This window comes from Myxocyprinus asiaticus, chromosome 30, assembly GCF_019703515.2.
Source record: "Myxocyprinus asiaticus isolate MX2 ecotype Aquarium Trade chromosome 30, UBuf_Myxa_2, whole genome shotgun sequence".
NCBI lineage: Eukaryota > Metazoa > Chordata > Actinopteri > Cypriniformes > Catostomidae > Myxocyprinus > Myxocyprinus asiaticus.
The window spans coordinates 4,499,589-4,609,245 of NC_059373.1; the positions used below are offsets into that span (position 1 = coordinate 4,499,589).

At 37.2% G+C, this 109,657-nt stretch overlaps 3 protein-coding genes, 1 long non-coding RNA gene and 1 pseudogene across 7 annotated transcripts; 1 reads left to right on the top strand and 4 right to left on the bottom strand.

The window, feature by feature from the left end:
• Positions 1–3,055: 3,055 nt before the first annotated feature.
• Positions 3,056–46,663, top strand: LOC127420861 (enhancer of filamentation 1-like). Of its 2 annotated transcripts, none has more exons than XM_051663443.1 (7): positions 3,056–3,101; positions 26,860–27,258; positions 41,169–41,267; positions 41,360–41,491; positions 42,320–43,432; positions 44,895–44,984; positions 45,704–46,663. In XM_051663443.1, exons 2-7 carry the CDS (start codon positions 26,866–26,868, stop codon positions 46,253–46,255), a joined length of 2,379 nt encoding a protein of 792 aa, XP_051519403.1. In that variant the 5' UTR covers positions 3,056–3,101; positions 26,860–26,865; the 3' UTR covers positions 46,256–46,663. The 2 variants fall into 2 exon arrangements, with proteins under 2 accessions (XP_051519403.1, XP_051519402.1); XM_051663442.1 differs by lacking the exon at positions 3,056–3,101 and adding an exon at positions 7,922–8,113.
• On the bottom strand, positions 34,235–54,489 carry LOC127420908 (uncharacterized). The gene is made up of 3 exons (XR_007893892.1): positions 54,465–54,489; positions 38,162–38,392; positions 34,235–35,054 (listed from the first exon to the last, which is right to left on the bottom strand). It is a non-coding gene; the product is annotated as an uncharacterized LOC127420908 (long non-coding RNA).
• A 2,788-nt stretch (positions 54,490–57,277) lies between these two features.
• smim13 (small integral membrane protein 13) lies at positions 57,278–65,668 on the bottom strand. Of its 3 annotated transcripts, none has more exons than XM_051663513.1 (3): positions 65,468–65,668; positions 64,280–64,366; positions 57,278–58,611 (listed from the first exon to the last, which is right to left on the bottom strand). In XM_051663513.1, the coding sequence occupies exons 1-3, from the start codon at positions 65,544–65,546 to the stop codon at positions 58,421–58,423; spliced, it is 357 nt and encodes a 118-aa protein (XP_051519473.1). In that variant the 5' UTR covers positions 65,547–65,668; the 3' UTR covers positions 57,278–58,420. The 3 variants fall into 3 exon arrangements, with proteins under 3 accessions (XP_051519473.1, XP_051519474.1, XP_051519475.1); XM_051663514.1 differs by having other exon boundaries at positions 65,480–65,628; XM_051663515.1 differs by having other exon boundaries at positions 64,280–64,371; positions 65,480–65,621.
• Positions 65,669–72,866: 7,198 nt separating this feature from the next.
• Positions 72,867–78,306, bottom strand: LOC127420866 (E3 ubiquitin-protein ligase TRIM39-like; annotated as a pseudogene).
• Positions 78,307–88,074: 9,768 nt separating this feature from the next.
• Positions 88,075–105,023, bottom strand: LOC127420869 (ribonuclease ZC3H12A-like). Its single transcript, XM_051663455.1, has 6 exons — positions 104,869–105,023; positions 103,341–103,919; positions 93,676–93,815; positions 91,087–91,321; positions 90,863–90,963; positions 88,075–90,129 (listed from the first exon to the last, which is right to left on the bottom strand). The coding sequence occupies exons 2-6, from the start codon at positions 103,877–103,879 to the stop codon at positions 89,183–89,185; spliced, it is 1,962 nt and encodes a 653-aa protein (XP_051519415.1). The 5' UTR covers positions 103,880–103,919; positions 104,869–105,023; the 3' UTR covers positions 88,075–89,182.
• Positions 105,024–109,657: the final 4,634 nt, after the last annotated feature.

Consider the following 109,657-nt stretch of genomic DNA (forward strand, 5'->3'; position numbering starts at 1 on the left):
CTTTACCAGTACAGAACAGGCACAAATCTCATGGCCCTGGTAACCATCGTTATGGCAACAGCTGACTACAGAACATTGCGTGGATCACTTTTAGCTAAAACTAATAACTCTGTTCCCTTGTTATTTCATGACATCGCAGACTAAAGGCTTTTTGGTTATACAAGCCTAGATTGAATGAGCTTTCAGTCTAAGATGAGGTTTATTTAGTGTTGTAAATGTTCTCTGCAAAAAAACCAAGGCAATGTTTCTTAAAAACAGAGGTTGCTACTTACTGGCCCAAGTCAAAAAAGCCCACCCCCAAATCTCTATGATATTCTGATATGGCTCGGATCCGTCCTTCGGTGTTAATCTGTTTTGTTTTTTTGTTTTTTCATTTTATCGCCAAGCAGGCAAAAATCGTAAGTCAAACTGCTTAAAAAGTACAGACTGTTTACACTGGGGTGTACTTGCTTGTTTTATTATTGGAAGGGCGGGTTACACCATCCCCCCCACCCAACCCCCATCTCCCCTGGAATCTATGCCCCTGATCACCAGTATGAACAATAGCAAGTGCCACTAATTAACATAACTAATCCTAATGCAGTAAAAAATGCTAAATGCAAGGAAAAAATTCTCAGTAGTATTCTTCTTTAATCTTGTTGAAATAAGAATAATGAGGAGACGGTTTTATAAGGATGTTTATGAAGGAAACAGGCACACAAAAACAAAATCTTGCACTTTGTGTCTTAGAGGGTTCCCTCTAACCCAAGTCCCAGCTGCCTGTAATGTACAGTATGACAAATGCTTGTTTTGAGATACAGTATATGATTGCAGATATGATTGTAGTCCTGAGACAAAGAGTGGGAAACTGAGTCTACAGGAACTCATGAACACGAGATCTGCAAAAATGACTATGGGCTACACAATAATACTACTGTACCATATACTCCAACTAATTCAGCGGTAGGAAGTATGTATACTGTGCACAGTATGCACATTTTTTGTATGGAATATCTGGACATGGCCAACATTAGCAGTATACAGGAACAAAGAACTGCACAGAATACTCCATTTCCAATATGATGAACAAACCAGAAGCAATTTTAGCTGTTATTTCTAAAAACTCTTTCTTGACTCATTATTTGCCCAGATTGAGACACACTGGATAAAAAACATTTAAATAACGGCACTCACTGTATTAAACATGCGACATGTTGAAGTCAAGTAACAACAGTGCAGCATTCATGTAGCTTTCATTATGTGCATACGTGTTGTTGCATTGTACTTACATTTATAGCACCTGAATTTGTTTTCATATGTAGTTACACTGTACAGGGTTCCCACTCTTTTGAACTAACGAATTTCCTTGACTTTTCCATGACTTGCTAATTTCCATGTCAAAACATTTCATTCTGAAAATGGCACCGAAACTACATAATCGCAAATTTGTAAAAAAACAAAACCACATCACTGTTTGATAAAAGTTCAACTGAAAACATTTCATTTTAAATTTAATTCATACAAACATTTTGCGTGAATCCTAAAATGGGCGGGAATTAGGGTGCTTTCACACTTGGTTCGATTGCTTGGACTGCACCAGAGTTTGTTTCCTCCCCCTGCCCCCGCTGGTCTCTCTGTTCACATCATATTATTTGGGTTCGAACCACGGTCCGACTGCGTCATTAACATGAGTACAATCGGCAGCTGTTTACCACTGTAACTAGGCAACAAGTCAAGAAGACATCAGCTTCAATGTGTTATTAAAGTATTCATCTCTTTAGATTTACCACCAAAACTTTACATGCACAGAACGACACTTGTGTTTGTTTCCTGCGGATGCATTGTATGTCCAATAATGTGATGAATATTGGCGTTCGTCTGCCGCTAACCCGCAGATGCAATGCAAGAGATGTGAAGAATGTGAGCTGCTTTCTGAAAGTGATTTATTTGGACACATGCAGGTATGAGAAATGCATTATATCATAATAACTGCGATCAGGACCCTGCAAAGACACGAATTATACGTCATCACAAGCGGTTCACTTCCACGCTTTGGTACAATTGCGTTTATAACAGCAGCGAACCTTGCTGGAGTTCACATGAACCGTACTCCAGACCAACTTCTCAAGCGGACTCTGGTGCAGTTTCTGGGTACGCACCCGAATCCGGAAAACAGCATTTTCACATTATCAAAATAAACCAAACATTGACGTCATTCGAACCCGGGTGCGCACCAAAAGTGCTAGTGTGAAAGCATCCTAATTAATCAGGTATTCTAAATAACATGACAGTCTATATATATATATATACATACCTATATAAATCCATGATTTTTCCATGACTTTGAAGATTTGACTAATTTCCATGACTTTTCCAGGCCTGGAAATCACAATTTTAAAATTCCCTGATATTTCCAGGTTTTCCCTGACTGCAGGAACCCTGAATGTAAATACACAATTAACCTTAACCCTAACCTAACGCTAACCCTAACCCTAACCCCTACTTCTAAACCTAACCGTACCTCCACCTCAGTAGCACGAAATGTGAATCTTGTGAGTATTTTGCAGAAAACATGTAGTTACACAATAAATAGACTGTACTGTATGTATTTTAATGTTAGTGTTTATTAGTGAAAGACAACTTATATAAAGTGGGACCAACAAGGGATACATACATTTGATACTGTTGTGAACTTTCCTTTTATAACTCTGTGTGTTGTTTTTAGCAATCAATTTGTTTTCAATCAATTTCACAATAAATCCTAATAAAGCACATACCTAAATGAATTTCAAAACTGAAATCAAGACTGAACCTTACAAAATAGGATTAAAAGTCAGTTTCACTCAGAGAATTTGCATTTAAGTTTCAGTGGAGTATCAGAAGTTCAATATAACTAACAGTTCTCATTCACAGGTACTGTGGCTCTTGGTGTTCTGCATGTTTGCAAGTCAATACTCATAACTGCATATGCAGAAAGATCACACACGTACTGTAAACAGGTAGTCACACCCCAGTCTGCTGCGAGCTGACAACATCCAGGGCGTTTCCTCTCACATCTTTACCATCATCCTTCACTTCACTCATAAGACATCTCGCTCAGTAATACTGACACTCAGCTACGGGTGAGTACATTTCTATATATTATTGTTTTCATTTGTGGATTATTTGTAGATTGCAGTCTAATATCTGGTTGTGTGAAAGTAACTGCTATACTTGCATCTTTCTGGAAGCAAAGCATCTTTTTGTACAGTTGATTTCAGATGCTTATTAACCAAAAGCAACATTTCTTTGGGGCTTAAAAAAAAATCTGAATTCAGAAATCACACTTAGAAAAATCCAATTAGAAAAAGTAAATCTTTCTAAACGTTCATAAGAAGCAACAGCTCTTAAAAGCACCAGATTATTTCACTTACTACAAATGCAGAACCATTTTGGTGCTAGAAAGAATCCTTTTTAAAGGGATAGTTCACCCAAAAATGACAATTCTCTCATCGTTTACTCACCCTCATGCTATCCTAGATGTGTATACATTTCTTTCTTCAGCAAAACACAAACAAAGATAATTAGGAGAATATCTCAGCTCTGTTGGTCCATACACTGAAAGTGAATGGTGAAACATAGAAGTAATCCAGTGACTCCAGGCTCCAGTGGTTAAATCTATATCTTCAGAAGCGATATGATAAGTGTGGGTGAGAAACAGATCAAAGTTTAAGTCCTATTTTTACTCTAAATCTCCACTTTCACTTTTACATCTGAAAGTCACATGTGGTGCCTGTTTAGTTTGAAAGTGAAAGTTAAAGTGGAGATTTAGAGTAAAAAGGATTTAAATATTGTTCTGTTTCTCACCCACACCTATTATATTGCTTCTGAAGACATAGATTTAACCACTGGAGCTGTATTGATTACTTTTATGTTTCCTTTATGTGATTTTTGGAGCTACAAAGGTCTGGTCACTATTCACTTGCATTGTATGGACCTACTGATCTGAGGTATTTTTCTAAAAATCTTTGTTTGTGTTCTGCGGAAGAAAGAAAGTCATACACATCTAGGATGGCATGAGGGTGAGTAAATGATAAGAGAATTTTCCTTTTTAGGTGAACTATCCCTTTAAGGAGAAAAGAACTTTAAACATCTTTTACAAAGAACCATTTAAGCATAAAAGCGTTCTTTATACAGTTCTCAGTTTAACTATTAGTATCATTAATGTCAGATATGTTATGTTCTGGCTAACGCACCCCATCATGGGATGCTGGTGTGCTGGTGTTCCAACAAGACTTCTTATCAATCTTAACCAAGCAAGACTTCCTTGGTGAACCAATATCACCAGACAAGCCACAATAGTTGACCAGTGTCACCTGCTAGGTTTTGCTAGTGAACAGTATGGCTCTGCTGACCCACCAGCAAGACCAGCATCAAAACCAGCACAAACCAGTTTAAACCAGGCATGACAATTCTATGCTGGTCTTTTTTAGCAGCAGGGTCAAAGAAGTTTTCAGCAAGCAAACATTTGTCTTTGCTCAAAACCCCCACGAAATATGTGAACCCACCATGTCAACAAGATATTAGCTCAAGTAAATTCATAGTTCTTTTCATAAGTTTTAAGATATGTTGTTGACATATCAACTGAAACATGAACCACACGGTTCGTGGCTTATGGTCTACTTCTCTGTGCATTTCATGAAAGGAAACCACAATGAATGATCAACACAAGTTCTTAGTCCAATGCCCAGTGCATGCGGTAAATGACATGTGGGAATTTTAAGACTTGTAACCAAAAAACAAACTGTTCTCAAGAGAGAATTTAAGCAATCTCATCAACAAAAAACATAGCTTGTTATGTTTGTATTTAGGAATGTGATCATATTCAGGTATGACTGGAAAAAATAAACACAAAGCCTTCTTGTATCAATCAGTTCTGACCACATTTAATCTACCAGCATGAAGGTTATGTAAGACTAGTCTCATTTTTACACTGCCTGTATTCATGGTGGTACAGTCACCGCTCTTGTAGTCTGATGCAGAGAGGGCTTGATTTAAGAGATCATAGTAACACAAAGAACCCAATTAAAGCTGTCAGACATCAAGGACTGTAAGATCTTGATCAAAATCCCACATTAAGGTAACTTTAATGGTTAGATATTTCTATTGTCATGGACAAAGCCTTTCATAAGTGTACAGTATATCAAATTGCTAGATTATTATAATGTTCTCAGTCTGTATTTCAAAGTGGGATGCATACTAGTTAAAGCTATCACCACTGTTTCTTTAGGCCTATTACTGTGTGGCATTCATTTAACTGGGGGCTAAAGCATTTCTGAAATACTTATTCACGTAACACAACACTATTTATATTTTTTCAAAATTGTGTCTTGAGTTCAAAAGGTAAAACCATGGTACTTTGATGTATACCATGGTACTAGATAATTACCATATTCATATACCATGCTAGTGCCGTGGTACTTTTTGGTACTCTCAGTGATTTAATGTATTGTTTTGATTCTTTTTATTTTATTTTTAGTCACTGCAAGCTGCACATGCATGTGTTAAACTTAAGACCATCTTCATCAACAGCAAACGACGGGTATAGGGGAAGTTTGGGATGATGTTGATAAATAGCTGAATAATGACAGACAAATAAAATAATAGAATTACAATCAAAGAGTTACATCTGACTGTATACTCTATAGGCCTATGTTTATATGTGTGTGTCTATAGATGCATCTTTTTAATTGAAGGATGCCATAATAGCAATAGACTATGAATTCAGACCACAAAAATGAAAAAAGTACAAATCTGGATTACAGTGAGACACTTACAATGGAAGTGAATGGGACCAAAAATACTCACTGTTTCAAAAGTAAAGCCACAAGACGTTAACAATACGCATGTAAACATGATTTTAGTGTGATAAAATTGCTTACTAACCATTTCTGTAACACAACTTCTTTGCCATAACGCAGTTAAACCCAGTTATCCTGCAAAAATGATGATTTTTTAATCATCTTTACAGCTCAAATTATACACTAGTTTTAACAGAAGAATTCATGTAGTGCCATAAAAGGGGTGCCGATGTTTCTAGGAAATTATGTCTCTGTTAGTCATAAATGTTAGTGCTTGCTAACATTGTAATATGAGCGCACTGTCCTATAGTGTGTTGATTTTGGCTTTCTATTTGGTCTTTCGTAGACAGAATCTTTGATAAACACTTAAGCAGTATGTCACTTTGTTTTTTTTGTTTTTTTTTCAGGATCCCTAGGTTTCCTTGGTTCCCAAATCATTTCACCAATGCATTCCCATGACTTGAGATTGCACTCACAAAGAACATATATTCTAGATCTGAGCTATATAAACACAGCCAGGGGAAGATATCCTCAACCACCTTCACTATTTTTCATTGCTCATTGATGGCACCAAATCTCATCCCAGCACATTTATTCAACAGCTAATATTTTGTCATTGGAATTAATGATGTGTGAATTTATTATGTTGGATATTAAAAGCTGGTAACACTGTACAATACGGTTCCATTAATTAATGCATTTAGTATCATGAACAAACAATGAACAATATATGCATTTTCTTTTTTACAGCATTTGTTAATATTAGTTAGTTAGTTCATAAAAAAAATTAAATTGTTCATTGTCAGTTCAGGTTAGTTCATAGTGCATTAACTAATGAGAAATGTATTAGGATATATAAAATAAATAGTAATAGCATTTATGAAATATTTCAGCTTCAAAACAAGTTAAGCTCGATCAACAGCATTTGTGGCATAATGTTGGTTTAAAAAAACAAACAAACAAACAAAAAAAAACAACAACAACAACAAAAAAACCATAATTGAGGTTAGAGTGATGTACTTACAATGGAAGTGAATGGGGTCAATTCTTGGAGGGTTTAAAGGCAAAATTGTAAAATGTATGCCACAAATGCTGTTGATCGAGCTTAACTTGTTTTGAAGCTGAAATATTTCATAAATGCTATTATTATTTATTAACTCATGAATTATAATAATTATTAATCAACAATAGGTAGGAGAAAAAACATTATTTATTTATTTTTCCACATAAACCTCATTAGTTTCCATTTGTTAACAACATCAGTTTACATGAACTTACAGTGAACAATAATTATACTGCATTTATTAATCTTGGTTAATGTTAATTTTAACATATCCTAATACATTTCTCATTAGTTAATGCACTATGAACTAACCTGAACTAACAATGAAAAATTTAATTTTTTTATTTTTATTAACTAACTAACTAATATTAACAAATGCTGTAAAAAAGAAAATGCATATATTGTTCATTGTTTGTTCATGATACTAAATGCATTAATTAATGGAACCGTATTGTACAGTGTTACCAGCTTTTAATATCCAACATAATAAATTCACACATCATTAATTCCAATGACAAAATATTAGCTGTTGAATAAATGTGCTGGGATGAGATTTGGTGCCATCAATGAGCAATGAAAAATAGTGAAGGTGGTTGAGGATATCTTCCCCTGGCTGTGTTTATATAGCTCAGATCTAGAATATTCCTTAGGATATATAGAAAATGTTCTTTGTGAGTGCAATCTCAAGTCATGGGAATGCATTGGTGAAATGATTTGGGAACCAAGGAAACCTAGGGATCCTGAAAAAACAAAAAAAACAAAGTGACATACTGCTTCAGTGTTTATCAAAGATTCTGTCTACGAAAGACCAAATAGAAAGCCAAAATCAACACACTATAGGACAGTGAGCTCATATTACAATGTTAGCAAGCCCTAACATTTATGACTAACAGAGACGTAATTTCCTAGAAACGTCGGCGCCCCTTTTATGGCGTAAACAAATGCCTGACATCACAATGCCCTATGAGAACAGGAGGGGCCAGCCCCAGCATCGCTGACCAATGAGTGCGCGTTATGCAAATGAGCACACGTAGGTTCTGCGGAGTAGTGTACGAGTGCTCCTCCCGCGTGCTCTCAGAGAAACTACTGACCCTCGAACCTGCGACAACGATGGGACTGCGCGTTTAGTCTCGTTTTAAAGATAAGAGGAGAGTTTCTTCTGAACTGAATTCGGATTTGTTTTCTTACTGGAGTTATTGAAGAGTGGAGGACGCGCAAAATGAAGTACAAAGTAAGTGACATCTCTCCATTCATGCGCGCTATTTCCGTAAACTACATCAAGGTGGGTTCTGTTTATTAAGAGCGAGTAGAGTTAATATGTACATCATGCTTAAGAATAAATGTTTTTTTTTTTATTCTAAAATGAATGTGCACATGTTTTATAGATAGATAGATAGATAGATATAATCCACATATACACAATATACTACATAAATGTAGCTCAAAAAAATAGCTCAAATGTGGAATTTAATTGATATAAATTAATTTCACAGATGTACAAATGAAATAAGGGAACAAACTCTTTGAATGTGCCTTATTAATAGGATATTATTATTATCTGAATGTTCATTATTCAAGGGCACATTATTCATGCACTCTGGCATACCTTAAGTAAATTCAGTGGAGGATAGGTTCCCTCTCAGGATGCTGTTTCTCTGGTTAAATACTCTTTAACTTAACAACAGACTTGCTCCAGCTCCAAACAGCAGTGATTTTTGTGTGTAACCAACCATGCAATTATTGGATGATAGGTATGATCCAAAAGCAAAGTGTAAATCACACCATTTATTGCATGCTTAATACAAAAGCATTCTTTGAGCTCTTTTGGAGCGTGCCTGGTTATAAATGATGTGATTTACACTCTGCATTTTAAACTCAAGTTACTTGGAGCCACTTGAGGATATATACGGTGCCATTCATTCATTAGCCAAGTCTCCAGCCTCTTTTCCAATTTGAGACTTACTGTGATTGTGTAACGTGATGCCTTAAAGCAAACAGCATGCATTCTGTTCAGAGTAACAGGCTAGCTGTTACTGTGTATTCCTAGTGGAGAAAGAAAATAAAAACACTCCAGGATTTTATTTGCATGTCAGTGTGTGATTTGTGCATAGATCGCAGTTTAAACTGCAGGGACTGTTTTTCAAGGGTCTGTTTCAAAGACATCATGCAGAAAGGATGAATAGACTCCTTATTGAACCCTGTATCTAGTTTATAATCATTTATCTAGTTTAAATACGTTTAAATGTCTTCTGTAAAGCGCAGTTTAAACAAAAGTGCTACATTAAAAATGTTTTACCTGCTATAGTTTATAGTGGTTAGTTTAATATTCACATTGAAAGTTAAAAACTAATATTCTGTCATCATTCATTTAAACTAAAGTTGTTGTTTTTCAAACCCATATGACTCTTTCTCTTCTGTGGAACACAAAAGATGTTAGGCAGAATGTTGGCCTCAGTCACCATTCACTTTCATTTTAAAAGATACAATGAAAGTGAATGGTGACTAAGGCTGTCAGTACCTAACATTCTGCTTAAAAATAGCCTGTTGTGTTCCACTTGGAGAAAAAAGTCGTATAGGTTTGGAAAAACATGAGGTCGGGTAAATAAATATTGACAGAGTTGATTTTTGGGTTAACTGTTTCTTTAAGACTAATAAAGCTAGCCCCTCATGGAAGCAAACATAAAACCAGGCTGTAACTTTAGCTGTCATTCCCAGTTTTCCCAGCTGATCTGGGTGCACTCAGAGTACAGGACTAAACTTTGGCCAAGCATGGGGGCAGCTTTCATTCAAGAGAATCTTGGCTCTTGTGTGCAATTCCCTCTCCATTTGCATATCTTTGAGGCTTCCAGCCCTTTGGGAAGATTTGTTTCCTACTTTGGTAGGAGGTTGGAGCTGCTGTTCCTGAATGGAATGCTTTTGTCTGCTTCACACTATCTGGGGAATGTGGAGTACTTGGCTGTTAGCGCATTGCAGACTGTTTGGAGTCCTCTACAGTATGGCAACGAGTCTCTCTCTTGCTCATTAGATTTAATTTCTTCAGGCTTGAAGCTTTGGGTCATGACACCATAGGCATAATTTCATCTTAACATACTGTATATATCTTTTTAGAAATATAAGAACCCTTTGATTTTGCTGGTAAAACATCTGAGGAAGTGTACATCAAAACATATCCGATATTCTTTTATTGGCGCCGACACAGAGATCGTTTGGTTTGCCGGCGTTTTCTTGAAACGTCTCAGTTGGAAATTGATCTATTTTGGCCCATTGTGGAGTAACTATAACGCAGGACTTTCCAGTGCTGTGTTTTGGTTTGCTGGTCCCCATCAGATTGCATACGAAACTAGCTTAATCAGCCTGGTTGACCAGCTTCATAAACTATTGTTGGATGGTGAACTAGCAGGTCCAGCTTCAAACCAGCACTGACCAGTATGAGAATTCATGCTAGTCTAAGCTCAGCCTGATCTCCGGAAAATTACGTGACTGTAGCAAAAGTTTTGCGAAATGATATTATGTGGTTTCTTAAACGTTTCGTGACATTTCCGAGGTGAAACGTCCACTGTGTGGTGCTAAAAGGTAATTAAATGTTCTCCCAAACAGATGAAGTTTTAAGATTAATACTCTATTGAGTTTTAAACCAACAGAACCAACCTCCCTACCCTAAACCTTAAATCTAAACCTAACTGATAGTCTCATAAAAGCAAATTTGTGATGAAAAACAATTGCTGAAGCAACCACGTAATTTTGTTGTGTTTCTATGACACTTTCGGTTTACGTGTCGACTCACTGCTCTTCAAGACTTGTACCACACTCCTGTGCTTTGCAAGTGAAATGCTTTATTAGTTGAGCTACTGTGCAGTTTTCATCGGTTTGAAACGAGCTTTTAAATGTAGTTGGTGATTCACAATAAAGTCATTCACAATAGTAAAAGTGTATAGTTGTCATAAGATAATGTCACGTAAAAATCATTTTGCAAAAACGTAGGAAGTAACATGATTTTATGAGACCAGGTTGTCAAAGCAAGTCTTTTCAGTGTGTTTGGGGGTCAACACCACGGGGACAAAGTGCTCACCCTGTTGTTGTTTTTGACACAGAACAACTGATGTCCAGCACCCCGGGTGACACACAGGCTGTTGTCAGCTCATGGTCTGATAACTAATGTGTTGAACCCAACTGAGTGAACAGACAGCTGAGAGAGAGGCTGAAGCAATACCACCTCCAGTTAGACTTGATTACGTTAACCTAACCTAACCAAAAGAAAAAGCTTTTCATTGGTTCTTTGCACGTTGAATGGAGGTGACAATCCAGAACACTGAATCAACTGCAATCACTGTACCGACAAAATTACATACAAAGGTTTTTGCACTTCATCAAGAATGAAGAAAAAGTGGCATTGATAGTTTGCAGGTTGGTGTATTAAGAAAAACAAAATGGGTGCAACTGCACAAACTGAAAGATTTCAACATGCGACGATTATTAAGTGATATCTCTATATGTAACCAATAGGCATTATTCAAGCTGTCAAAGCACAAAAAGGTAAACTTGTTACTGATAAATGGCCTATACATGATGTATCTTCTAGCCTCAAGCTAAAGTCAAGAATGTATATCCTTTGATAATGAATTGGGTCGAAATTATTGTAATTTTATGAAAACTATGAGAGTGATATTCAGTGGCGCTGCAGAATTTTGAACAGATCCCATAAGTCATAGCTGGGCACCATCGTTGGACAGCAAATGTTGATGCTGGTTTGGGTACGTTCAAAGAAAACAATGTTTTTAGAATATTCCGTCCAACAGATGGTTCCAGTGTGTGAACCACTTTACGTTCCACAAAAACCCTCTTCTTGTCAAAGTAGCATATTGAAGGTGGTTGCCATTGCAGGAATTCTGAATGGTTTATAACGTGTTGATTTGCTTGGTGGTTTTCACTCTTTTTAGTTTATTGTCTGCCAGGAAAAACTCTTGTTGCTTAGAAAAGTAAAAGCACACCTCTCCTCAAAAAGCCACACATTTTGTGGTATCATTCATGTCTGTAGCACAAACAGTGGTGGACGTGTCTTGGGGTTTGTTGAAATCTAATTATGTACAGTATATTGGCTCTAGATTAGTGGCCAGACTAGAGAAAACAAAACATGACCTTGCTCTTGTGGACCATGAACTTTTGACTCTGGGATGTTATGAAATGGAAACAAAATTTGAAAACTATATCAGTGATAAGCTCAAAATAAATGATAAAATCTCGCCATTGTGAAAGAAGCCACTCACACAGTCATGAGGTGAAGTGCTGGTGCTAGTTAAATAATAATAAGTTCTTGCAAGAGCTGCTTTTCCACCTTTGGAACGGTGAAGACACAAAACAGACTTCAGCTTTGATTCTAAAGGGTCACGTTGCTGAAATCTTGACGTCACAGATCGCAAAGGTCAGCCAGAACCCGGGCCCTGCCGACGTCAGTTATGTTTTCCAACAGGTGTGCAGTTGATTATCTAGGATGTTCTACGGAGTCATAAATAATCCCCATAATGCTGCAAACAAGCAGACCTGTAGGCCGTTTATTGGGTTTCAGGGCCCCTGCTCTGGATCTGGGAACAGTTTGAGACAGTTACACCATAGATTTTCCCTTCAGGAGTATTCCGAAACGAGAGCCGACCCCTTTCAGACACAGTGAAACGTCTGTACCCTGCTTTTATGCTTTCTTTGGAGTCTCTTTTCAGTCTTATGTAACTGTGGCACAAATAGCTTGACAGGCACAAAGAAGTGATTAGCTTAAGTAAACGTTCTGGGGTTATTTTTGCGTCTCTCTCTCCAGGCTGCTGTCCAAGTCGAGGGTTTTGTTTGGAAATTGACATTGTTCTCATATTGTCTGAGGGGAAAACGTAGGGGTTGCCCCACAGAAATGAAAAGAAAAGGGAAACATGAGGTAGAGGGTGGGTCAACAGAGTATAGTTTGTAGTGTGTGCGTGACTAAATTTGACTTGATTACCTTTTGAAACGGTGAGTATTGTAATGTTTACGGAAAGGCCCCATTCACTTCCATAGTAAGTGCCTTACTGGAACCCAGATTTAGCTTTTTTTAAAGAAAAGGAGGGACAAGGAAGCTACTTTTTTGGTGGTAATCAACATTATGCCACAAATGCTGTCAATTGAGCTTAATTGCATTGAACCTGGAATATTCCTTTAATTTTTATACCTCTATACCCTTAAGTGCAAAGTGTACTTTGGTTTTCCGTGTACCAGTTTATCTCATGCACAATGCGCGTGATGCAAATTTCGTCATCAGCACAGTACACATGGACTGTCCGCTTCCAGCCTAGTTTTTTGAAAACTGTAAAGAACTGTACATCAGAAATGGTCTTGTTTGTAATTTTTATTATTATTTCTCCCAAAGAATTTTAGGAGAAACTTTGGAGATAAAGAGATTCCAGTTATTAAACATAACTGGAAAGTCAAATAAGGCTTCTGAGCTTTGAAAAGATACATCTGAGCAATAAAACTTTACTCTGGGTGGGTGGGAAATGATTGAATATATAAGGAACAAGTTCACTCAAAGAACTTTCCAATTAAACTACATTCCCGTTCCTGAGGTTCCTTGTATTGGAAAACGGAGTATGAAGTCTTTTGCATGAGTGACCATGTCTATACATGCATGTGTTGGTCTGTGTGTGTGCGTAGGCCATATCGGGGTGGTATTGTGCATAAAGGACACTTCTCAGCAGGCAATCCACATTCCCCAGGGTAAGAACAAGGGCTATTCACGGAGCAGGTCTCAACCAGTGCTCCACAACACAGTTCTGCCCTGTTTTAAAAGACACGGACAAAGAAAATCTTCTGAAGGAACCCAGAGCTTTGCGGCATACATGAACATGGGGGGTTGCAGTGGTGCATCAAATAAGGAACTGTGAACCCTTTAACAAAAAGTAAGGGTCAGAACCACCATAGACATTTTGTGGGGGATACATCCCCCCATTATTAAGGTTAGTAGCTGACCGATACATGTTTTCAAAGGTTGATTCTTAAAGGGATAATTCATCCAAAAATTGTAATTCTGTGTACTCAAATGCATACATTTGTGTTTGACCCTAAAACCTTTCTCTTTACGAATGCGCTTTTGAGAAAGATATTTCTTTTTTAGTCATAAATAGACAAGAGCACACTCCTTCAAAGCATTTCCAGCTTAGCATATACAATATATTAGCATTTGTACAGCACTGTGCAGAAGTCTTAGGCACAGTAGATGTTTTACAAAAACACTTGGCTGAAGATGGTTATTTTATATCTTCTGCTTTAGTGTGTCTACAGGAAATATCATTTTAGATTTCCAAACATTCCATTTGCAAATAGAATAGAAGTAGAACAAGTTGTCCTACAACAGATGGTATGGTGCCCACAGAGCCAAGATCTCAACATCATTGAGTCAGTCTGGGATTACATGAAGAGACAGAAGCAACTGAGAAAACCTACAGTAAATACATAAAACTGTGGCAAGTTCTCCATGATGCTTGGAACAACCTGCCAACAACCTTGAAAAACACAAGTGAACCTAGGACTATTGGTGCTGTTTTAAAGGCAAAGGATGGTCACACGAAATACAGATTTTTCTTTTTGTTTGTTTGTTTTGATTTTGTTTACTACACTTTGTATGAGCTTAATTGATAAATAAAAAAATATTAATGGCATTATTTCTGAGCACATGCTCATTTTACATTTCATGTATATACATTTCATTATAAATTTTCATATTTGTTTTTTTACAACTGCCTAAAAATTTACACAGCACTATACAGTATATGACGCAGACTGGCAGAAAAAAACAAAAAGGAACCAAGCATTTGTTTGCTGCCAATGAAGGTAAACCGTTTTAGAGCCATTTCTAGCATGAAGGAGGATGGTTTAAATTTGGTGGTGTTTTAGAGCAATTCTCTGGATTCAGGGGTGGGATGACACACTGTCAGGTAAGAGCAACTTTGACAGCTGCAAACGAAGGATGCATATAAAGGCAGCGTGATTGTGTGGGGCTGTTTCCCTTGAACTTTGTTACTTTTGTAGTCATTACTATTTAAAGCATGACCTCACTCTCAACTACCACAGACACAACTAGGAAAAGTGTAATGTATTTGTCATCCATTGAATGAATGAATGAATGAATGAATGAATAAAATTAACATTCATTCATATATAGACTCCCATATGGGAATATACTCTTATTTATTTATTTGTTTATTTATTTTTGCCCAAAATTTATTTGAAACATTTTGATAAAATGGCTAAAAAGATTTCAGGACTAAAAATAAAAATATATACAAACACATTATGTTTGTCTAAAAATACATTTACTTGAGAAACAACATAGACATTTAGACTTGCTTTAAGAGAATGTATATTAAATATAAGTGTATTTTGTATATAAGTGTATTTTTCCACTTGGTTATACTTCAGTGAGTGCAGTAAAGACAAAATATACTTATATTCAAGATATATTCTCTAAAAGCAAGTCTAAATATCTTATATGCTGCTTCTCAGGTGAATGCATCTTTTTTAAAGGATTTTTACATATTTTTAGATATTTGTATTTTTAATATTATATTCAACATTCTCAGACAACAATTTTTTCTTCTGCAGTATAGCTGCTAAAAGTAAATGTATATGGTTTTAAAGGCGTTTTAGATATTTATATTGGAAAACAAGGCAACAAAAACAAAAAAACAAATCAAAAATGTATTTTGTCGCCATGTATAATGGGGCGAAGACTACCCTCTCTCACCTTTCTGTTCACTTCAATCCATCTTTAACTCAAAAAAAAAAAAAAACTCTCTCTTATTAATAAAGCTGCGTATTGCCAATTTTCTTCACGATAAGAAATGCACGGTGACGCATATATTATGATTCAATAAGTTGTGAGTCATCACGTTATAATCTAGCTGCAGCAAGCGCACGCTTGAGGGACGAGCGTCCCCGTGACAGAGTGTGCATCAGCCGGGTGCAGTTTCAATCTCTCCCCTTTAGATCGGGACACATCACGCAACACATAGAAGAGGTGCTGACCGCACAGAGAAATGCCAGTTTCGGAGTTTGTAGTTATTTACATGATCTGCTTCCTTATTATTTGAATTGTAATAAAGCTATAACACATTAAATATAACTGCATTAAAGATGTAATGCCAGGTGTGTTTCCTTTAAAGACGCTCAACACGCAGCTTTTGCTTAAGCAGAGTGGCAGCTCTGGCTCCGCTTTATTTCACAATGAAAGTGCTTCTGTATTTACTTATTTGGTATTTTTGTATAATTCGCTCATACTTTGCGATTTACATCATCTTAAGCTGTTTGGAAAGTTTAGTGTGCATTTGGACTGTGAGCTGTGTTTTCTTCCTCTGCTCAGTCAGGCACAAGCTGCAGTGAATTTCATATGATCTCGTGTTATGTTAAATGACATCAAACGACTATTCGACAACGAAAATGTTTGTTGTCAATTTTTTATTAGTTTCAGCCCTTATATATAGAGATACAGTGTGTGTGTGTGTGTGTGTGTGTGTAATATATATATATTATATATATATATATATATTACACACACAGTGCTGTGAAAAAGTATTTACTTCGGTTTTTGAGTATATCTCATTCAAAAATTCAAACAAAATCTAACATAATACAAAGGCAATCTGAGTAAACAATTTTAAATGATAATGTTGTTTATTGAAGCAAAAATGTTATCCAATACCAGCTGGGCCTGTGTGAAAAAGTATTTGCCCTTAGTTACTAAATCCCCAAATATATGAAATTGCATTCATAATGGGGTTCAGCTGGACTAGACACACCCAGACCTGATTACTGCCAGCCCTGTTCAATCAAATCAACACCTAAATAGAACTTTATCAGCAGCATGAAGTTGGCTAAAAAGTCTCACCCAGTAGCACACTATGCCAAGGTCAAAAGAAATTCCAGAAATTGGTATTTCAATCAAAAGGTGACTGAAATACATCAGTCTGGGAAGGGTTACAAAGCTATTTCAAAGTCTCTGGGACTCCAAAGAACCACAGTGAGAGCGATTATCTCCAAATGGAGAAAACTTGGCACAGTAGTGAACCTTCCCAGAAGTGACCGACCTTCCAAAATTCCACCAAGAGCACAGCGACGACTCATCCAGGAAGTCACAAAAAAGCCAATGACAGCATCCAAGGAACTGCAGGCCTCTCTCGCATTAATAAAGGTCACTGTTCATGACTCCACTATCAGAAAGACACCGCCCAAAAATGGCATCCATGGAAGAGTGGCGAGGTGAAAACCACTGCTAACCCAGAGGAACATTAAGGCTCATCTGAATTTAGCCAAAACACACCTTGATGATCCTCAAACCTTTTGGGAGAATGTTCTGTGGACTGATGAGTTGAAAGTGGAACTGTTTGGAAGACAGGGGTCCCGTTACATCTGGCGTAAATCTAACACAGAATTCCTCAAAAAGAACATCAATCCTACAGTCAAGCATGGTGGTGGTGATGTGATGGTGTGGGGATGCTTTGCTGCTTCAGGGCGACTTGCAATAATTGAGGGAAACATGAATTCTGCTCTCAACCAGAAAATCCTAAAGGAGAACGTCTGGTCATCAGTCCATGAGTTGAAGCTCAAGTGCAACTGGATTATGCAGCAAGACAATGATCCAAAGCATAGGAGTAAGTCCACCTCTGAATGGCTCAAAAGAAGCAAAATTAAAGTTTTGGAGTGACCTAGTCAAAGTCTTGACTTGAACCCGATTGAGATGCTGTGGCAGGACCTGAAATGGGCAGTTCATGCTCGAAAACCCTCCAATGTGGCTGAACTAAAGCTGTTCTACAAAGAAGAGTGCCAACATTCTACCACAGCATTGTGAAAGACTGATCTCCAGTTATCGGAAGCGTTTGGTTGAAGTTGTTGCTGCTAAAGGTGGCACAACCAGCTATTAAGTTTAAGGGGGCAGTTAGTTTTTCAAATGGGTGATATAGGTCTTGGATACATTTTTGCTTCAATAAAATATATATATATATATATATATTTGAAAACTGTATTTTGTGTTTACTCAGGTTGCTTTTGTTATATGTTATATCTCGCTTGAAGATCTAAAACAATTTAGTATGAAAAATACACTAACATAGAAGAAATCAGGAAGGGGGCAAATAATTTTTCACATCACTCTCTATATATGCATTTTTTAAGCCTTGCAGGCCTTTTTAAATAAATAAATAAATTACAGGTGCTGGTTTTGTTGTTGTTCTTGTAGCAAACTGATTTTTGATGACGTGTTATTTCTTGTTCCTCCATTTAGACTTGTCAGAGCGAAACATGGCTGGCCCACTGACCCAAAATCCTTCTGAAAGTAATTTACAGCAAGCTCATGTACTGCTTATTAGTGAAAGACCACTACAGGCTTTCTCGAGAAGTGTGAAATTAAGATGACATTTAGGGGTGTATTTCCCACCCTTGAAGGGCTGCCCCTGCTGTGACATCATAAATCTATCACACATCCAAGGCGCTCGCTGTTTTGGTGGGATTTTATCTTAAACTATCTTCCACTGAATGAATGAACCCAGCTCACTCCATTTACACTGTGTAGAAAAAGCCTCCTTCAATAGATGCAGGCCTGATGGTGTTAAAGCAAACACTGCTCACAAAAACGGCATTATGCAATATTTAGCGTTTACAGCTAGCTAGTGATTAGGTAACGTTCAAACAAGACACTTGATAGGGGTCAAGTCAACATTCATACAGTGACATCTGTCTAACGTTTCTTGATCTGCAGCATGTGAACAAACTAGCAGTAATGTTGGGGATGCTACGATGCTAGCTTCAGGCTAAAGGGTGGTATAAATGTTCTAGACAAGTTAATGAGGTTGTCAGTGCTGTAAATAAAGATATAACAGCAGACAAGTAAATTAAACAAGGCTGTGGTTGTTTTAATAAGCAGATAAGTGGTAAAACTGATCTTTTGGATTAGACAGATGAGTTTTGAAGAACGTGTTATTTCTCCCCACTTACAACAATATGTGTCTTGTTTTCAGTAATTATGCTGAAAGTTTGCCAGTTTTTGGTCACTAAGTATTACAGCTAGGCCATATGCTGGTGCATATCGTGTAATTATAGAAATGTGTCAAATAGTAGAGATTTTGCTTTATGGTTTTTATCACTTATTTACTTTATTTACACTTAGAAAAGTGACAGAAATGTGGATTAATGTGAAGCATTATAATAGAGATTAATATTATAGCACGAAATTGTTCATAATTGTTAGGTGTTGTTAGGCACAAAGTAAAGCGGAGTTAATGTTGTTTACGGTTGACAAGCTACTGTACGTCTCTGGTGCATTAATGTAAAAACGTGAAAATATATTGCCTTTTTTTTACAACTGCTTTGAATGTGGGTTATCTAATCAGAATTTAGAGTCTGAGCTATCCTTTGTATAACATTAGTCATTGAAATTACTCATGGCTTGGCATGAAATACGATTTTGGTCATACTGCCCACCCCTAATAAGTGCTATTTTGTTCATATCTATGGCATATTCATAACAAAACTAGCAGTAGACTTCTGCTCAGGTGGTTTAAAGAAATGCTTGTGTGGTTTAATTGTGTTAGAGGAAAAGCCTCCTCTGTCTGGTTAAAGCCTTTGAGGTTGTTATGTTGGCTGGGCTCTGTTTGGGGTGTTTGTTAGTTGGTTGGTGGGTGGGGGTTTTCGCTGGTGTTGTAAGTGTCGTCACTGGCTTTAGTGTGGGCGATCGCTGATTCACTGCACAGAGAAACAAAAGGGATAACTAATGCAGACATCATACAATCATACAACTCTTTCTTTTGTTGCCCCTTAAAGCCTTTTACTGATTGGTCAAAATGCAAGGAGGAACTTGGCATGACCACTGTGACGTAGTCAGAAATGTGTCACGATGTAATCTGCCCCCTTTGCTTGGGTGGGAGTTTCCAGAAAGGTAATGTTCAATCCACCAGATTTAAAACAGATTTTAGCCTCATGCAGTGTGTTATTTCTAGCTAACAGCTGTCTGTGTCACAACCTTTGCTTTGAATGATCATTCTGCGGTTACAGATGGATCAATTTGTTGGGTTTGTGTAATACAATGCAGAACATTTCATTGTTATAGGCGGCTGTTTGCTAAATATAGTGCAGAATTCGAACTGAAGTTACTGTTTTTTTATGTAGGGTTGGGTAAAAATATGAATTTTTCAATTCATCACGATCCTCATTTGATTGATCTCGATAATGAATCTTAAACCCCAAGATCGATTTTTTTTCTTTTTTTTCTTTTTTTTCTTTTTTTTTTTATTTTATTTTTTATACTCTCTACAATACGCGCAAATCATTCGCATATGCGTCCAACTTTCACACTATGCGTCTAAAAATGTATAACTAGCCACTGGCCAGTACATTTTCAGATTTCACTTTCTAACTCTTGACTAGTTTAGTGGAGAATTATAGCACCGAGACACCGTTACGTGTAATTATGTTTGTCCAAAGAAGTGATCCACACAATCCATTTGTCATTGAATAAGGTCTCTCTTAATATCCTTCTTGGTTTTTACAATAAGTAGATGATCAAAAACAACAAAAAACATTTAATTCTAATTACAAATAGCACAGATGCAGTAAAGAAGCCATTCGACTCTGCTCTCATTAATATGCGCTCAACCAAAACACTTCTGTGAGACATTCGCTGAACTGTTGCTATTCTTAAAGAGACAGTGATGTTTTACCACGTGTTCTACAGATTAATGTAAATACACGTAAATAGTACAAATTATGCAAGTAAACAATAAACACGTAGCAAAATATTTATATATGCAATATAATTTCCAGACATATTGATGGAATACACAGAATTTGTGCATTTTTAAAAATCCTAAAATGTGAGCAATGATTAAAGCCAATGATGAAATAAATGTGTAAAATGGATATTTTAGTAATGTTCCAAGTTAGAAGTTCCCCTGTATAATTAACAGCATTAGCAGAGAGAGAATTTCTTTCCTATGAAAGCAAAATGGACATTCGAACTGAAGTATACCCACTTGAATCCGAATCGAATTGGGAAATCTGTATCAATATTAGCCCTATTTTTGTCAGTGTTATTCTTTTAAGTCATCTGTTGTTTATTGTCAATTATCTTATCTTACAAAACCTGTCAAGAAATTGTCGAGCTCATATTTCCCCCCTCTAAAATATAAAAATAAAATAAAAATCTGAAATAGCAAATAATCATTTGCAGAAAAACAAAAAACAAAAAAACAAATTCAACCTATTTTTTAGGACCATCAATTATTTTTATTTATTTATTTATTTTTTGCACTATTTTATTAATTGAATCATAATTGATCATTACTGTAATGCAAAAAAACAAACAAAAAAAATCTAATTCTCAATACTGTAATATGAATTTGAAAAAAGATTAAGTTAAAGTATTTATACATCATGGGAGCATTTGTTGTACTGCTTTTAATTTATGAAGATTTAAATAAAAATCATCAATATAATTGTAGTACAGTAATATTAATACAGTAATAAAGTAATAATTACTGTAATACAGTAAAAAAAATAAGCTCATTAGAATGTGCTTAATTGTCATGAAAATGTCATCACAAAACTCTTAATTGTTCTTAAAAATATGCTTCATTTTCTTTATGAAAAATGTAGTTGCTTATTTTTTTCTTTGGATTTGAGGGTGAAATTTGACATGTTCTCATGAGATTCACCCTGTCAGTGTTTGCAGAGACCAAATTCCAATGTACTTGCCAAGATATCAAATACATATGACGAAAAAGAGTTAATAAAAGATGACCTTCTTTTCAATTCACATTGTGTTATGTAATGTCTTTCCATAAAGATCCACAATATCCTCTCTCATGTTGATGCGTGTTCTAGCCCTGGTGTTCACGTGTAACTTTACCGTACGTCAAAGAGCACTGATTGAGCACTCTATTGTGTTTTGGCTTGGGGCATGTAAATATTGATCCCATATTGCTGCCATTACATTCACTGCTTGCTAAAAGCAAACAAACTCGCATGCAACTACTATCTTTCCCCTAATCACGACATGTGACCTTTTATTTCAGTCATTCACCATTCAATTCTGTTTTGCCTCATAATAAGCGAAATCAAGTTACAGTAAGCTGTGAACTAGTGCAAGAATTATCCAAAGTAAACAGAGAACTGTTGTACTGGATGTGTTTGGCTATCCAAAAGAACGTTTATCCAACCTGGTCCCCCGCACGTATCATCAGGTCTTTATTAGAGTCATTATCATAATTATCTTCTATATTTACGCAAGTGAAATTAGAGTAAAAGAAGGCGCTATTTCACTCGACCTGCTCAGACCGCCCTCCCCTCAAGGGAACGTTGAAGTGAGCTGGCCTTAATTTCACACCGCTTCATTTCACCAGCGGAACACACCACTTTTGGCAAGGTAGGGGGGTTGTTCATTGGGGAAAACCATGGGCTTTGTTTGCATAGTGCTTTTTGCACCCTGAGGGTACAGAATTTTGCAGCATGTTGGTGTCTGGCAGTGACATTGGGGGAATTTTTCCCTAGTACATTTTAGTGTACGCATTTACTTACTTAATCAACCACAATGCTTTTTCTGGGGTGAAGCCAAAACCACCCAATGAGAGTGCATTTAAGTAGAAGGTGGGGATTCTGGTACGCTAGCAATTTGGTTGTGTAATAGCTTCAGGTTTTGGATCAGTAGGCACGTATTCCTTCTCATAGGCCTATAGGCAAACTCCAGTGTTGATTATACAAACAAACTGTCTCGCCACAAATAAAAACATCTTTATTTAGAACAGGATGAGTCATGAGTTTCCCAAAAGTCTCAGAGCAGAAAGGTGATGAAAAAGGCATTGCATCAAGGTGCTCCAGATGCAGAATGCAAAATTTAGGCCAAGCTCTTACGCCAGGTGCAACTCAACTAAAATGCAGTTTGACGCTGGTGTTCCTGTAGCCAAAAGACGGCCTAAGCATTCGAAATGAGATCCAATTTTGAGGAAATATTATATGAGACATTTTTATTTTGTTGCACCAATTTTGTGTACGTCTTATTTGCTCATCATCAAATTTTAACATGTGTTTCTTCAACTTTGGGCAATTTTAAGTCCCAGGGGTTGATTTTTATAAAACCTTTTTTATGAAGGTCTGTCTGGATATAGAAATCACTCTGGATCACATAATCGATCATAAACGGCAAAATTACTTAGTTGAAGTGACCATCGTATGTACTTTTATTTCAAACAATCCTACAAATTGTACCCTCCTTCCTGCAGTGCCATTTCCCCCATAGTCAGAACTACCTGTGCAATAAAATGTTATTTCCTTGCTTGTTAATGTCTGTTGCTATATCACGAGATTAGAGAGTAATCACAATCATGAAAGATTAGAATGTAATTTTGATGCAGATAATGCAGATTTTCTGTCACGATTGGAGTCAAAACTGTTGAAGCTAGCTTAAAGCTAGTTTAGAGAGCTCTTACAGATCAGAAACGGAGTTGATCTGTGAGTTTGTTACAGTGCTCAAAACATGAGCTGAAAGATGGAAGTCAGTTGTTTTGTACATGTACTTCTTTAGAACTAAACTGTTGCATTTGTAGCGCAAGTAAATACATTTTTTTGCACGGAAACTTTGCAAAAGAGGAAATGTGTATGACAGCGATAAATGTAGTAAACACTATGAATGGAATATTTTGATGTCGCTCCTGCTTACAGATTTTGACTGTGTATAGAGGGTGACAACAGCGGGGGACGGTTTGCATGATTGATCTGGCTTGTTATCTTTTCACCATCACTGTTGCACTTACTTCAGCACTTCAGTTCTTCTTAGTATTAATTTTCAGAGTACTATTTAGTGTATCTTGTTTAAGCAAACCTCACTATTAACTCACTTTAACTTTTATAAGTTTTACTAATGTGTATGATACCTCAAATTGTGTGGCTTGTTGAGAAGAGGTGTGTTATTACTTTTCTAAGCAATCTGACATACTATTTTCACCTGGCAGATGATAAAATGGGCAAAACATCCCATAGACTTACTATGAAGGAGCCATATACTGTATCAGACAAAAATATAGGGTGTTTCTCAATTCTAAGAACGCAGAGAATGGACTTGTGTTCTTATGAAGACCAGTCTTGCCAAACTACCTTGGAAGAACAAACTCGGAAGGACAGGAGGATGTAGTATGCATCCATTGCGATCTTCCTGTTGCGCAGTTAACTGTCACAGCACATTTGAATCCAATGAGAGAACTACTGGCATTATCACACCAGTGACAGCATTAATATAATCACACCAGTGAGTTTTTGCAGAACTAGTGACATGTTAAAAGAATGAAGTCTTTAAACACTTGTTTTCTCCATGTTTGTTACTGTATTAAAATGATGCCCAAAAAATCAACAAATGTTGATGGAGTATAACGACTCTCACGATCTGTCAGACTTTCGTGAGCTTACAGCGGGAAACTCTTGAGGAAAAAACAAAGCGATAAATGTCCATTGTCTGCCACCGTAGTACCGAGTTCTTGCCCACAAGTCACCATCCGATGCATCCTCGAAATCAAGGACACATCCGGGTAATTTCCTGCGTTCTCGGTACTTGCATTCTTGAGGATTGGAATCGAACTTCGGCAGTGGATGATGATGTAGAACGAGTCCACGAGAACGTAAGAACACAAAAGAACGCACATTGAGAAACAGCAATAGACCTTAGGGTAGGCTTTTTTTTTATGCTTGGGCCAGTAAGTAACCACGTAGAAATGCCTTAGCAACCACATATCAATTCCCTGACAACCACCCAGAACATCCTAACATCTTGGCGGTGAGATTTTCACACTCGCACTTTCTTTAAACGTTCAAAATACATGGTCTTTATTGTTTAAAAACATACTGTACTTAGTAATGTCTTCTCATGCCTTGTTTGGTTCCCTACTAGAGCTGCTTCCTGTTCAATGCATTATGTGCTTTTTTGTATTGTTTCTGAGCAGATAAGCCTTCAACTAGCTGAATGGAAGACACAAACACAAAACGCTCCTATTAGACAATAGTGACTCTAGAGGTCACGTACTTAAGCTCACTGTATTAGCGCGCTGTGGTTCCCTCCGGGTTGGGGATGTTATCATGCCCTAATGCGGGTAACCGAGGCCATGAATGTAAGACAAAAGCCATGCGACCAGACGCACAATCAGAGATAATGATGCTGCTCAAACAGGAAGGTTCACGTGGGAACCAGTTTACTTAGCATTGTGGGAAAAGCACACGAAGGCACACACATGCTCTACTAAGATAGAACTGAAGGAAAAGCTGATAGACACACTGTTCAGAGTGAAGATAGTGTGTGTAGCACTATTTACACATGTGATAGACAATACATGTTGGATAGACGATATAATAACCGATATAATGACGTTTTTGGCAGTTTAGAGATTATAGTCATCACCTGATAACTGTTTCACCATTGTGCCTTTTGTAAAATTCTGGTGACAGCCTTGTCAACGGATAAAGCACATTTTCTGTTTTCAAATGTTTTTGAGTGAATTTGATTAATATTGTGTAAAAGAAAGGTTAGAGAATTTTTATTTTGTGCATGTCTCGATTGCTTTTATTAATTATTATTTATTGTATTCTAACTTTATAACATTATATTGGTAATTGGCAACTCTGCCCTCTGTATTTCAGGATCGGCCATTGAAAAACCCATATCAGTCGACCACTAATTTACACCCTGAATACCTTATAAATGTGAAAACACAAGGCCCACTGAACTCAGAGCTTCACTTTTATCAAACCAGAGACTACTTAGCAGAGACCGGCCACTTCTATTGAAATGAATGGGAGAAATTGGAACGCCCAACGGTCAACAGATGTAGAAAGGAAGTCCTGCCTTACAAGTAAAAAAACAAAAAACAATCAGCTTCTACATACGGACATTGCCTGTCAATCAACTCAAGAATGTGCATGCGCATTAGCTATACAAGCTGGGACATTTTCGTTTTTTACCGTAATCTGAGGTTAAGAAGCACAATTTATGATACCAATGTTGTCAAATTTTACTGCTTATTTGAAATATGTTCTTTGATCGTAATCTTGACCAACCGTTTTGGAAATTTCGGTCTTTTCCCATTCAAGTAGACATGAACTGCACTTGTATGCCGCTTGTTTACAATGGAAAATAGCTGCCAGGGAGCATTCCAAAGATGGCCGCCAAGTGGACTGACTTGCTAAAAAGACTTTGATTGAACCCAGAATATTCCTTTAAATTTGAATTGAAAATGGATTGAATTTCAATTTATCTGAACCGAATTGAATCACAAGCTTGTGAATATGGTTGTAATTCCCTCTTTCTGAAATTGTAGTCAGCAATTCACTAAAATTAAAAATTCAAACACACTGTAGAATGTCTATTAAATCTTTACCTCATACATATTTGAAGACATGATCTGAAATGATCTTATTCTGTGTCCTGGCACAACATTACCTTTTTATCTCCTAGCGGTTTTAAATGACTGACCGACAAATGGTTTTTCAGCATGGCCCTTGGAGAAATGTTTTGGCTATTGAGTGGTTGAGCAGATTTTATGATTATTTTTCCTAGTTTGATCTGGGTCGACTCGGACAGCCGTTGAGTTATTATTGAAGCACTGTGGATGAAACGGCTACTTTTGAAGGAAACTCCCAGCAGACCGCTATACTACATGGATAGAGTTACTGGGATGTTTTTTAGCCATCAAATTGTGGTATTACAGGGAGGTTACTTTAAATCTCAGACCATAAGAACCCACTAAATATGTCCAAAAATCACCATGTGTAATCATGAAATATACCAAAAGCATGCATCACTGACTGTGAAAACATTAAACAAATGATTCAATACTCAGATTGAGCCGCTGACTAGCGGTTGCACTCTGACACTTAAACTGATCATCGGAAGCATTATTTTGGAAATTCAACGAAAGATTATTTCTTTTCTTTTAACAGAATCTGATGGCTAAGGCATTGTACGACAACGTCCCAGAATCCCTGGAAGAGCTGGCATTCCGGAAGGGTGACATCCTGACCGTCATCGAGCAGAACACTGGTGGCCTGGAGGGATGGTGGCTCTGCTCGCTCCACGGTCGCCAGGGCATCGCCCCTGGCAACCGCCTCAAACTGCTTATTGGACCCATGTTTGATGGACAGACATCTTCCTCCCCCTCCCCCTCCCCTCCACAGGGATACGCCCATCAGCAGAGAACACTTACCGCTCAGGGTATATACCAAGTGCCCCCTTCCCACCAGAGCCCTCAAGGACAAGGTATCTACCAGATCCCCCCGTCAAACGACATGCATAAGGTGCCACAGAGAAGCGCACTAGCTGTGGATGGAACTCCTTGCAAGGTAGGAGCCTTAAGGCCAAAGTATACTTTGGCTTTCCGTGTGCTGGTACGTCTTACGTACAAAGCGTTTGACTCAAATTTCATCATCGGTACATTATGCGTTCTTTGCGTTATTCATCGTTAGTGCATGCGCATGCTGTTGACTGTGCTAAAAGACGCAGTCTTAGTGCATCGAACATGTATGTGTGTAGATGTTCTGAAAATAGAAAGATGGAGACATTCACCTCTCGCTTAGTAATTACATTGGCACTTGTGGTGAACGTGGCATATGTTGACAAGGTATGTTATTTTTGGTGTAGGGTGCTTTCAGATTCATATGAATGTGCAAAATTGTACTGTATATACTGGTAATGCTGTACTTTGATATACTGGTACCACTGGTACAATTTATAGGGCTAGGTAAATATTTATATATATATAAGTTTTATTAATTTAATTTAAACATTACACAATTCAATTTGATAGAATTTTGTTATGAAATTTAAAAGCTATGCCAGGGATTCTCATTTTGTTGATTGTGATCTACCATAATGTCATACTGTGAAGACTAGTAATTTAAGTAATAAAGTTTAATTAAACTTTACGTTTTTAAATCTCTAAATACTTGATTCTGCAGTTAAAAACAAAGCATTGTTTTCTTAATTTGTTTCTTTGTTCTTACTTTTTATTTTGTGTTTATTTGTCTTGATTAATTACTTGATAACTTGAAACAATGTTTATTAAAATAAGTTAGTATTTCATTGTGGTATCTAAATTAGCCATCAAATATCGTAAGCCATATAAGCCATAGTTTTTATGTAATTAACTATGGTGTTACTACTGTAATATGGTGTTAATATAGTAGCCATATTTTAATTTTGTGGTTACTATGATTGTACTACAAAATATCATGGTGATACTATTGTTACTGTAGTAAAACCATGGTTCATTTTTGTAAGGTTAGGGTTAGGGTTATGGGTTGGTGTAGGGTGTCTGTGGGACTCTAAATAAACACAATAAAACACACTGCAGTGATGCCCCTATATTGTATGTTATTATTTAATTGAGTGCAAATGGTACCTGCCACTATTTGCACCGGGGTGCAAATAGCATCTAACACTATGCATGTAGCAAAGAAGATGCTTTTTGTTGCACTTAGTGCAAATAGCTGCTGCCAAGAAGTTAACATGATCAATGTCACAAATTTGATTGCATTTGATTAGAGACCTAGAAATAGTGCAGAATCTTAAATATTTAGTCCAGATTAAAAGTGTCTTTGTGTCCAGCCAGAGGCCGTTCTGGAACTGAAATGCTGCACGCTTTAAGTTTAGCTGTTTTGTAACGTCCTGACAATGCATTGGACTGCACTGACGCTCGCTGAACAGGAAAGCCACAGTGTAAAGGAAAATAAATAGAGGAGATCGGACTACTGAACATGCTGATATTGCCAATACTGCAGCTAAATGGAGCGTGTGTGTGTTTAAGAGAGAGGAAGGGGATTTTGTGTGTCATTAAAAACTGTGTCACCTTATTTTCTTGCAACAGTTGTAGGCTGTTTATGAATGTTCCTCTGAATATCTCACCCATATATTTAATATGTACCGACCACATCTATAGTGCTTCTTGACCCACTTCAAGAGACAGTGTAGGGCTGCACAATGAAACAAATTTTTTACTTTTTAATAAAAAAAAATTATTAAAACAAGTTAAGCTCAACCAACAGCATTTGTGCATGATGTTGATTACCACAAAAAAATATTTCTACCCGTCGCTCCTTATCTTTAAAAAAAAAAAAAAAAAAAAAAAAAAAGCAGCAGAAATCGAGGTTACAATGAGGCTAGTTAGTGAAAAGGTTAGCAAGCGACTTTATCACACTGAAATCATGTTTACATCTTGTGGCTATACTTTTGAAACCATTTGTATTTAAACATTTATGGATTGGCCCTGTTCACTTCCATTGGAAGTGCCTCACTGTAACCCAAATGTTTGCTCGTTTAAAAAAACAAAACAAAGAGGGACTTAACGAAATACATTCTCATGGTAATCAACATGATGGCACAAATGCTGTCGACTGAGTTTAACTTGTATTGAACCCCAGTATACTCCTTTAAGGATTTCGAATAACTAGGTTTGGAGTTCGGGAGTGTTGATGGTCAAGGTTACACCCCGTCCACCACAGATGATCTTGAGATCACTCTTTAAAAGCAGTTTTGTTTGCATTAAATCAGGGTTTTGTTGGCTTATCTTGGGCTAAGTAAGATTTGTTAGTTTTGTTAGTTGGCATACAGAGTAATGGCACACCTTGTTTGTTGTTTTGCAATGAGTTTGGCATTACAGTTGGTCAGATCTAGGCATGATGTAAGAGGGTGTGCCCACATCTGTAAATACAGTGTTCAGTTTATGTTCATCTGATATGGGTGATTCTTAAAGTGTTTTACAAAGGTGTGGCATAGCGGAAAGTGCAACAAAAATAACAGTTTCCTGTTTCTTTCCTGCTCTGATTTCCTGTGCTGTACAATCACAATAATCACCTTCTCTGATCTATTGAAAATGAAAATGAAGATGAGTGCAGTTGAGATCTTTTGTTTCTGAAGAATAATCCATGCAATTTCGTACTTATCTGGCCATTTAAACAAATTCTTATTATTAGACGTGCTTGCTAGGTTACATTTCAAAGTAATCTCACCATTAAAAACCATTACTTAAATCATCTTTGCAAATGCATTGTAATGCCCAGACAACTGGCCATAATACCGTAGCATCATGGCTGTGAGTTTTGCATGGTCAAGCACCACCTTCTGAACATGTGAATACCATATTCTAATTCTTGCATTTTAAGTTCTAGAATGTTTCATTTGATTCCAGAAAGTGTCTAGCTGTATTGTCGTACAGTTAAAATCAAGGCGGTCGCACACCGGATGAGAAGCGCCATGCTGCGTCACATCTAGGACACGGCACTGTTATCAAACACGGGGCACGTCGATGCGGTTCAGGTTGAAGACAGTACACACAAAAGTTACCAAGGGTTTTTCCCTTCTTCAAGAAAGCAGAACGCTAAAGTAAATGATTTGTCCTTTGATAATGATTTGGGTTGAATTTAATGGAAAATATGCACTCTGTGGTGAATTTTGAGCAGCCTCCGGAGTCGTAGCTGGCCGTCGCCGACATATGCCGAGAATTTTAGAAAGCGCCATGTCGTCCGCCAGACGCGTCCGGTGTGCGACCCCCTTAAGGCCCATAGCTTGTGTATGATGTGTTTAGTGCTGGCATTGTGCAGTATTTGGGTGCATAATGACACACTGTAAGGTTTGGTTTACTAAAGACTGGCTCTGTTGAGTAGGGTGGTTCTGTCCCGGCTTGACCCGTAGGGTACAGTGATCTAAAGCTGCCCACAGATGCACTATTCATGCCAGCCAAAGCCTTGCCCAAGCAAGGGCTGTCTCAATGATTTACACAACCACACAATGTCCTTCACAGAGCTGGTCCTTATGGGAAGAGATGAGATATTTGTCCCGTCAGTACCTAGAGTTTGGCTGACATCAGATATTGACACTATTCTAATGAATAATATAGCATTCATCACATCTTTTTGTGGAGGTGGCATGGTTAAGACTTTACGCACAACATTCCAGCTTAAAAACATGAACTAGAAAGTGTCACTTAAAGGGACGGTTCACCCAAAAATAAAAATTCTGTTCATTTACTCTCATGTTATTCCAGATTTTTGTATTTCTTCCGTGGAACACAAAATATGATATTTTATATATTATATCATGAAAGTAAATGACAACAGAACTTTCATTTTTCAGTAAGCTAACTTTAATTCATGTGTGCGTCTGATTTCTTCCACTTTCTGAGCTGTTTTTTTTAAGGTGTTTTTTAGGATTAACATTTCTTTATGAGTCATATCATAAATCATAATGTACTGTCTGTTATCATCCCTGACCATGATTATTTCTCCTTACGTCTTGTCTGAGATGGCTATGCCAGAATTTTTTGTTTGTACATCTCTGTCTCTAGGAGATATCCTAAAGATTTGTTGGAAGCGTAGGCTGGTCACAAACCACCACACCCTTCTGAGGAAATCTGTAGTAGCTGCTAAAATGTAAGACATTAGTTCTGTGACTCAGTGTTTGCTAGTTTATTAGCAACTAGATTTGTTTTCCTAGTTTCCTTGTTGCATTATGTGCCATCAGTTAAAAATTCTGTGTTTGCTGTTTCAAATGTTTCAAAAGATTTCATGGTGTAGGGCTGGGTGATAAAATACATCTCGCTATTTTTAACCTCTTCACGAGATTTGTGTATATTTCGGTATTTATGTATTTGTTTTGAAATGGCTAAAAAGGGTGATTTGTTCAATCAGAGGAACCATCTTTTTGACCAAACATCCATTGTTGCCAAGTAGATTCGAATCGTTTAAAGCTAAAGTCTGTAATTTCACCAGATAAAAAACTGAATAAGCGAAATGTGTCATGGAAAATTTTGATGTTGGCTTGATAAAGTTTAACAAGTCTTGAAGTAACTCAGATGGACAAAGTAATAAAGAGAGCAACTTAGAGCACATTAAGAGGCCTTGTATGGGTTTGTTTACATTTGAATTTTTTTTATATTTGGAGTTTTAAAAGTCTTTGGCCACGTCCACGTTAATCCGTAATCAGTTTTCAGTTTCTCAATGTCATTGTTTTCCAAATTTTGCAGTTATGGAGGACGTTTTTGAAAGTAATTCGAAAACACTGTTCCAGTGTGGAGACGTAAACATATGGTGCGTTCTCGTCATGTCAGAATTACCGTAATTACGAGATTCTGACTTGTAAAAAGCGTTCACGTCTTCATAGAGCTCGTAATTACAAGTTGTAAACTCTGAATTCTGTGAAAGCTCTGACTCTGACAGTCGTGACGTCATGTGAAAAGAATAAATATGGCAGTGGCCTCAACAGTTACAGGTAGTGAACATATTTCTGTTTAATATGCTATTTTATTATGCTATTGATGCCTGGAGCATTTCTTTGTGTTCTTAAACATTTTGTAAAAAAACATATATAGGTGAATTAATGAAGTGATAAACATTTTACTGTTATCAACAAAAAAGCCATTTTGGCATTATAAGTGTTGCCTTAATTATGAGGTCTGAGGATGTGAACGGCTTTGAGTAGAACCTCCGAGTTGCCGACTCGTAATTACAGTAATTCCGACATGATGTGATTGCAGCAATAGCAATGTCAATGTGTTTTAAAACAAAAACAGATATGTGTAGATGTGGCATTTTGATCGTCTGCTGTGCGAAAACCATAATTCACCAGAAACGACACTATTCCAGAACAGTCTGAAGGTCTGTGCAAAGTTAGTTGAATGTAACTTAAAAGCTCTAGGAGTTAGTCACAAAGGCTATGTTCAGACTGCAGGCAAATCTGACTTTTTCTCAAATCAGATCTTTTCAGGCAGACTGTCCGCACTATTAATTGCAAGTGATCAAATCAGATTAGCGCATTCAGACATAACCAACCTATGTGCATGGGTTGCTTTGGTAACGACGTAGGCGTACCCATGTGACGATGCTTTCAAAACAGATGCGGGAAAAATGGAAGTGCATTATCTCGCTCTCCAAATAAGCGCCCTGTCCAGTCGTGATGCAAGAAAAACTCAGCGACGGAGGAGACTGGTAAATATTATGATGTTCCGTGCTGCAGTCACCGATTTTTGACGTCATCGTTGAGTGACGCAAAAGACCAGTTGAAATCCGATTTGAGCAGCCAGAGTGTCCGGACTGAGACGCATCTGAAAAAAATCTGATTTGAATCACATTTGAAACCACCTTGGACCATGATTTCATGTGATTTTTTTTTTTTTTTTTTTTTTTTTTTGCTGTCCAGACTATCAAAACTCCTCTGAATTCAATCTGGATATGCAAAAAATTGGATTTTTAGTTGCAGTCTGAACATAGCCAAATTGTGGTCTTAATTTAGGGAAAAACCCTATAGAACAGTATGTTGTTTTGTTTTTTTCAATCCAAAATAATTGTTTTCAAACATGTTTCCCCACACATTCCCCCGTCTGCCATTAGTCCCAAACTCACAGCCAACGTTGCTACTCTGTGACATTAATCAAACATACCAGCTCTAACGCCATTTTTGCTACTTGCGTTTAAATCATCTGTCTTGGCACTCTCATGCTCTTGAGTCATGAGACGTGAAAGCATCGTGGAACTACTTTAATTAAACTTAATGGCCAAATATAAAGCGCAGTAACATCATTTTTATATTCTCTACATCAATTAATTTGATATCGCCAGTAAAATCATTGCAAATATGTGATTAAATATTTGATATATGACCCAGGTCTAATTGTATGATAAATAAGTGTAAAGATGTGTAGACGGTTCTCCGTTTTAATGTATCACTAGCCCCTGTGATCTGACCCAGAAAAGATGTCACAACCCCTTTAGCATTAGACACATAGCTATGTTTTCTCTCCAGCAAAGTAAACAGGAAATGCTTGGCGGTGAGCTAACTTTCATCCTTGTTCCCACTTGAACCTGTTGGCAAAATTCACTCTTGTTTACCCCCTGCGTTCCACACTTATTATTATTAATCAAAGGTGAACTGCTGAAAATCAGGGTCATTGCATCATTGATGCATTTAATTTAAATAATCACTCTTCCCTCATCATCTCAATGCAGATCTATAAATCACAAGGTTGAGTTTGAAGGCTTCCATGTGGTGGTAAATTAATTATGGTTTCCTTGCATTAGGTTAATGCTCCTAAATTAGCAGGGAGTCTTTGTGCTTTGCAGTTTTATAGGCGGCATGTGGGAGATCCCTAGGGGTTTGGCATTTAATTGCCTGTGCTGATGAGTTCGACTTATTAATAGGACAGTGCTTTTCTGTCGCTGGTGGAATAGAACGGATTTAAAAGGCACAAGAGAGACACAGCAGATCAAGATGGAAGATTCCAGAAGCTTCAAGAATCTAACACGTATATGTTTACCGTTAATATAAACAAAGATCTGAGTTGTAAATAACCTCACTATACTGTAGTTGATAAAGGTTCAAGGTTTACTCTTTAACTCATGTTAGTCACTGCTGTCTGAATTAGTTGACAGATATGTTTTTTTAATGCCCCTCCAGAGGGCAGGGTGGCTGACGGCTGATATCCATAAACTGTTGCTTCTGTAAAGCTACCAGAATGTTTGCAAATGGGTCAGAGTGGCTGCTAGCAGTAACACGGGTAAAATAAAATTAACCAAAGGTTCCATTAAAGGCAAGTCTAAAGTTAAGAGCTCAAACAGAGTGAGGAGAAAGAGATGTATTGATAGATACTAACTATTGCACAGAATCGGTAGATTGATTTGCTTGTTGGCTTGAGCTGTCAACATCGTCATCAGTTCGTTGAGAAGGAGATGGATGATATAGGAAGAACAGACTTTTAACAATAAAAAGGTGTGAAATGATTGCTTCCTCCCAGGAAATGTCATGCCAACTGCTTTTATTTCGCCTTAACAACCTACCAAAAAAACTGGATGAATCATGTCATGAGTCATGCGCGGGTCATATTTTGCCTGAAAATCAAAAGAAAGTTAAGAAGTTACATTCTATCAGGAAGACTCGCAGACTTGAGTGAAATTTAAGATGACATTTATTTGATGAATATAAAGCAGAAATGTAATGTCTTTGGCATAAGCCCCGTCTGGCGGTCCGAAGAAGTTGTACTCAGAACTGTCATATCCTGCCGGAGATAGAGGCAGGGGCGGGGAGCCTACCCCCGTGCAGGACGGGACTCAACTGGTGGTGGTGGGGTGGTGGAGGTTGCCGTGTTAGCACACTGAAACAGCAATGTGATAGATTGTGAGCGGACTTATAAAGCAATGGCCTACATGTGATTGGCTAGGAGTTACCTAGCTAATGGTGCGATGATGTACAGCTGCTAGTCTTCCCGTTAGAACTGCGCTGCGCTTACATTTTTTACTAAAGAAAATTAAGCCTAATTTTTATACCACTGAGATTTTGACATTATTTTAAAAACTATTAATTACATTTCCCAGACATTCTCAGTACTGTAATGCAATAAAATCTCTAAAAATGATATCTTATTTAAATTGCAAAGTATTCATGTCTTATGGTATTATTTGCTGTACTGCCTTTAATTTATACCAATATAAAAAAATTACTTTATAGCAGTACTGCAACTCTAATGCAATTCAGTATTGAGAATAATGACAATTAGTAATGTTAATTAGAAAATGAACTCAAAGGTAAAATACATGGATGTTATGGAAAAATTTAAAATGTGCCTAATTGACAAAGAAAATAACTTCACAATGCAAAACATCTTAATGGTACAAATTTTCTTTATGCAAAATAGGTTGATTCCTTATATATATATATATATATACTTTTTTTTTTTTTTTTTTGCCGAAATATGACATTTTCATGAGATTCACCCAAGTATTGTAGAATTGGGTCTTTCAGGTTGGTTGGAAACACCTTTAATGGAATATTACATGTTCAATACAAGTTGAGCTCAATTGACAGCATTTGTGACATATTATTGATTACTACAAAAATTTATTTTGACTTGTCCCTCCTTTTCTTTTGCGAAACGCAAAAATCTGTGTTACGGTGAGGCACTTACATTTACGCAATTTGGCAGACGCTTTTATCCAAAGCGACTTACAGTGCCCTTATCACAGGGACAGTCCCCCTGGAGTAACCTGGAGTTAAGTGCTTTGCTCAAGGAAACAATGGTGATGGCTGTGGGGATTGAACCAGCAACCTTATGCTTACCAGTTCAGTGCTTTAGTCCACTACGCCACCACCATTTACAATAAACAATACGCATGTAAACATGATTTTAGTGTGATAAAATCACTTACTAACCTTTTCTGTGCAAAGTTATAGGTAATTTTACAACTTCGCTGCCATGACGATGTAATGTCGATAAACCCTAAAATGACTTTAAAGGTGACAATTTAAACAACTTTACAGCTCAAATAATACATGAGTTTTAACAGTAGAATTAATGAAAGTGCTTTAATAACAATATAAGCTTCAAATTTCTGCTTTTAAACCCTCCAAAAATTGGCCCCATTCACTTCCATTGTAAGTGCCTTACTGTAACCTCGATTTGTGCTTTTTTAAAGAAAAGGAGGGACGAGTGTAAATTAATTTTTGTGGTAATCAACATTATGCCACAAATGCTGTTGATTGAGCTTAGCTTGTTTTGAACCCGGAATATTCCTGAAAGCACAGAATGTGACTAATCTTGACAGCAAACTAAGTTGTCACAAAGGTCAAGATTAATGTAAAAAAATTGGAGTCATTATTTACCATCCAAGTTCTCAAGTTATGACAGACATGTTTTCATTCAATCTTTTTAAGGATTTCGTCAACCAGATAGTTTTTCCAGCTCTATTGACTTGTCAAACGTCACTGTGAAGTCATGATTTGTTCAAACGGCTTTAGCCTAAATGCTGCATACTGAAAATAAGGCAGGTGAGAAAGCATTCTTGCGTCATGCTGCTTTATTAGCACTTTTATTCTCATTGAAAAAAGAAAGAAAGAAAAAAATGGTCCTGCAGCAATTAGGTCGTTCTCAGGTTCAAATCTGATCCGGTCTTAAGTCACGCACACCCAGCGGGGGCGTAATGGAATCCAGGGAAAGAGTCACTTGAGTGGGACACAATGTTTGCCCAGGGTTCACGGTTCACACCTCACACTACCATGCTAAAGGATCCATCAACTCTTCCAATATTTATATTTACTCACTTCCAATTAGCCACACCAAGTGGTGAAGTGATTTGGGTAATATTGGATGCAGGAAAAACTGTGTGCACGCCACTTTAAACCTGTGATGAAGCATCAGTGGTTTTCATTATTGGAAGTGGTAGACTGACATATCTGCTAATATTTGGTAAATTTGAGATTGTTGGCACTAGTTCTGTTGTTTTTCATCAACCTTGTCAATGGATACAGGACTTTTTCTTTGTTAATATTGAAGAAAAAAAAACTGTGTAAAAAAATTGTTTAATTATTAATTAAGCAGTAATAATAAAATATTAAATAATTCTTGATGATTTATTTTAAGCATACATCTAATTTGCTGATGTTAAATTGTCATATTTACAAAGCTCCCACGGTTATAGAAAATCTGGAAATATCAGAGAAGTTTAAAATAGTGATTTCCAGGCCTGGATAAGTCATGGCAATTAGTTATCAGAATCAGTTAATTGAAAAACCCATAGCCCTGTTGGCTGACCACAAATTTTCACAAATTTCTACATTACTGATTAATACTTCCATGAATACAGTTGTTTGAATGTGTCCCATTCTCCATTTATTCCAACTAAATTTTCCCAGGATTTCTGGGAAGTCAAGGTGATGATTTAAGACTGATGGGAACAAGCCGGGTGATGTGGGTAATTGGTGAACTTTGTTGAACCTGCCATTCCAAAGTGCAGATTTATAGACAGGAATGCCATTGATGTGCACCTGAACTCACTGAGTAAAAATGAGAGTGTGATGGTCCTGCTTATGAAAACCATCTGGACTTCCCATCTCTGGAACTCCATGTGTCGGCAAGAGGTAGTTTATATGTGCATGAGTCTATGTAAAATAAAAATAACAATTCCCAATTTAACACAGTTTGGATAAATGGTTAGTGGGTTTTATGAGTTCTTGTGTGTGCTTGGTGTATTTTTATGCTTATTAGAGTATCGCAGCATTAACTAAGCAACATGCTAACGCCAAACTCTCATTGAAATCAATTCATTTAGATGAGTTGAGTCTAGTAGTACAACGTACAGAGTTGCTGCCATTCCAGCATTCCATATCAGTCACTTATGCATGTCAGTTAGGAAGAGAGCTGCCTATGCAGATAGATAGCAAGGTAGCTCACTAGGTTTTGGAACAGTCTGTTAGACAGGAACTCACTGTTAGATGGTTTCCATTTCCGAGACCCATCTGTGAACCACGAGTGTTGCTTTGTGGTGACAGTGGCGTGTGTGGTGTGTTAGTGGAGCGTTTGGGTCAAGAGGTGGGGGCTGATATTGGAGAAGTGGTAATGGAGACCAAATACATTCCAAGAATTCTTCAGTTTGTCTGACGGAGAAGATGGATCTGGAGCTTAAAACTGTGTGAATGCTAAGAGAGATGGAGAGAACACTGCAGGAACACACAGAGAGAAGCAGCAGCAAGAACCAATGATAGATTAGAAAACACAAGATGACTGAAAGATTAATGTGTGAAGAGGTGGTGAAGGCATAAAAGACAGATCACTCCATTAGTGTCTCTCTCTCTAAAGGAGCATTAATCTAGTCACGTACATAATGCAACACTTTCTCACTGGAGCTGTTTTGCATATAGCCACAGTATGTTTTGGCTAACCAACAAAGAGCTGCTAAAGAATTAACTGAGGTTCAGTCATTCATTGTGAGAGAAAAACTTGAATTATTGTATTATTGATGGGTGAGATTTGTAAAATTAATTTGCAATACTAATTATTTTAATTGAAAAAGAAATTTTTTTTTATTATCTAATTTGTATTATTTGCCTTTTAATATAATTTAATATAATTTTACATTTTATATATATATATATATATATATATATATATATATATATATATATATATATATAATACTAGTATCATTTTAAATTAATAATAATTTATTATGAGAGACAAACTTGAATTATCTTAATCTAAATTAAAAAATCAAATAAAATACTATTATTAATTTTAATTCTAAGAGAAAAACTAATAAAATAAAATAAATAATAAAAGTATGTTATTTGTATTTTTAAATAAAAATAAATCAATATAAAATACAATTATTTAAATTGAACGAATTTGTATTTTAAAATTTTTTATTATTTGTTTTTCGTATCTTTTTTTAAAATGATTAATCCTAAGGAATGCCAAGCAACTACACAGCAACACGCTAACTAAGCTTAGATCACCATAGCAACAGCAAAGCAATGCCCTGGCAACTACCTTCAACACCCATCGTACTGGCAATGCTAAAAGTAGGTCTTCTTTCAGCTACAAGTAGAATGTAGTCGTTTAAGCTCCATGTAACAATAATGTATCATCTTACATTATTTGAATTGATTCCGCAGAATTCTGCTACAATCGGTAGGGATGCACCGATACTGATACTGGTATCGGAATCGGGTCCGATATTGCGCTCATGTACTGGTACTGGTACTCGTAAAAATGCTCCGATACCAAAAACCGATACCATCTGACATACGAGTGCCATTACCTAAACATTCAGAACACAGATTAAAATCACGTCATGTCCTAGTGAGATTATTTAACAGCAAAAGCTGTGATTTAATGAGATAGTTTGCACATGCAGCATTTTAAATGTGAGTGCTTGTGAATGTCTGGAGCCAGTGCTGTGCTGACAGAGAGACACAAACTGCTCATACCTTTAAGAGATCTTTGGCTCATACATGGAAAACACTATTATGAGCATCGCATACTCTGTAGCAGATGACAGCAGGCAGAGCGCTAATTCACTTTTTATCACGAGACATATACAGACTACATATTTATTTATTTAAATAGTAGCCTTTTGCGGTTTAATAATCTCTTTGAGTCACAATCCGGCTTTTCCGGATTGGGAATCTGCCATCATTACGTCAGAGCTCCTTGGTCATAACAACACAGAAACACTTCAAAATAAAAGCTCTACCAAAATAAAAGCTCAATTTATATACAAAAAGTACTACAGAAATAGATCACTACTGTATAGTTATGTAATATTCACTGTTATACTACTACTACTAATAATAATAATAATAAATCAATAGTAACTGTATTATATTTAAGCAATATCTCACATATGTGATGCTCTGAAAAAAAAATTCATGTTGAAAATTAATTGTTATACTTTCATTTGATTAAAGTTTTAATTTATTTATTTAAACACAGTTTTGATGATAAAATTGATATAAACTGCTGAGCGGTACTCGTTCTCAAAAAATATGTATTGGGACATCCCTAACAACACATTAAACACGTTCACACAAATTCCCTTCAGATTCCTCATGTCTCTGTCAGACTCTTACACACACTGACAGCAGTGTATAGAATTTTTCAGATTGTCCCTCGGACATCTCTGCCTCTTCTGATCTCCCATCAAACCCTCTTCCACCAATCCAAAGCACATCAGTTGGCTCCAGACAGGAAATAAACAGGTCGTGGAAGCATGCATTTGTCAGAATGGCTTCGGTTGACTTAACAGGTGGTGATGGGTCAGACGAGGCCTGGAGCGGTTTAATCAACTTTGAATAATTTCAATTGAAGTGATTTAATATAACCTTTTGTGCTTGTTTTGGGTGTAAAGCTTTTTGAGGGTCTGTAGATCTTTGTGTGATGGCTTGGCGCATTTGGTACCGTTTCAACCCAAAATGGTTGGTGACATTACCAATCATTTCCCCTGCGTGTCTGTGAATCTAAAAGCCCCAATGAAATTTTGTGATGAGTGCAGTTTTCTTCCCTATGTTGATGTATTCCCTGTTAAAACAGGAAGCTGGGTCGGGACATGTCAAAGGGCTTGTCTCTTTTGCTTCTTTAAATAGTCAACAGCCTTTAGTTTACGCTCCAGCCATGAACAATGACAAAAATGTGGATATTCCATTGAGTGCAAAATGTCATAAATATTTTTGGCCCATTTTCCAGGAAGAGAAAGTACATTTTAAATACATATATCTGCTAAAAGACAATTTTGTCAATGATTAGGAGGACACTAGCATATATATATAGCCTCAAAGCTATCAGACATGAACTATAAGCTACAAAGCAACAACTTTGATTTCATGGGGTCTTTCAGAAAGGCTCCAATGACAACATTTTGGTATATTTATAGTATATTTCAACTTTGGCTCAAACTGGGCGCCTAATGTGCCCTTAACTGTTCTGTTCTTGTTTTAGGTGGTGACCCCGATACGTGTGGGACAAACGTACGCCTACAGTCCTGCTTCTGATTCATCTCATGACCTCTACGACGTTCCTCCAATTCGTCCGCAGGGGGTGGGTGTCTCTTTTAAATCCTTACGTAACATATTGTACATACCCACACAGGTTTATGTTTACATGTATTTACATTGTCAACACCTGCACAGGTGTACGATATTCCCGCAAGCAAACAGACAGGACAGCAGAGCACTCCAAGATCCCAAGGCCTCTACGACACACCCCCTTCCCAAGACCTGCGATCAAAAGGACTCTATGATATACCACCACTGGCACATGGGGTATGCTTTGAATTTTTAACTCTTTAAAATCTATTGTTATCTTGATAATTAGAGGTGTTTGCTAAGACAATTACAGTTGGATTAGGGATTTGAGATGTTTTTGAACAAAAAAGTATTACATTTATCAGTGCTAATGGTCAAAAGTGTTGAAAAGACTCCTGGGAACATTATGCCGGACTGTCGGTGTGCAGACAAGTTTTTCCAGACACGAGGACAGTCCGCATCTATGTGTGTCATCTGCACATGCCTGACGATGCCATGCTAAAATAGTATCACAAAGTAGTCATAGTGCATATGCTTCGAACCATTTGTATGGGCGCATGGCCAAAAGAGTATACTTTGAAAGGCTGAGCGCTTCACCTTGCGAGAGACGCACGGAAAAACTAAGTATATACCCTTGCTTTTAAGCCTGAAACATACTCTGTTAGAGTACATGAGCGCAAATGCCTAAAATAAGATCAGTTTGTGGTGACATTGCGTTCTGAAAGATGTCAGACAACAAATAACGCAACACGAGTATATATAGCAGGTGTTAAAGCTAAAGTGTAACTTTTCAGTGTTTAAATTTTGCCAATGCAAGCTTAATATGCAGAGACAACTACTGTATAAGTAAGCCATTTGTGGGTTAATTTTATCAAAAACTGTAAACACAGTCTTTGTGATGCTATTAAAATGCCTCTGTTTGTTTGAGCGGCCCGTCAAGCCCAACAGAGTTACATTGAATCAACTAATGGTGAAACTGTATGTTTCTGGCCTTAAATATTTTCGTGTCTTGTGCTTGTATGCTTTTCCTTTGCTTGGATTTTAACAGAATTCTTGTTCTCACAGATGTACTCCACACCTCCAAGGAGCAACACTGCACAAGATGAAGGGAATTATGACTTTCCACAGCCTGTGAAGCACAAGCAAGAGGGTATATACGATGTTCCACCAACATCCCTCTCTAAAGCTTCCACATGCTCCAACTACGACTTCCCACCCAGCTCCGAGCCCATCTCACGAATGGGCATGATCGACAACAGCAATGGCATCTATGACGTTCCTGCAAGTCAGCTCGCCACGGGTGGATCTCAGGACTTGTACGATATCCCACGTGGAATGCCACAGTCTCACAACAGACTCGCTTCTGCTGAGAGGAACAGGAATAAGTGTGTCTACGATGTTCCTCCGACAGACGCTCGGTTGCTTGGCGATGTGACCGAAGGTGTCAACCGCTTGTCATTTTCCAGTACTGGAAGCACTCGCAGCAGCATGTCGACTTCCTCTTCTTCAGCCAGTTCCCCCGCTGAGGGTCGTCTGGCATTGGATCTAGACTCTGCGGTACAAAGGTTGGGTCGCCTCCAACAAGGTCTGGAGTCTTCTGTTTGTGCACTACAAACTCTTGCAGCTTCACCACACTGGCGAACATACAGCTTCATGGAGCGACACGCCAATGAATTTCGCGTTTTATTGGAGCGGGTCAAGGGTACACTTGCTGAGTTTCTCGTATTTGGACGTGGAACGGCGGCAAACGCCACTGCGTTGTCTGATCCAGGACTGCTTTCCAAGTTGCGACGCCAGTTGCAGCGTTTAGAAGATTCCCAGCAGATTCTTCATCAAACATACCAGACTCTAGAAAACAATAGCTGGGCGCTGAATATCCTGGCAACTGGCACCAAGCAACAGAGCAAGACTGATGAGCTAGAACGTTTTGTAATGGTGTCGCGAACATTGCCTGACGATGCCAAGCAGCTGGCGTCAACAATTGGGGGCAGTGCAGAGTTGCTTTTCCGAAGAGCACCAATTGAGGGTATTGTTCACCCCTTCACCTGCACTCCTACAGAGGAGGACAGTTACAGTGGCCAGACCAAACCTTTCCCTGTACCACACAACAAGGCAAACATGAACAGCGAGAAATGCGTTAAAAGCTGGATGGAAGATTACGATTATGTCCATCTGCAGGTGAGAATCACACTAAAGTTTAATTTCAGTGCCAGAAAGATTGTTCTTGAAACAAATGAAACTTAAATTTTTTATTAGCAGAGTTTGCTAAGGCAATCTGAACAAACCCTTTTGAGGTGTAACTATCCTGCACCGTTTGTGCCACAGACATGAATGATATCTCAAATCGGAAGGCTTGTGCTATTACTTTTCTAACTGTTGGACCCATGATGTTCGTTTAAACTATGAAAACCACTTAGAACACTTTAGCAACCATATAGCAAATATAAAGCAACATCTTGGCAGCATTTTTTTATTTTGCCTTCTATATTAATTCCAAATGTACCAATCAAATTGTAATAGGTCTGCCTCTTATGAAACCAGTTATAACTTACCAAAGAATTCATCAGGAAACCCATTGACGAAATCATTGCAAACACTGTGTGCAATATGTACTTTTAAGACACTTACAAAATCAGCTGTGAATTACATATAAGCATGTTATCATTACATGCTGTTGGGATTAAAACCACTAGCAAAGATTAAGCATGTACTTTATTTATTTATGTATTTATTTATTTGAATTTTTATCCCCTTTTCTCCCCAATTTGGAATGCCCAATTCCCACTACTAAGTAGGTCCTCGTGGTGGCGCGGTTACTCACCTCAATCCGGGTGGCGGAGGACAAGTCTCAGTTGCCTCCGCTTCTGAGACAGTCAATCCGCGCATCTTATCACGTGACTCGCTCTGCATGACACCGCGGAGACTCTCAGCATGTGGATGCTCATGCTATTCTCCGCGATCTACGCACAACTTACCACGCGCCTCATTGTGAGCAAGAACCACTAATCGCGACCACGAGGAGGTTACCCCATGTGACTCTACCCTCCCTAGCAACTGGGCCAATTTGGTTGCTTAGGAGACCTGGCTGAAGTCACTCAGCACACCCTGGATTCGAACTCGCGACTCCAGGGGTGGTAGTCAGAGTCAATACTCGTTGAGATACCCAGCCACCAGCCACCAGCACGCCCCCCACCCCCAAGCATGTACTTTAATCTCAAGCAGAAGAGAGAGAGACGATTGTAACAGTATAAGGACGGGCAAGGAGGAGGCAGGAACTAGCTGAACAGTAAACGTAAGGTTTAATGTTAAAACACAACATAAAACATAAACGAACAGACTCGCATGCAATGCGGCCGCGTGCGTGTCTCTCTCTCTCTCTCTCTCTCTCTCTCTCTCTTCCTCAAACTGCCGTCTCCGGCTGCCCCTTATTTCGCTCTCCCGCTGATCAGCTGATTCAGCGCCGGCCGTGCTCCATCACTGCCCGGCCACGCCCTCTTCTTCGTCACAACAATATTCAGTGATTTTTTTTTTAAGAAAAAAATGATTGCACTGACATTTGAGTTAATGAAGCTAATCAAAAGCATTATTTAAGGGATTTGTTGAATATTTAGAAGTGCTAATTCACTCATTATCATTGCAGGGAAAAGATGAATTTGAACGACGACAGAAGGAACTTTTGGAGAAGGAGAACATTATGAAACAGAACAAAGTCCAACTTGGCCAAGAACAGGTATGCGATGTTAATGTTAAAGATCTGGACATTTCTTCTAGGATAACTTGCAAGGCAGATGGTTCCTGTTGCATGTAAACTAAAACATTAAGCAGTTTATTCTGTGGTTGTACTGTACATACAGTGAGGTCCAGAAGTCTTAGACCATATTGAAAATATGTTTTGTTTTTTTTGTTTTTTCCATCTACATCTGGAAACTAAATTTTAGGATTTTGGAAACATTAAAATGACTGTAAAAAGTGGCCCAATGTACCTTAATTCACCCTAAGATTCTGCACCATTTCTAGGTCACTAATCAAATAAGCACATTTGTGTCATTGGCCATGTTAACTCCTTAACAGATCAGATCTTCTTCCTTCTGTCAAAGCACAATAAGATGTTCTTTGGAACATTCTCAAATCATTCTGGATCATAACAGGTTTTGCCCAAACTAAGAAGTTCTGAAATACATGTTGATTTTTCAATTCAACATTTCACTCAAATTGTTATGCTGATAATATGTAATGAAAAAATGGTAATAGTGGTCTCAGACTTTTGGACCCTTCTGTGCATCTCATGTGGATGGTGTCCAACTCAAAAGCCAGAAAACGTATTTAAAATATGTACAATACAGAGGCATTGGTTCACCAGATATGAACCATTTTTATTCAGTTTTGATTCTTTATTTTAATGATCTTTGTAATAGTTCTAACTCTAAATCTCTTCATCTTCCCTAACAGCTGAACCAGTTTAAACAGCTTGAACAGGAAGTGATCAAACCGGTTGAGAATGACATCAACAAGTGGATCACCCACCAACATTCAACAGGCTCCTCCTCCTCTTCAGACTCCTCCTCCAATTTCTCCACAGGGGGTGCAGCTCCGGGGTGTTTGCGTGATCGACAGCTGTTGGGCTTCTATACAGACCAATGCGAACAGCACTTTGTGACTCTTCTAAATGCAGTGGATGCTTTTTTCGGCTGCGTAAAAGCCGGACAACCTCCACGAATCTTCGTTGCACATGGAAAATTTGTCATTCTTAGCGCCCACAAGCTTGTATTTATCGGGGACACACTGTCGAGACAGGCTTCGACACCAGAAGTTGCGAATCGCGTCATGAACTTAAGTAACGTGCTGTGTGAGATGCTGAAGACAGTCGTGGGTGCCACCAAGATGGCTGCCCTTCACTACCCCAACACAGATGCAGTGCAGGAAATGGTCGACCGTGTGACGGACCTCTCGCACTTAGCGCAACAATTTAAAGTGCAGCTCTCACAGATGGCTGGATTGTGATGTCATCATGACGTCACCAACATTAGAACAAGGACTGTTTTGTAACATGCATATTTATATACGTCCTCATGTAGATGCATACATTGTAAATAGTTATGCTCTCTTCTCTGTAAATATTTGGCTCTATATTTTCATGTAGATTTGTTTTATATTATAATATTATTAACTGTATGAATAGACATGATTTTGAGACTTGCGTTTGTAAAGTGAAAACTTAACATTCCTGATCTTGTGTGTATTAGGCACCTTATAAATTGTCATTAACTGCTTTTTATTGCTTATTTTTAATTATTGCTTATTGTTGAATGCCAGTACTTTACAAAATGAAAGTAGTTGTTTTTTTGTACATTTACTGCCGAAAGTACAGTCTGAACAAAGTAAAATAAAATTGTATTTCGCTTATTTCTATGAATTGTTTCACTTGTTTGTTTTTGTATCTTGGTGGATAAATCTCACAAAAAATCATATTACAAAAACATGCTCACAAAACTCATATTTCACCCTCAAATAAAAAGGAATAACTGATATTTTGCTTAAGGAAAATTTAAGCCTATTTTAGGACCATTCAGATTTTTTGCATTGCGACATTATTTAGAAAAAAATTGTTTTTTTACATTTATGCTCATTTAAATAATACAATAAAATATTGTAATATAGTAATGAAAATTAAATTAGATAATTGAGAATAATGGCAACAGGTCAAACATCGCTTAATTGTGAAATGCGCTTAATTGTCATGAAAATAATGTCTATGCTCACACAGACACACACACATATATATATATATATATATATATATATATATATATATATATATATATATGTGTATATATATATATATATATATATATATATATATATACACTGTGTATATTACGGAAGCCCTGAACCGTAAGGTGGAAAAAAAAAAATAACGGTGAAAAAATAAATAAATAGTGTCTCAGTTCCTTCCTGAGCCTAAATCTTAAATTGTTTTCTCTCTTCCTAAAATGTTTTTCTCTCTCTTCAAAAAAATGCATGCAGTACCAACCTTGGCCACCAGGTGCTACTATCAGTAAACGTAATCTTATGCTTTTAATGCTTTCTCTGTTGCTATATATCTGAATAATACATTTATTATTTATTTAAGGGTTTGCAAACCTTAATCAAGACAAAATCAAGTTATGTTTGATATGGCATTCGTTGTTGTGTAACAACTGGAGTTAATTTTTTGTTTGAAATTGTTGGTCTTTCTCAACCATCTATGCCGTTTGCTCAGTGTTACATGGTGGAAGCGAAGGAATGTATTGAGGAAAACGGGAAACATGGAGAAATTATTATTATGTCTGTCTTTTTGAAGTGTTAGGGGTACATTTTTTTTCACTGTTATTTTATTTATTTTTTTCACCTTGCGGTTCAGGGCTTCCATAGTGTGTGTGTGTGTGTGTGTGTGTGTGTGTGTGTATGTATATATATATATATATATATATATATATATATATATATATATATATATATATATACACTATATTGCCAAAAGTATTCGCTCATCTGCCTTTAGACGCATATGAACTTAAGTGACATCCCATTCTTAATCCATAGGGTTTAATATGACGTCTGCCCACCCTTTGCAGCTATAACAGCTTCAACTCTTCTGGGAAGGCTTTCCACAAGGTTTAGGAGTGTGTTTATGGGAATTTTTGACCATTCTTCCAGAAGCGCATTTGTGAGGTCAGACACTGATGTTGGACGAGAAGGCCTGGCTTGCAGTCTTCGCTCTAATTCATCCCAAAGGTGCTCTATCGGGTTGAAGTCAGGACTCTGTGCAGGCCAGTCAAGTTCTTCCACACCAAACTCGCTCATCCATGTCTTTATGGACCTTGCTTTGTGCACTGGTGCGCAGTCATGTTGGAACAGGAAGGGACCATCCCCAAACTGTTCCCACAAAGTTGGGAGCATGGAATTGTCCAAAATCTCTTGGTATGCTGAAGCATTCAGAGTTCCTTTCACTAGAACTAAGGGGCCAAGCCCAGCTCCTGAAAAACAACCCCACACCATAATCCCCCCTCCACCAAATTTCAGAGTTGGCACAATGCAGTCAGACAAGTACCGTTCTCCTGGCAACCGCCAAACCCAGACTCGTCCATCAGATTGCCAGATGGAGAAGCGTGATTCGTCACTCCAGAGAACGTGTCTCCACTTCTCTAGAGTCCAGTGGCGGCATGCTTTACACCACTTGGCTTGGATGCAGCTTCTCGGCCATGGAAACCCACTCCATGAAGCTCTCTACGCACTGTTCTTGAGCTAATCTGAAGGCCACATGAACTTTGGAGGTCTGTAGCGATTGACTCTGCAGAAAGTTGGCGACCTCTGCGCACTATGCGCCTCAGCATCTGCTGACCCCGCTCTGTCATTTTACGTGGCGTAAACGAGTTGCTGTCATTCCCAATTGCTTCCACTTTGTTATAATACCACTGACAGTTGACTGTGGAATATTTAGTAGCGAGGAAATTTCACGACTGGACTTGTTGCACAGGTGGCATCCTATCACAGTACCACGCTGGAATTCACTGAGCTCCTGAGAGTGGCCCATTCTTTCACAAATGTTTGTAGAAGCAGTCTGCATGCCTAGGTGCTTCATTTTATACACCTGTGGCCATGGAAGTGATTGGAACACCTGAATTCAATTATTTGGATGGGTGAGCGAATACTTTTGGCAATATAGTGTATATTTTTTTTTTTTTTTTTTTTTTTTTTGCCCCTGTGACTTTTTCATGAGATTCACCTTGGTATCAGTGGAAAAAAAAAAAAAAACATGAAGAAAAACCAAGTTAAATGAAAGTGTAATCTGACTGCAGCAAGGAAGACACTTTCCCAGGAGAATTTGCCCAGCTATTCACATAACTGAATATCCCACCAATATATAATTCCCAAAGTATTATCAGATGATCCAATTGAACAGAGATAATCTGATAAAAAAAGACCTTAGATGGATGCAAAGCTTCCCAAGCCACCTCTTTGGCCTTGGTAATACTTTCCATTCCACGCGGTAATGAAATAAGAATTTATCATCGCTCATGTGGGCTAGAGGAGATGATGAGAGGCCATGCTAAGGGGATTGAAGGGTAGGTCGAGCAGGGCCTGCAGAGAAGTGCCACACCAGATTAGCATTAGCATTAACCTGCTGAACCATTGTCAGGCGCATGGTAAAAACATCACATGTCTGCACAATCTAATTCAGTAGAATTTGTATTGAGCTGTCTCATCTAAGAGCCCTTAAAATGCAAGTTACAGTTCTTTTAACTGTCTTTAACAGATGTATAAATCTCACAGATGGCACATGTTGCAAAGTAGCATGTGGTTAGATGAGAACATTGCTTCTTGAAGGGCATTAGCTCATGTAGCAGGTGCTCTGTGGCTTTTTGCAGCTGTGCAACCAGTTTCACCAAACATTACAGCTGTAAATGTTTGATGGATCATCCAATGGACACTGCAGTCTGATGGCAGATATATTTATTCCATAGAGCAGCACTATTAATACACTGGAACGTTTTTTGCAAACAAAAGAATCACTCAAAATCTTACTCAAAGTCCACCTACAAGAATAACTGTGGTAACGTGAAACCTGATTTTTGCAAAAAGTTGGCCCACCTCAAATGGACTATTCAGACAAATTTACAGCTCACATAAACCTTTCTACTAAAGAATTACCAAATACACTTAAATGAGTGGTGCAACTTCTTCAAACAAGAAATTGGTCGAGTTGAAACAACTATATTTCACATAACAACACTGACGTTCATAATGAATGTAGACTGTGGTTTTCCATTATGCGAGTTCACGATATATAACACAAGACACCTGCTTACCTAGCTAGTGTATGTATCACTGCACACTGCACCCATAAAGGGCAAATACTGATAAGAAGGATGCCATTAAATAAACATGCATAATATCTCAGCTCTGTATGTCACGGTCCTGTCACTTTGTCAGGTTGGATTTTTGTCTGACGGGACCATGACAGCATCACCCCATGTCATCTCGTGTTTCGTGTCCTGTCTTTGTGTTGAGTGCACAGGTCCAGGTATGAGTTACCGGGTAATCTTCGGTAATGTCAAGGTCCTGTCACGGTCCTGTCACTCTGTCAGGTTGGGGTTTTTGTCTGACGGGACTGTGACATCATCGTTCCCTGTCTGTCTTGCGTTTCACGTACATTCTTTGTGTGAGCGCACGGGTCCGGTTGTGTTACTGCAGTGTGTCTGCGGACCGTGGACATTAACACTTTTCACCTGTCAATCATTTTGCTCTTTCTCATTTGAAGCGGATCGTTGAGGTCTGATTCATAATGTTTGTCAGTTGAGGGCGCTATTGTGCCACTGTTGAATTTGACAGCCACAGGAACATACAATACTGCTCTTTTGCTCAGTTTTGGTCTCAAAATTATCTTTGGAGGGTGAGATTTTGGAATGAGGGGGCGTGGCTAATTCAATGGCTCAGTCACGTAAAAGCTTCAGAACGCTTAGACTGTTTACAGCACCTTTAAGTCCTTTTTTACTCTAATTATCCACTTTCACTTTTACATCTGAAAGTCACATGTGGTGCCAGTTGAGTTTCACTTTCACATCTGAAAGTGAAAGTTAAAGTGGAGATTTAGAGTAAAAAGGACTTAAATATTGTTCTGTTTCTCACCCACACCTATTATATTGCTACTGAAGATATGGATTTAAACACTGGAGTTGTATGGATTACTCCTATGTTTCCTGTATGTAATTTTTGGAGCTACAAAATGTCTGACCACCATTTACTTGCATTGTATGTACCTACAGAGCTGAGATATTCTTCTAAAAATCTTTGTTTGTGTTCTGTAGAAAAAGAAAGTTATACATGGGATGTCATGAGGGTGAGTAAATGACGAAAGAATTTTTTATTTTTGGGTGAACTATCCTTTTAAGCATAATCGGTGTAAGATCGTGCATGTAAACACACACACTGAAAACGTGTCCTTAAATTTATTATGCCATAACTTGTTTATGAAAGCAATGATTCTTACAAAAAAGTGCTTTGGCAGTACCATGATATAGTCTCACATGGTAATACCATGGTACTTTGATATATACTATGGTATTTACATGTTACTCCAAGGTTCATCCAAGAATATTATGGTACTTTTTTGAAAGCGAAGGCATTGCACATCGTACCAAACAACCAGGGCCGTAGCTAGGCATTCTGGGCCCCTTAAATCAATATTACTGGAACTGTTGTGGGCCCTCAGAAACATTCCCACCTTTCACTCATTATCCGACCCTGCTAACAACAACATTTAGCCATGAACATATTCAAAACATAGTCAACCTCTTGTACTTTATTGCTTAATAATAAATTGTCAAGTTTTTTTTTTTTTTTTGTCATTCCTTTGCACTTTTATAACTTTTTTCCTCTAAAGAAAGTCTGGTCTGTCAGGATGGGTAATGGATGTTAACAATCTCATGGGGAACGAAAAGAATGCCAACCGCTTTCAACCGGCAAATTGAAAAAAGCCTCAGTATCCACTGACTGGCACTTACACGTAATTAACTATTTATACTTCTTCCGCATTTAGGACTTAGTTGCTCCTCAGGGGGGAATAACAGAGGAGAAAACCTTTTGAAAAAGTTTCATTAAACATGGAGAGAGAGCGGTAAATTCTTCTTACCATAACTCTCTCTAAACCATTTCCTAGTGATTTATCTTCCTCCTATAATGGCATTCGGGTGAGTTCTGTGGTGTTGGACTTGTCTTGAGTCGGATCTGTGCTGAATTAAAGAGACTGTGGTGGGAGGGGTGAGTTATACAATTGATGCTTCACAGCTAACCCTAAATAAGTCAAAGTACCATTTCTGAACAACCAGATAGTCGCTACTACAGACACTCCTGCAAGTGAACTCAAACAACACATTTCACTTTAATGGTGCAGTATACAGAATACTAAAGGCTCATAAATATTTCTGTAAGTAAATATGTATATGTACTGTCTATAGGTGCAAATATAGCACCTTGAAATTAGGACATGATTGCTGCATCCCAATTAATACACAATAGATCTTAAATCCCGAAAGTGTCTAGATAATATTCTATTTCTGGATGATTTTCAAAGTGAGAATCCATTCATCATTTTTTAGTTAATACTGCCCACAAGCACTTGCGCTACATAAAAGTAGGAGTTTGTGATGGTTCCCTTTTGACTTTTAGTTGTTGAAAAATAGCGAAAAATGCAAGCCAAAGCTGTTGCATGCACCTAAAAGTTAAAAGTCAACATAAAACACCATTCGCAACCCACTTCCTATGTCTGTAATTTGATTTATTTCTGAATAAAGTAAAAAAAAAAAAAAAGACACTAAAGTACACACACCTTAGATTTCGAGGTGCAAGTTATGGCATAAATATATGCAGTTATAATATATTTATATTTTTCTGTATTTCTGAAAAAATCAGCATATTCAGCAAGAAATTACGTAGGCTTGGACATGATTTTATCCATTGTAAAATGGAAAACAAAATGCAAAAAAGTTGTTTACAGTGTACAGTGTGACATCACAATGTGGAGGAAGTAGAGAACGAGTCGTTTTGGCAGTTTGGTTCTGTTTAGTTCTGAAACGTACAGTATCATACTGTGATGAGGAAGGCGTGGCCAGGCCATGAGGGTACACGGCCGGCGCTAAATCAGCTGATCAGCGGGACAGCGAGATAAAGGGGAGCCGGAGACGACAGTTCAAGAGAGAGAGAGAGAGAGACGCACGCGGCCGCGCTGCATGTGTGTCAACGTTCCTTTATGTTTTATGTTGTTTTAAAGAGCACCTATTATGGTTTTTCAAATATTACCTTTCATGTGGTGTGTTATATAGCTGTTTGTGAATGTAAAAAAGTCTGCAAAGTTTCACAAATCGAAGTGCACGACCAGTGTTGTTATTGACTCACAAAAGAAAGAACCGATTCTTAACACCTGAAACGAGTCGTTAGTAATTCCAGACTTACTTCCTGTACTAACCTATGTAATTTGGTAACAAAAAACCCACCTCTGGTCTTCATTGGCTGCTCGCGAACAGCTTTGACCCGCCCTCAAACACTACTCTAAGCGGTAGACCAATCACAACAGACTGGGACATCTGACCAATCAGAGCAGAGTAGGCTCTCTGAATGAATCCTTTAGAACGGATCATTGAACGAGTCGTTTTTGACACTGGGAAAAAAAGGTAATGGTGCAATTTAAATTATGAGCAAATTAAAGTGTTTTTTGACCTTGGATGCATGTAAATCTATTGTATGAGACCTTTAAAACAAAATTAGCCACGTTTAAAAACCATAATAGGTGCTCTTTAAGTTAATTTATATCATTAAACTTTACGTTTATTGTTCAGCCGGTTCCCGCCTCCTCCTACCTGTTACAGTGGTGCCGAAACCCAGGAGGCAGGAGGGATGCGCTGTCGCAGAGTCCTCGCCACTGCCATCCGCCCAAAGGAGCAGCCATGGCCATCTGCCAGGGGACGGAGGAGTAGCTGCCGGCCGCTGAGAGCCGGAGGAACCACTGCTGTCCGCCAAGAAGGGGAGGAGCGGTTCCATCCACCAAGTTTTCTCTCTCTCCTTTCTCTCTTGCTCACCCTTTCCCTCTCCCCACGCCTCCCCTCGTCTCACCCCAGGTTCACAGAAGGCGGGGTGGACCACCAGCTGGAAAGGCCGGAAGGGCAGCGTCTCCCCTCCAGAGATGGGGTGGGGGGGGGTTGTAGGTCAGTCCGGTGGTTCCCCGGCTTGAATCTGGTGGAGGAGGAGTGTGACGAGGAGGAGGGCGTGGCCAAGCAATGAGGGTGCACGGCTGGCACTGAATCAGCTGATCAGCGGGAGAGCAAAATAAATAGATACCAGTTCAAGACAGACTACACATACGTTTCAAAATTACCAATTGATTCTTCAGGAGAAAACCTTTTTTTTTTCTTTACTGAGGAATAAATGACTGAGTACGCCGTCAATGCTTAAAACATTCTCAAATACTTTCAAACACTTGTACTGAACCCTGACATTGACATGGAACAGCAGAATGCATTGCCAAATGTTGTGAAAAAGCCAATATTGCGGTAACCTGCTTCGGATGTGTCACAAACAATAACAGCATAAGTCTGTAGTGCTTATGTTGCAACCCTGTTACAGAAAAGTGACAGTCAGGTGGAGAAATAGAAAAATTATAAATGGAGGGTCTGACCTGTGAATACAGGGGTGAGCAGAGCAGTTCTGGCGATGTCATTTCCGTGGCTTACCACAACCATTTCCTGCTAAGTATTCTAAGGCCTCAAAATTACAGCTTGGTGCATGGTACTGACTTGCCTTCCTCTTTCATTTTATAGAAGTCTTAAACTTTTGCTAGGCAACCCTCTCTTTAAAAATTTTTACTGACAATTTATGCAAAAGTAAATACATCTTTGTAATGCATGTCTTGTGAAATGCTAATGGTCAGGTTTCTCTAGCTTCCTTTATTGGCTTTAACCAGCATATACTTTATATAGTAGCATGTTATAAATTAAAATATATGGAGAAAAGACCCTGCACTCTCTTTAAAAAATACAGAAGCGTCTGCTACTGATCAATGCAGCTGCACACACTAAAGGCGGCAAATGTTGCTGATTAACAACCGTTCCTATGAGAATTCTCTATTTTTCCTCAAGGGGGCGCTTGATGGCCCAGAGAGCAAATGCTCCAATCAGTCACATTCCCATTTCTGGACGTTTCGTGTCTTGTTGGAGACATTTGAGCACTGAGAAGTATATTTTAAATTAATTTATACTTAATATTAACATCTGGACTACAAATTATATATTGATTAAATGAAATGCATTTTCCAGTAAACATAAACGAATGTGATTGGTCCATCGTAAACAGCGATGAGAAAAGTAACAGATACCATGTGATAATGTATCTTATGCGCTTGCATGTTTTGGGGTCCCAAAACTGTAACATCTTGCCTTATCTTTTGAAATGTGTGGGCCCTAATTGATTAAATACCATAAACCTAACTTTCAGCAAAGGTTTATATATATATATATATATATATATATATATATATATATATATATATATATATATATATATATAAGATTTAGTGAAGCCAGTCAATTTTAAGTTCAAATGTAGGCTACTATTTTAAGTGTTATTCTGCCACCCTGGGAAAGTTTTTAGTAGTGCAGCAAAATCTCCTTATCTTCTCAGTGGAACTTTCATGTTTATTTAGCCACTAAACTGATTATGAATCAAAATTAGGTCAAGTTCATGAGTAAACACATGCATTAATTATTCATGTGCAAAGTAATACCTGAGAAAGGAACTGACTTCCAAATTAAAGGTGCAGTGATTATTTTCTTATTATTATTATTATTTATTTTATTTTAATTTTTTCATAAAATGGCATGCAAAAAACATCCCTATATCACCGAAATAGGTGCCATGAAATAATACACCAGTCTCTGTAACAGCTTCGGCTCGGTAAACAGCTAGAGAAAAGATGTCCGCGGGCCGCGGTCTGATCGCCTCAAGTTTTGCTTTTACAAAACGCTAGAAACAGCAATGATAAGACATATGTTCAATAAAAAGTTACATTTATTTGCAGACACAATAATAAATGGAATAAACTATTCTTCCGACAAAGTAATATAGTTCTTTAGCCCAACTGAACGCTGATCAGCGTAGCAACTTGGCACATAAATACAGAATGTGCAGTCACATTTGCACTTTTTCAGCGGAGTTGGAACTTTCAGCTTTATAGGAACAATTAAAACGGCATTAAAATATATGACTGTATTTTATGTCACACGTTAGAAGTCAACTTACCTGTTTAACCTGCTAACAGAAGTGAGAATGTAGCAAACACAGTTGTGGCAGGAATACAACTTAAAGGAATATTCCGGGTGTTTTGAAGTTAAGCTCAATCAGTAGCATTTGTGGCATAATGTTGATTACCTCAAAAAATAATTTTGACTTGTCCCTCCTTTTCATTAAAAAAGCAAAAGTGCAGTGAGGCACTTACAATTTTTTTTTTTTTTACGTTAAAATATAGACAAACTATATGCATGTAAACATGATTTTAGTGTGATAAAATCACTTATTAACCTTTTATTTGGAAAGTTATAGCCAATTTTACAACTTTGTTGCCATGACGATGTAATGAATGTAAAAAAATGACTGTAAAAATGACAATTTAAACAACGTTACAGCTCAAATAACCAGTGTTGGGTAAGTTACTCATTACTCATAAGTAATTCATTACTAACTAATAATTACTTCTTCTACAGTGTAATTAGATTACTGTACTAATTACTCTGTCTGAAAAGTAATTACATTACTTATTACTAATTACTTTCTAAAACCCTGATCAACCTCGACCAGATGAACAATACAAGGATAAACATGAAACTGTTCTTTTAATTCTTTCAAATAAATCATATCAAATCAAATAAATTATTCATGAACTGGCCAAAGAATTTAAAGGGGCAGCGTTAAATTAGAAAATATACATTTTAACATTAAATGTTAAATTACGATTTTAAATTCACTATTGTTTTATATAGAATTGTTCAATAGTCTATACAGTATTTAACGCAATTACATCAGAAGTAACTGTAATTACATTACTGAAAAATTAAGAGTAATCCCTTACTTTACTTTTTTCAATGAAAAAGTAATTTAATTACATTAATGCATTACTTAGTAATGCATCACACCCAACACTGCAAATAACACAGGAGTTTTAACAAAAGAATGTAAGTGCTTTTATAAAATTATAAGCTTTAAATTTCTGCCTTTAAACCCTCCAAAAAATTGCCACATTCACTTCCATTGTAAGTGGAAGTGATGGCTCAGCAGTTAAGGCTCTGAGTTACTAATCAGAAGGTCAGGGGTTCAAGCCCCAGTACTGCCAAGATGCCACTGTTGGGCCCTTGAGCAAGGCCCTTGACCCTATCTGCTCCAGGGGTGCTGTATCATGGCTGACCCTGCACTCTGACCCCAGCTTAGCTGGGATATGTGAAAAAAAAGAATTTCACTGTATATGTGCAAATGTATAATGTGTGATAAATAAATACAATTATTAATTATTATTATTAAGTGCCTCTCTGTAACCTCAATTTGTGCTTTATTTTTTTTTTATAGACGAGAAATAAATTTTTGTTGTAATCAACATTATGCCACAAAAGCTGTTGATTGAGCTTAACTTGTATTGAACCTGGAATATTCCTTTAAAATCTAAATTCATCACAGAAATGTCATTGATGAAATATGTTTATTATGAAGGGAAAACATCTACTGTCATAAAGGACAAAAGAATACATTTAACGTAACATGTAAATCTGACCGTTTACATATGTGACAGCTGCATTTCTTAAGAACTTGACAAACTAATATATAACTGTGAATACAGTTTTACAACACAGGCAAGGTCGGGCAGTGGCATTTCTAGCTCTATCACTTTTATAAAGCGACTTCAACCCAAGCCAGAGGCACAAGGGAGGGAGGCAACTAATGACGGCCATCAAAGCACACAGACTTTTATAACACCATTCTCCTTCTCCTTGTGGGGCGATTTTTAATGTCTTTAGGGTGTGCAGCCCGTTAAAATGTTTGTTTGCTCTGTGACATTTCCACTCCGAAGAAAAATAAAGAAGATTTCATTGCACTTATTGGATAAATGTCAGTGTAAATAGTAGTGATGTTTGTCCACGGAAATACTGGATGTTTGGTTGTCAGCTGTAAATCAGATTTTTGTTAACTTGATTCATTCGATTTTAACAGATCGCTTAAAGTTAACAGTAATATATATTTACACATCCACGCTGTTACACAGGCCAAGGGTAGCAGCGTGTTATTTGGGAAGTAAACATGTTGCTGCGCTCCAGTTTACATGTTTGTTCAGTTCACACACCAAAACTTGACTTTAACTTGAAGTTTAGTGACTTTTTATCGGGTTTCCGAGCTCAGTAAATAGCAGAAAAGAGAGGAGGCGAGGAGAGCCAGTGTAACCATGACAACTGAGTGGCTGCAGAGCACAGCAATTAATGCAGGTCTGTTACAGATGGGCGGGGCACAGGTCATAGGAAACTACCTCATATCCAGCCTAAATAAGGAAAACGGTTATTGAGAGACAGAAAAATAAGTAAATCTTGTTTCAGGGCTCTATGTAGTGCTGTCTGGAGGGACGATCCTTTGGCGAGCGGTCTTGGGTCGGTGGCGGGGCGTCAGAGGCGAGCTGCGTTCGCTCTCGGACTCGGAAGGCTCGGTTTCAGCCTGCGGGGAACCGGTGTCACCCACCAACTCCCGCAGGAACTTAAACTTCGATAGGAAGAGCTGCCACACCACATACCACCCTATAAACAGGACAAAAAGATAAGTTACATTTAATACGCCATGTCTGGCTTTCAGTTTTACAGTTGAACCATGAGAGAGGTAATCTCAAATATGCATGTTTATCTTTATAACCATTGAATGAATTTGATTCTGGCTAATAGTAAAACATTTGGATGCACGTGATGATACTGTACGGATTCAACTGGCATTTGCAAAATTAAATAGTGGATTAATGGGGGGCCTGGGTAGCTCAGCGAGTATTGACGCTGACTACCACCCCTGGAGTTGCAAGTTTGAATCCAGGGTGTGCTGAATGACTCCTAAGCAACCAAAATGTCCCGGTTGCTAGGGAGGGTAGAGTCACATGGGGTAACCTCCTCGTGGTTGCTATAATGTGTGGTTCTCGCTCTTGGTGGGGCACGTGGTGAGTTGTGCGTGGATGCCGCGGAGAATAGCGTGAAGCCTCCACACGCGCTATGTCTCCGCGGTAACGCGCTCAACAAGCCATGTGATAAGATGCACATATTAACGTCTCAGATGCGGAGGCAACTGAGATTCGTCCTCCACCACCCGGATTGAGGCGAATCACTACGCCACCACGAGGACTTAGAGCGCATTGGGAATTGGGCATTCCAAATTGGGGAGAAAAAGTGGAGAAAATCACAAAAAATAAAAAAAATAAAAAATAAAATTGTGGGTTAATGCACTCCAGTTACCTGATGAATTAGATTTAGATTGTATTTTGTTAAGAAATGTACAAGCAACGAATAGCTACTTTCACACATGAAACCAGTTAAATTGCAGTAAAATTGCCAGATTGTGTTTTCTGTTAAATGTGCAACAGCTTTCCATCTTTAATCCGTTTTGCTATTATGCACACATCAGCATCAAAATGCCGTTGAACTCTGTGACATTATTTGCCAGAAAGGGTTTTGGTCCTGTGTATATCTTGTTTCCAAAGTTGAATAGTTATTTTATCACAAGTAACGGAATCACTTACTGTTCCTGGAAACTGTCAACAAAGTTCTTAATTCGCTAGGATAAAGAGAAGTGCTTTAATTTCACTAACTGTCCAATTCGATAAAAACACGCAAGTGTTTAAGGGTTTGTTCACCCAAAATGAAAATTCTCTCATCATTTACTCATCCTCATGATATCCCAGATATGTATGACTTTCTTTCTTCACCAAAATACATTTGAAGAAAAATAGAAAAATATCTCAGCTCAGTAGGTCCTTAAAATGCTAGTGGATGGTGATCAGACATTTGAAGCTCTAAAAATCACAGACAGTCAGCATAAACGTTATCCATACGACTCCAGTGGTTAAATCAATGTTTTCTAAAGTGACACGATCGCATTTGGTGCAAAAAAAATTAATATTTAGGTACTTTTTTTTTCCCTTTTTCTCTCAATTTTTGGAATGTCCAATTCCCAATGTACACACTAAGTCCTTGTGATGGCATAGTGATTCAGAGGACGGATCCCAGCTGCCTCCGTGTCTTAGACCGTCTACTCACACATCTTATCACGTGACTCGCTGGGCATGCCACCGTGGAGGCACAGCGCGTGTTGAGGCTTCACGCCACCCACTGCAGCAACTACGCCCAACTCACTACGTGCCCCACCGAGAGCGAACCACCTTACAGTGATCACGAGGAGGTTACCCCGTGTGACTCTACCCTCCCTAGCAACCGGGCCAATTTGGTTGCTCAGGAGACCCAGCTGGAGTCACTCAGCACGCCCTGGGATTCGAACCAGTGAACTTCAGGGTTTGTAGCCAGCGTCTTTACCACTGAGCTACCCGGGTCCCCATTTAAGTACATTTTAACTACAAACCATCGCATCCGGTCACATGTGACGCAGCCAGAAGAGGAGTGCCGTTTACAAGTGAGTAGGAGGAACGCTGTACAGAAGCTTCATTGGTTTTGGTTTAAATTTGTACTTGTATCTGTTTCTTTACTCACAATGGTACATTTGTGTGCTCATCCTCGATGTCTCCACCGAGAAAAGAATATGAGATTAAGGACCACGTGAACTCAGCGCTCTCATGAAGCTTATGGGAAGTGCTGGACTGTAGTTAAAAAGTTCTTAAATATTGATATTTTTTGCACCAAATGCAATCATATCACTTTAAAAGACATTACTTTAACCACTGGAGTTGTATGGATGACGTTTATGCTGACTCTCTGTGATTTTTGGAGCTTCAAAAGTCCGATATCCATTCACTTGCATTTTAAGGACCTACTGAGCTGAGATATTTTTCTATTTTTCTTCAAATGTGTTCTGCTGAAGAAAGAAAGTCTTACACACCTGGGATATCATGAGGGTGAGTAAATGATTAGAGAATTTTCTTTTTTGGGTGAAGTATCCCTTTAAACGGCGAGGAGTAATAACAGTTGTACGTCATCTCTGTCAGAACTTTGTGATTGGCCCAAAGCAGACTTCTTACGTCAGCGAGTCCTGACCTCGTACATGCTCAAATCGGTAATCTTATGGCTTTGTTCACACACAGCATCAAAACGGAACTTTCCTGGTTACGTTACCAGTGTTAATCTCGTCAACTTAATTACTGATGAAAATGTTTGCTGACAAAATTTGTATTTTATTTTTGTCAATGATAACAAAGACGAGACAAAAAGACACATCATGATGATAATCAATGGGTTTTTTTTTTTTTTTAAATAAGAAAAATCTAGAAAGAATTTATTTAAATAATTCAGTCATAGTGTGCTGGGGATTTCCCCACTTGAAAGAGGTGGACATCTGTATAATGAGCTTTACTAACGGGTTAATTACCCCAGTCAAACACAATCTATATGTGATATTAATCAGCTATATCCACAATAGAAAAGTAATATTACAATTTACATCTGCACAGACAATAAAGAGAATTAACAGAATTCATTTACACGCTAGGAAGAATGCATAACTTGCGTGGGAATACGCCTTTTCCTTAAAAACATGCCACATGCAACGCATTAAATAACGCAGTCTGAACATGAGAAATTCACAACAGAGTCACTATTAAAAAGTAGCTAATACTTCAGTAAATTCATTATATGCTATTATTTCAGGAGCTCAGGATTTTTAGGACAGTTTTATCATGTTGTTTAATCGTACATGTTAAACATACCGTATTAATCCTTATTTATAATCTTTATTGTTTGATAAGGAGTTTTTACATTTTTCTAAATATTTGAATATTTGGTCTGTTACAGTTTAGTACATGTTTTTGTTATTTTGCACATAATCATCAACTAAAATGATATGCCATTTTATTCAGTGTAACATTTACTCAATTTAATGAATATGGCATGATGAAATATTGACTACATTTAAAGGACATTTTCGTACTGTGTGAAAAAAATAAAATAAATAACTGTGTGAAAATTGCTCGTTACAACTTCACATTCCGGGAAATTGCCAGAGCTGATTTACCAGTATTTGCCAACAGGTACTGTTCACACATGACCTCTACATATGAAAGTTTTTATTAATTTTCTAGAAAAGGCTGTATGTGTGAAAGTGACTAATATTTACGATTATAATGTAAAACTGTACAGAGAAACGTAAATGCTAACATGAAGCTAACGAAGAACATGTCCGGGTAACATTTCACCCCAAAAATTGAGAGAAAAATAAAAACTATATTTTGCATAAAGAAAACAAAGCCTATTTTTAGACAATAAGATTTTTGCCATTGAAACCTTTTCATGATTGCCAATGATGATTGTCACTGAATTCGCATTACTGAAAATCATCCTGTCCACAAACAACATTTTATTCATTTATTCTGATTTTAATAATAATAATAATAATATGTACTACAGAAAAATACAACAAATGTAATACAATAAATTATTTCATTCAAATTAATTCAATTGAATTTAAATAATATATCTCTTTTTTGCATTACAGTAAGATCATTTTGGATAAATATGTCTCAGTGCAAAATATTACTGAATAGAGAAGTGTGTTGAGTACAGTCAATACTGTGACCTGCATAGATCTGGGCCTTTGATATGGTGACACAGTGCAGCACAACTTCTCAAATGACATACTGGACATTCCTTACAAATGTAACAGCTAGCAGGTTCCTACAGTACAGAAAAGCAGTCTTTACTGCTACTGTGCTCTGAGCACATGAAGGTAAATATAACACTCAACTCTCAGTCAGCTGTGCAAATGAGACGTCCATAATGTAATCAAGCCTGCTGACAGTGAACAAACCTGCTCTATTTTTGCAGTGATCGACTGTACTGATAGTGTTCTTACATGGGGCCAAAATTCAAGGCTGTGAACTCACTGTAGACAGAGAAAATCCTGAAGCTATAGGTGTGACTGTTTCTCAGAAATGTGATAAAGTTCACGACCATTGGATTGGCTCATGTTGCAAGCCTGCACTGCGTTAGACTTCAAAGAATCATGCAATTCCTTACATGTTTACATATTAAGAATGCTACTACATACAATGGCCCCAAAATGTTTTTTTTGAACACTTAAGTCACACTTAAAAATGCATAAATGTCATAGTATCAAACTAAATATTAAACCAAGTGGCATCTGCAAACAAATTATGCTAGACCTTTTCTCTACCTTTTAACTACCTTCACTTTTCTGAATGATTTTTGCAATGACTTTTAAGCAACTCAAGGTGATTTTTAGTGGATGTATGAAGTCGGTTCTCCTCAAGGCCTTTGTTTTGAGTAGTATATATACAGTATATTGCAAGTATTGAAATATTTTGCCTTAACCCTTGTGCGACCTTCTGGACATTTTTGTCTTTTTCACTTTTGTTTTTTCGATCATTTTGACTGTGCTAATGCCAATGGCATACATTTAGCAAAGGTGTGTATTTTTGGGGGAATTTTGATATTTCAACCTCAGTTCCTGTAATACATCTATAATACACTGTGTACACAAAATAGTTACACTCAGGAGCTTCAGGACAAAAATGTCCCCATTGAAACCCATTAAAACTGCAATATTTGATCCCAGTGCCATTAAAGCATAAAATCATGAATTCTATGATATTATGCTTTCATTCCGGAGCCCTGGCTTCAAAATTTACATTTTTAATATTTTCCACCAGATGGCACCATTTTTCTCATTTTAGCCTATGGAGCAAATACATACTTTTTTCCTATTTTCTGTTTGCTGTATTATAGCGCACTGCAGGCCAGTTGAATAAATGATTTAGCTAAAATTGTGGGTGTGTTGGTATGGTTGTCAGAGTGCGTTTTGTATGAGTGTACTGAGAAATTTGTGTGTGTGTGTGTGTAAAATACAACAGTGGCATTATGTAAACAAACTAGTATTTAAAGGGTTAAAATCCTGAAAATGAATTAATATTTGGTAGTTATGATCAGGACTGATGTTGGTTAAAAAAATTAACTAATTGAAAGTGGAAAATAATATTAATATATATAATATTATTATGGCAGTTTTTTGATGTGGACATTTTTGTCCTCGAAGGACCTCTGAGTAACTTTTGTTTATTGATGCACAAGGGTTAAAAAAGGGTGTTTGTGCTCTCTGTCTCCTCAAAATAAATGTCACTTGCTTTGAGATTTTGTATCTAATGTAATGGCATTCACACATTTTTTAGTGAGGCTCTAAGTGTTCAAATACATTTCATAGGCATTGTATTTGCATTGGAGCACATGGCAGGGTTTGGGTGTCACTTACCGAAGAGCATGAAGAGGAGGACACATATCAGCGTGGCCACGATCACCAACACGGTTAATCCAACACTCTGCCACATCCTTCCCCCTTCTTTCCTCAGAATCAAACCAGACAAAGCCCCTTTACACATGTATGCTCTATAGGCTGGGCATGTTCTCAATTACACATGTGGATGCCCTACACACTGATTTGGCATGTCTAATACACAAGGGATAATTGTAATTTTGTCTGATATCATATTTTTGCTATCAAGATGTTATATGTGAAATGTCCTAAAAATATAATATTGATGCATATAACATCATATCATATAGGCCATATTTCATTTAGCATATGTGATTTCAGAATCAAGCCACAATATATGGTGATATACCATTTAAGTAATAAATATCAATTAATATTAAATAAATGTTATTTTTAAAATTAATGTTACATGTTATTACATGGTATTAATAAAGAAATTACATTGAAATCTTCATATATCATCACAATAACAAAACAAAAAATTACTACAGTATTACCATTTCATATAATGACTGTACCATGCAGGCAAAGTACTGTATTTTTGGGTAAGGGTACACATATACCTGTATTAGATTGAGCAAATTGTATTAGATCATATCACTTGCATTTTATTGCATGTCATCATATGGTTTTATTCCATAATCCATACAAATAATATATGGGGGGGAAAAAATGTCAGAAATTTGGAAGTCATTATTTTATATCTAAATCCAAACAAATGCTATAACTATAAAATAATAAAAACTAAGTAATATAAATCATTACAAAAAAAAAAAAAAATCATGTAAATACGATCATTTATCATAATGCACTAACAAAAGTACCATGATATTACCATGATTTTTGGACTCGTACCATTGCAATACTATGATATATATATAAGTACACTGGAGTACCATGTAAATACCATTCAGTACTAAAGTACATGTCACAGAAGCATAGTATTACCATCACTGTACCATGGTAAATAACTTTTTTTTTTTTAAATGGTATGCATGTCATTTAAATCGTATCAGATCATATAATATCAAACCATAAATTTTATTTTGCATGTCAGATATCAGTATGAACAGGATAGCACTAACACATACACGGTGGTTTGATGTTGATATCAGACACACATTATGAAACTGTTTATTATTATTATTATTATTATGTCGTTCTTACGGAGACACTCACAGTTGATCACGTCCTCACAGTCTTCACGCCGAATCCCGCAGGGACGGAGGCCGGTCACGCGTGTCATGGAGGGATCACAAATATCCTCCTTATCTACATCATTGCGACACTTAAGGAGAAAAGAAATTAAAGACAAAAACACCGAGCTCCTGTCAACACCACACTCAATCTGAGACTGACCCGGATGTGCTCTTTCGTGTAAAGCGGAGCTTGGAATTCTGGGGATTGTAGTTTTCTGTGTAAGTCTTGACTTCTCCAAGACGACGTCTTTTTTCATTTTATTTATTTACTTATGTATTATTTTTGGAATGGTGGGCACATTATCAATAATACAATTATAAATGAGACTATTTTACTATTTATATATATATATATATATATATATATACACACACACACACACACACACACACACACACACACACTGTACATACACTGGTGGCCAAAAGTTTGGAATAATGTACAGATTTTGCTGTTTCTGAAGGAAATTGGTACTTTAATTCACCAAAATGGTATTCAACTGATCACAAAATATAGTCAGGACATTACTGATGTTAAAAACATCACCATCACTATGTGAAAAAGTAATTTTTGACCAAATCTAGACAGCAGCCATTACTCCAACACCTTATCCTTGAGTATTCATGCTAAATTGCTAATTTGGTACTAGAAAATCACTTGCCATTAAATCAAACACAGCTGAAAGCTATTTGGTTCGTTAAATGAAGCTTAATATTGTCTTTCTGATTGTTTTTGAGTTGCCACAGTGTGCAATAGACTGGCATGTCTTAAGGTCAATATTAGGTTAAAAATGGCAAAAAAGAAACAGCTTTCTCTAGAAACTCATCAGTCAATCATTGTTTTGAGGAACGAAGGCTATTCAATGCTTGAAACTGCCAAAAAACTGAAGATTTCATACAAAGGTGTACACTACAGTCTTCAAAGACAAAGGACAACTGGCTCTAACAAGGACAGAAAGAGATGTGGAAGACCAGATGTACAACTAAACAAGAGGATAAGTACATCAGACTCTAGTTTGAGAAATAGACACCTCACATGTCCTCAGCTGACAGCTTCATTGAATTCTACCCGCTCAACACCAGTTTCATGTACAACAGTAAAGAGAAGACTCAGGGGTGCAGGCCTTATGGGAAGAATTGCAAAGAAAAAGCCACTTTTGAAACAGAAAAACAAAAAGAAAAGGTTTGAGTGGGCAAAGAAACACAGACATTGGACAACAGATAATTGGAAAAGAGTGTTATGGATCTTAACCCCATTGAGCTTTTGTGGGATCAGCTAGACTGTAAGGTGCGTGAGAAGTGCCCGACAAGACAGTCACATCTATGGCAAGTGCTACAGGAAGTGTGGGGTGAAATGTCACCTGAGTATCTGGACAAACTGACAGCTAGAATGTCAAGGATCTGCAAAGCTGTCATTGCTGCACGTGGAGGATTTTTTGATGAGAAATCTTTGAAGTAGTTCAAGAAGAAATTCTAATTGTAATAGTAATTTTTCACGTTATTAATGTCCTGACTATACATTGTGATCAGTTGAATGCCACTTTGGTGAATAAAAGTACCAATTTCTTTCCATAAGAGCAAAATCTGTACATTATTCCAAACTTTTGGCTGCCAGTGTATATTAAATCTATTAGGGTGAATCTATTAGACTTTAATATTATTACAACTGTGAAAGTTGTAGTAAAAGGTTTCTAAATGTTTAGGCTATTCGCTTTTTCATAAACACTACAGCTTTTTTTTTTTTTCTTTTTTAGAAAAGACTATCAACATCAATCTAACCACAGAAATATGAAGCCACCAATGGTCTTACATAATGGCCTTGTCATTGCAAATGCCACTGTTAAACAAAGGTAGAAAAATGATAAACTTTAATAGGCATTTACAATTTGAAGGGCTTGAAATTTCCATGACTTATGGACAAGTTATTGACAAAGTTTCCTCCTGCTCTAACTGCCGTTTGGCTTTGGATATTTTATAGGTTACTTAAACCATTAGGCCTGTGTCCTGCTGAACTCACATCATTCTTGTTGAAATACAATGTCTGAACAAATTCATGCAGTTACAGTCTCCAGTTACCGTTACTACTTTTTGCAAGGTGGGGGATTTTGGCTAGTGAAAATGCTGAGTGGCAATTGACCTTGGAAAACTACTAGCCACAGTGGCCGGTGAGCCCAATTGTTAATTATAAACTCTGCTTGTATTACTTTAGACTTTGGTGCTTTCAAGTCATATCGTAATGATCATACTTACGAGTTCAGCGCACATGAACGGCACCACAAAGTCGTTATTATGAGTGGGAAACTCGTGGGAATGTTCGTGAAATAGACTTTGAGCCTCTTTGTGATGGGACCACCAGGCATCGCTCATTCATAGACCGCAGAGAGCAAGTCGGAGCATAGACCTGAAGAAGTGAATTGCAGTAAGAGGATGCGGTTCCATTGGCTGTCCTGAAAGCCAGAGTCAAAGCCTTGAATTTGATGCGGGCAGTTACAGGTAGCCAGTGGAGTGAAATCAAGAGTAGGGTTACATGAGCCCTTTTATGCTGATTGAAGACCAGATGCACTGCTGCATTCTGGATCATCTGCAGTGGGTTAACTGTGTTAGCTGGAAGGCCAGCCAACGGAGCATTGCAATAGTCCAGTCTTGAAATGACCAGAGCTTGGACCAGAAGCTGTGTAGCATATTCAGACAGGAAAGGTCTGATTTTCCTGATGTTGTAAAGCACGAGTCTGCAAGACCAGGCGGTTGATGAGGTGTGTGCAGTGAAATTAAGCTGGTCATCTAAACCACCACTCCCAAGTTCCGAGCTGTTCTGGAGTGCATTTTACTAAGGTATCGTTAGCCAACTATGGTTGCAAGTTTCATCGTTACCAATATATTTCAACGATTTGCCGTTTCCCGAAACCATTCTCCACCTGTGGTTAGAAGCATAGTTCCTTGATAGTTTGTGGTGTCGATGTCATTGATTTCACCACAACTGGGGTGTGTTCTATTCAGAGTTTTCACCCCTATGCCCTATTGCTTTCAAAGACTTCACCATCCACTCTGAGAGCTTTGAAAGGCTTGAAGTTGTGGTGCTCAAAGTCATTTTTGTTTGAAATGATCTTCCAGCATGACTGTCACAATTGTTCTCCCTTCAAAGTGCCCTTCGAAGGCATTATTTATGCCATTTGGAATGCAGGATTGGCTTCGTTTTCACTTAGAAAAGGTGAGTTATTTTATTATATACAAGTGTATATCTTTGTTACAACATTTTCCAAAGAGAAATTTCACATATGGCTATAAATGTAAAACACTATATGCATGTTAATGGTTTTCACTGATATAAAAAGTTATCTGTACTTTGAGTATAGTGTCAGAAAAGCACTAAGTGTAAAATTCATTCATTTACATATTTAAAAATTTTCATTTTCATATATGTAAAACATAATTTTCCAAATCACAGTGTAATTTTATATAGCCAATATGCCCAAATAAATGAACAATAATTGTATAAATACACATGTATGGCCATATATTTGTCACGGATCCACTGCCTGCACTGTGCTCACTCGCCCCTGAGTTTTAATTACCCGCACCTGCACGTCATCAGAACGCCAGTCTGTTCTCGTCAGAGTTCTCACAAAGACTACGGACTCCCTAGCCCTTCTATACTTACCTGTTGAAATACTTACCTTGTCATTTGTTTCCTGTTCCCGAGATTACTGCGTGTTTCATCCCATGTATTCCTCCAGCGATGTATTCTGTTCATCTGTGTTGCAACGTTTCCTACAAAGATCAAAAGACAGTTGTGTGTTCTGATCATATGTTCATTGTCACAATACCCTGTTTGAAGTTTACTCACCTGCTGTTCATGCCATACTAGTGTTTGGATAACCTCACCTGTTTGTTTCACCTCTCACCCATTCCCTTCATCAATAAAACCCGCAACTGTGTCCAAACTTCTGCCTCTGAGTTTTTCTCACTGTGACAATATCTGATTTCTGTATGGGATAACATGTCTGTGTAAAATTGGTTTTGTGTTTATTGTGAGGTGTTCACAGAAGTAGAATATAACAGAATATGGAATATTCTCAATAGGCTATAGAAATAGGTAATAGAAAACAAATGTATACTTCTTGTTTGCAGTAGTCTTTCAGTTAATGTTTGCAGGGGAAAAAAACATAGACCAAGGTAGGAAATTACACAAAATGCTTATTACTCACAAGTTAACGTCAGTCAGATAAAATGATAGAAAATACAGTAACCAAACTGTATTTAAAAATGAAAAAAGTAAACAAACATTTTCTGAATTAAATGTTCTCTGACTTATGCTCCTGCAGGATGCATTCTGCATTGATGTGGGTTCAATGGATCATCATCAACAGTAGCAGCAGCATCTTCATCATCAGCACCAGCATGACCCCCTCTTCCTCCTCAGGAAGTTGAAAAAATGTCCGTGACTGCAATGTTGTGACTGGATTTTTTTTTAGGAGTTTTGCGGAAAGTCAGCGTGGTGTTCTTAAGCTGTAACATGTTACTGCTTTCACAGCCTTGCTGACCTAAGACTTGCTGAGCCACAGGCCATCACCAACCACCTCCATAAAACTTCCCACAGTGCAGCTAAGAACTGCACTGCTGGACTTAAGGCGTAGTTTCTTCTTGTGGCCCTCTGAAGGTATGGTTTCACAACCTGCAGCAATTCAAGGATCTTGGTCCTTGGAATCCAGAATTTTCTCATGATTTCCTCATCACATAGAGAGTCAAGTGGGGAGAAATTTGTCCTTATTTAGGCATTTATATACAATACCTGACTTCTACGTCACCTTCTGTGCTCAAGCTGTAGGATTCTTTGAAAAGCCGCCATTGTTGAGCATTTGATACACACATAGATACTGTATTAGGGGAGTCATTAATACACCTACTGCTGATGCACCTGAGGAATGGATAGAAACACCTTGGTGGCTAATAATCATCTAGATTAACTAGCTAAATGTGAATGTTTCATCAATGATTTGTGCCATTAATAGGGCACAGCTTAATTTGATTATCACATTATTGCATTCATCTGTTAATGTTTTTTTTGTTTTTTTTAATAGGCTGCTTTCATGCTGGTTTTTCTCATAGTTATGCTGTGGCTTGGGAAAAATGAGAAGGCCTCTCTTTAGAATTGTCTGAGGATTTAAATAAAGGATGTGTTTTGTGTCATGTTTGGCTTATATTATCATGGCTATTATCTTGTGTATTGAGAAAATCTTTACATAGCCAGCTTTAGTTACTTGACTTTTGTTGTGTATGTGACGGTGGGTCATCACCACTGCAAAACAATAAAGGTTTGTATTTCATTCCATACATAGGATTCTTAATCACACTTACAGTATATTATTAATGACATTATTCTGGTAGTTGATAATGAAGTAAAGACATTGCATGACATGATTCACACAATAATTGCTTACATTTGATCTGGCATTCCAATGCTACTGTGATGCACCAAGACACAAGTATCACCTATTATGAGCTCATTTCTACATGTTAAATTACTGGATGAATTCCCAGTGTATTAGAAAAGCACTAACTCAAAACACATGTTAAAAAATGGATTTTTTGGTCATCAAATGGGATATTATATTTTGTATTTAAATTCAGATTGTGAAGGGTTTTAACTTTTCTGTCACTGAAAAGCAACTTGAAAATCGTATGTTTGTTGCCATGCAGCACCACACAGCTTCGCCAGAGGCCCATTTGCCAGACCCAGTCTGTATCTTTCACTCCACATATATTTAATTCTATATCTTTCATTGTGTCAAGAATAAAAGTGGTGTTCTTATCGTTTTGTTTTCATATGTATGTGCTAAAGTGCCTCGGAGGTAAGAGGGAAACCCCACTATTGCAGCTCAATGCTGCGAGAGGTCACAATGAAAACAAACACACCAGCAACAGAAGGGCATGTGAAAATAAAGTGAAACAATGGAGAACAGAATATAACAGATGTAGTCCTCAGATGCCATGTTTGTTATTTACAGCAGCGTTGCAGGAAAATAACGTTGCTGTGGAGCTGCTTACTGACCGAACCGCTTGTATACTGTAGTAAAGAGTACGCCACATACAAAGTGCATATAAACGTAAATGTCTATTTCGTGTCTTAAGCAGTTTTTTCACAATATATGGCTTTCTGTCCATGTAAATGAGCTGCTATAATTTGATATCCATTCGATCTCTGCAGAAGTTATTACTCCACCCCCTCAGTAACATCATTAATGACAGCTCTACATTGTTGAACCAACGTGGTTCGAATGATGGATGTGCGAATTAGTTACTAGGGTTTCGGGAAACAGTCGTGACTAGCTAGTTCGTTTCTCTAACGATGCATCTTACTCTGGTGGTTAAGCAGTGAGTTACGTCGTTGTATAGGAAACGCACCTCTGGTTGGTGTTAGTGTAGTTGAACCAAGATGAATAGTGAGGTTGTGGTCAACAGATGGGTTGGCTGGGATCACAAGGAGTTCTGTCTTGGCAAGGTTGAGTTGAAGGTGTCGTTCCTTCATCCAGGCCGAAATGTCTGAGAGGCAGGCAGAGATATGAGCTGAGGCAGTAAGGTCATCAGGCTGGAACGACAAGTAGAGCTGCGTATCATCTGCGTAGCAGTGCTAGAAAAAGCCATGTGCCTCAGTGACCGGTCTGATTGATGCTGTGTACATCGAGAAGAGGAGGGGTCCAAGCACTGATCCTTGAGGAATCCCAGTGGTCAGCTGGTGTGTCTTGGACACCTCTCCTCTCCAGGAGACCTTGAATGATCTGCCAGTGAGATATGACTCAAACAATCCATGCGCAATTCCTGTGATGCCCAGGTCAGAGAGGGTGGACAGGAGGATCTTTTGGTTCACTGTGTCAAAGGCAGCAGACAAGTCAAAAAGGATGAGGACGGATAATGTGCAGCTGATCCAAAAAAGCTTCCTGAATTCGCCAGAAGAGAAAAAAGAGAGAAAGAAATGTGAAATTGCAAGACGGGTCCGTTCTTTACGACTAAAAAAGGAACATCACGTCATATTTACGATCTCCGACCTCATAAGTACGAACTTCCCAGGAGGACTTGAGCACACCTATAGTACTATGGAAATACAATGCTGTTTATCCAGTGAAATTAATCAAAACTGTGAATGTTTCTTCTTGTTTGAACACTGTTTGAAGGGCATCTTAGGTTAATTTATTATGATTAAACAGGAGTAAACCTTTAAATGCCCAGAAATCGATGGTGTTTTTGTTGGAACTATGGTGAAAATGGTACATTTTTGTTTTGGGCTTAAATTATAACAGTTCTTGAAAGCTAATATTATGGTCAAAAAATTGTCACATGTAATTAAGTGCAAGCAATTAAATGTTTTCAGATTTATGCATCTTTATTCAAATGCTGTAATTATTTCAATATAAACAAACCTACACCATTTTACATGTAACTGCACTTTGACAGGTGAATAGGACAGAACATTTTGTGCAGTAAAATCATTTAGGACATATATTTTAGTTTTCAAATGTCAAGAATTTCACATTTCAAATTACAGCTCATCTATATTTAATATTTTTATTATATATTGTTTTTAATTATTATTAAACCATGAATTCCATTTAGTTTTTCATACTTGGAGGGTAAAATCAGGTATTGTGATTGACAGGTGTGATGATCAGGGGTGCTGAGTTTTTACCTTCATCATTTATAGATGGGCTAAAATATGGATAGAGTTTGTCAGTGAAAGTCTGAGCAGTGAACGAGTAGATATGTGAGCTGGTCTCCACATCATAAAAGGAGACCAGACCCTCCTCAATCCACAAACACACCGACCTTCTGCGGCTTCACTCTCAGGGAGAGAAAGATATCAGGATCAGCACAAGCCCAATAATTATTCTGATTCCTCAGAGCCACAGTCCAGTATCCATTCACTGGTGTCACTGTGATCACTCCCTTCCTGTTAATGGATTCTCTAGCCACTCCTAAAGTCCACTTAGTCTTTCCCTTCACCTGCACCTCAAAAATAAAATCTCCCTGAGGAGAACCCCTCCTTTCCCAGGACACGAGGACAGGCATCAACCCTCTCTTTTTTATCTGGGATGTCATGTTTAACATCTCCTGGTCTCACTTGTTTTCCATCATCAGACAGGATGAGATATGGCGAAGCTGTATTAGGATCCAGAGTCACGTCCACTGAGAGAGAGATCAGAGAATATAGTGTTTTAATTTAATTAAGAGTTGAAACAAACTGGAATGTAGTAATTAAGTGGTCAGTACATAACTATAGTAGTATATGACTGAAGAATGCAGATGACACACTGTACCTGCATACTTCTGCATCCTCTTCAACACTGTACAGACAAACGACAATACAACAGTGAGATCTTTGAGATTTATTTATATATGCTATTGTTTTTACAGGGTGATCTCATTAATATTCCTGGATATTTGTACGTAATGGTTAAACATTTTTGTACATTTGGATAGACACTGAAACATATATCAATGTATTCATAGCATCTAAACCATAAGTGCTTAAGATAAGATTTGACCTACCAGTGTGAGAGAGTTTCTCCTGCAGTTGAGTCAGAGCTCTCCTCAGAGTCTCTAAACTCACATGAGGGTCAACACTGATCTCAGGCCAGTTCTTGGTGTTTAAAGGGCTGCACATGGATGAATAAACCTACAGCAGGAGAGAGGAGGAATCCTTCAGCATGAGGACTGTTATGGAGTGATTTACATCATTCTCATTGATCAGAGAGAGGGACACTGACCTGTAGGAGGTGTATGTGATCTTCAGTGTGTGAGAGCTGCTCCAGCTTAGTGTCTCTCAGCTTTAGCTCAGCAATCTCCTGCTGCAGCTCTTCAATGAGTTCTTCAGCCTGTTTCTCTGCTGCTTTCTGCTTCTCCTCCATCATCTCCAGCAGTTCAGTCTGACATCTCGCAATGGAGTGCATCAGATCAGTAAAGAGCTCAACACTGGCTGCTTTCTCCTTCTCTGTGTTTCTCTGCTCAAGCAGGTCAATCAACAAATGAGAAAAAGTTTTACCATTGTTGCCAAGGGAAACGACAATTGGCTGTAATGCAGGGAATGTTGTCACAATAAATGGGATAAGTTGTTGTCACAATGGGAACCTCTACCTGTCATTGTGTAGTCCATTATAGGGTATTTAGACTACTGTATATAGTCAAATTTAGACCGTAAGATTAAAATAAAGCACAAAACTATTCAGGAAACAGCAGAAATGTAAAACTGTTTGTTGCTAACAGAAATTGTTGTGAGAACTACATTCATTATATAGTTGCCCCTTGGCTGAATGGATCTGGATCTAAAATGTACAGAGATTGTCCTAATTTAAGAGAGTTTTGAACTAACATTTTGACAACCACTTCTAGAAAAAAACTAAACAAGCATTTGACACAAAACATGTAGTAACTGAGATATAACCCTTGTGACTGTAATTTACGCCATGTGACAACTAGCCCCGGTCACAAATATTAAATATTTAACTTCTTCAATTGTTATTAAACTCACTTTGCTGAGTTCTGTTGAGTGTTTTATGCGTTCGATCTTCTCGATTCTGTCCTGGATCATCTGCTTCACTTCAGTCTGTGTCTTCATCAGATGAGTCTATCGAAAAAACAACACAGACACATTTTAACAGTACATTGATTTCTAATCTTCCAAGAACATGTCTTGTTTGAGTATTTTAAAGCAGTATAACGAATATTTTAAATTAATAGTTCACCCGAAAGTTACAATGCTTTCACCATTTATTCACCCTCATGTCGTTCCAAACCCCTGTTGACTTTCATTCTCCGTTTAAACAAAATACAATATTATGAAGGATGTTCACACTCCCTTTTTTTACATACAATAAAAGCATACACTGAAACCAGGGGGTTGTCAAGCTCACAAAAGGAAAAAAGCACCATGAGAAAAAAAACATGTAGTCTGTATAAAGTCTGTGCACTATATTCCAAGTCTTCTGAAGCCATATGATACCATGCATTATTTCATGGTGTCTATTGTCTTTTTAGGAGGCTGATAGCCCCTTGTGAAAAGGGTTCCAATAAAGAACGTTATACAGGATTGGACCAACATGAGAGTGAGAACATTGTATTTTTCTCCTACCTTCTTCTCTGCACTCTCCTCCTCTAAAGGAACAGTGTTGTGAGTCTTGTGGTCTGTCACAGTGCAGATCAAACACACACATGACTGATCATCTCTACAGAACAGCTCCAGAAGTCTCTCATGTTTCTGACACATACAGTCTTCCAGATTATTTAGAGGATCAGTCAGTTTGTGCTTTTTTAATCCTGCCACTCTCAAATGAGGCTCCAAGTGAGTTTCACAGTAAGAGCTCTGACACACCAGACACGACTTCTCAGCTTTCAGCTTTCTTTCTATACAGATGTCACACAGAACAGCAGGTTTATCTGGATGATTTTTCTTTTTATAGTGATCAACCAGCTCTCTGAGTGTTGTATTAATCTTCAGATTAGGTCTTTGGTTGAATTGTTCTTTACAGTATGGGCAGTTGCAATCCTGACTGGTGTCCCAGCACTTATTCAGGCAGCTCTTGCAGAAGTTGTGTCCACATGGAGTGCTGACTGGATCAGTGAATACATCCAGACAGATTGAACACTGAAGCTCCTCAGTCAAGGGACCACCAGAGGATGACATTACTGAAAGAGATATGATGAATATATACCATTAACATTCCTAAACAGTACTTTTAAAATTATACGCATCATATGAGGAAAATGAATTAGTCATTTGTGCACTTTCAATTCATTCTTTTTTTCTGGGTTACTGACTTACGTGGAAGTTTATCTATACTCCTGGCCTCTCTTCCCTTTGGTGATGTTGGTGAAGATTCTGCAATTGCCCTTTCAGTCTTAAAGCCCATTAAAAAAAAAAAAAAAAGAAAGAAAAATATTTTTTTCCACTGAGCATGTGGATCCTTATTCTTCATGCCATTATTTAACACCTACTAATTTAAAAGAGCACATTTAAACCTAAACGCATACCTCAGGTCTTTATTGACCTGGGACCTCATTCTGCCCCATGTGGGTCCATTGTTTTGGAGCTGTGCCCACACCTCTTTAGTATTCCTCAATCCTTCTCTTATAAGTAGTGTAACACACAAAAAAAATGCCAAAATTGCAAATATATACAGCACTGTGCAAAAGTCTTAGGCACATAAGATGTTTCACAAAAGCATTTGTCTTAAGATGGTTATTTATATCTTCATCTTTAGTGTCAATAGGAAATATAAATGTTAGACTCACAAACATTACTTTTGCAAATAGAAAAGATTAGAATAGAAGAACAGGGAGCCCTGCAACAGATGTCATGGTCCCCACAGTGCCCCCCACTGAACACTCAGTTCAGAGTCAGTCTGAGATTACATGAAGAGACAGAAGCAATTGAGACATCCTAAATAGATAGAAGAACTGTGTTGAATTCCCCAAGAAGCTTGGAACTTCCTATCTGCCAACAACCAAGAAAAATTGTGTCCAAGCGACCTAGGAGAATTGGTGCTGTTTTGAAGTCAAAGGTGGTCACACCGAATATTGAATTAGCTTTTTTATGTTTACTGGACTTGACATTAAGTGATAAATGAAAACTATTTATGTCATCATTTTTGAACAGTACTGTCACAGTACACTTTCTGTTTCCTTTAAGTCATGTGACAAAATGACGATGCATACCAAACTTTAACCTTACATTCAATCAAATGACATGCAATTATACAATTCAGACAGAATTTCAGTGCAGTAAACAACAAAAGTAAAAACTCATGGTTTTGTCCAACTTATTGCAGTAAGACCTATTTAACCAGACTGCTAATATTAGAAACCTGTTTAGCACAATCTCTCTTACATAGCACTTACCTGTATCAACACTATCTATGCTCTTAGACTGGTTGAATAAATATTCTGCTTTCTAATAGTTTAAGGCTATTTTTGTTCCTCAAGTTGGGTTCACTTTATTTATTTTTTGTTTTTTTTCACTTTCCCCTTTACCGTGCTCCTCATCTGCAGACGATCATCTTCCTGCCTGATCTGTTTGTTCTCCTCTCGTAGTCGTTGCACCTCCATCTGCAGTATTTTACACTCCTCTGTGACCTTCTTCACCTCTCCATCATCAAGACTGGAGGATATCTTATTGCTTTCGACTTCAGTGGGCATCTCAAAGACACATGTCAGCCTGGAGTCCATCAGATCCTCAGGCTTGGCATCGTTCCATGCTTTCTCGATGTCGGTCATATCAGGCGGTGCCAGCAGAGACATTATCATGAACTTGTCTTTGTATGTGCTTTTCTTATTCAAGTCATAATCAAACGGTTGCAGCATTATCGAGACGTTCATGGAGGCTCCAGCATCAATCACTCCATTGTTTGCCCGCACGCAGTATCTGTGCTGTGAGCGTGCAGTCAACTTGACTTTAAAGCACACCTTTCGGTCTGTAGGATTAGTAAGCTTTAGTGTGTTGGTTAACACCTCTGTAAATGGACCTCGGAATCTCAGTTCGTACTGAGGCTCTAGAAGCAGGACCTGTTTTGGACTAGCCATCTCCAGGGTGCTTCCAATGCGAATGCTGTGTGCGCTGAAGTCCGCTGTGGCTGCTGGTGGTGACGGGTTGAATCTTGAAGCAGGAAGAATTCGATTATTTGTAATAAAATTGGAATAGAAACTAAACAAGACAATGGAGAAAAGCTTACAGTGTCAACCAATCCACTATCAACTTTAGGAATGCAAAAGGGACACAGTTTCACTTTCTCTTACAGCTCTCAGCCTCTCACTGAACATGTTGCCAGATTTCATAAGAGGAACAAGCGACCTGGACTGGGACATAAATAAATAAATAAATAAATAAATAAATAAATAAATAAAAAACCTCATGTCAAAAACCTCCGTGAAGTTGGCTTGGCACCCCATATAAATAAAAATGCCGCAAAAAAAAAAAAAAAAAAAAAAAAAAAAGAAAAAGAATGTTTGTGCTGGTTCGGTGTTTGAGATATTAGACTTTGTTTTGTTGGCTGTGTGACGTCACAATCAACACCATGTGTTCCAAATCGCCCCGAACCGGTGATGTTCGTTTGTGCTCGATTTGGTAACGATTTAATTATATGGGGTGCCAACTTCACGGAGGTTCATCACCTCAAGCAAAAATACAAAATTAGCTACTGTGTAATTTAAAAAAATTATCTAACATTTTTTTTTTTTTTTTTTTTTTTTTTTGGCCAAATACCGCGTCGTTCCCGGCAATCTCCCGTTCATTCCAATGGGGAGAGCGAGCGACCATAACCAAGGGTGACATTTGTATTATTAAAGTTAAAATACAAATTTAAAATAAAGTTTTTTAGTGTTTTTTAATTTTCTACAAACAAAGCTAATACAGTGATTTTAGGTAATTAAGTAAAGTTTAAATATAATTAAAAGTAACTGGAATTCAGGTTGATACAAACATTTTAACATGCAAATCACTCTTGCATGCTCATTATATTTTAGTCCTATATATATATATATAGTACTGTATGAAGATTTAATGCAATTTTCAGAAGTGTCCAGCAGAGGAGGCCATTTACTCAAAATGAATTAAACTCTCAGCATTATAACACCATAACACCTGTAGATATGGTACACACCAGCAGTGGAGGAGTTTTAGTTGTTGTGGTGGTTATTTATTATTCATACCCTTAGTGTAGCCCATATGGATTTAGACAGATTTATTAGGCCTACTATTATTATTGGCCTATTCCTCTCATGGCAGATTCCCCAAAACAGCCATCGAAGCTCAGTCGAGTCAAAGATTTCTCAGAGGCGCAAAGTTCTGATTCCAAAAATCGACTTTTATTACAGAGTAACAAAGCTGAGGTAGTCCATGGAGCATCTACAATTACACTTCAGAATCATGCATTTTTTTATACAGTTTCTGTTCCCTCTTATCTCTGTCAGCTCAGCAGTTAAGGCTCTGGGTTACTGATCAGAAGGTCAGGGGTTCAAGCCCCAGCACCACCACAGATGCCACTGTTGGGCCCTTGAGCAAGGCCCTTGACCCTATCTGCTCAAGGGGTGCTGTATCATGGCTGACCCTGCACTCTGACCCCAGCCTATCTGGGATATGTGAAAAAAAGAATTTCACTGTATATGTGCAAATGTATAGTGTGTGATAAATAAATGCAATTATCATAGTTATTAATTATTATAAAATAAATTATAATAATTATTATCTCTTTGAGTGATGGCCTCTTCATCCAATGAAATCATCTTATGCCTCTTCCTTCTAGCTGGTCACCCTTGACCCCAACTTGCTTCAATGATGGCAAAAGAATGACTATTTCATTTACTATGTATAAAACACACTGTAATCACTTCATACGGTTTCATATTTTATATTGACTAACTATCCTTACTTTCTGCATTCATTTGATTAGTTTATTAAATGTTTTCTCTTATTACAGTCATTGGTTACACACATTCTTATAAAATGAAGAGTTGTATGTCTGCCCACATACATATGTTTCATCTCATTTCTAGCACTAATTAATGCACGTATATCATCTGCCTTTTTTGAACACCAGCCCTGCTCTTATTAAAACATTAAATTATCCTTTTAGTATACACACACACACACACACACACACACAGACACACACACACACACACACACACACACACACACACACACACACACACACACACACACATATCTCCTTTAGAGTCATACAGAGTTTAAAACAAAAAGGCTGTAATTCTCCCTAGAGAAGCCAAACTGCATTTTTCCATTGATTTGCACTTTGATTATTAAACTGAGTAAATGATAATTAAATTAATGATTAAATATCTAACATATTGAATAACGTTCATAATGCAGTTATTCGTAGTACATCGATTACACATTGTCATTTTAAGATCATTGCATATTGCATACGTGTTAATTCAATTATCAAAAATGGATTAAATAAAAATATTTCATATTCCATGTAGGCCATCCATTTAACAAAGATTTGCTTTGTTTGACTTAGTGGAAAATGACACGGTTATTTACAGGGATATTTTTGAAAAATCAACAAGGCCACACAGGCTAAGGTCAGTCTGATAAAGAAAAGGCTTGCAAACAAACTAGGGTGAATAACTCTCTGAACATGTTTAACATGTTGTACATGAATAATTCCAAAATAATTTCTTGGCACATAAACTTTTGTTTTTGCACTTCTGCAGCCAGTTTTGTCCCAGCAAGTATACCAGGGTGGATAGTTTCAGATTGTTATTAATTTTCACTCCCAACAGTTGTTTAGTCTGCGGTTTCCATGCTTTGAATATTTCCTTGACACATGGATGTGAATATAGGGCATTTGTTGATTCAGGTTAATCCCCTATAGCTGGTAATGTTTAGTTAAAGGCAACAGATAATTATGACAAATCTTAGCATGACAGAATCTTTCATGTCTACGTGCACTCGAGATTACCTGAACGTCTCCTTATTGTTATCTTGTGCATGTGCAATAACCAGTTTCTTCACTCAATATGACAGATTTTGTCTGGAGATGACAATCAAGCAAAAGATAAAATCTAGCAAACACAAATGTTGTTTTTGCACAGATTTGATCCTGCTGATTGTTTATTCTATATCAAGGCAGGCAAAGACTTGCATCTGTGTGCAGAAAATAAAGCCATGAGTCAATATTTAAGTCATATTGGAACATTTTGTAGTGCAGTGACATACACTGCATGCCCAATTATTAGGCAAATTGTATTCCACAGGATTAATTTCATTGTTGAACAAACACAATGCTCTCAGTCAATCCAAAATGTTATTGAACCTCAAACCTCAATGTTTAACAAAGAAAGTGAGTTTTGTCTTTCTCAGGGGAATATATAAGTGTGCACATTTATTAGGCAACTAAATTACAAAAATAATTTCTCCCAACTCAATCGTTTATTCTCAATTTTTAGAGTAGGTGCAACAAATAAGTAACACAAAATGACAAAATGACAATTAAATAACATTTTTGGCCTTTCAAAAATGTTCAGTGACCAATATAGCCACCCTTTTCAATAACTGCCATGAGCCTTCCATCCAGGGAGTCTGTCAGTTTCTTGATCTGTTCATCATCAAATTTCGCTGAAGCAGCAACCACAGCCTCCCAAATGCTGTTCAAAGATGTGTATTGTCTTCCCTCACTGTAAATGTTACGTTTGAGAAGGGCCCACAAGTTCTCAGTAGGATTTAAGTCAGGTGTGGAAGGGGGCCAAGCCATTATTTGGGCATCTTTGAGGCCCTTGCTGACTAGCCAAGCAGTGGAGTTCTTGGATGCATGTGATGGAGCATTGTCCTGCATAAAGATCATGGCCTTCTTGAATGCTGAAGACTTCTTCCTGTACCACTGCTTGAAGAAAGAACATTCCAGAAACTGGCAGTGGGTTTGAGAGTTGAGTTTCAGTCCATCTTCAGCTCGAAAAGATCCAACTACCTCATCCTTAATGATAGCAGCCCATACCAGTACCCCTCCTCCACCTTGATGGCACCTGACTCGAAGTGGTGCCCTGTGTCCATTAGTGATCCAGCCACGGGCCCATCCATCTGGTCCATCAAGAGTCACTCTCATTTCATCTGTCCATAAAACCTTTGAAAAATCTGTCTTCATGTATTTCTTTGCCCAATCTTGACGCTTCAACTTTTGAATATATTCAGTGGTGGTCGTGTTTCAGCCTTCTTGACCTTGGCCATGTCTCTGAGCACTTGGCACCTTATACTTCTGGACACTTCAGGTAGGTTGCAGTTCTGGAATATGGTGGCATTGGAGGATAATGGGTTCCTGGTAGCTTCACGTTTAATTCTTCTCAAGTCTTTTGCAGTTAATTTGCGCCTTTTCTTCTCCATGCGTTTTATGCGCCCCAGTTGACTATTCGCAACTAAACGTTTGATTGTCTTGTGGTCACTCCTCAATACTTTAGCCATTTCAAGAGTGTTGCATCCTTCTGAAAGGCATTTTACAATATTTGACTTTTCAGTGTCAGTTAAATCTCTTTTTTGCCCATTTTAGTAGTGAAGCTGCCTAATAATTATGCACATCTTGATATAAGGTGTTATTCACTTTCGCCACACCCTCCCTCATTACACAAATACATACCACCTGAAAATGATTGAATCCAATAAGCATTCAAGTTTATATGGTTTGGAGTTGGAAAATGTACATGGAAATAATGATACGATCAGAATACTCACTTGCCTAATAATTGGGCATGCAGTGTAGATAGTTGATGTCCTGATTTGACACTAAGACTTTATTCTACAAACATTTTGGCTTTTGCCAACTGCATTTATGTTCTAAATGGAAAAGAGAGAAAATGAGAGAGTGGGAAATTATTTTTCAAAAAATGTCCTACACCACAATATTGTGATAAATGTAAAAGTAGGTCTACTGAAACATTAAGCTATGATAAGGATCAAGGATATCTGAAGAGGAAACATTGATTCACCCCCTTCGTGATGCTAAAACAATGGCTCTATTATAAAACAGGAAATGTAGGTGGCATCGATGTCATATGGTATTGATTGTATGACTAGAAGACTGACATTTGGTATCTGCCACAATGGGAGTCAAATACATCATGAGTTTCCACTGGAAGATCCAAGGATGCCCATAGGAACAGAGTCACAAAACTGGGTTGCAGATGAGGTCATTATGTCACACAGAAAGGTTGAGAATTGCATAAGGGTTATGAAAACTAATGTCTTGCATCTTTTGCAACCAGACAGACACACCCCATCATTAATAGGTCATCATTACAGCATGCAGAAACCTTCAGAACAATTCATTTCATTGAGCGGGTCTAATATATTGCAGAATTAAAGCTGGAGAATGTGGTGGCTACTGGGTGTAGCCAAAGTCCCTCTCAAGGCAAGTCAGTTCACTCTATCTTCACTCTATCACTCTGCTATCTTTGGAATGATCCCAGGCAAACTGGGCAGCTATTTTCTATGTAAACAAGTGGCATAAATGTACAGCTCCAAGATTACATTCAAAGGAAATATTTAAAAAAAGTAGTAATATCTGGCAATAAATGTATAGTAAATTGTGCTTCTTTGGCTCAGATTATGCTTAAAAAACAAAAAACAAATCAGGCCGGTTTAGCACCGCATGGCGATTTGCTCTTTTACCTGTTAGGCGGGACTTGCTTTTCTACATCCGTTGGGTGTTCCAATTTCTCCCATTTATTTTAATACCAGTGGTCTGTCTCAGGCTAAATAGTCTCTGGTGTAGCCTTCAATCAGTGAGTGAATTTAACAATGAATTTCAAGGAGGTCAACTTTTTTTTGTTGGTAATTTTTCAGGGCGCAAACTGTTGAGGCTCGCCAAAACAAAATTGTTATTTGGCTCCCCTAGCGCTGGCCAAACGTCAAAGATCTTAAAGTAAAAATAATTAGCTGTGTTCATATTATTTATGCTAATACGCTGTTCTTTGTGTTAGTCTGTGGGTTTTTGCACCCTTTGAACCATTAGTCAAACATCAACTTAACATCCTCAGAGAATAATTCTCCCAAAAGGGAAAACGCTGTAATCATCGAGCCCATGTCCACACTAATGCGTTTTCGTTTGAATTGACAACGCATTGATTTTACAACGTTTACACCTCTGAACCACACCGAAACTGCATTTTATGGCACCGAGAACGAAGACTTTCGAAAATACTCTTTGTAACCGCATACTTGGAAAACAATGAAAACAATCTGTAAACGGAGAACCAAGTTGTCATACTTAAATGGAATAGGGGATGTAACACATATCTTTCACCTGTAGAAAACTAAAAAAAGAGGTTAGGTAGAATGTTAGCCTCAGTTGCCATTCACTTCCATTGCATCTTTATTTAACATGCATTTAAAGCGAATGGTGATTGAGGTGGTCAGTCCCAAACATCTCCTTTTGTGTTCCACAGTGGAAAGAAAGTCATAGGCCGACAGGTTTGGAACAATATGAATGTGAGTAAATGATTACAGAATTTTAATTTATGGTGAACTGTCCCTTTACTTTTCAGTTTTTCTAAATAATGTAAGGTTGTTTTGAAGATATTTGAAATCCATAATAAAGTTGTAAACGCAACCTACTCGTTGAAGTTCAGCAGTACTGATGCGTTTGATACCATAGGAACAGTAAGCACCAAAAGACAATTTGGTAGGGATGGACGAATCGATCAAAAAGTATCGATACTTCCGATACAGATTTGTATTGAGAGGATTGATCCTTACATAACATATAGATAAAAATAAAAATACAATTATTAAATAATTCATTTATCATTTATTTATATGGAAATGCATATAATAGGCCTAAGCCTCGAAGTGAAAAAATATATATATTAGCAAATAAATGATTTCATCTCATCTTAACGTGCAGAAATGCTGTTTAAGTTTATTTAAATTAAAAGTTGTTAAAGCATTGATAATGTTCTGTGATTCCTGTTAATAAATGACATACAAAACAGAAGTCTAATAATTTTCCACCTAGGCCTTCACATAAAAATAAATACAAATTGTGGCTTTTAAGTATAATACTTAAAATGACTCATTTTAGAATTCGCAATTTAATAAAGGTATCGTATTGGTACTGGAACAGATTGCAGATATTGGCATTGATAATACATGACAATGGTTTGGGAAGAAAATAAGTGGTATCAGTCATCACTACAATTTGGGATGCACCATTAGAACCTCAACATAGTCTTGAAAATTACCAATAGAAATTCCTTTTAAAAAGTTGACCCACTCTGAAATGTATGGTATAATTCGCACACTGGTAATAATGATAATAATTTGTCAAAGATTGTTTACATGAAGACAATGAATGACAATTATAGTACCTGGGATATTTTGTGAGGTGGTAAACCAGGGGAAGTGAAACAGACTGGAAAGTCTGTTCTATTCCACTGTGGTATTTTTAGTTCTGTCTGTCAGTACGTCCCTAATACAAGACAAAAAGACTGATACAGTAGGTTGCACATGTTTGGGGAAGTCCACTGATCATGCAAATGAGACATCATCTCAGTCTATGACGCGTGTCTGTGTAAACCACGAAACCTTTAGAAAAATCTAAATGGTCTATCAGTCTTCTCGTCACTCTAATGCATGACTTCTGGTACTCATCAAAGTAGCACATGCCTTGTCACATGTGAATTACTCACAAAAAAGCTAAAAATTAAAGATATAACTCTAGAACAGATTGTTTTCCTTGAATTAAAACTTGTTTCTATTTCGTCCACTTTTAACCACATAGAAAAACAAAAAAGCCACTTCCTCTGATAAATCTTATCTCATTTTTACATCTAACGCTCTTCTCAAAGGCTTTTTTAAATGTTTGCACTGCTGCATGAGGTGTTTTTTTCTGCTATGCAAACCAGTAAAACCTTTAGAAAGAATATCACTATTTTCTTTCTGAAATGAAATCTCTGAAGGGTCTCAAACTCACTAACATTTCTACCTTGAACTTGTTTATTTACACAATGCCAAGAACATTAACAGGCCACCTAACATGACAGAAATAAAGAACTAAAGTTAGTCATCATTGCTCAGTGAGATTGTGCAACCTGATCTCATGAGGGAAACGTGACAATCCACAGGTTTCTGCAAAAAAAAAAAAAAAAAAAAAGAACCTAGGTTAGGTTGACATTATGGTATCGACTCTAAAGTTAATTTGGCCTTTTTAGACATCTTTTGAAGTTTTGATTATCATAGCGATTTCTGTCATTTTATCTAACATGGTGGAATGTTTAAGAGTGAGTTAAAGGGATAGTTCACCCAAAAATGAAAATTATCTCATCATTTACTCTGTCTCAGATGTGAATGACACCAATGAAGATTTTTAGAAGAAAACTTTAGCTCTGTAGGTCCATACAATGCAAGTGAATGGCAACCAAAACTTTGAAGCTCCAAAAAGAACATAAAGGCTGCATTAAAGTAAACCATACGATTCCAGTGGTTTAATCCATGTCTCCAGAAGTCATCCAATCAGTTTTAGGTGAGAACAGACCAAAATATAACTCCTTTTTCACTATAAATCTTGATATCAGTAGTCTTGTTGGTGATCATGATTTCAAGCTTGATTACACTTCCTATAGAGCCATCTAGCTCTGCTAGTGTGGACCTTCAAAGTTCTGGCCACCATTCACTTGCATTGTATGGACCTACAGAGCTGAGATATTCTTCTAAAAATCTTTGTTTGTGTTCTGCAGAAGAAACAAAACAATACACATCTGGGATGGCATGAGGGTGAGTAAATGACTATCCCTTTAAGAATCAATGGGTCTATCGTGTAGTGCGTGGCTTCTTTGTTCAGGTGCTGTGAAACCTATCAGTCATATTTATGATACATAACGTGGCATAAACCAAATACATAAGGTAGTTTCTAGAAAGGAGCAGTGATTTTTTTTGGAATGCACCCTTCATAGTTGACACAGTCGCCTCCAGCATGAATGCTTTCCAAAAGTCAGGTCTGCTCTAGCATGTTTTAAACATATGTTCACACACTTGTGAAGTGTATAATAATACACCTAAAATAAAACATTAACTTTAATAAAAAGTCACATTGAATAATTGTTACCAGAAAAAAAAAAAAATTCCAAGTCCGATATTGGTACATAAATATCATAGCATTTATTTGTAAAATATGAGACACAGCACAAAAAAGTTAAGATGTGTATAAATGAGGCGAGAGCACATTAAATTTGACAGATCGCCAAAGCTGCTAAACAAAAAAGATTGGCAAAATATTGCCTACTCAATTTTGCAGACTACCAACAAAAATCCAAACATCTTCAATAAAACCAAACTAACAGAGGCACCAAAAGTTCCACAACAAAGTCTCTTTGTCTCTCATCTATACTGTAATGACAGCCCAACTTCTGATATGTGCATGTTTTTTTGCTTTTGGTATTTCCACATGTGAACTTTCTGAATTGTATCAAGTTACACTGGTGATGATTGCATTCTTTAGGACATAAGTTAACACTTATGAAAATGGGAACATACACCAAAGGGTGTGTACTCTTCTACCTTTCTGGTAGTTCTGCATAACAAATGTCAGTTAAGGCACACAGTGCGAACACATTTAATCTACATGGTACTGCAGATCAAAGACAACATAACCTCAATTAATAACACTCAGGCATACACAAAATATATTTTCCCACAAATATATCTATATGCTGTATATATTTATAAATGTATCATGTCGTCATCATATATAATGATAACACCTTTTGTCAAAATTATGACAAATGTAAATATAACTCTTGAGAGCTATGGCAAGAGGGAAAACACCCTGTTGGTTAATACAACCAATGGTGAATTTACAATAGTTACAGGAAAAATACAATTGAACTAGGTCCACTTGTAACAGTTTGTGTCAAAAGTCCATTGTTTAGAATTTCACTTAGATAATGTGTCGGCATTAATATGCCGTTGTCGCCATTTTCAAAATTATTTTTGAAAACATTTTGAACATCACTGTGTCACACAGTAGTTTACTGCATTTTGTTTATGGTAACAACAACTGCATTGAAGGCATGCTAACTTTTGTAAAAAAAAAAAAAATCTAAAAGTCATTTTTCAGTAACACTTTATAATAAGGTTTTTAAATCTTTGTTAATGAATAAAAATACAATTGTTCATAGTAAGTTCATGTTCATCCTTAGTGCATTAACTAATGTTAACATATAAAACTTTTGATTTAAAAAATGTTAGTATATGTTGAAATTGACATTAACCAAGATTTTAAGAAATGCACTAAATGTATTGTTCATTTTAAGTTCATGTTAACCAATAGTGTTAATTAATGTTAATAAATATAACCTTATTTTAAAGTGTTACCCATTTTTCTCTCCTTGCTGAAAACGAAATGCTGCACGAAGTGACAGAATCACAGCAAATAAGAATATTACTGATGTTCAAAATACAAATAAAGCCCAAAGTATACTTCGGTCAGACGCGAACGCAAAACACGTCGCAAATCTCGTCATCAGAAGAGTGCGCGAACACTGAACACGTGCAGGCGCGTCTTTGAACGTGCAGAATGCACATGCAACAATTAGTGGGTCCACAAGGTGGCAACACTCACAACTGAGCCGTTGTTGTCACCAAGATGCGCCAGAAGAAGATGTAATCGCTGTTAAACAACAGTAGACGAAGGTGGAAACAACAACAGTGGATGTGCACGTCAAATGTGCGTGTGTGAGGAGGTCAGAAGATACCTGCAGTTGTATAACTCGAGTCTGAAGGACTATAAAGACATCTTTACGGGTCTAAACTCCTGAAGAGAAATAGTCTGTTGGCTCGTAGCAGTCATAGCACGTATGCGCCAACCGCCTGTGTATGCGCGCACAGTCACATAGTGAGTATACTTATACTTTGTAGTATAAGTATACTTTGCCAGGCTCGCGTTTGACTGAGCATTCGCGTCAAATCGAAGTATACTTTGGGCTTAAGTGAAGCAGAATTTTGGCCCAAATAGAAACCAAGCAACTGACACAATAATTAGTTGTGGTTGCAGCAGGACCAAACCTCAGATTTACAATGAAGAAATTGCTTTAATGCATAATACCTTGTTAGGACACACTCTGTGCCAAAAGTTTACACTTATTATTGTCAAGTCCTTTGGATAAGACTAAAAACAGTCTCAAAAATAGAAACTTATAAAGCTCCATCCTGAGACTGGGACAAAATCTCTACGGCAAGTTTTTGAGGGTCTAGGAGATAGGGGAACATGTCCATGGCCCTATCCACCAAACGTGCGTTGAAAATTGCCAGCAACTTCTTCCTCACTTGTTCCCTTTCGGACCACTGTGGATTGAGATTGGAATGGGACCAGTGTCCACGGCCTTGGTCTCCATGCATGGAACTGTGGGACACTGGTGGATAGCCACCATAATGGTCGGACCAGTAACCCTGGTGGGGTGGATGCCCCCTACTGTGTGGAAATGAATACTGCGACACGTTGGCTGGTGGGTAAACTGGACCTCCTCCATAGGAGTGGTAACGGGGTTGACTGTAACCCATATGTTCTGGGTTTGGTGAGTTGGAGCCCATGCTGTGGTGCTGATTGGCTCCACTGGAGCTCAGGGATTGGTAGGAGCAGCAACTACAGGGTTGGCTATTGGTTGGAACGTAGCAATGCCGTCCACTGGTGGATGGTTTGAACTTCCTGTGGTCAGTTCCGCAGTAGTGGTCAAACTGTGGAGCTTCAGGGGAATGACATTCATAGGAACCCAAGCCAGAATCCAAATGCTCCTGCGATCCATTAGGAAAACAATCCAGACTTGTTGGGGAATGGTGACTACTTCGGTCTCTCTTTAAGGAAAATTTCTTCTGAGTTGGCTGGGGGACACTTTTGATGACAAGTACGTTTTCACTGGCATAACTCTTCTTGAGAGATCCAGATGGGTCCAGAGATAGTTTCTGTTCCATAACTTCCTCCAGAGAGGGACTTTGACTGGGAGCAAGAGAAGATGACTGTGGTTTGTTTGGTGCAGCTGAAATCTTTGCCTTGTCTCGTAGCTCGTCGGCTAGGGCACGCTGGAATTGCTTGGTTCGCTCTGGGTGGTGGAACTTACATTTGATTCCATATGTGCACTTCTTTCCTGCATTGAAAACAGGTCAGAGTTTAATTTTTGTTTACAAAAGCTATGCTTGTTTTGAGTATTACTCATGTGGTCAGAAAAGACAAAATATATACAGTGGCGTAAAAAAGTCTGAAACCTCCAATGAAAATGCTTCTATTTTGCTTCTATTAATGCACTTTTTTCATTATAAATTATATTAGTAGCCTAACAATTTAACTGAAAGGTTGAATTGAAAAGTTAACATGCATTTTAGAGGTTTTTTATTTTTATTTGGTTTGACTTTTCCTTTAATGACAACATGCAATCGAGCTGGCATTGACTCTATAAGTTTGTGCAAAACCTGACGATCCATGTTATCCTTATCCTAATATCCTATCCCAAATTTGCTTATTTGATTAGTAACCCAGAAAAGAGTGCACAATCTTAAATACATTTTTAGTCATTTTGCATCATAACTTTTTCAAATATATATACAAATATTTTTTTCCCAAATCCTACTTTTTTTTAAATCTTGAATCCTAGATTTTCAATGTTTTAGACTTTTGGCCTTCCACTGAATTCATTGGATCTGAATACACATGAGGACTATGCCTTAATATACAGGTTTAAGGCAAATGAATGTAAAAAAAAACAAAAAAAAAACAAGCCACACCCTTTGACATTTAAGAGTAATTACACAAGCATGTGATTGCAAGAGCACTACACTTCCTGTCAATCATTCCAAAAGTTTGATTAAAAACTGTGTTCTCACCGTAAGGGCATGGCTGTTTCTTAGCTATTCGTGGAGTTTTCCTCAGAAAGTTGTCAAGGGTGGGACCATGTCTTCCCAGAGGGTCATACGGAGGCATAAATCTATGCAAAAGCAATGTCATTTTGTTCAAATTGTCAATCAAACAGAATTAATTAGGAGTAGGAACATATATAGCAGTTATGGCTTGACTTCTGCGTCCAAAACAAGAGTGCAATACCACTTACTTATCATTGACGAAAGAGTACATTAGAAGCCTCTCCTCGATGAATCTCTTCCACTCAGGACGCTCTCCCTGCAGATCTCGGTACGTGTCATTGGATACAATGATGCCGTCAGATTCGTACGCCAGCTTCACGATAAAACGGTCGTCATAGCAAACCACCCGTTTTCCTGCCACCCTTCTGGACGGCGTGAACACTAAGAGCTTCCTGCGTTCCAAATCCCGGAGAATGTGTTGATCTGATTGAAGAAATATACAAATACATTAATAACTGAATAAATTAGTTATGCAAATTATGTCACAATTAGTTGACAAGTTAAAAGAACAGTTGCCTCAAAAATGAAAATTCTGCCAAATCTCTGTCAACACGACAGCAGTGGATAGTGCATCACTTTAAAGCTTTAAAAAGGACCTAAAAGTTTTATAAAGTAGTCGGTGCGGCTTGTGCGTCATATTTTGAATCTTTTGAATATGATGGGTTAGGGTTAGAAACAAACCGCAATTTAAGTAATTTTGCGATACGTGAGAAGCTTGTTCACAGTGACTCCCGTTCACGTGAGAACTTGCGTTGTTTACCACTCTTTTTGTGTTCAAGTAAAAGTCATACAGGTTTGGAATGCCAGTGAATTATGACTTAATTTTCATTTTTGGGTGATCTGTTGCTTTAATGCTTTAAAGGAATATTCCAGGTTCAATACAAAATAAGTTCAAATCAACAGTATTAGTGGCATAATGTTGCTGACCACAAAAAATGGTTTCGACCCATCCCTCCTTTTCCTTAAAAAAAGCAAAAACTGAGGCTACAGTGAGGCACTTACAATGGAAGTCAATGGGGCCAATCTGTAAATGTTAAAATACATACCGTTTCAAAAGTACAGTGACAAGACGTAAACAATATGCGTGTAAACATGACTTTAGTGTGATAAAATCACTTATTAACCTTTTCTGTGTAAAGTTATATCCACTTTTACAACTCTGTTGCCATGACAACATAAATCAGTAAACCCTGTAATCACGGTATACAACGATTTAAACAACTTTAAAGCTCAAATAATACACAAGTTTTAACAGAACAATTAATGTAAGTATTTTAATAAAATTATAAGTTTCACATCTCTGCCTTTTAAACCCTCCAAAAATTACCCCCATTGGCTTCCATTGTAAGTGCCTCACTGTAACCAAAGTTTTTGCTTTTTTTTTTAAAGAAAAGGAGGGACGAGTCGAAATTAATTTTTGTGGTAATCAACATTATGCCACAAATGCTGTCAACTGAGCTTAACTTGTATTGAACCCAGAATATTCCTTTAATAAAATGATTAATAAAAATTTGTACTGTCAAACTAAACAAAGGTGAACTACGGCCTGAAGTCTGTAAAACAGATGAAGCAATGGCCAAATACATTTGTCTTGTCTTTTCGATGCATGTATACTGTACGTAGACCATCAATTAAATAAAGCAACATGTTCTGTGTGAACAGCCCTGTATTTAACCGTGATAGACTGACAAACTCGATCGCAAAATGGATTTCTGTGGACTGCAGGCAGGCTGGTGACTGTCAATTCAATGCTTTACTCATCTGCCACAATAATGAAATGTCTCTGAATTATCTTTATTTTCCTAGCAAATACTGATATACAGTATATCAGTTTATGAAATAATTTCAATTACATTTTTAATCGATTGACAACCCTAATCGCAATGTATAAAGCAAATAAAGCCTTCCATTTTTCTGGATTCAGTTACACTTTCTGACCAGCTGGGAAAAGAACAGCTCAAGGTAAAAATATTCATTGTATTTTAATTTGATTCTGCTTTCCATAGGACAAGTGCCAGTATTTATGCATCAACAGTTTATTTCAGGGAAATAATTAATTCAAACAGTTACGCAATGTTTGGTTGAAACTACCTGTTGCACAGGATTATTACCAAAACCACAAGGCTGCATTATTTTCCCATAGCTAGGTCAAAATTTGGAACATTTGGCAAACATGCAGATCAAACAAGCTGGAACATCTTACCTGCCAAACTAAGCAGTCACTATAAGCAAAGCATTTTTCATTGTGTGGCAATGCAGCCTTCATTATGTTATAAGGAAGTAATGAAGGTTTCAAAAACCCCCGGTACTTGCCAAATTGTCCTAATACATGCTTCTTTCTGATAGCTACACAAAAAAATTAGGGGTGTTCCCAAATGGCCATTCTATTCTTTGAAACCAGCAGTTGATTCACGATTTCGATTTTTAGGCCAGCGATGAGCTTCTGATCAATGATGTGGAAATAAAACAAATAGATTTACTTTTAAAGCCACTTTTTGTAATGTCTATTTAATGATGTATTTATCTGCTACTATAATGTCGGCTAATGTCTTTGTATTATCTTCATTTGGGAGGTTTTTCTCAGCAAATATTGATATATGCATTTAACACATGTACTTCAGTTCAACATTTATGCATAAGACATGGTCAAGTGGCTTACGATACAGCATGTCTGCTAGTCTATGTGCCATTTGTTAGATTCTTTTTTTTACAGGACTGTTGATCTTTTAAGAAAGCAGGAATAGTTCCTGACACCCGGTGTATTCCCTTCTCCTCACCTGTAATTGGTACGTCTGGCCGCGGCTGCTCTTTCCTCCAGGAAGGTACAAAAACTGTTATGTCAACATGGCCTTGCTCCAGGAAGAAGTTCACTGCTAGTTGAATTCCCAGACAGGAGAAAACTTCCTTGTTCCCATGGCTAAAAGACAGAATAAGGCAGAGGTTCAGTCAATACCACTGCTAAATGTTCATAACGCTTGAGTCATGCAGTACCTTTTGAGCTCTGTAACGTTTTTTTAAATGTAATATGCCTGTGTTATAATCTAAGGAAGTATTTCTATAAAAGGGTATACCAGAATTTCAGAAATATGCTCTGGTCAAGCCCAAGCACTTTAAATGAATTTATCTTGATTATTTTAACAACGGAAAGAAAATGAACAGATGTATATGAAAAATGTCTTAACAATTATAAAATGTTAACAACAATATTAAAACAAGAAAACATGTTTTGTCTGAAAAATTAAGATTAGAGAAAATAAAAAATAAGAAACGTGGGATATTTGTTAAGTGGCCACGTTAGAAGCACCCAAGGACATGACAAGAAATGATTTAAAGTTAACCTCATGTTCACTTATTGTGATAGTGTGATAAAAGTTAAAAGTTGTGAGTTTGAAGGAATTTTCCAGGTTCAATTCAAGTTAAGCTCAGTCGAAAGCATTTTTTAAAAATGCAAAAAACGCAATTACATTAAAGCACTAACAATGGAAGTAGGGCCAGTGGATAAACGTTAAAATACAGACCGTTTCAAACGCATAGGTAAAAGACTAGAGGTGGGAAAAAATATCGATATGTTAAAGTGTTGTGTTATTTTTCCTTATGATACTCTTTCGATGTTTGCAGCCAAATATTGATATTGCCAAATCGATCTAGGAGTTCAACCACAGTCCCTTAAAAGGTGCAGTTATCATGCTTTACACATAATCACACTCTCTTATTAAAATGTATCACGATTTTACAGTAGTAACATTAAATGAGGTATTTTGACAACCAGTATCATATAAAACAGGCCAACCTTTCAGGTGAAATCAATTATACTTTTGTGTACTGAAACTGTGTTGTAATAAATAATATTTTTAAAGTGTTTAGGCTACTATTGTATTCATAAACACTATAATTTATTTTTAGAAAAACTAGCAACATTGACCTAACCACAGAAATAGGGGGCCATTATGGTCTTATATGCTTACGGGTTTGCATTGTACATATATATATATATATATATATATATATATATATATATTATACACACACACACACACACTACCGGTCAAAAGTTTTGAAACACTTGACTGAAATGTTTCTCATGATCTTAAAAATCTTTTGATCTGAAGGCGTATGCATAAATGTTTGAAATTAGTTTTGTAGACAAAAATATAATTGTGCCACCATATTAATTTATTTCATTATAAAATTTAAATTTTATTAAAAAAAAAAAGTTTTTGAAATTGATGACTTGGACCAAATAATAAAGAAAAGCAGCCAATAAGTGCCCAACATAGATGGGAACTCCTTCAATACTGTTTAAAAAGCATCCCAGGGTGATACCTCAAGAAGTTGGTTGAGAAAATGTCAAGAGTACATGTCTGCAAATTCTAGGTAAAGGGTGACTACTTTGAAGATGCTAAAATATAACACAGTTTTGATTTATTTTGGATTTTGTTTAGTCACAACATAATTCCCATAGTTCCATTTATGTTATTCCATAGTTTTGATGACTTTACTATTATTCTAAAATGTGAAAATAAATTATAATAAAGAAACTTTTGACCGGTAGTCTATATATATATATATATATATATATATATATATAAAATACACCCTTCTTGAATTCTGTGGTTTTATGTATCAGGTAAAAATCATCTGGTCCTTGCAAGTCTTAAAATGTAGTAAATGCAACCTCAGATGAACAACAACACATGACATATTACACCATGTCATGATTTATTTAACAAAACTAAAGCCAAAATGGAGAAGTCATGTGTTAAAAACTAAGTACACCTTATGAGTCAATAGCTTGTAGAATGACCTTTAGCAGCAATAATTCAAGTAATCGTTTTCTGTATGACTTTATCAGTCTCTCACATCCTTGTGGAGGAATTTTGGCCCACTCCTCTTTACAACGTTGCTTCAGTTCATTGAGGTTTGCGTGCATTTGTTTATGCACAGCTCTCTTAAGGTCCCGCCACAGCATTTCAATCAGGTTGAGGTCTGAACTTTGACTGGGCCATTGCAACACCTTGATTCTTTTCTTTTTCAGCCATTCTGTTGTAGATTTGCTGGTGTGCTTTGGGATCATTGTCCTGTTGCATGACCCAATTTTGGCCAAGCTTTAGCTGTCGGACAGATGGCCTCACATTTGACTCTAGAATACTTTGGTATACAGAAGAGTTCATGGTCGACTCAATGACTGCAAGGTGCCCAGGTACTGTGGCTGCAAAACAAGCCCAAATCATCACCCCTCCACTACCGTGCTTGACAGTTGGTATGAGGTGTTTGCGCTGATATGCTGTGTTTGGTTTTCGCCAAACGTGGCGCTGTGCATTATGGCCAAACATCTCCACTTTGGTCTCGTCTGTCCAAAGGACATTGTTCCAGAAGTCTTGTGGTTTGTTCAGATGCAACTTTGCAAACCTAAGCCGTGCTGCCATGTTCTTTTTAGAGAGAAGAGGCTTTCTCCTGGCAAACCTTCCAAACAAACCATACTTGTTCAGTCTTTTTCTAATTGTACTGTCATGAACTTTAACATTTAATATGCTAACTGAGGCCTGTAGAATCTGAGATGTAACTCTTGGGTTTTTTGCAATTTCTCTGAGCACTGCACGGTCTGACCTTGGGGTGAATTTGCTGGGACGTCCACTCATGGGAAGACTGGCAACTGTCCTGAATGTTTTCCACTTGTGAACAATCTTTCTCACTGTAGAATGATGGACTTTAAATTGTTTGGAAATGGCCTTATAACCCTTCCCAGATTGATGGGCAGCAACGATTGCTTCTCTAAGATCATTGCTGATGTCTTTCCTCCTTTGCATTGTGTTAACACACACCTGAATGCTCCAGACCAGCAAACTGCTAAAACTTCGGCTTTTATAGAGGTGGTCACACTTGCTGATGATCAATTAATCAAGGGCATTAGATTAGCAGCACCTGGCTACTACTTAGCCTCTTAATTCCTATGGAAGCAGTAAGGGTGTACTTAGTTTTTAACACATGGCTTCTCCATTTTGGCTTTATTTCTGTTAAACAAATCATGACACGGTGTAATATGTCATGTGTTGTTGCTCATCTGAGGTTGTATTTACCTAATTTTAAGACCTGCTAAGGACCAGATGATTTTTATTATGTCCTGATACATAAAACCATAGAATTCAAGGAGGGTGTACTTTCTTTTTCCCATGACTGTGCATGTATATATATATATATATTAGAAATAAACTGGCCTTGTTTTGTAAACTGGCACTTTTATATTAATTTAACAATGTATTTGGTGATTTGTAAACAGTTCTCTTAAGTCTGATGAAGAAGAATGAAAACCATTGAGTGAAATATCACAATATATCGTAGTTTTGAATCACAGTACACCAAAAATAAAGAATCGCAATAATATCGTATCGTGACCTAAATATCAATATTATATCGTATTGCCAGTTACCTTGTGATTCCCACCCCTAAAAAATACCATATTATACATTATAAATGTTAAAATGATTTTAATGTGATAAAATTAGAGACTTACTGACATTACAGTTTCTACCAGATTACAGGGTTTGTAATATTGGATATAAAATTACACAGAAAAGTTTAGTAAGCGATTTTATCACAATAATTATGTTTATGTCTAGTGTACTTTTGAAACTGGTTGTATTTGAATTTTTATGGACTGGCCCCATTCATTTCCATTGTAAGTGCCTTACTGTAACAGCAATTTTTTGTTGTTGTTGTTTTTTTTTAATTATTATTATTATTATTAAACAAGGGACAAAGCAAATTTATTTTTTGCAGCTTAAGTTGCATTGAACTCAGAACATAAATTGACTATTCTATCCAATATATTAAAACATGTAATGTGGGACCTGCACAGCAGAAATGAACCAGGGCTCCAACAGTATATTATATTTATTTTGTCAAATAGAGATGTTCTTCTAGATCGTTCTTTAAATGAGAAATCTCAATAACGTAAAGGAACAATTTGGAAACCTCAATAATGTAACACTAATTTGAATACAGATTTACAGATACATTTATTTAAACACTGCATTACAAGGGGGGCCTGGGTAGCTCAGTGGTATAATACGCTGGCTACCACCCCTGGAGTTCGTTAGCTCGCTAGTTCGTGTGACTCCAGCCAGGTCTCCTAAGCAACCAAATTGGCCCGGTTGCTAGGGAGGGTAGAGTCACATGGGGTAACCTCCTCATGGTCGTTATAATGCGGCTCGTTCTCGGTGGGGCACATGGTGAGTTGAGCATGGTTGCCGCGGTGGATGGCGTGGAGCCTCCACACGCGCTACGTCTCCGTGGCAACGTGCTCAACAAGCCATGTGATAAGACGCGCGGGTTGACGGTCTCAGACGCGGAGGCAACTGGGATTCGTCCTCCGCCACCCGGACTGAGGCGAATCACTACGCGACCACGAGGACTTAAAAGCACTCTGGGAATTGGGAGAAAAAGGGGGAATATCAAAAAAAAAAAAAAAAAAACACTGCATTACACGAATGACCCAGTTGTGAGTTTTGAATTTTGCTTAATAAAGGTATTTTAACAGGAGTTTAACAGGAGTGTTTTGAAATATATCACCAAAGTAATTTGGATAGGTGTAAATAAAACTGGATTAGAGTTATGGAATATTTTTATTTAATAATTTAGTATGTAACTATATGAAGTGATTATAGTGTGATTTATGCATATACATTTAAATACTTATGCTTTTGCAAGTGTGAAAGAAAATATAATAGTTAGGTATATTAGAACATTATTATTTATGTATAAAATACTTTAAGCTAGAAAATGCAGCATTGGAGCAGCCCTGTGTTGTGCTTATGAGTTAAAATGGATGACCAGTCTGGTTTTCAGGCAAAAGACAATATTTCCATGTTCATACTGCTGAGAGTCTGATCATATGACAAACTTGGTTTAACATAGAATGTATACAAATGCATCCTAAAGATATTTTACTGATATCACATGGAAACCTGCTGGGGAGAAAATCACATGTAACAAACAAAGGAACTATACATAAGTACATCCCATATAAGCCTGTCATAAATTAAGCCTCAGTTTTTGGAATCAGAACTTGAAATCTTTGACTCCACTGCACTTCGATTGCTGTTTTGAAGAAATCTACCACGACAGAGTCAATAACAGTCCAAATGCAAACCACTTTCTTTTTATAGTGCAGAAATAACAGAGATTAGTGGGCATGAGAAAACTGGCTATCCTTAGCCGATTACTAAAAGAGCATGTCTGATTTATCGTAACACAAACAAATACGGGCAGAGCTCAAGAACAATACAACCAGTTGCCATGTTGCAATGCAGTCGGGCCTGTTCTGTTACACTGCGTTCCTCTAACAGACAATCTCCTTCACGACAGTAAGTGAAGGAAAACGGCGCCGATTTGCATATTAAGAGTATTTGCATACTGGAGTGATGACAGCTACAAGAGCCTGCAGGTGCAAATCTGGACTCCACTTGCAAATACAAGTGAAAATACAAAGAAAAGGGAATTAAATGGGACAGAAAAGGTCTTAAAAGGCCAGTAAACCTGGATGTAGTGTAAAACGGATAGTGCCAATAAGATAAAGATGTTCTAAAAGAATATAAATACAAAATGGATTAACATTAACAACGCCCTGATAACCTGGTATGACAATTAATATGGATTCGTTTGAAAAGACTCCAAGAAAACCTTTGCAACTAATTCAGGAGCAAAATAACAGTTTTTTTTTAGTAACATAATAAGCACGAGTGTATCATGTGTACATAACTATTTGGTCATGGCACAGTAAGTTATACACCTTTAAAAGAGAAACAAATCAGGCTCTGTTTTCATAGAAACACAGAAAAACAGACCTGTGACTCGATTTACATATTTACTTACAGGAAACACTGGGTCCTAACAACCCTATGATAACCTATAATATAATTACAGAATGGTTTGTTAAACCGCCATAACACTGGAGGTGGGGGGATGCCACCAGAAATCATAAAATTATCAAAATAGTAAAATGCAACATTTGTAACATCTGATTTATTTAATTTTCTATTATAGTCTTAGTTATACATATGGCATAAAAATGAGTTGATGTTGATTTAATTATTAGGGTGAGAAATAAATTCTCAGTCTTAAGAATTTGTATAAATCAAGTTTTTGAAGGTTAAAAAAAATGCCCTTGAAAGTAAATTACAGGGGGAAAATATTGCTCCTTATTACACGGCTCTCTGGAATACTCGATTCTGATTGGTCAATGGCGCCATCCAGTGGTCAGATATTGCTCTGGAACAACCGCACATCTGGGAATTTAGACGTATCAGACCGCTCCTCCGGGTTCTGCGAGCCGTCTTTCCTGCTTCTCGGACCACTGTGCGATCTGTAGTAAGCTTATAAAATTATTTCAACTCAAATCAATGTTTCATGGCCATTTATTTGTTTATTTGGCAAGTAGTCTTTTAATAGGCTGAACACTGAGTCGTCAGACGGTCATTTTCACAAAATAAACACCAACAAATCTCCGCCGTAAACCGGAGCTTGATTCCAGCTGTTCAGTGATTTCTTTGTTCTCAAATTACATAATATCAACGTGAATCAATATTATTAATTAATTATTTATTTGGTTAGTAGCCGTGTAATAAGCGGGATAATATACAGTCAGCTGGTTGTTCTTGCTAAATAAACCCCTTCAGGGTGATACAAGACTGATCCTGATCACCCTGTGGGGGTTTATTGTGCGATAACAACCGGCTGACTGTACATTATCCCTTACTTAATGTTAAAGGGGACCTATTATACAAAATTCACTTTTACATGGTGTTTGAACATAAATGTGAGTCGGCAGTGTGTGTACACAACCACCCTACAATGATAAAAGTCCACCCACTCCTCTTTCTTATATTTCTATTAATCAAAAACAGCATCTCAAAATGACTGGTTTTCACATCCGCTTTAAAGTGACATCACTTTAGAACAGGCCACGCCCACGACTGGTGACGGACTCCATCCTATAATTATAGCTCCTCCCCTGAGTGATCGACGCAGCAGCTCATTTGCATTTAAAGAGACACACACGAAAACGCCGTGTTTTTGATTCCACCCAAAAAGAGGCATTTACAACATGGTATAATAAATGATCCGAATGATTAAATAATAAATGATTCACAGACACATTCTGGGGACACCTGAGACTTACATCACATCTTGTAAAAAGGGGCATAATAGGTCTTCTTTAAAGTAAATTTCTGATATTGCTGCTGTTCTTAAAAACAAATTAAAGCCTTAAGTTAATTAAAACACTATCCATCTATTTGTACACTAAAGAAACACACTCAGCCCTAATGCAATACATATACTATAAGATATTTGCAGTTATTAAGGTCAAAATTAATTTACGGTTTCCTGACATCATTGTTTTCCAAAGTATGCGATAACGGATCGTTTTCAAATAGTTTTTGAATCGAAAACAGTGTTTTCAGACAGAAACCTTTTAGTGTGAACGTGGCCTATTTTGTAGTTATTATTTACAAAAATGGAAAACAAAAGCTGTCTTTTATATGGAAAGCTGTTTTATCATCTTGTTAGAAAAACAAAAACGTCACTTGCCTTCATTTGTTTAGCTTAAACTGTCCTGTAAAACTTTTAACACAAATGTTCATTTGTAACATGGCTTGTGGAAAAATAAAGTAGAAAAAACATAAAACAAAATCAAGTTTAAAACGCAGGCCTAAAATTCATAGAAATGTAATAATTGTTTCCATGTTTCTTTTATAAGTATATATATATATATACACACACATACATACATTTATAGTATTTGATAAAAAATAAAAACATCTGATGAAGACCTGGTCCTAAGATGTGATCTTTGGGGGTGCATTTAAAAATACTTTCATTTCACCTAAAATAGATTATTATACTCATCTCATGCATTCCTAAAAAAAAAAATAATAAAAAAAAAGTGTTCAAACGTATTTTTCAAGGTAAATATATATATATTAAAATATCCTGAATTTTTGAATCACTATTACCAAGACTCTGAACAAAAGTTTCATAAAAATGTCAAAATATCTGATAATGGCCTAAAGTTGTCTTTTCTTTTCTTTTCTTTCTTCTTTTTTTTTTACAGCACATTCACTGTTGGTGGACAAAAGTTTTTGTTGTTGTTTTTTAAGAAATAATAATAAAAGATTATCCCAAACTGCTTATGCCAACATTCAATAATAAGGTATACTGTGATAATTAACATGCACAATAATGTTATCGTGAGCACTTCAAAATACCATGAACATTTCTAGATAACCTATTAACCAAATTGATAACATTTTTCTGAATGCACTGTAGCATTTCCACCAACAAATCAACATTCCCAACACTTTAACTCTTACAGTAATAGGAAGACATACCAAATTACAAGGAAACTCTAAAATTCATGTTTCTTTTTCAATTGAACTTTTCCCTCTAAATGTTACTATTGTTGTTACCTGTTGATTTGCAATGAAAATAAACTGTAATAAGTTAGATAAATGCACAATAGAAGCATTGCACTCCATGTCTCTTTGAATCTTATATGGTTTGATCTTTGCAAAGTTACTTTCTTTGTGATCGTTTAATTTAAAAAAGTACAAAACAAGTAACATCATGTATAGAATTATTTATTTATATTTTGTTATTTTATGCTTTAATGTATTTAATATTTTTGCTGCATTTATTGATCATTTGATTATAACTTGAACTTGCCATGGTATAGCCCTTGATGCTGATATGGCAATAAACAAACAAAACAACAAGCAACAAGAAAACAAGTAACTAAATCTTGTAATTAAGGACAACAATAAAGTTTATTTTTATTTCGACCCATTTTGTAATTCTAAACAATACCGTGATAATACCGTATACCGAGATAAATGCTTCAGCAATTATCATGATCTGAAAATTTGATACCGTTACATACCTAGCCAACATTACTTTTTCAAGAATTTCAGCTTTTAATGACTCATATATACAGTGTGATATATATATATATATATATATATATATATATATATATATATATATATATATATATATATATATATATATTTACTGTTTCCAGACAGTTACACTGCTTAGACATTTTTACTTTAACAATCATAGAAGAGGTGTATTAAAGTAATTGTTAATGGCAAGTTGCATTTTTATATGTATTTTTTAATAACTTCCATCACCAATCAACATAAAATGCAATCAACATAATATAACCATGGTACTCACTAACACCCCATTTTGTGATAATATTGCATTTTACCAAAATGCATAAATGTAATATAACCATATCAACCCCAAAAAATGAGAAGAGCTAGATTTCAGAAATAATAACAATAGTGCGTGGAAAAAATACATATACTGGGCAGGCATATATCTAAAAAGACAACATACTTCATCACTTTCTTTTCATGTATTATTTGTTCTGTAAACTCACCTCATTGCTACATTACTCCCATCAATAACAATCGGCCTAAGGGTATCGTCATCTTCTGCCAGCTCTTCCAGAGCCGTAGACACTTCCAGAGCGCTATGACAGTGTGTCTGGACATTCCGGGTCTTACTGGTACCGTCCCCACGTGCAACCAGCAACGGGGAGGCCGTGGGTTCCAATTTCTCCCCTGATTGCACACCAGCCTGTATCAGCTCCCCCAGAACTTTATTTGTATCTGCGTTGAGACCGAGTTTCAGGAAAGCAGCTTGAACTTGCATTTGGGAAAACCCCAGCTTGAGGAACAAGTCGAGCTGGGCCTGAAATTCAGACCCCAGTTCACAGGCCTCATCTGGGGTCGGGCAGGGCTGGGGTGGGTCCATTCTGTCAACGTAGGAAACAGGAGGGTCGTATACAGCCGTGGGTGCTGTTACCCATGCGTTGGTGTGGTCTTGGTCAGAGCTGTGAGATGCGTTGGCTTGTTTAGACCAAATAGAATCCAAAAAAAGTGGTAATGTTGGGATGGTGCTAATTTCAGCACTCATCTCTTCACTGGAATAAATCGAACTTCCTTGCCAGACACACCTGTTTAAAAATAATCATGTTAATAATCACGAGTCATTTATTTACAACCTCAGATCACAAAGACATTTCTAATTATTTTAAAGTCATAGGACATCCAAAACAGAAAATTTGTCATCATGCATGACTTCTTTCCTGTTCTTTCATGGAACAAAAAAGGACCATCATTCACTTTAATTGCATCTTTTTTTCCATACAATTGGTTTCTCTTACAAACGAGAACAACAAATAATCTGTGGCAGTTCTGTTGAAATCACTACATTTTACACAATAAACAGAAATAAATAAAAGAAACTCAATTTGCTTTTAACATGTCCCTAAAATTACAAATACGCTTATTAGTAACAGTATGACAACCAAAATATTGTATAAAGAGTCAAATGAATTTGTTCGAATGAGTTTAACATGAGATGATGGATCTTAAGCCATTTAAATATAACTATACTGATATTAAAACCAAGTTAAAAGACATCCATTTTTATTAACATCTATAAACAAACCTTAAAAATCAAATAAATACACATATTTATTTATTAGATATTAATGCATTTAATCTTTTCTCACTGACACCTGTAGCTAAATAAAATCTTTGCTATCAAATAAACCTACACTTTTGAATTATTACATTATATGTTAAACAGAAAGTTCAATCTTTAGATATCAAACTTTAGATTATAATCCAAGTCCTTTATTCTCTAAATCTGCTGCGCGCTCCCGAAATCCAGCGCATGAACGCGCTTTGAACTACACTTTTGCCCTTATACAACATAATAACTTTGTTTCTAAATGTTTTAAACAATGCCTCAACATTAGACCACAATATAAGTAGCTATTAAACATCTTACTAGAATTACAAATGTCAATATAGCCTACCGAAATTCCTTCTTTCTCCCGTTACTGTACAGATAAATAAGTCGTAGGAAGTTCAGTAAAAGATCAAAGCCATACTAACCTTTAGTTTAACATCTGTTTCCGTGTGTGTCGCCGTTTTGAGCTGCTGTCTCTTTGTAACGGAGTTAATAAAGTTGACAAAGTTAATAGGTTTTGTCCCTTTTGAACTCAAAGCAGCAAAACACCGGAGACTGATTCGACACACCTTTATGTTAGGAAAGCATAACCAGGAAGTCTCGCACGTTCAGACGTCACATGAGCTATTAGTTCCTTCTGATGCAAACAATTCTTTTTTTTTTTTTTTTTTTTTTTATGTTAAAACATTTGGACTGAACTTGTAAATTGTAATATATATATATATATATATATATATATATATATATATATATATATATATATATATATATATATATAAATAACATTACATATATAATATATATATATATTAATTGATGTTTATAGAAAAATTGCATAACATAACAAATGAGATCTGAGAATGAGTTTCCTGAATTATTATTATTATTATTATTAAACTGTCTAAATCTATACATTTCCATTTCTGTCAAACCTAATTGCAACATTGAGAGGTGAGAACCCAGTCTAGGTGTTTTTTTATTTATTTATTTATTTTTTATTATTTCCACTCACCCTCCAAAAACTTTCACACCACCCCATCTGGTAGATGTTATCTTGGGGTCAAGCAAATACAAAAGTCGCGTGATTAACAGTTACAGACTCATGAATATGTGGTATATGTTAAAAGTAATTTCCCTTGTGGTTGGCGGCAGAGGGAAACCACAAGGTGGACCATGACTCACTAACACACAACAGTTAGTTGCACAGATTGCAATGGCTCTCCTCACCTGCCTTACCACAAAGCTTAACTGGCAAACAGTGAATGACAAAATACTTTGAGATCAGTGGTGATTTTAGGTGGCCTGGGCCACCCCTGAAATCTCATTGGCCACCCTGTGGCCACCCCAGAACTGCTTGGTAGTTCATCATGTTCATCAACACAAGAACGAAGAACCAATAGAAACACCTGTCAATCAAAGATGACATCTCAGGTCATTTGTTGATTTAGAGCCACACTGACCCAGGGTCAGTTTTATGTTTCTGACCATTATAACCTGTGTGTGAAATGAAAGGGTTTGTACTGAGACTGTACTTTAAATCTTAACATGAGTTATTTATGAGCTCTTTATGTGTATTATTGGTCAGTAAGACCAATAAAATCTTCAAAGTTTTTATACCTTATTTGACATTTTAAATATGCAGAGGCAGGGCAAATTGCACTTAAATGCCGCAAATGATTTGACTAACTATTTTATTTGGTAATATTCAAAGTAACTGAAGCTATCAGAACATGTGGAAAATAAACCTGAGTAGACACTGTAAATTGAGTTTTGTTTTTTACTGTATTCAGAGCTCAATCTGCAATTTTGGGGTTTCCAGACAGACACCTATAAGCCCTCGTAGCCAATTTCACACACTGATTTGTACCCAATTTAACAATATTTCTGCTGGACAGTGCAGTTATAGCTAATAAATGAATGAATAATTGATTGAATTGCGCCTCAATCAGTTATCACCTGTACTTGTATCTTTTTATGATTATACACTATACCTGATGTTATACGCAGATTAATTCTCTACAATGAGAATAGCTCTTAAAAATGTGTAACTGACTTTTCCTAAACAATTACTGATTTAAAAATGGATGTTATGTTAAAATAACCAGAGATTCCCAGAAACTGTAACAGGTTGAAATAGAACAGGAATAGAAAACTGTCAAATGTCAAAACAACAGTCTGATATTGAATACAAACAATTCAGTGAATGCTAACATGAGTTTAAGAATTCATTTATTCTACATGTGTAGATGTTGAAGTAAAGCAATGCGATATTTACACATTTTGATCATGTGCCATTCATAAAGTTTCTCCCGGTATCGCCACCCCACACTAGGTCTGTGCCCCATCTTGGGCACCCCAGTAAAAATGTCCTGGATACGCCACTGTTTGAGATATGCTTGTGTGTTTTATTTTTAGCTAGAATTGGAATGGAAACAGTTTTTGACTGATAGGTTGTCTTTGGGTAGTCTTTATTATATTCCGCAGTTTACAGTAATAAAACTCTGTAAGTATTCACCTTTTATGTGGTGATTGTGTTTATTCAGAAATAAGAGACTGAATCCTCTTAAAATTAATACAGTAAACGTGAAGGTTTGGGTCTTGCACGAAATCCGTGGCATTTTATCTTCTTAATAATATTTTTTCTTGGTTTGGTTTTAGGTTTTTCGTTATCTTCTGCTGGATGTTCTCCTTGTGAGGAGTGAAATTTATCTTCTTGTGGATGATGTTCACTATCTTCTGCTGGATGTTCCACATCTTGTGCTGGATGTTCCTCATCTGAAGGTTGTGATCCATCTTCGGTTGGATTATGTTCCTCATCTTGTGCTGGATGTTGCTCATCTGAAAGTTGAGATTCGTTTTCGGATGGGTGATGTTCACTATCTTCTGCTGGATGTTCCTCATCTTGTGCTGGATGTTGCTCATCTGAAGTTTGAGATCCATCTTCGGGTGGATGTTCCTCATTTTGTGCTGGATGTTCCTCATCTGAAGGTTGAGATTCGTTTTCAGGTAGGTGATGTTCACCATCTTCTGCTGACTGTCCCTCATCTTGTGCTGGATGTTGCTCTTCTGAAGGTTGAGATTCATCTTCGGGTGGAGGATGTTCACCATCTTGTGCTGGATGTTCCTCATCTGAAGGGTGAGATTCTTCCTCAGGTGGATATTCATTATCTTGTGCTGGATGTTCCTCATCTGAAGGTTGAAATTTGTCTTGGGGTGGAGGATGTTCACCATCTTGTGCTGGATGTTCCTCATCTGAAGGTTGAGATGAATCTTCGGTTGGATGATGTTCATTATCTTCTGCTAGATGTTCCTCATCATGTGCTGGATGTTCCTCATCTTGTGCTGGATGTTCCTCATCTGAAAGTTGAGATTCGTTTTCGGGTGGGTGATGTTCAGTATCTTCTGCTGGATGTTCCTCATCTGTAGGTTGAGATTCGTTTTTGGGTGGGTGATGTTAACTATCTTCTGCTGGATGTTCCTCATCTTGCGCTGGATGTTCCACATCTGAAGGTTGAGATCCATCTTCGGGTGGATTATGTTCCTCATCTTGTGCTGGATGTTCCCCATCTGAAAGTTAAGATTCATATTCAGGTGGGTGATGTTCACTATCTTCTGCTGGATGTTCCTCATCTGAAAGTTGAGATTCATATTCAGGTGGGTGATGTTCACTATCTTCTGCTGGATGTTCCTCATCTGAAAGTTGAGATTCGTTTTCGGGTGGGTGATGTTCAATATCTTCTGCTGGATGTTCCTCATCTGAAGGTTGAGATTCGTTTTTGGGTGGGTGATGTTAACTATCTTCTGCTGGATGTTCCTTATCTTGTGCTGGATGTTCCACATCTGAAGGTTGAGATTCGTCTCCGGGTGGAGGATGTTCAACATCTTGTGCTGGATGTTCCTCATTTGAAGGTTGAGATTCTTCCTCAGTTGGATATTCATTAGCTTGTACTGGATGTTCTCCATCTGAGGACTCTTCTTTTTCTTCTTCTTTCCCATCACTGTCACTAATTTGGCCAGTAGAGTCAGGTATAGCAACATCATCATTGCTATCCATGTCAACTGCTATCTTTGACATCTCTCCTAATTTACCATTGAAATTGATGATTGTTTGAACAACCTTTGGACCAGGGAAGTCCATGGCAATTATACCAACACAACATGGTCTATTCGTGTCCCCCTTAAGATCCAAGAGGTATCTGTCAACAGGTTTGTTGTGTTTTTTTGCAATATCAAACAGGTTTCTGATTCACCTTTGGCCCCAGTGTATGTGAGCATTATCTCACTCTCACAGTTCTGTGAAGTCAGTTTGATATTTTCCCTCATTTGTGTTTTACTTTTGTCCATGTCTGCATCCAGTTCGGTGACATGAACAGGAAGTCCTAATTGTAACGCTGAACTGTGAATTAAGACTGTATTTCCTTTCACCTGGCCCATTGTTGGAATCTCATTATCTCTCCACACAGGCAAATTATCGTCACTTAACAGCTCAGTGACTTTAGCAATGGCGCCCTCATCTGGAGTCACTCTGAGCAACAGTGTCTCTTCTGTTTTACAAGAAAACTCAACAATGTAGTCAGAGCATAAACAAATGTCTTTGTTTCATGGACACTTCCAGTCCTATCATGCTTTATTGTGCCAGAGGATATGTGCAAATCGAAAAACCTCAAGCCTGCATCCAGCTGGTTGTGCAGTCCCCATGCTTGAAACATTGGCGTTGATGATTTTGAGTGCCTGTTGCTTTGGTGTGTGCCAGGAATTGAAACAGCTGATAGAAGCCTATTATCTTCTATTTTCTTCATCCATTTATGGTTTACAAACTTGTAATGCAGGGCTTTAGAGAAGTTTAATTGTTTTTTTGCCTTCACACCAACAGATGGTCACCCTGTGGGTAACATGTATATTAGTACAACTTACAATCATTGTGATTTTTCTTTCCTCTTCAACTCTCAAGATTTTATGAAATAATACAGCTGCTCTTAGTATCTCACAGTCTTTACATGTGTATTACTCACCACAATGGCAGTTAAGCGATGAGCACGGAGAGGTGTTGAAGGTGTCCAGTCATTTTGAACTCCCTTCTGCAACAAATCATTATAGTTGCTGTAGGTAAAAAGAGTTACAGCCCAAATAATACACATGTTTTAACAGACAAATGAATGTAAGTGCTTTTAAAGCCTTACATTTCTTCCTTTAAGCCCTAAATTGACCACTGGA

Coding starts and splice junctions, on each gene's coding strand:
- LOC127420861 (XM_051663442.1), top strand. Junction 41,268..41,359: donor CTCCAATTCGTCCGCAGGGG/GTGGGTGTCTCT, acceptor ACACCTGCACAG/GTGTACGATATTCCCGCAAG. Junction 41,492..42,319: donor TACCACCACTGGCACATGGG/GTATGCTTTGAA, acceptor TTGTTCTCACAG/ATGTACTCCACACCTCCAAG.
- LOC127420869 (XM_051663455.1), bottom strand. CDS start 103,879: ATGAGTGCTGAAATTAGCACCATCCCAACATTACCACTTTTTTTGGAT. Junction 91,322..93,675: donor GCCAGACGTACCAATTACAG/GTGAGGAGAAGG, acceptor TTCTTCAATCAG/ATCAACACATTCTCCGGGAT. Junction 90,964..91,086: donor TACTCTTTCGTCAATGATAA/GTAAGTGGTATT, acceptor GCTTTTGCATAG/ATTTATGCCTCCGTATGACC.
- smim13 (XM_051663513.1), bottom strand. CDS start 65,546: ATGACACGCGTGACCGGCCTCCGTCCCTGCGGGATTCGGCGTGAAGAC. Junction 64,367..65,467: donor GATCAACTGTGAGTGTCTCC/GTAAGAACGACA, acceptor TTCTGAGGAAAG/AAGGGGGAAGGATGTGGCAG. Junction 58,612..64,279: donor CCTCCTCTTCATGCTCTTCG/GTAAGTGACACC, acceptor TCCTGTTTATAG/GGTGGTATGTGGTGTGGCAG.